The following is a 144,179-nucleotide window of genomic DNA, read 5'->3' as shown; positions in this document are numbered from 1 at the left end:
GTCATACCAATCGGTTGCTGCTCGTCCGTTTTTTACCTGTACGCTCACGAGCCTTCAACCTAAACCGAGGAGTCGAAATTTCTGCAGGTGGTTCAGCAGTAGGCGCACGGACTTTACTGTTGCATTTTTTCGCATGTCGTCGCAAACTATCAATTCGAGTAAACCATTCATGACACTCATCGCAGCGAAACTTTATACGAGAAGGATTTTTCTTGCATTTGCTCCGCTCATGTATTCGTGCATCATGGGAAAATGCGAACGACATATCACAGTTGCTGCAAGGATACCATGCTGATGTAGACGAACCTTCCAGATCCGAACCAGATGTCGATGTTACTGCAATTCTACCATTTCCAGGCATACTCTTATGCACATCAATCATTCGTTGTTGCACCGAAACCTTTACTTTCTGCCGCACAGCTGGTCCTTTGCATGTCTTCATGTGCGTTTTCATTTTATCTTTTCTGGTTAACTGCTTATGACATTTCTCACAAACAAACATTTTACGATATAGTTTCTTGACACATTCGCTCTTCTCGTGTCGTCGAGCATTGCTGTTGTTTTAGAAAATTTTGTCGCAGTAACAGCACCGATGTTCGTTAGTTGTTGTCAAATCAGCAACCATTGAAATCTCCATCGAGGACAAAAGATCGTTCGTCGAGGTTTCCTGTACAGCCAACACTACAGCAATTAAAGTCTCTTCTGCTGGGGGTATCGTGACTGTTGAAGTCTCCTCCAGTGTTGACGTAGTTGTTGCCAACGGGATCTGCTCTACCATCGTCGTCGCTGACGTCATTGTTCCCGTAGTCGATGGTACAACGTCCATCAAGTTCGTCGTTAAAGTCGGTAAAGATGCCATCGAGTTCGCACGAACAAGTAATTACGCGACTTATGCGCCAGATGAAACAAACGAGGTGATCCTTTCACCGATAATATCAGTAACCAACTGAGAGACCTGCTGTCTAGGACTCGCTTATATACATGCACCGATTCTGCTAGCTTTTGAACTTCTCATTGTTTAGCAAAGATAGAGATCTAGTACAAGCCAGAATCTATTTATGTATTTTTTGTAATTTTTTGTTTTAAATTTTTATCAATTAATTTTTATTTTTAATTTTTTTTTTAATTTTATGATATCAAAGAAAACGTGTGGTGATTTTCTCCGAGTGCTTCTGATTAACCTGGTCAATATTATGGTGGTTTTCTCCGTGTGCTCCCTATTATTCTTGTTAGTATTTTGATAGTTTTCTCCAAATGCTTCTGATTATTCCTGGCTAGACTTCTGATGGTTTTCTCCGAGTGCTCCGAGTGCTCCTAATTATGTTTATCAATATTTTGATTTTTTTTTCCGTGTGCTTGCGATCATTCCTGTGGTTTCGGTCAAAAGTCAAGTTCACACCCATCCAAGATGGCCGCCGTGACGTCACAATCCAAGATGGCGGACCGTGAGAAATCTGAGAATCACTAACAGGAAGGACGAACTTCCTTCTCCTTGGAGACTGGCGAAGCCATCCTTCTTTTGCGATCGATAGTGAGCATTCCGCATCCGGCATAAAATAAATAAATATTATTTACCTCCAAGCAACACGTGGCGTCATCTGTTGTTGAAAAGCGGAACTACTTGCAACAAGTACCTTTGCATGAGATAAGTTAACTCTCACCACTGAATGGTGCTATTTTAGTCAGTTAGAGACATGAAGTTTCGTAGCCACGCGGGCAATTAGTTAAGCAGTCTCGTAACCATGCGTTCTGTAAGCTTCATAGTCCTATTACCTCGCGATCACGTAACCTTGAAGATTTGCAATCACATAGTCTCGTAGTCTCGTATTCATGATGTATTGGAGCCTCGTAGACTTGAAGCTATGTAAGCAAGTAGCCTTGTAATCTTATAACATAAAGCTGATGGTGCAGTTGGAGCAAAAGAGAAAATTCCGTCGAAGAAAGATACGGTAATTGGAGCCTTGTAGACGAGTAGCTTCGTAGTCAAGAACTCACGCAGACTTGAAGTCCTGTATCCTCGCAGTCACATAAACTTGTGTTCTAGAAGCTTCGTAGCTCTGTAGCCTAGCAGTCTCGTAAACTTGAAGATTCGTAGTCGTGTAGTCTCGGTACCTCATGGCTCGTAGTCGCATAGTCATGATGTCTTGGGACCGCGTAGAATTGTAGCTATGCAGCCAAGTAGCCTCGTAGACATAAACAAGTAGTCATGCAATATAATAACATAATGCTGCTGGAGTAGTTAGAGCCGAGTTGACTTGTATTCTTGTAGCTTCAAAGACATGTAGCCACGCGGTCTTTTAGCCATGCAGTCTCGTAGCCATGTATAACTCGTAACCAGCTAGATCCTTTAAGACTCGTAGCCTTGTGGCCTCGTAGTCTCTTAGACTTAGAGTTGATGAGACAAAAGACAGTTGGAGCCAATGACTGTAGGAGCCAAAGACTGATTGAATCAATAGACTGATGGAACCAATGAATATTGGAGCCAATGAATATCGGAGCCAGTGAATATTGGAGCCAATGACAAATGTGCTGCCTTTTCGATGATGGTGCTGCCTTTTCGTTGTCAGTACTTCCAAATGTGGTGCCTTTTCGTTGTCGGTACTTCCAAATGTGCTGCCTTTACGTTGGCGGTGCTTCCAAATGTGCTGCCTTTTCGTTGTCGGTGCTCCTAGCTTCACTTCTGAGAAGAAAGGGTGGGTGAGCAGGAGGGGGATGGCTTCAATAAAAGCATGGTCTGTGGGACGCAAGGCCCACAGGATCCTCCTGTCGTGTCTTGCTGCTAGTGAACCTTATACCGATTCGTGACAGAGTTAGCAGGGCTCAGCACTGCTTCACAAGCTGCTCTAGGCAAAAGTGGTCACGCGAAGAAATAAAGTTACCGGCCCTCGACGTGCCTGGAGGGGGAGAAATATTAGCCAGAATGCTAGCCTAGCATGAGGCTGGGAAGGAAATCAGCTCGCCTCTGAGAACAGAGGCTGAGGGCCTGGCCGTAAAGAAAATAAGATGAGAGAAAAAAAAAATATTTCCAAAAATATTTAAGATTACAAAATTTTAAATAAAACGTGCCTAAATCCCTAATACACGGCACATACTCCCCTGCGTTAAAGCGGAGCTTAGGGGAAAGCAAAAACAAAAACCAAAAACTCCAGTAGGACGAGCTACCAGGTTCGCCTGTATCCTACTACTAACATTTGACGCACGGCTGCTGCGCGTCGGCACCTGCAGTCGCGTTGAGTAAGAGAGGAAGTCGGGTCGAGATAGAGGCAAATGAATAAACGTTTTTGTTAATGTAGGTGGTAATACCTTACAGATAATCTCAATTACTAGTGGGGTCACTTTAAACTAATTTATTAGAAAAATACTTATTCTTAAAGAAAATTTATAATTATAGTTTATTTTTGTGGGTGCAATATTAATAAAGTAAGTTTCAAATATTGTTAGGTCAAGAGACTCAAAATAAAATTTCAATATTTAGCATATGATAAATCTAAAATTATATATAATGATCACATATAATTAGTTAATAAAGTAAATATTAAATCACGTTGATCTCAGATGTTGGACATCGTGTAGCTTCACAAAGTGGGCACTGTGAGGGAAAGCCGAAATTACTGAGGCCAAAACAAGGGAAATGCGTCCTTGAGCACTCAGTGATATATGGGGATTGGAACCACTGTATATGGGTATGGTGACCCGTAACTTACAAACTAAATGGGAATGAAAACCCCTGTACATATTCGTTTGTCCATAAGAAATCGAAGGCATGGCTCCAAGCCCTGCACACTCTGACGATGGATCAAACTAAATTATATAATTTTATACTTGCTCAAAAAGCTAAGTACACCTCAGTCCCGAAAACTACATTTATTAACTTACATAGGATCAATATGTTCAAGCTCTGATGGTTGATCAGACCAACAGGCTGAAGCGAAGATACCTACGAGGGAATTTCACCCTGAGTTAGATCGGGTTCGAAGCCCGAAAGATCAACCAATTTAGATGAATTTAGAAAACAGATTAAAACAAATACAGACTGTGTAAAAACTATAATATTTAGATTCTGAAAAATATTTTATTTGATAAACTATATTTTAAAAGTTCAGTTATCTAGTTATTAATTATAGTTATAATAAAATATTAATTAATATAAATCCTCGCACTCAAATTTAATTAAAACATATATATAAAATCGTAACATCTAATATTATAATCGTAATAAAGATAATTAAATTTAAATTTATTATTTTCGTCGTCGGATCTTCCATGGCGGGCACAAAAGTTCACACTGCCTGAGAGGGGGTTTGAACATAGGCCGTCCAAAGATGAGTGGTGGGAATGGAACCCAAAGAACACTCGATAACGGTCATGAGATATTTCACTCAGAGGATCAGGTCTTGGCTCATTGGCTCAGAGGACCTCTCGCGATTTAACGCCGGAATATAGTGCTGCACTGAGGCTAGCGTGACCTAGTTCGACTTTAGAAATACACAAAAACTAAACCTTAATGCCACCGTGGAAGTCACAGTTGCAAAGCAAATTATAATAATATTATCATAATGATGTAAAATAACTACTAATTTTAGAGTGAGTGAGAAAGGCAATTAATAGAATTTTAAAAAAAACTTTAAATATCTAGATGCACAAAGGTATCAGCTACTGTGCTCAAATTCCATTTACGTAGCTGTACAGTGAAAGAAAAAAATTTAATTCTTCATGAAAATAAAACCAATTAGAAATCTTATTAAAACAATAACACAAAATTAGTTAACACTCAATACAGTCTGAGAAATTATGAATATGCAGTTCAGTTACTGGTTAAAATAGTCAATGTAAACCAATGGACTTGACGTCCTAGGCAATCATCATCTCCGTACTAGCTTATAAAAAAATATGGTTAATTAACCTACACCATAATAATTTAATTTAGGAACCTTTCGTCGAAGGCTAAAATGAATACACCTCTCATTGGGTAATCACGAAATAAATCTAAACAAAAACTAGGCACATGGATGGATGCAAATCTTGGAAAAGTAATAAACAATAATCAATAGCATCAATGCATACATTACTTTTAGAATTAAATTTACTGTAAACCTGTATGTATAGAATACGATAAATTCTTATTTCTTTTTATAGTCATTAAAATTATCTCTGACCTTAGATAAATTTGCAAAATTAACTTCTTGTAAAATGTAAATATTAATACATGGATCACATCTAGTAAATATTAAGTACTTGGGACAATAGTAAATAGAATAATTATGCTTACATTAGTTCTAATATTAAATAATCGGCGTAAAGTTATATTATGATTATTGTATTAAGAATGATTATAAAAGTAATTTCTAGACCCCATTTAAATTTTATGAATTTTAACTGGATATAATTCTTAAAATGTTGAATATAATTATGTATAGATATATATAACACAGCATTTAAATATTATATGCTCAAAAAATGAAGATACACTTAAATATAGCTTATGAATAAAACAATTGCTTTATTGCGTGGGAAGTGTGTGCCTTTATAAATTATTATTATTATTATTATTATGCGCGTCGGGAAATGAACAGTGTACTCGGGTGTAACAAGCTGTCAGGTTAGCTTGCACAACACGGTACCTACAATGAACGTCACGTCAGCCGGCAGGACTGACCTTGGCGCGCAGCGCCTTTAACTAGGGGTGTTGGGGGGGGGGCAGGGTGTATCTTGTCCATCGGACACGTCTCTGTTGATAAGCAATGCGCGCGGGCTGAGTTGCGTGGGCGGGCAGCCAGCTGCCTCTCCGCGCGCGTCAAATGTAAACACAGAGACCAAAGTGCAGCAAAACTTATGATAATTTTAAAATTCAAGGGTCAATTTAGCTACTACGTGTATCAGCGGACAGTTCACAAATTACTTACTACAAAAAGATTCTAAGTGACATAAAAAAAATATTAAAAAAAAATTTTATCAATTTTTTTTTAATTTTAATTTTAGGTATGACCTTTCAACTTAGGTATGCTTATAGGCGTAACCATGCTCTGCTACCATTTTGTAATACCCCAAGTGTTTTAAAGAATAATTAAGTAATTAGATAAAAAGATTCGGAAAGTCTGAATACTGGGGCCCTCAATTAATAGCTATCAAAGTCAACATCAGAGGCGACACTAGGAGTAAACAAAGAAAATTTAGAGACTCCCTACGAACACTTGGGAGTAAAAGGATCGTTATTATATATTAAGTAAATAAAAACAACTGTTACGTCTATAGACTTCCTTATTTTATTAAACATTGTTCTTTTTTTTTATAGAGTAAATTTTCCTTAGTAACATCTGTTTTTCATTGATAAGTGATCTTACTTAAATTCCTCACAATTACTCTTATTATATTATATTCTTTGAACTTATTTCCTATCGGGCCGGCCCTGAATGTTTAACAAAAATAACAATACTTAAGAACATTAATGAAATCAACATTGGTAACTTTAAGTGTTGTACAAATAGTCCTTGCAAAACATAATATAAATTTCTTCTCCTCGACTTGCTTTTCCTGTCCGCTGTCTTAACTGGGTTACACTATTTTTTTTTTGAGTTCGTGAATAAAAAGATAGAATTATGCGGGTATCACCTGGGGCTGGAGGTAGACGGTGATCGAGGTAGTAGGTCTAAAGATGGTGGATTCTGCTCAGGAACCGACTCCAGTGGGTCCTGGCAGAGGATTTTGGTTGCCCCAAACTTGGAACCCTGTCTGAAACAGAGGTCCAAATTCCAAAGAATTAGACCTGTTTCCAGACAGTATACTTAAATGGCGCAAAAGGCCAATTGAGGGAAATAAAGGGGGGGATGACGTCAAGACTTACCAGCGCAGGGTGTTGGTCCTGGCGCTCAGGAGAGGGCGTCTTGTCTCCCAAAACCCGAACCACGATGAGCGGTAGACATGGAAGTCATCATGCGTAAAAAAATATGTATATATATAATTTAAAAAAAAATAAGGTTCTCTACTTTCAACTAAACTACTGACTTGTTTATATTAATTTTAGATAGGGACTTCATCCCTCTAGTCTGAGAAGACTACATAACATACGATGCGATGCCGATGATTCGCCGTAGATCGCAGTTATTAACGGTACCAGTCAGTCAGGAGGCGCGCACCGAAGTAAGTTCAGAGCGGGATATCACCAGAATATCATTAGCGAGGGGTCTTTAGAGAATGGGAGGGGGGGTAGGATCTGAGCCGAAAATTACCGAGTCCACCCGAAGGTGTCCGGCATAAAAAAAATTAGATCTTACTGGAGAGACTGCGCGACTGAGGCGCTATCTTTTGGTGGCGAGAAGAAGTACTAATAAATCGACTAGTGACCGACGAGAGTGTCAAGCTAGGGGGTAATAGAGTGACCAGTGGTGCCACCTAGCGGCCTGAGACATAAGGGGGAGAGAGGTTGTCGTTACCTCCGCGCGAGCGCTGGTGTCGGCGCTGCCGACGCCCACAAGTGGTGTTAGTGACCACAGCCGTCGCTAGGTGTCGTTAAAGTCCAGAATCGTAACTGCGGCTGTCAAACCTGAGATGGCCTTGACTTCGGTTAACGTACCCGAGCGGTCGTCGCTCCTAGCTTCACTTCTGAGAAGAAAGGGTGGGTGAGCAGGAGGGGGATGGCTTCAAAAAACGCATGGTCTGTGGGACGCAAGGCCCACGGGATCCTCCTGTCATGTCTTGCTGCTAGTGAACCTTATACCGATTCGTGACAGAGTTAGCAGGGCTCAGCACTGCTTCACAAGCTGCTCTAGGCAAAAGTGGTCACGCGAAGAAATAAAGTTACCGGCCCTCGACGTGCCTGGAGGCAGAAGAAATATTAGCCAGAATGATAGCCTAGCATGAGGCTGGGAAAGAAAATCAGCTCGCCTCTGAGAACAGAGGCTGAGTGCCTGGCCGTAAAGAAATTAAGATGAGAGAAAAAATACATATTTCCACAAATATTTAAGATTACAAAATTTTAAATAAAACGTGCCTAAATCCCTAATACACGGCACAGAGACAAGCAAAGGACCTGTTTCGCGGCAGAAATTAAAGGTGTCTATACAACAGCGAATAATTGATGTGCATAAGAGTATGCCTGGAAATGGTACGTCGGCGGCAACGTCAGTATCTGGATCGAGTCTGAAAGGTTCGTCTTCATCACCGCGGTATCCTTGCAGCTACTGCGATATGACGTTTGCATTTGCCCATGATGTACGGAGACATGAGAGGAGTAAATGTTCAAAGAATCCTTCTCGCATGAAGTTTCGCTGTGATGAGTGTTATGAATGGTTTACTCGAATTGATAATTTGCGTCGACATGCGAAAAACTGTAAAGGTGAAGTCCGTGCGCCTACTACTGAACTACCTGCAGAAATTTCGACTCCTCGCTTTAGATTGGAGACTCGTAGGCGTACAAGCAAGTGAACAGATGCGCAGCAACTGATTGCTATGGCATCTGGACATGGAACTAAACCTAAAACTGTGGTCGGTGCTCTACAGGTGAATGACAATGGCTTCTACTTGGCACAGCCTGCATTTCGTGGAACATTGAAAGACTATTATTATCTAAATACGTTAGGTGAGTCGAAAGACATTTGTAATTTTCTTGATGATATCAGACAGAACATAATCAATCAGCTTACTGATGATGTAGCAACAAACGGACCTTTAAAATATAACTTGTGGTTGGACTGTATATATGGAAAGCCATATCCGTTCGATGACAAAGTGAAGAAGTGTGCATTCAAGACATCGGCTGCAGTAATTTACAGTTCTAACGATGTGAAGCAAACTGTTAAAAACGGTATCCAGAAACTCTGTCAAGAAGAGGAGGACTATGTCTGTAAAGGTTCTGGCTGGACTCTGTCTAGTATAAACCGATTGGAACTAAGAATTAGTCATTTCACACCGCTGCAGAACTAAATGATTATAAGATTGCTGGCTTTCGCAAATGTTCGTGTAGTAAAATAGAAATTATGTAATAAATATTATGTTTGTAAAAGAACTTGCGGTGTTTAATTCCTCGAACCTGACACTTTTCTGATAATTAAATTAAATTTATTTTTAGCTTCGTTCAGAGATCTAACCAAGGACTGGAATCGATCAAATAAATATGTTAATTAATGAGTGAATTATTTAATGAATTTTAAATTTTTTTCATTAAAATCGGATAATAAATACAAATATCTAAGATGATGGTCGTACTGTCTTAAAGGATGATGGTTGATTTGTAAACTATGCTTCTTTTAGGACTTTGATCATTATTTATTAAAATTGTAATTTTTTAAATAAAGTCAAATGTTTTACATCGTCTAGGGATAGAACCAAGGACGGGAATCGATCGCATCAATCAGCATATCTATGGCCAATTTATTTAACGAATTTAGAAATTTTTCCCTCATTTCTAGCATTGAAATTACGGATTTTCAAGATAGCGGACATGACGTCATACTAGGTGACGATATATACTTTGACATAAGTGGTGGGGGTCAGTCTGCCTCCAGCCACCATTGGATGCCATTTTTATTTTTTTGCCCTCACCGGGTTCGAACCGAGGGCTCCGAATTCCGTGTCGTAAATGTTTGTTTTTTTAAATATTTTTTTATTAAAATTTTATTTATTAAATTTTTATAATTTTTTATTTTTTTCCATTAAAATCAGATAATAAATAAAGATTTTAAATATGGTGAGCGTAACGGAAATCTCAACGGTGACGTCATAATCCAAGATGACATAATCCATGATGACATCAGATGCTTATCGGAGGTTGTAGACATGGATGCTTAAGCCTCTATATGGACATTTCTAGCCGCCGGGATTTTTAAGGACTAAAAAACGGGAAAATTTCCCTCGAAATGGGAATTTTTCCCTAGAAAAGAGAAATTTTTAATTTGTGGAATTTTTTGAGATTTTTTGGTTTTTTTTTTTCCCCCACAGAAATTGAAATTTTGGCGATTTTTGAGGATTTTTGGGCAATTTTTTCCCAATTTTGACACATTTTGAAGGTCAAATGTCAAGGTCAAAGGTCAAGGTCACAACCATCCAAGATGGCCGCCGTGACGTCAGAGCAATCGGTCATTGACCCGGCACCAGCACCTCAACCCTGAACCCTGGTGCCGGACTCCCATTTACATACTACTCTTATAAAATAATTAATTTTGCAAAAATTACTGATGATTAGCCTTTCAAACACGTAGCACAAATAAAGTTTTTTTTTGTTCTGGGACCCGCAGAATAGTTCATGGTACCAGATAACACACTTCGTACAGCGAATCCATTTATTTTCTTTTTTTATTATGGTAGTTGATTTTTGTGGAGCCGCGTGTCGTTTGCTGCACACCTTGTTTCGTTTTGCTACAGCAACTTCAACACTTTGTTTGTGTGGAGAGCTTGTCACCACAACTGAAGAACCATGTCTTGTAGATGTCGATGGCTGGATCACGGGAATAGCTCTGATGTGTTGAGGGCTGACTGCAAGAGATGGCTGGGAGTTGATAGCAACTTCTCCGACTTCATTTGTTTGTTGAACATGATTGACAACTGCAGAACCACATCTTGTAGATGTCGATAGCTGGACCACGGGAATAGCTATGATGTGTTGAGGGCTGACTGCAGGAGATGGCTGGGAGCTGGTAGCAACTTCTTCAACTGCATTGATTTGTTGAGCGTGAGCCAAAAAATCCAATTCACTGAACACGTTAGCATTGTAAGGAACGATGCCAGTTTTGCGGAAGCCATTGACTGAAGTTTCCATAGTTGCTGCTCTTACGTATGCTTGAGAAAACAGCCTAGCAAGCTGCAGATTAGTGATAACACGACCAGGGTTACTACTAAGCCAATTCTCAATTGCCTGAGAATAAAATGTTTTAAAGGGAAACATAAAAGCAACATCGAGAGGCCGGAGTTTGGCTGTAGAATGCGGTTGTAAGCTGACAATGGAAACCCCATTTACACGAGCACAATCAATCACATTTATGTTACGTGTGTGGGAGTAGTGTCCATCTAATATTAAAACAACAGGATCTTCAAGCGACGGTTTAACTGTAGATACAAAATGCTGGAACCATTTGAAAAATAGATCGCCCGTGATCCACCCAGATTCGTGAACACCCCCAATAGTTTCCGGTGGTGCCCCATCTAGAAGTTCTGCTTTCATAATTTTTCTTGGAAAAATCATCATTGGAGGGATGTATTGGCCTGCTGCCGACATACACACCACCACAGTCACCAATGACCCCCTTTCAGCAGAAGACATTTTATGCACTTCTCTTTTCCCTTTATTGCGGCGACTTTTTGACTCTTGTGCTGAACAATATAAATCCCTGTTTCGTCAACATTGAATATTTTTTGAGGGCTGTGTTTTACTTTTGCAAGTTCTGGCTCTAGCACTGCGAAAAACTTGCTTACATTTTCTTGACTGAACCCATTTGGTCTGGCAAGAGATAATGGCTGTGGTTTCCTTAGTGATAACTGAGGATGTCGTTTCAGGAACAGACGTAACCATTTGCGACCAGCAGATTTCTTTTCAACTGAAAAAGGATGTTGAATATTGTTGTGTATCGCAAGTTGAAACGCCATGCGACTAAGATCTTTTACAGTTAGACCATAATAATGGCTTTCCATTGTCGTGCAGTAATCCACTAATTCTTTCTCCAAAGTTTTAGGCAAAATTGGTTTTCTGCCTATTTTCATACACACTAAATCTTGTGTTGAAAGGTCACCACTTCTTTTAACATAGTATTTCAATGTTGCGCGAGGAATGCTAAAAGTCTTGCTCGCAACTTTGTATCCCATTTCTTTGGCTTTAACTGGACGAATTTGGAACCCAAGAGGGACAAAATTAGGAGCAGTCTCTCCTTAACACTGGAAGCCATTTCAGATGCATAAAAAAATTGATGGTGCCTACGCAATATTTATCAGTGAAAGCTTAAACACTCATAAGTGATCGACATAGATTTCAAATTATATTCATACATACTTTCGAAGTAATATGTTTCAAAAATAGATGTACTCAAGAACTTACCGCATTAGAAAACACAAAAAAGTTGTCAACTACAAAACTGGCATTACTACACTATCTGCACTCTAGCGGAATGCTAAGAAGCAAGCGTTCTTATAGTACCACGCGCTGTCACCAGGTTGCAGCAACTAACAGGCGAAATACAGGAAGGGACGAAATTGGGCACGTGGACGAAATGTGGGCCCCCTACCTTATTTCTCTTCATGACCAAAATTGCATTCAGCAGCTTCTGGGCTGCAAGCTGCTACTTCTTAGAGGCCTGCTGAGAATAGCAAGTCTCGTCACGAATGGGTCTCCAGTGGACCTGCGTTCCTACCTTAGTGGCGTTTTCTGCCCACCCTCCCCTCTCTCTTCACCCCACCTTACTTCTGAGAAATCAAGCCAGGAGCAGTGACCTGATGGGAACTTAGCCAAGAAGATGGCCTAATTCAAGGACTTTCTCCCTGGTCTTACAGAGACATCCACGACATCTAGCAGCAGAAAAAGTAACCGTGGGCTTGGTCGCCAGCGTGCAGAGCTCACCCTCGTGACACCTAGTGGCAAGTCAGCTCACCGCCTCAGTTAGTTTCCCTTTACGCCACTAGAGAGCAGCGCCGCAGCTTCCATCGCGCGGCCAGTAGAAGTCGATTATTTGTAACTTCCTGTTACCGCCGGTTGAGAGCACACATGTCGTTTATTGTCACGCCCGTCTCGGGCACCTCCGCATTTTTTCGGCATAAAACCGAACCTCCCCCCTCCTTATCCCTAGGGGCCTTAGCGCCCGATTTAATTAGGAGCTGTGTCCGCCATCGCGGCCACTCAGTACTCTGACCTCGGCTACTGACCACGTCTTCTCGGCGTCCTCTGCGCTAAGAGGCTTTTCGTGGGAATGGCGATTTCGGTTGCATAAAAGATGTAGTCAGTTGCTTAAGGGATGTGATCCCATTTGTTCAGTAGCCAGGCAGGTGTAGTTTTTAGAAAAAGTCATGTGTAGTTAAATTTTTTTTATTTCTTTAATTCTGTAAAAATCTGGTTTCTTTAGCGCATCCGCGAATTCTCGGTGCGCGCCATCCTGATGTTGGTGCGAGACTCTTCATGAGTCCCGAAATCTACACCCTGTTTGACAGGGTCCGAGTTTCTGGGGAGAGAAATTGCTCCCCGCATGATCTTCGGTACCTCCAGTTGATTTCCCCCCTTAGAAGCACGTTTTACTAAATAAAGATCACAAAAAAATAATAAAATTAATAATAAAAATAATAATGTATAACAAAATATAAAAATTGAAAAAATATAAAATATTCTGACTTGTGTAAGAACTTGATCCTCGCTCAACAAAGGAAAAGTTCACAAGCTAGTAGAAGCTGTTTTTGTGTTTAATGTGTGTCTATTTCCGTTAATCAGGCATAAAATTTTATTCAGAGTTACGTAAAAATGCTGAATCCCCGTTACTAAATCAGCACTGATAAAATTTAAATCAGGTTGAATATAAAAAAAATATTAATTACTTAGTCGCAAACTATGACTTTAAAAAGCTCAGAAACACTATCATGCAAGACGAGCTTCCTTCTCCTTGATGTCTAACGAAGCCTTACTTCTCTTGCGATATAGAGAGAGCATACTGCATCACACATAAAAACTAATAATATGTTCCACTATGCAGAATGTAGTGCCATTTGATGTTGAAAAAGCAGAACTACTTGTGACAAGTTTTTTGTATGAGATAAAATAACTCTCGCTGCTGAATGGAGCTATTGGAAAAAAATGAAGCACTTGGAGTAATTGAAGCTTTGAAAGCATAGGAGCACTTGGAGAAATTTGTGCTGTTGGAGCAATTGAAGCTTTTGGGCTGTTGGAGCCAAAGACTTTTGAAGCCAAAAACTGAGGCATTGAAGAAATTAGAGCACTTGAGTTGTTGGAGCTTAAGGAACAATTGGAGCTGTTGGATCAATAGGATCTTTGGAGCATTTAGAGCTTTGGAACGATTGAGCTTTAGGAGCACTTAAAGCACTTGGAGTTTTAGGAGCTGTTGGGGCACTGGAGCAATTGGAGCAGTTAGAGCCTACCGTATATTGGCGATATCGCATACCTACGAAGAGATAAAATCACACCACTTCGAATTTTTGTCCAAATGTGCATCCTTTATGTCAAATGCATTTCCTGTGTGTGTATTTATTACATGTATGTTGCGTGTACTATAAATGTGTACTGAGTGTTCATTGAGTGTGTACTGTATGTTCATTATGTGTCCAGTGTGTACTGTGTGTGTTTATTGTGTGTGTACTGTGTGTCCATTGCTTTTACAGTATGTTCATTGATTGTACCTTGTGTGTACTATGTGTTCATTGAGTGTATTTTGTGTGTACTGTGTGAGTATTTTGTGTTATTTTCTTTTGTTGAATGTGTGTCGTTTCGTTAAATGTGCGTAGTCAAATCTGTAGTAGCTCTGAATATTTACTAGTTCAAAACCTCTGGGTCTTGATAAATATTTTTCATGGATATTTGGTTTTTTAGTAAACGTAAAACATGTTCCGTGGGTCTAATTGCTTGTAATTGATTGTATCGATACTTTAGGTCTGACAGTTCGAAGACTTCGTCTTGACTTCTTGAAATATGCTATATTATCTATCGACGAAAAAGGTCTTGTGGTCGTGAGACGTCTGTCATATAGTCTTACATTGTACATGTCCTGGTCTCGTGGTCCGAAGACACTTGATTTATACGTATACCATATTACATTAACTGGTTGGAATGTATTTCATGTATCGAAAAAATAGACTTCCGTGCTAGGCATTGCGACAACATATTTAATTCCTCAGATAGTTATCTTATCTGCATTTTTTTTCGTAGAGTGAATGATTAATAAACTACACGAATGGTAATGGAAAATATAATTATAAATTTATTTTCAGTTTTCGTTACTATTATAACTGACTGTGAATCGAACCAAGGACGTGAATCAGTGAATAAAATCATTATTTTTATGATTTTTGGAATTTTTCTCGATTTTCTAGGTAAATAAATACTTATTTTCATAATGATGCCCAAATGTCAAGATGGCAGGCGTCACAGTAATAAATGACTACTGCACTCTAGTGGTTAAAAATTAAATTTACATGGCGGTAGCGCATTCTAACAGACGAAAACAAGATGGATTGTCTCCAGCAAACGAAAACCAGATGACGAGTCCAGCAGGCGAAAACATGATGGATACCTTCAGCAGACGAAAGCAAAATGCCGCCCTACAGCAGACGAAGACAAGATGGCAGACGTGATGGAAATTAGGCATTTCGGCACTTTTTTTTTAATTGTCATTATAATTTTAAATTATTTTTGGAAATTTTATTTTCTATATCATTTAGTTACAAAAGGATGATTAACACTATGTTAGGCTGGTGTACTCTACATAGTTAAACTTTGTGTCAGTGGCCTGAAGCATCTTTTCTCAGGGACCTATCTGATATTTTGCTTGTCTAATGAAGTCGTTGGCAGCCCTTTCTTCCGTTTGCAGTCACGCCCGGGGTTTGTAATACTAATTCCCTACGTGACTAAAATCGCATAGAGCAGCTTCTGTCCTCCAAGCTCTATTTGTCAGAGACCCGCTGAGAGTAGCGAGTCTCGGCATGAACGAGGATCTCGTGGACGCTCGTTCCCAGCCTGGTTGCGTTTTCTGCCCCCCCCCCCCCTCCTTTTACACCACTTCCTCCCCCCTTGATTAAAGAATTTAGCCCAGGATCATTGACCTGACGTGATCCCCGCCAGGCAGTGACCGACTTGCCATAAAAAAATATGTGCAAGGATGGACCACCCACGACATCTAGCGGCAGAAACAGTAACTTCTTCTCTTGTGGCCAGCACGTGGAGCTGACCCCCGTGACACCTGTGGGCGATCTTGTTGACCCCCCCCCTCCCCTTTTCTTTCCCCTGGAGGCCATCACCAAGCTGGTCATAAGGCCCTATGCTACCTCCTCGCGGCCAGTAATAGTCGATTGTATGTTGCTTTCTGTACCTGCCGGTAGAGACCACAACAGTCGCCCTTTGGCGCAAACAACTGAAGTCGTGCTTACGACCACTCGGTCACCTCCGGATGTCTTTGGCCCAGAGCCGAACCATCCCTCTCTTTTCCCTAGGGCCTACCGCCCGTTTTAATTAGGAGTTCTGTCCGCCACGGCGGCACTTGGTACTCTGACTTCAGCTACTTACCGCGTCATTTCGGTGTCCTCTGTGTTAAGAGACTTTTCGCGGCAACGACGAAATCATGTGAATTAAGATATGTAGTCTGCTTTCTTAAGGGATGTGATCCCAGCTAAATTTCAGTAGTAACCAGTCAGTAGAAACAATTAGAAGAAGCTATGTCTTAGTTTAAAATTTTATTAATTTTTTATTTTACGTATTGATGATTTCTGTCGCGTCATCCGCGCAATTCTCGGTCCGCGCCTTCCTGATGTCGGCGCGAGACATCTCCTGAGCCCTGAAGCTACACCCTGTTTGGTGAGTTACTTCGATCTATTTTTCCTTCCCGAATTCCTGTTTGTTGGCCTTTTCGCGCCGACTGTGTTTACTGTCTGGAAGCAGGTCTAATTCGTTTGGAATTTGGCTTGTGTTTCAGACAGGGTCCAACATTTGAGCGCCGAAATTTCACCCATCATGTTGTCCAGGACCTTCAGCTTCATTTCCCTGTAATAAGAGTTGCCTCCCGGCCAGATGTCCAACTTGAAGCCCCGGGTGATATTTAACATATAACTTCCCCTTACTGGCAACGAAACAAATTATTTAAACGAAGACCAGCAAACAGTGCCTTCACGAACTTATCAAATAAAAATATGTGAAATTGTAATAGTAATGAGTGAATGAACCTAACCCGATTTAAAATTTCTTTTTTTTATTGTTTAATGTATAGTATAACATGTTTTAATAATTTCGGGCCGGCCCTCCTTTTTGTTACTTGCTAATATCTTTCACTGTTAAATCAAAACAAAGGGAAATCAAAAGATTTAATTTACCTATTTAAATAAAACAGGGAACATATAGACCAAGTTACTTATTTAGTGTTTATTTATTTATTATATACCTTATACTATTTAAAACGATCCACTAGCTCCCTAGTTTCCTGTGTGCAGGGAGTATAAAATTGTCTTGTTCACCGCCTCGTGCCCCCTCTGGTAATACTTGTATTTTTTCTCTATAATTTTGCCCAGCTGCTTCCTAGGCCTTTTATATTAAATTAAAATAATATAATTTTAGGGCACGAGGGGCGTATCAACACCTTGGCATTAGTGGTGTGGGTCAGTCTGCCGATGGCTTCTGTGAAGGAAGGATATGTTTAATTTTATTTTATTTTGCCCTGGCTTGGTTCGAACCGAGTTATCAGAGATTTTTAACGAGCGTTTTAAAATTAAAATTTTAAAAATTTAATTAAATTTTTTTATTAAAAACTAATTTTTCACCTTATTTTCTAGCTAAATAATTTCGAATTTTTAAGATGGTGAACATGACATCATAATTCAAAATGCCAACATTATTTATTCATATTTTTAATAATAATTTTTTATTAATTTCAAAAATTTTCCCTATTTCCTAGCATAAAAAAAATGAATTTTCAATATGGCAGCCGTGACGTCATAATCCAAGATATCTGAATGCTTTTATTTAAATGTCTTCTCATTAATTTTAATTTATTTGCCTTTTTCATAGCATAAAAAATGCGGAATATCAATATTGCGGTCGTAACGATAATTTCAAAGGTTCGGTACAAATAAAAATGGCAGCTTGGCATCCTAATGGCATTTTACTTTTAGGACACTTAAGCCGCTTTTAGGATTTTTCAAGCAATTGGGATTTTTGAGGACTAACCCGGGAACTTTTCCCTCAAAACAGATTTTTTTTCTTCTAAATAGGAAACTTCATTGTTTTCCTTCTTTTTATGAGAGAGAGATTTTTTTGTGGAATTTTTTTACAAAAAAACTGGAAATTTTTACTGATTTTGGCGAATTTTTGGTAAATTTGAGTAAATTTTGAATCTTTATGGTTAATTTTTTCAAATTTAAAGTCAGGTCAAAGATCCAGGTCATCCAAGACGGCTACTGTTACGTCATAGTTTAAAATGGCGGACACACAATCCCAATCCTCAAGCCTGAAGCCTGTCATCGGACCGGCCAATATATACTACTTATGTGCCGTATATTAGGGATTTAGGCACGTTTTATTTAAAATTTTGTAATATTAAATATTTTTGGAAATATATTTTTTTTTTCTTTTTCTCTCATCTTAGGTTCTTTACTGCCAGGCCCTCAGCCTCTGTTCTCAGAGGCGAGCTGATTCTCTTTCCCAGCCTCATGCTAGGCTAGCATTCTGGCTAATATTTCTCCCGTCTCCAGGCACGTCGGGGCCGGTAACTTTATTTCTTCGCGTGACTACATTTTGCCTACAGCAGCTTGTGAAGCAGTGCTGAGCCCTGCTAACTCTGTCACGAATCGGTATAAGGTTCACTAGAAGCAAGACACGACAGGAGGATCCCGTGGGCCTTGTGTCCCACAGACCATGCATTTTTTGAAGCCCTCCTCCTGCTCACCCACCACTTTCTTCTCAGAAGTATGGCTAGGGGCGACGACCGCACGGGTACGTTAACCGAAGTCAAGGCCATCTCAGGCTTGACAGCCGCAGTTACGATTCTGGACTTTAGCGACACCTAGCGACGGCTGTGGTAACTAATGCCACTTGTGAGGCGTCGGCAGCGCCGACACTACCGCGCTCGCGCGGAGGTAACGACAACCTCTCTCCCCTCCTTATGTCTCAGGCCGCTAGGTGGCACCACTGGTTACTCCATTAACCCCCTAGCTTGACACACTCGTCGGCCACAGGTCGATTTATTAGTACTTCTGCTCGCCACCAAAAGATAGCGCCTCAGTCGCGCAGTCACTCCAGTAAGATCTAATTTTTTTATGCCGGACACCTTCGGGTGGACTCGGTAATTTTCGGCTCAGAGCCTAACCCCCCTCCCATTCTCTAGAGACCCCGCGCTTATGATATTCTGGTGATATCCTGCGCTGAACTTACTTCGGTGCGCGCCTCCTGACTGACTGGTACCGTTTGTAACTGCGATCTTCGGCGAATCATCGACATCGTATATTATGTAGTCTTTTCAAACTAGAGGGATGGAGTCCCTAGCTAAAATTATTAACCAGTCAGTAGTTTATTTGAAAGAAGAGAAACTTAGTATTTTTATATAAATTATTTTCTAATTATTCGTGATGACTTCCGTGGCTACCGCGAATCGTGGTTCGAGTTTGCGGAGCCGAGACGCCCTATCCTGAGCGCCAGGACCAACACCCTGTTTTGACAGGGTTCCAAGTTTGGGGCAACCAATATCCTCTGCCAGAACCTCTGGAGTCGGTTCCTGCGCAGAATCCAACATCATTAGGCCTACTACCTCGATCACCGCCTACCTACAGCCCCGGGTGATACCCGCATAATTCTATCTTTTTATTCACGAACTCAGAAATAGTGTAACCCAGTTAAGACAGCGGACAGTAAAAAGCAGTTCGAGGAGAAGAAATTTATATTATGTTTTGGAAGGACTATATGTACAACCTTTAAAGTTACCAATGTTAATTTCATTCTTGTTTTTAAATATTTTAATTTTTGTTATACATTCAGGGCCGGCCCTATCGTATACAACGTTAAGGAATATCATATAATAAGTGTAATTGTGAGTTATGTAAATAAGATCACTTATCATTGAAAAACAGACTTTACTAAGGAAAATTTAATCTATAAAAAAGAAAGAACAATGATTAATAAAATAAGAAAGTCTATAGACGTAACAGTTGTTTTTATTTATTTAATATATAATAACGATCCTTTTACTCCCAAGTATTTGTAGGGAGTCCCTAAATTTTCTTTGTTTTTTCCTAGTGTCGCCTCTGTTGTTGACTTTTATAGTTATTAATTGAGGGCCCCAGTAATCAAAGTTTCCAAATCTTTTAACCTTATTATTTAATTATTCTTTAAGACACTTGGGGTATTACAAAATGGTAGCAGAGCATGGTTACGTCTATAGGCATACCTAAGTTGAAAGGTCATACCTAAAATTAAAATTTAAAAAAAAAAATTGAATAAAAAAATTTTTTTAATATTTTTTTTGTCACTTAGAATCTTTTTGTAGAAAGTTATTTGTGAACTGTCCGCTGATACACTTAGTAGCTAAATTGACCATTGAATTTTAAAATTATCATAAGTTTTGCTGCACTTTGGTCTCTGTGTTTACATCTGAGCGCGAGCCAAGAGGCAGCTGGCTGCCCTTCCACGCGACTCAGCCCGCGCACGTGGCTTATCAACAGAGACGTGTCCGCTGGACAAGATACCCCCCCCCCCCTCTCCCCTTGTTAAAGGTGCTACGCGCCAAGGTCAGTCCTGCCGGCTGACGTGACGTTCATTGTGGGTACCGTGTTGTGCAAGCTAACCTGACAGCTTGTTACACCCGAGTACACTGTTCATTTCCCGACACGCGTAGTAATAATAATAATAAATTATGAAGGCACATACTTCCCACGCAATAAGGCAATTGTTTTAATCATAAGCTATATTTAAGTGTATTTATAAGTTTAAAGTAAGTGATAATTTTAAGTGGGTAGTGTTTTGTTTTGTGTAACACTATGAATCCGGACAGGATGATTACTCCGGAGCTATTACTAGTAGATGAATTAAGTTACGAGTTGCAGTTGCGTAATTTACCAACTACTGGAAATGCGCAAGAGGTGCGAAAAAGGCTTCGAGCCGCAGTACGTGATAAGTTACCTACCTCAGTACATAATCTAAATTTAGAAATACTCGAGGAATTCAACATAGCTTGCTCCAAATTTTACGACATAGCTGCTTTCGTAAGTTATTCAGATGTGGAAGAGAATTTGCCCAATGTAAAGCGACACATTATGCGATTAGAGCATGTCACCAGACGACTGGAAAATCTTGTGGTACTTTCCGCAGATGTGCTCAATGGTGTTTATCGAACAGAGCTAAATCGTTATCTGCAAAAAACAAAAGCCTTCCAAATTAAATTGAAAGCTAGGGCAGCTCAATTAGAAACTCAACAGGACCTCCGGGCCAACAATGCCCAGGCAGAAAACCTAGGAATGGAAACACTAGGAAATGTAGAGAGTGAAAATCCGGAATTTTCTCAGGAAAGACAAGTATCTTTGTGTCAAACAAGGCAGGTTCCGCCCATTTCATCAACATCAACATCTCAATCACTCATCACGGTTTCAACCCCTCCCATCCCAGCAGCCACCATTCAAATCCCCTCAGGCATACATGCTTCTACAGCTCCCATCACCAGTGTCACATTTTCCGGTAACTTGCTTGCAAATCCACATCCTTTAACACAATAAAATTTGTTTTTCCCATTCGCCACAAACCAGCCATATTTTAATCCATATTCCCAGTTTCATTCTTTATTGACATCCGGGCAAGGAACTCCGATCCCTACCATCCCCACCGCGCAAATTGCACATCCTTCAACCCCACCTCCGCCATCAACGCAGAATCAACCAGAAACAACATTACCAGTTACGCCAAGGGCGGCTGAGTATAGCTGTTATGGGAAAATTGCCCATCCAGTCGAGAGGTTACTTGTTGGTTTTCCAGAAACAAGTGGTCTTGACCCAGATAAATTAATCGAATTCATAAGGCACTTACTTAAAATCAGACAGAAAGGGGGCATTCCTGACAAACAGTTGTTGGAGATAGTTTTTCCCTACACCCAACCACCACTGAGTGAAAGAACGAGTCAAGCAATAGAAAATAGTTACTCTTTTGACAAATACCACGAAGAAATTTTGAATTTTTTTATACCTGCCAGACTTTTGACAAATTACCGTTTGGAATGGTACAACAGGCTACAGCGAAGTTGCACATTGCCGCACTATGTAGCATCAATCAGAGAAGCCGCGGCGGTTCTCAGATTGGGCGTATCAGAGAGCGAAATAGTTAGTTGCATAGTAGACGGACTAAATCAGGCAGAGGGCTCACGCGCTGTTTTCCAGGCTAGGCCACGGAGTTTTGTAGAACTAGATCAACTCTGTATACAGGCCATGAGTTACGAATATGCAGACACTCAGAGAAACAGGTCAGCGAAGTCCGGGGATAAGCATGATTCTCAGGCAGAAACTGCAAATAGTTTTCCATACACGAAACAGAATAGCCACCCACAACAGAAAACAAACTACTACAGAAATAATAAGTATGGTTCAAACAAGAACATACAACAACAAACACCTTTCTGTAATTATTGCAAGCAAACAGGACATTACATTGAGCAATGTAACCACAAAAATTTCAAACCAAATTTCAACAAGGCAAAAAACGCGTAAGGCGGTGGCCAGGCAAATTTCTACCTGGTCCACCTAAAACTTCATCCGAGAGGAATTTTTCTGTTCATAATGTGCATACTAACGAATCACAAAAACAAGACAAAAAGCAAAAAAGGCATAACACAGGAAAACAAAAACACAAGAAAAATAAACGAAAGAAATACACAGAAAAAGACAGAAAACACAAACAGAAGATTATAACACAGCAAATTAATCATAAAGAAAATTCTGAGAAATTCACAAGAATTTGCAAAACATGTGTTAGCCTGGCTAACCAAGGAAAACGTAAGTGTCACAACATTTTCGGTCACGTCCGAACTGTATTACCATACACTAAAGCAATGTTTGGCAAAAATCAAATTTTTGGTCTGATAGATACAGGAGCTACTCGTAGTTTTATTTCAGGCGATTTGTTTAGGGAATTACAGAAGAACAAGCAGGTTCTGAAAACAGAAGTCACGGATGTGCGCTGTTTTACTGCAGCGGACGAACCAATTAGTATATCCAAAGTGGCTATAGTGAAAATCAGGATAGAATTATTCACTTGGAATTTCCCTTTTCTTGTGGCAGAAAACTTAGCCACGCAGCTTATTCTAGGCTCCGACTTCATCGCTAAAACAGGTATTTTAATTGATCTACAAGCAGGAAGTTTTGTATTTAAATTTAATAAAAATTTTGTCATATCATTCGTGGAACCTGAAAATAAAAGGTCAGGACAAATTACTAATGTTTCTACCAACACTGACGAGAAAAATTCTTTGTCCCTGGATCATCTCGAGCCCAGTAAACAAGTTGCTATTCGAGATTTGTGTAATGAATTTTCAGATGTGCTAACTAAGAAATTAGGTCGAACTAACCTAATTGAATATCAAATTGAATTGACTGATACCATGCCAGTCAAAAGTCACCCTTATCAACTTTTAGGTCCTAAAATGGAAATTATGAGAAAACACGTACAGAAAATGTTAGATAATAAGGTAATAGAACCTTCTAATTCTCCTTTCAGTTCACCTGCATTTCTAGTGCCCAAGGGCACGGAACAACGTTTCGTCACTGATTATCGAAAACTGAACAAACAGATTAAAATACCGCAAACACCCCTCCCAGATTTGAACTCGGCCTTTAATTGATTTAGGAAGGCCAGGTATTTCAGTGTGTTCGATCTCAATTCGGCGTACCATCAGATCCCACTCACGCAAGACTCAAAACCTATTACCGCATTTTGCGTACCTTGGAATCTTTACCAGTATAATGTGGTACCTTTCGGCTTGGCCACAGGTGCTCAAGTACTCACACGACTTCTTGAACAAGTAGTAGGAGATTTTAAATTTAAATTTGTTTACAATTATTTTGATGATCTTGTAATTTATTCAGAAAGTTTTGAGGAACACATCCAGCATCTGACTCTTGTCCTTGAAAGACTGCGCAAGGCAGGCCTCACTGTTAATAGAAAAAAGGTAAAATTTGCTGCTTCCGAAATATCTTTTCTTGGACATTTGGTATCACACAAAGGTGTTACAATTGATCCAGAACGAACACAGGCGATCAGGGAATTCAAACCACCTAAAGACACAAAGGGCATAGCTCGTTTTATTGGCATGGCTAATTTTTATGCCAAATACATACCAAATTTCGCCGAGCATGCGGCACCCTTGAATGCATTACGTAAGAAAAATACACAATATATTTGGGGTCCTGAACAAGACAAGGCATTTAATTTCTTGAAAGAAGCTATAGCGAATCCACCTGTTCTGCGCATGGCAGATTTTAGTAAACCCTTTATTTTACAAACAGACGCCTCAAGTGTTGCTATAGGGGCGGTATTGTCTCAGGGAATAGATGGTGCCAGGCAACCCATTGCATTTGCCTCACGTACATTAACTTTTCAGGAAAGGAAAGCATCTTCGGTGTATGAATTGGAATGTTTAGCAGTAGTTTTTGGTATTGATAAATTCCGACAGTTTCTGTAACATAGGGAATTTCTATTGGAAACTGATAATCAGGCGCTCGCTTGGCTGTTAGCTCACCCTAAACAATTAGGAAAACTTGGAAGGTGGATCACCAAAATTTCTTCTCTCAAATTTAATATTCAACATATTCGCGGTACTCAAAACATTGTGGCTGACACACTTTCTCGAATGTTCGAGAACCCCTCCGAAACAATATCTCAGGAGGAACCTCAGATTTCGTGTCAGGCACTCCTAACCGATTTCCCCTTAGATTTTCAGGACATACAAACACATCAACAAGCCGACCCATATTTGCCAAAAATAATTGAACAAGTTAAAACTGGTACAGCTCCGAAATTTTATAAGTTAGCTAAAGGTCTTCTACAAAAACGTACACAACAGTCAAGGCACCTTAAAATTGTCCTTCCACAAAATCTGCGTGATATGATTTTCACATATTACCATAGTTCACCTCTCGGTGCTCATTTAGGTATTTATAAAACCATTCAAGGTATCCGACGCCATTTTATTTGGGAAGGAATGCACCGGGACATTACACAGCGAGTTAAGTTATGTAAGCTATGTGCACTAAGTAAACCTGCACAAAATACACAGTACGGTTTTCTTGCCTCAGAAGTAGCCGAAAGACCTATGCAAAAACTTTTTATTGATTTTGTAGGGCCATTTCTTCGATCCAAATCCGGACACTCTATGCTTCTTGTGGGTATAGATGTCTTTTCGAAGTTTGTTTGGCTTATTCCACTCCGTAAGGCTACAGCTGACACCACCGTGCGTGCATTACAAAATCACATTTTTAAAACTTCAGGATTACCGAACATAATTGTATCCGACAACGGAACACAGTTTACATCCAGAACTTTCAAGAACATGTGTTTCTCGCATGGTATACAACATGTGACGACATCGCCATATTACCCGAAACCCTCGCACGCGGAGAGATTTAATAGAAATCTTCGTTCGGCGCTCATAGCGTTCCACGCGAATGCGCAGGAAAAATAGGACAGTAATTTGGTGTGGTTACAAATGGCATTTAATTATGCCCGACATGAATGACACAAATCCACCCCATTTGAGATTATGTTTACTTATAAGCCCAACACACCCCTTTCCAATCTTTGGTCTCTCGAAGACTTACTGCCGGATGATCCCAAGGACATCACGGAGATTTGGAGAAAGGCGCGTAGGAATTTAAATTTGGCTCACCAAACAAATCAGAGAAGGTACAATAAGTACCGCTCCCCTAACCCCTACAGGGTAGGTGACACGGTAATGTGCAAAGCACACCCGCAGAGTAAGGCCATCGATAAGCGATCGGCCAAGTTATCGTATCGCTGGACTGTACCATTACAGATCCAACGATTTCTAACCCCAGTGACTGTGAGTCTAGCCGACCCCAGTTCCGGAGAGTATGTGACACAAGCGCACATCTCCCACCTTAAGAAAGCGCATCCGAATTTAAAATAGAGCGATTACTTTCTCTAAGCCTTGGCATGCCATACAGTTATATATATTTAAGACTCAATAAGGAGTTTAACCGAAGAATACAAAACCTAGGTAGTAACATTAAGTAACAATAAAAATCCATGGTACTAGTTTGTAAGAAAACTTAATATAAGGTGTTAGTTTAAGTGGCCACTTAAGTTAATAATTTTATTTAATATAATGAGTTTAATCATGTTAGTCATTAAGAATGTGCACATTAGTTCATAGGAGTGTTTAATATTTTTTTTGTGTGTTAGCATGTAAGTAGTAGGATACAGGCGAACCTGGTAACTCGTCCTACTGAAGTTTTTGTTTTTTGTTTTTGCTTTCCCCTAAGCTCCGCTTTAACGCGGGGGAGTATGTGCCGTGTATTAGGGATTTAGGCACGTTTTATTTAAAATTTTGTAATATTAAATATTTTTGGAAATATATATTTTTTTTCTTTTTCTCTCATCTCATGTTCTTTACTGCCAGGCCCTCAGCCTCTGTTCTCAGAGGCGAGCTGATTCTCTTTCCCAGCCTCATGCTAGGCTAGCATTCTGGCTAATATTTCTCCCGCCTCCAGGCACGTCGGGGCCGGTAACTTTATTTCTTCGCGTGACTACATTTTGCCTACAGCAGCTTGTGAAGCAGTGCTGAGCCCTGCTAACTCTGTCACGAATCGGTATAAGGTTCACTAGCAGCAAGACACGACAGGAGGATCCTGTGGGCCTTGTGTCCCACAGACCATGCATTTTTTGAAGCCCTCCTCCTGCTCACCCACCACTTTCTTCTCAGAAGTATGGCTAGGGGCGACGACCGCATGGGTACGTTAACCGAAGTCAAGGCCATCTCAGGCTTGACAGCCGCAGTTACGATTCTGGACTTTAGCGACACCTAGCGACGGCTGTGGTAACTTATGCCACTTGTGAGGCGTCGGCAGCGCCGACACTACCGCGCTCGCGCGGAGGTAACGACAACCTCTCTCCCCTCCTTACGTCTCAGGCCGCTAGGTGGCACCACTGGTTACTCCATTAACCCCCTAGCTTGACACACTCGTCGGCCACAGGTCGATTTATTAGTACTTCTGCTCGCCACCAAAAGATAGCGCCTCAGTCGCGCAGTCACTCCAGTAAGATCTAATTTTTTTATGCCGGACACCTTCGGGTGGACTCGGTAATTTTCGGCTCAGAGCCTAACCCCCCTCCCATTCTCTAGAGACCCCGCGCTTATGATATTCTGGTGATATCCCGCTCTGAACTTACTTCGGTGCGCGCCTCCTGACTGACTGGTACCGTTTGTAACTGCGATCTTCGGCGAATCATCGACATCGTATATTATGTAGTCTTCTCAGACTAGAGGGATGGAGTCTTTAGCTGAAATTATTAACCAGTCAGTAGTTTATTTGAAAGTAGAGAAACTTAGTATTTTTATATAAATTATTTTCTAATTATTCGTGATGACTTCCGTGGCTACCGCGAATCGTGGTTCGAGTTTGCGGAGGCGAGACGCCCTATCCTGAGCGCCAGGACCAACACCCTGTTTTGACAGGGTTCCAAGTTTGGCGCAACCAAAATCCTCTGCCAGAACCTCTGGAGTCGGTTCCTGCGCAGAATCCAACATCATTAGGCCTACTACCTCGATCACCATCTACCTACAGCCCCGGGTGATACCCGCATAATTCTATCTTTTTATTCACGAACTCAGAAATAGTGTAACCCAGTTAAGACAGCGGACAGTAAAAAGCAGTTCGAGGAGAAGAAATTTATATTATGTTTTGGAAGGACTATATGTACAACCTTTAAAGTTACCAATGTTAATTTCATTCTTGTTTTTAAATATTTTAATTTTTGTTATACATTCAGGGCCGGCCCTATCGTATATAACGTTAAGGAATATCATATAATAAGTGTAATTGTGAGTTATGTAAATAAGATCACTTATCATTGAAAAACAGACTTTACTAAGGAAAATTTAATCTATAAAAAAGAAAGAACAATGATTAATAAAACAAGGAAGTCTATAGACGTAACAGTTGTTTTTATTTATTTAATATATAATAACGATCCTTTTACTCCCAAGTATTTGTAGGGAGTCCCTAAATTTTCTTTGTTTACTCCTACTGTCGCCTCTGTTGTTGACTTTTATAGTTATAAATTGAGGGCCCCAGTAATCAAAGTTTCCAAATATTTTAACCTTATTATTTAATTATTCTTTAAGACACTTTGGGGTATTACACTTACATAACAAAAATTACTACCTAAGTCGAAAAAAATTATTTGTGTGTGCCAGAATTGAGCCACAGAATCCATTACTTCGGACGTGTTAACCAAAATTTGGGAAGAATTGGAATTTAGTTGTATGTGTGCTGTATAACTAAAGCTGCACGTGTTGGACATTTGTTAGAAAAACTAGGTTAGTTTACTTTCAATTTTATGTATGATTTTTTTTAAATAGTCTAAATTAAACTTTCATAACATACCATTTAAACTGGAACATTATTTTATGTACATTCTGTATTATATTCTTCGCCGGATGGTATGACATGTTCACTTTACTACGGGAATTAACTTAGTGGTTCAAAGTTATTCGTCATGGTTGTTCTTACAAATGCCAGGCTATTTAACTTTATTATAATACGAGGCAAGCATTATCTTTACACGATAATGTGATTAAATTACCATTTTTATTGTTCCTTGTTTTTAACTGTGCCGTTTCTTTGTAAGCATCCGGAAACTTTTGTATCTCATGTCAAATAAATGGACTTAGCTGATTCATATTTGTTCGTAAACCTTTAAAACAAAATACATTTTCCAAACTGGCCTTCACGTTTCGAAATGGGTTAGAGTGAAACGATACCATACTTCTTTCAAAGGATAAAGGAGGATCGATGAAACAGGTTCAGTTTTGAGTAGGAAGGGGTTGTGGAAGGAAAGGGGGGAATATACTATCCAGAATGCACCACGGATTGTCTGATCAATCCGCGCAATATCGGAGAACCAGTTCAACCACAGCGAATTATAGCGAAACACCACCGGAATATAAGAGAGCCGCATTAACACGGTTCCGAGAGAACGGAGGAGGCTGCGCCTTCAGTCTTTTGATACAGACGGGGGAAGGAGCAATTGGAATGGGGGAAGGGGCGAGGCAGGAAAAAATTGGATTAACGAGATCGATTCGCGCGGGTTTGGTTCGTTGAGGGGAAGCCACCTCCCATTAGACGACAGATGCGAGGGCTTGAATAGGACAGGGACAAGGTCTTCTAAATGTCCCGACACCAGGAGAGGGGGCGGGGTTGTCGTTTCTACCTCCGGCCGTTTGTTCTGAGACGTTTGTAACTGTTTAAGAACTGCAGCTTCTCGTCTGAAGTCGACACGATACTTAATCCGAGTACTGGCTAATAGCCCGTGGCTTCACTCGCGCAATTTATATTTACGTCGCGCCACGCTTTCGGAAGGAGTTTTCAAAGAGCAAATTAAAGCCTGATGTTCTCGAGCCGCAGCAAGTCTCGCCTTACGAACTTCATTGGATTCTTGAGGCCACATAGTCCTCAGTCGTTTTAGCCTTTTTAGTGTATTGAAAAAGACTCGACTGTTTCCTAGGCATTTTTATTTGTAAACAAAATGAAATCAAAATGTAATATGGCACACAATTCACAAAGAAAACTCAATAAATTCTTTTTTTTACTGTACTAAAAAGAGAAGATTCCTAAAATTTAAAAAATAATAATAATTTTGTTCTCCGTGATCTGATTTTGATGAAATAAAGCCTATATGTTACCCCAAGCTACACTCAAGTTACCTCTGAAAACCTCATTAGAATTCGTCTAGTAGTTTTGGATATTAGCGTGTTCAAACAGGCAAACAGACTAACAAAGTTTTTAAAAATAGTCCTAATGTGTTCTGTTACACTCACTACATCACCCGCAATCAGTTTTTGCCAAATATTTTCAATGTACAGAAAAGATGGTCCTACAGTTTTATTATAGAATAATTATGTTTCAATTCGTACTGTGTGTGTAGATATTAGTCTAAAGAGTTACTTGTGCAAGTAAAAGATGCTTCAGCTGTATAAAGACTAGCACAAGAAGTTTTTCTAGTATAATGAAAAGATTTGCTTGGAATAATCGCGAAATAATCTACGAGGAAAGAGTTTTGTTAGACAAAGAGTAAATAATTACGAATCTCCAATATGGTGTCCAAATTACAAGATGGCAGGTGCCACAGTAATAATAAATTATTACTGCACCCTAGTGGGTAAAAATTAAACTAAAATAATGGTAGCTCAATCTAGCAGACGAAAACAAGGTGGAGGACGTGACATCATACTAGCTGGCGATATATGTTCTACCTTGGCATTATTGGTGGGATATCAGTCTCTCGGTGGCTTCCGTGGAGGAAGGATTTGTGTTTTATTTTATTTTTGCCCTCCGTGTTCGGACCAAGTACCTAAGTATATTTTATTTAAATTTTATTAATTATTTTTAATTAATTTTTAATTTTTTCTCATTAAAATCAGATAACAATTACGGATTTTCAAGATGGTGGTAGTGATGTAATAATCCGAGATGGCGGACGAAATCAAGGTCAAGGCTAAAGTTCCCTTCCAGAGGTTTATTTGAGGCTTTCCTGTGGGGAATTTAAGCCATTTTGGGGAATTTCCAAGCCAATGGTATTTTTGAGGACTAAAACGGGAAATTTTCCTTCTAAACGAGAATCGTTCCCTCAAAATAGGGAAATTATTAGGAATTTTGGCAAATATTGATTCATTTTTGAGGTATTTTGGTGGAAATTTGACACCGAAAATGGCCGCCATGACGTCACTATCCAAGATGTTGGTCAGCTCTGGGATCGGAAATACATTCTTTACTAATGACAATATTTTAAAAACCTTATTTTATACTTTTCTAACCTCTGTGAGAAATGCATAGTGATTTTTATTATACTAATTAGTTGATTTCTGAGTGGGTGAAAAAAGTTAAACAAGGCAATTAAATAAGGCGGTACAGCCTTTTCTCACGAGAGTTCTGTCAACGGTGTCTAACACTAATATTCTTATGCATACTTATTAATCATCCTCGTACTTGATCAAGCACCATTTACACAATATTTTGGAAATGGTGAGGTAATAAAGAGACGTCAACTATGTCACAGCATACTGTCTCCTGACCATGATTGGAATGATGGACACCCATTACATATCGCAGGTTGCATTTTCTTGGCTTCTGGGTGTAGGCCGTGTCACGTAATTGTCTTGCAACGTTTCTGCAGTATTGCAGCTGCCATCATCAGGTATACTAAGTCTGACTGACTGGTGCCGCCGCCGATCCATCATATCATCGTGTGGTCGTGTTGGTGATACGGTGAAAGAAATTACATAGATTAGTAATCACCTGGCCGCCTTAAGGACCGAACTATTGCGTTCCAATATAGTTCGGTCAAAGTTAGGCTAAACCAGTATTGCTGTAGCTAGCCCCCAGGCTGTTGTCATCTAAACCTGAAAAATATAAAGTGAAATTAGTAAATGAATGTCGTCCTATTCTATTATTGTTCGAGCACAGAGATGCCCTTGTCCAGTTTTTTTTTTTAATTTTTTTTATTTTTTTTTATTTTTTTATTATTATTTTTTATTATTTTTTTATTTAATCTAGACTTAAAGCTACTATACAAGCCCCAAGAGCCCTGCCCTGACAGGCATGCATGCCTCTCGGCCCGGATCCCCAGCGAGGGCTGGGGTAGCTCCCTCTACCAGTTCACCTGCATGATTCTGCCTTGACAAGGTGCTAAAACATGTGTGTGGATTGTCGCGCGTGTTGTAGTGGTGTGACTGTAAAATGTTACGTACCCCGGGGAAGGGAAATTTAATTAGGTGATGATAGATTTACGGAACTAGCTTTGTTAATTAAAAATCCCATGCCTTTCCGAAACGCGGCCGGCACTGGAGGTGAAGCCTGCCAGGCGGGTCTCGCCCTTCAGACATAGGGAGTCAACCCTAACAACACTGGCAGTGAATCTCCCGGGAGCCAAAACCTACACCTGCGTGCTTCGGACCATTTTGAATTAGCTAGGAGAGAGAAACGCAGAGAATGTAAGACAATTAATTGGCTATTATTAAGTGGTGAGCTAGAAGTGTATTTTATTATTATGATTCAAAATCCCATGCCTTTCCGAAACGCGGCCGGCATTGGAGGTGAAACCTACCAGGCAGATCGCGCCCTTCAGACATAAGGAGTCAGCCCTAACATCACAGGCAGTGAACCCGAGGGGGCCGCACATGCCTGTGTGCTTTGGACCATTTTGAATCGAAAGAAGTGGAGTTAATGATGCTGAAGTTATTTTGTAGCTTGTATTTATTTATTTATTTTTAATTGTTATTTATATATATAGAAATTATAATTGTTTCACAATTCAAAATCCCATGCCTTTTCGATACGCGGCCGGCACTGGAGGTGAAGCCTGCCAGGCGGGTCCCGCCCTTCAGGCATAGGGAGTCAGCCCTAACAACACAGGCAGTGAACCCGAGGGGGTTGTATATACACCTGCGTGCTTCGGACCATTTTGAATTGTATAGGCCGTGTAAACTTTAAAGTTTAAACTGTAGGCTCTGCGCGGTGTGAACACGCCCGGAGCTGGAATGCGACGGAAAAACAGTTTTGTTTGGAGGCCCCCAGCGCCCCGACCAATCAGAGAGCTTCTAGGCCTGTGATTGGCCGGGGCCCCGCAGGCCCCCGCACGAGGTGTTCGGAGAGCTATTTTATGTAATTTTAAAGTTATTGAAGACTTTTTTTAAAACTGAATTCATGTCGCTTTCGTTTTTAATATTTATCGTTTTAATTTAAACGAGGTTTTTTATGTTTACGTTGCTCGGACGGGTCGTAAATCGCTATTGAATTAATCAGTGCGTTTTCGTGCTGTGGTAAATCTAGGTACATTTTATTATTATTCTTTGATATTTTTTCGCGGATGTACGGTATTTTAAGTGCGTTATGAATAGTTTCGTTACTCGTAAATCTATTACAGTCTAAAATGGCCCTTAGGAAATTATTCTGTTTAACTTGTAGCTGATTTATATAGTGATTTGCAGCATAGCCCCAGACCTCGCATCCATATAGCAACTGCGGGCGTACGATTTGAGTGTAAAGATGGAGTTTTTTCCTGCGTGGTAAATTAGGTGCTTTTAACATAGGGTACAGGCTTCTTAAGGATCCTGTTGCAATGTTTGTAATGTCGAGTAATGTGTTTTCCCCATAGTAATGTCCTGTCTAACGTGAGTCCTAGATATTTTGCCTGTGAAACATTAGGAATAGGTTGGTGAAAAATTTCTAGTTCCCTGTCTGGTCTGCCTCTACGTTTTGAAATTACAAGCGTGGTTGATTTAGCTGCATTAATTTTAATTCGCCACCGAGTGTAGTATTGCTCAAGTGCAGTTAGCTGCCTTTGGACGCATACCAAGGCATATTTTAGGTTACCAGATTGTTTAATTATGGCTGTATCGTCCGCATACATCTGTACGTAGGCGTTTGCATGCGGTATGTCGGCTGTGTAAATATTATAGAAGAAAGGAGAGAGTGGGGAGCCTTGTGGCACTCCAGCTGTAAGTTCGCGAGTCGATTTAGCCCCGTCCAGAGCAACATAAAAGTTACGACGCCATAGATAGTGGGCCACCAGGTATATATATATATGTGTCTGGAAATTTGAAGTTTATTAATTTTTGAATAAGACCCGGAATCCAGACTTTGTCGAATGCTTTTTCTGCGTCGAGCATTGTCATTACTGTGTAGGCTTTAGATGGGTTATTAAATCCGTCGGTAGCATCTTCAACGATTTTAATTAAGGGGTGGATTGTTGAGTGACCTTTCCTAAAACCAAACTGAATGTCTGGAATCAGGTCGTGTTCCTCTACGTGTGTTTGAAGGCGCGAGAGTAAGGCTTTTTCAAAAATTTTACTCATACTGTTTAGAAGACTTATAGGTCGCCTGTTTTCTGGGATGGCTGGGTTTTTCCCTGGTTTAGGTATTGTGATTATTTTTGCAAGTTTCCAGGAATCGGGGTAAGTTTTGTGTGTTAGTATTGCATTGAATATCGCCAGTAAATATTCAAGTGCCTCTAGAGGGAGTTTTTTAAGTGTTTCGTAATTTATTGCGTCCGTGCCGCCTGATTTGTTGTTCGGACTGTCTTTAATTAGCTTTAAAAGTTCCCTTAACGTTATGGGTTCAGGAACAGACTGCGTGCCTGTTCTTAATAGTTATTTACCGCCTGTGTTGTTGTTAAAATGAAGTTTCTATCATTTACGTCTGTGTTCGGGGAGAATTGTTTCTCCAGTAGATCTGCGAATGCGTTGGCCTTGTTGGCTGTTATAATAGCTGGGGTTGAAATAAATTTTTTGTTACCGCGGAGCCTGCGAGATAGTTTCCACATTTCCTGCGGTTTTGTGGCTACTTCGTTTATTAAGTTTCCGAATTGATTTATTTTTTCCTGTTTTAATTTGCGCTGTACGAGATTATTTAGTCTATTGTATTCGTTTCTGGCTTCTGGTGTGCGAAGTCTTTGTGCCCTGTTTCTGGCTTGTCGCCTTAGAGAAATGTGATAATCCAGATCGGGGTAGTGTGTTCGAGTGAACTGCCTTTTTGTTTCGAAACGGGAGTGTTTTTTAATAGCAAGTTTTACGTGAGGATTTATTTCGTCAGGTGAAATTATTTCGGGGGGCTGATTTAGTGTGTCTATAAGTTCTTCCTTAAACCCGTCCCAATCTGTAATCTTTAGTTTATTATTAAAGAGTTGTATGTTGGATGTAGCATTAAAAGTTATTTGTGTTAGCACCGGTAAGTGATCGGTAAGTGTTCATCTAAGCTTTCTGTATTTAGCTGAGCGTTTGGTATATTTGTTAGGGCTATGTCTAAAATTTCTGGAGTGCCACCACTTACTGGATAGCATGTCGGGGAGTCAGGCGCAATAATGATGTAGTTTCCTGCTACCGCGTGGCCGTGTAGAATGTTCCCGTTGGCGTTTGTTTGGGTGCAGCCCCAGTCAGTGTGTTTGCTGTTTAAGTCTCCTGCTATAAAAAATTGATCTTCGACTTCCATTAATTTATTGAGGTCCTGTGGTGTGAGTGGGTCTTGTGGCGTCTTGTATACCGCGGACATGCAAACATGCGAATTATTATTACAGACGTTTATGCTGGTGGCCTCAATGTGTTGTAGTCCATTTATTGTTATCGGGTGGTGGTGAATTCCGTGTTTTATTAGTATGGCTGTACCGCTGCCGCGGAGTGCGGGGCGGTCTGTTCTGTATATTGTGTAACCGCATATGTACACTCGCATGTGTGGTTTTAGAAAAGTTTCAGAGATGAAAGCGACATCGATCCCGTATACAAAAAGTAACTGTTCCAGTTCATAGATTTTATTTTGGAGGCCATGTGCATTAAATATTAGAACCTGTAAAGACTTCCCCGGGTTCTGTGCCATTTTAGGGTGTAGCGAGATTCATGAGTGCAGACAATAATATGAACTGCTTTTCTTGTAGAGATGTCGCAGCTCGGATTTTGTCGAAGTGTGGTTTCAGTTGTGCGATGAGCTGTGTAAAGTTACAGAGTTTAAGTATTTCCGCCAGCTCGAACATGTCACTAAAGGTGTTACCTTCCATTCTGTTTTGTGCTGGGGTGTTTGTGTTTGGTGTGGGCCCAGCCAGCGTTTCCGAGAAAGTCTTCCGGGTGTGCGCGAGCTCTGTTGTTGTCTGCAGGCGCTGTTGTGGCTTGCTTGTTGTTTTGTGCGCGTGGTTGCACGTGCACGGGGCGAGAGGGGGGGAAATCCTCCTGACTGAGATTGGGTGCCGTCTGTCTGGGTGTCTGTGGTGCGCTGGCTTGCCTCTGTTACCTGCTTGCCACGATTTTCAGGAACACGGGACACTGCTTCCATGCTGCGGTGTGGCCCTGAGTGTTGCAGTTAAAGCAGAACTTGTCTGCATGGTCGTCCCTCTTGCAGTCCCCCCTCGTGTGTTTTTCCCCGCACCTAACGCACTTTGGTGGGTTATTGCAGCGGGCCTGTGTGTGGTCGAATTCACCACAGCGTTTGCATTGTGCGACGTCTTGAGGGCGGGATTTGTATTTCTGTACCACTACAGATGTATAGTACAGGGTTTTGAGTGACGTGATGTTCTCCGCGGGGGCCGCGAGTGTCACGCAGAAAGTTCCGGATCGGGTTCGTTTTGGTGTTCCTGTGGAGTCGGGCCGGCTGATTTCAAAATTGCGCACATCGATTACTGTGAAACCCTTATCTGTTAGTTTCTGTTTGATCTCGGCTTCTTCTACTGCGGGATACAAACCCTTAATTACTACTTTGGTATTTCGCTCATCTGGATGTGCGAACGTGTGATGGTAGATGTTGTTGTCTTTCAGGAATTTTAGGGCTTTTCCGTACCCTTCCCTATTTTCAAAACTGAGCCGGAGCTCCCGTCTGCGAGTAATGGTGTTTTTGAATGGTACTCTGTGCTGGTTAAGAAACGTGGCAATTTCTTTTAGTTTATGTGTTTCTTTTACCATGATAGGCACGCCTTTGTACCTATTCGGAGTGTCGCAGTGTTGTGAATTTGGTTGTTGTGACGGAGATGTGTTTTCCGGCTGTGGGTTTGCCAGGGGGGCGTACCTGTTTGCCGTACTGACCGTGGCTGTGATTTTGTTGTCTGAGCTCTTGTCGTAGTGCGCGCACTCGTTGTTGTTTAGCGAGACTTTCCTGCTCCCCCTCCCCCTGTCGAGTGAGCTGCATCGCGGAGCTCGCTTCCCTCCTGCCAGTTTGAAATCGTGGTCGTCGTCGTCCGCTCGGTCGCGTTTGAGTTTCGCACTCTGCGCCTCCATCGGTGTGTGTGTCCGGTGTCCCTCACCCTGCGCGTCCGCCATTTCCCTGTCGCGGTTCGCGGGCTATCCGACCCGCCGGTCGCCTAAAACCTAAGGGCAGTGGTGGCTGACAAACACTGATCTGAACAGCGAAGCTAGGCCTTAGAGAGGCTGTCCTCTCTGCACCACTGCCTGGTGCGAAGTGAACGCTGACTGGTGCCGCCGCCGATCCATCATATTGCCATCCGGGGCAGTTAGTGTGTGCGAGACCAGAAACCGAAGTTTCATTAACTCGCTTAGTGCATAGTAAATCAGGTGCACCCCACACTTCTGTAGAATCACTTGGATCAACGGGCGGGGCGCGTGTCTTGTGGGATAAGTTTGGCACACGGGCCTGTGTGTGCGCTGGTAGGTTGTGTAATGCTATATAAATTACGTGTACCTAATTCGGCGGGGGAGAGAAGCTCCCCACCAGCTAGATCGGCTAACTGGCGTGATGTAGTGTCGTGTTGGTGTGCAATAGAGGCTTGTCGGTGTGCTGTAATTTCAAGTGACCTAGTTAAATTCGGGTGTGGCGTGTAGTGTAAAGCTGTGCAAGCCGCTCCTACGAACCCCTGGGAACACAGAAACATGCTAGGGTAGTTAGCCCATTATTGCATGTAACAACAGGTAGTTCAGGCCGTAACTCGCACAGGCATATCATCGTGTGGTCGTGTTGGTGATACGGTAAAAGAAATTACAAAGATTAGTAAACCACTGGCCGCCTGAAGGACCGAACTATTGTGTTTCAATATAGTTCGGTCAAAGTTAGGCTAAACCAGTATTGCTGTAGCTAGCCCCCAGGCTGTTGTCTTCTAAACCTGAAAAATAGAAAGTGAAATGAATAAATGAAGGTCGTCCTATTCTATTATTGTTCGAGCAGAGAGATGCCCTCGTCCAGTTTTTTTTAAATTTTTTATTATTATATATATATATATATATATATATATATTTTTAAATCTAGACTTAAAGCTACTGTACATGCCCCCAGAGCCCTGCCCTGACAGGCATGCATGCCTCTCGGCCCGGATCCCCAGCGAAGGCTGGGGCAGCTCCCTCTACCAGTTCACCTGCATGATTCTGCCTTGACAAGGTGCTACGACGTGTATGTGGATTGTCGCGCGTATTGTAGTGGTGTGACTAAAATGTTACGTACCCCGGGGAAGGGAAAATAAATATTTATTAGGTGATGATAGATTTACGGAACTAGCTTTGTTAATTCAAAATCCCATGCCTTCCGAAACGCGGCCGGCAATGGAGGTGAAGCCTGCCAGGCGGGTCTCGCCCTTCAGGCATAGGGAGTCAGCCCTAACAACACTGGCAGTGAACCCTACGTGGGTCAAAACCTACACCTGCATGCTTCGGACCATTTTGAATTAGCTAGGAGAGAGATTTGCAGAAAAGTTAAGAGAATTAATTGGTTATTATTAAGTGGTGAGGTAGGAGTGTATTTTATTATTATGATTCAAAATCCAATGCCTTTCCGAAACGCGGCCGGCACTGGAGGTGAAACCTACCAGGCGGGTCGCGCCCATCAGGCATAGGGAGTCAGCCCTAACAACACAGGCAGTGAACCCGAGGGGATTGTACATATACCTGCGTGCTTCGGACCATTTTGAATTGTATAGGCCGTGTAAACTTTAAACTTTAAACTGTAGGCTCCGCGCGGTGTGAACACGCCCGGAGCTGGAGTGCGACTGCCTTGGGGTCGGGCGGAAAAACAGTTTTGTTTGGAAGCCCTCAGCACCCCGACCAATCAGAGAGCTTCTAGGCCTGTGATTGGCCGGGACCCGCAGGCCCCCGCACGAGGTGTTCGGAGAGCTATTATATGTAATTTTAAGTTTTTGAAGACCTTTTAAAAACTGAATCCATGTCGCTTTCGTTTTTAATATTTATCGTTTTAATTTAAACGAGGTTTTTTATGTTTACATTGCTCGGACGGGTTGTAAATCCCTATTGAATTTATCAGTGCGTTTTCGTGCTGTGGTAAATCTAGATACATTTTATTATTATTCTTTGATATTATTTCGCGGATGTACGAAATTTTTAGTGCGTTGTGAATAGTTTCGTTACTCGTAAATCTATTGCAATCTAAAATGGCCCTTAGGAAATTATTCTGTTTAACTTGTAGCCGATTTATATGGTGATTTGCAGCATAGCCCCAGACCTCGCATCCATATAGCAACTGCGGGCGTACAATTTGAGTGAAAAGTTGGAGTTTTTTGCTGCGTGGTAAATTAGGTGCTTTTACCTTGGGTACAGGCTTCTTAAGGATTCTGTTGCAATGTTTGTTGCTCGAGCAATGTGTTTTCCCCATAGTAGTGTTCTGTCTAGCGTGAGTCCTAAATATTTTGCCTGTGTAGCATTAGGAATGGGTTGATGAAAAATTTCTAGCTCCCTGTCTGGTCTGCCTCTACGTTTTGATATTACAAGCGTGGTTGATTTTGCTGCATTTATTTTAATTCGCCACCGAGTGTAGAATTGCTCAAGTGCTGTCAGCTGTCGTTGGACGCAAACCATGGCATATTTTTAGTTTCCGGATTGTTTAATTATGGCTGTATCGTCCGCATACATCTGTACGTAGGCGTTTTCTGGCGGTATGTCCGCTGTGTAAATATTATAGAATAAAGGAGAGAGAGGGGAGCCCTGCGGCACCCCAGCTGTGAGTTCGCGAGTAGTCGATTTATCCCCGTCCAGAGCAACATAAAAATTACGACGCCATAATAAGTGGGCCACCAGGTATATATATATATGTGTCTGGAAATTTGAAGTTTATTAATTTTTGAATAAGACCCGGAATCCAGACTTTGTCGAATGCTTTTTCTGCGTCGAGCATTGTCATTACTGTGTAGGCTTTAGATGGGTTATTAAATCCGTCGGTAGCATCTTCAACGATTTTAATTAAGGGGTGGATTGTTGAGTGACCTTTCCTAAAACTAAACTGAATGTCTGGAATCAGGTCGTGTTCCTCTACGTGTGTTTGAAGGCGCGAGAGTAAGGCTTTTTCAAAAATTTTACTCATACTGTTTAGAAGACTTATAGGTCGCCTGTTTTCTGGGATGGCTGGGTTTTTCCCTGGTTTAGGTATTGTGATTATTTTTGCAAGTTTCCAGGAATCGGGGTAAGTTTTGTGTGTTAGTATTGCATTGAATATCGCCAGTAAATATTCAAGTGCCTCTAGAGGGAGTTTTTTAAGTGTTTCGTAATTTATTGCGTCCGTGCCGCCTGATTTGTTGTTCGGACTGTCTTTAATTAGCTTTAAAAGTTCCCTTAACGTTATGGGTTCAGGAACAGACTGCGTGCCTGTTCTTAATAGTTATTTACCGCCTGTGTTGTTGTTAAAATGAAGTTTCTATCATTTACGTCTGTGTTCGGGGAGAATTGTTTCTCCAGTAGATCTGCGAATGCGTTGGCCTTGTTGGCTGTTATAATAGCTGGGGTTGAAATAAATTTTTTGTTACCGCGGAGCCTGCGAGATAGTTTCCACATTTCCTGCGGTTTTGTGGCTACTTCGTTTATTAAGTTTCCGAATTGATTTATTTTTTCCTGTTTTAATTTGCGCTGTACGAGATTATTTAGTCTATTGTATTCGTTTCTGACTTCTGGTGTGCGAAGTCTTTGTGCCCTGTTTCTGGCTTGTCGCCTTAGAGAAATGTGATAATCCAGATCGGGGTAGTGTGTTCGAGTGAACTGCCTTTTTGTTTCGAAACGGGAGTGTTTTTTAATAGCAAGTTTTACGTGAGGATTTATTTCGTCAGGTGAAATTATTTCGGGGGGCTGATTTAGTGTGTCTATAAGTTCTTCCTTAAACCCGTCCCAATCTGTAATCTTTAGTTTATTATTAAAGAGTTGTATGTTGGATGTAGCATTAAAAGTTATTTGTGTTAGCACCGGTAAGTGATCGGTAAGTGTTCATCTAAGCTTTCTGTATTTAGCTGAGCGTTTGGTATATTTGTTAGGGCTATGTCTAAAATTTCTGGAGTGCCACCACTTACTGGATAGCATGTCGGGGAGTCAGGCGCAATAATGATGTAGTTTCCTGCTACCGCGTGGCCGTGTAGAATGTTCCCGTTGGCGTTTGTTTGGGTGCAGCCCCAGTCAGTGTGTTTGCTGTTTAAGTCTCCTGCTATAAAAAATTGATCTTCGACTTCCATTAATTTATTGAGGTCCTGTGGTGTGAGTGGGTCTTGTGGCGTCTTGTATACCGCGGACATGCAAACATGCGAATTATTATTACAGACGTTTATGCTGGTGGCCTCAATGTGTTGTAGTCCATTTATTGTTATCGGGTGGTGGTGAATTCCGTGTTTTATTAGTATGGCTGTACCGCTGCCGCGGAGTGCGGGGCGGTCTGTTCTGTATATTGTGTAACCGCATATGTACACTCGCATGTGTGGTTTTAGAAAAGTTTCAGAGATGAAAGCGACATCGATCCCGTATACAAAAAGTAACTGTTCCAGTTCATAGATTTTATTTTGGAGGCCATGTGCATTAAATATTAGAACCTGTAAAGACTTCCCCGGGTTCTGTGCCATTTTAGGGTGTAGCGAGATTCATGAGTGCAGACAATAATATGAACTGCTTTTCTTGTAGAGATGTCGCAGCTCGGATTTTGTCGAAGTGTGGTTTCAGTTGTGCGATGAGCTGTGTAAAGTTACAGAGTTTAAGTATTTCCGCCAGCTCGAACATGTCACTAAAGGTGTTACCTTCCATTCTGTTTTGTGCTGGGGTGTTTGTGTTTGGTGTGGGCCCAGCCAGCGTTTCCGAGAAAGTCTTCCGGGTGTGCGCGAGCTCTGTTGTTGTCTGCAGGCGCTGTTGTGGCTTGCTTGTTGTTTTGTGCGCGTGGTTGCACGTGCACGGGGCGAGAGGGGGGGAAATCCTCCTGACTGAGATTGGGTGCCGTCTGTCTGGGTGTCTGTGGTGCGCTGGCTTGCCTCTGTTACCTGCTTGCCACGATTTTCAGGAACACGGGACACTGCTTCCATGCTGCGGTGTGGCCCTGAGTGTTGCAGTTAAAGCAGAACTTGTCTGCATGGTCGTCCCTCTTGCAGTCCCCCCTCGTGTGTTTTTCCCCGCACCTAACGCACTTTGGTGGGTTATTGCAGCGGGCCTGTGTGTGGTCGAATTCACCACAGCGTTTGCATTGTGCGACGTCTTGAGGGCGGGATTTGTATTTCTGTACCACTACAGATGTATAGTACAGGGTTTTGAGTGACGTGATGTTCTCCGCGGGGGCCGCGAGTGTCACGCAGAAAGTTCCGGATCGGGTTCGTTTTGGTGTTCCTGTGGAGTCGGGCCGGCTGATTTCAAAATTGCGCACATCGATTACTGTGAAACCCTTATCTGTTAGTTTCTGTTTGATCTCGGCTTCTTCTACTGCGGGATACAAACCCTTAATTACTACTTTGGTATTTCGCTCATCTGGATGTGCGAACGTGTGATGGTAGATGTTGTTGTCTTTCAGGAATTTTAGGGCTTTTCCGTACCCTTCCCTATTTTCAAAACTGAGCCGGAGCTCCCGTCTGCGAGTAATGGTGTTTTTGAATGGTACTCTGTGCTGGTTAAGAAACGTGGCAATTTCTTTTAGTTTTTGTGTTTCTTTTACCATGATAGGCACGCCTTTGTACCTATTCGGAGTGTCGCAGTGTTGTGAATTTGGTTGTTGTGACGGAGATGTGTTTTCCGGCTGTGGGTTTGCCAGGGGGGCGTACCTGTTTGCCGTACTGACCGTGGCTGTGATTTTGTTGTCTGAGCTCTTGTCGTAGTGCGCGCACTCGTTGTTGTTTAGCGAGACTTTCCTGCTCCCCCTCCCCCTGTCGAGTGAGCTGCATCGCGGAGCTCGCTTCCCTCCTGCCAGTTTGAAATCGTGGTCGTCGTCGTCCGCTCGGTCGCGTTTGAGTTTCGCACTCTGCGCCTCCATCGGTGTGTGTGTCCGGTGTCCCTCACCCTGCGCGTCCGCCATTTCCCTGTCGCGGTTCGCGGGCTATCCGACCCGCCGGTCGCCTAAAACCTAAGGGCAGTGGTGGCTGACAAACACTGATCTGAACAGCGAAGCTAGGCCTTAGAGAGGCTGTCCTCTCTGCACCACTGCCTGGTGCGAAGTGAACGCTGACTGGTGCCGCCGCCGATCCATCATATTGCCATCCGGGGCAGTTAGTGTGTGCGAGACCAGAAACCGAAGTTTCATTAACTCGCTTAGTGCATAGTAAATCAGGTGCACCCCACACTTCTGTAGAATCACTTGGATCAACGGGCGGGGCGCGTGTCTTGTGGGATAAGTTTGGCACACGGGCCTGTGTGTGCGCTGGTAGGTTGTGTAATGCTATATAAATTACGTGTACCTAATTCGGCGGGGGAGAGAAGCTCCCCACCAGCTAGATCGGCTAACTGGCGTGATGTAGTGTCGTGTTGGTGTGCAATAGAGGCTTGTCGGTGTGCTGTAATTTCAAGTGACCTAGTTAAATTCGGGTGTGGCGTGTAGTGTAAAGCTGTGCAAGCCGCTCCTACGAACCCCTGGGAACACAGAAACATGCTAGGGTAGTTAGCCCATTATTGCATGTAACAACAGGTAGTTCAGGCCGTAACTCGCACAGGCATATCATCGTGTGGTCGTGTTGGTGATACGGTAAAAGAAATTACAAAGATTAGTAAACCACTGGCCGCCTGAAGGACCGAACTATTGTGTTTCAATATAGTTCGGTCAAAGTTAGGCTAAACCAGTATTGCTGTAGCTAGCCCCCAGGCTGTTGTCTTCTAAACCTGAAAAATAGAAAGTGAAATGAATAAATGAAGGTCGTCCTATTCTATTATTGTTCGAGCAGAGAGATGCCCTCGTCCAGTTTTTTTTAAATTTTTTATTATTATATATATATATATATATTTTTTTTAAATCTAGACTTAAAGCTACTGTACATGCCCCCAGAGCCCTGCCCTGACAGGCATGCATGCCTCTCGGCCCGGATCCCCAGCGAAGGCTGGGGCAGCTCCCTCTACCAGTTCACCTGCATGATTCTGCCTTGACAAGGTGCTACGACGTGTATGTGGATTGTCGCGCGTATTGTAGTGGTGTGACTAAAATGTTACGTACCCCGGGGAAGGGAAAATAAATATTTATTAGGTGATGATAGATTTACGGAACTAGCTTTGTTAATTCAAAATCCCATGCCTTCCGAAACGCGGCCGGCAATGGAGGTGAAGCCTGCCAGGCGGGTCTCGCCCTTCAGGCATAGGGAGTCAGCCCTAACAACACTGGCAGTGAACCCTACGTGGGTCAAAACCTACACCTGCATGCTTCGGACCATTTTGAATTAGCTAGGAGAGAGATTTGCAGAAAAGTTAAGAGAATTAATTGGTTATTATTAAGTGGTGAGGTAGGAGTGTATTTTATTATTATGATTCAAAATCCAATGCCTTTCCGAAACGCGGCCGGCACTGGAGGTGAAACCTACCAGGCGGGTCGCGCCCATCAGGCATAGGGAGTCAGCCCTAACAACACAGGCAGTGAACCCGAGGGGATTGTACATATACCTGCGTGCTTCGGACCATTTTGAATTGTATAGGCCGTGTAAACTTTAAACTTTAAACTGTAGGCTCCGCGCGGTGTGAACACGCCCGGAGCTGGAGTGCGACTGCCTTGGGGTCGGGCGGAAAAACAGTTTTGTTTGGAAGCCCTCAGCACCCCGACCAATCAGAGAGCTTCTAGGCCTGTGATTGGCCGGGACCCGCAGGCCCCCGCACGAGGTGTTCGGAGAGCTATTATATGTAATTTTAAGTTTTTGAAGACCTTTTAAAAACTGAATCCATGTCGCTTTCGTTTTTAATATTTATCGTTTTAATTTAAACGAGGTTTTTTATGTTTACATTGCTCGGACGGGTTGTAAATCCCTATTGAATTTATCAGTGCGTTTTCGTGCTGTGGTAAATCTAGATACATTTTATTATTATTCTTTGATATTATTTCGCGGATGTACGAAATTTTTAGTGCGTTGTGAATAGTTTCGTTACTCGTAAATCTATTGCAATCTAAAATGGCCCTTAGGAAATTATTCTGTTTAACTTGTAGCCGATTTATATGGTGATTTGCAGCATAGCCCCAGACCTCGCATCCATATAGCAACTGCGGGCGTACAATTTGAGTGAAAAGTTGGAGTTTTTTGCTGCGTGGTAAATTAGGTGCTTTTACCTTGGGTACAGGCTTCTTAAGGATTCTGTTGCAATGTTTGTTGCTCGAGCAATGTGTTTTCCCCATAGTAGTGTTCTGTCTAGCGTGAGTCCTAAATATTTTGCCTGTGTAGCATTAGGAATGGGTTGATGAAAAATTTCTAGCTCCCTGTCTGGTCTGCCTCTACGTTTTGATATTACAAGCGTGGTTGATTTTGCTGCATTTATTTTAATTCGCCACCGAGTGTAGAATTGCTCAAGTGCTGTCAGCTGTCGTTGGACGCAAACCATGGCATATTTTTAGTTTCCGGATTGTTTAATTATGGCTGTATCGTCCGCATACATCTGTACGTAGGCGTTTTCTGGCGGTATGTCCGCTGTGTAAATATTATAGAATAAAGGAGAGAGAGGGGAGCCCTGCGGCACCCCAGCTGTGAGTTCGCGAGTAGTCGATTTATCCCCGTCCAGAGCAACATAAAAGTTACGACGCCATAGATAGTGGGCCACCAGGTATATATATATATGTGTCTGGAAATTTGAAGTTTATTAATTTTTGAATAAGACCCGGAATCCAGACTTTGTCGAATGCTTTTTCTGCGTCGAGCATTGTCATTACTGTGTAGGCTTTAGATGGGTTATTAAATCCGTCGGTAGCATCTTCAACGATTTTAATTAAGGGGTGGATTGTTGAGTGACCTTTCCTAAAACCAAACTGAATGTCTGGAATCAGGTCGTGTTCCTCTACGTGTGTTTGAAGGCGCGAGAGTAAGGCTTTTTCAAAAATTTTACTCATACTGTTTAGAAGACTTATAGGTCGCCTGTTTTCTGGGATGGCTGGGTTTTTCCCTGGTTTAGGTATTGTGATTATTTTTGCAAGTTTCCAGGAATCGGGGTAAGTTTTGTGTGTTAGTATTGCATTGAATATCGCCAGTAAATATTCAAGTGCCTCTAGAGGGAGTTTTTTAAGTGTTTCGTAATTTATTGCGTCCGTGCCGCCTGATTTGTTGTTCGGACTGTCTTTAATTAGCTTTAAAAGTTCCCTTAACGTTATGGGTTCAGGAACAGACTGCGTGCCTGTTCTTAATAGTTATTTACCGCCTGTGTTGTTGTTAAAATGAAGTTTCTATCATTTACGTCTGTGTTCGGGGAGAATTGTTTCTCCAGTAGATCTGCGAATGCGTTGGCCTTGTTGGCTGTTATAATAGCTGGGGTTGAAATAAATTTTTTGTTACCGCGGAGCCTGCGAGATAGTTTCCACATTTCCTGCGGTTTTGTGGCTACTTCGTTTATTAAGTTTCCGAATTGATTTATTTTTTCCTGTTTTAATTTGCGCTGTACGAGATTATTTAGTCTATTGTATTCGTTTCTGGCTTCTGGTGTGCGAAGTCTTTGTGCCCTGTTTCTGGCTTGTCGCCTTAGAGAAATGTGATAATCCAGATCGGGGTAGTGTGTTCGAGTGAACTGCCTTTTTGTTTCGAAACGGGAGTGTTTTTTAATAGCAAGTTTTACGTGAGGATTTATTTCGTCAGGTGAAATTATTTCGGGGGGCTGATTTAGTGTGTCTATAAGTTCTTCCTTAAACCCGTCCCAATCTGTAATCTTTAGTTTATTATTAAAGAGTTGTATGTTGGATGTAGCATTAAAAGTTATTTGTGTTAGCACCGGTAAGTGATCGGTAAGTGTTCATCTAAGCTTCCTGTATTTAGCTGAGCGTTTGGTATATTTGTTAGGGCTATGTCTAAAATTTCTGGAGTGCCACCACTTACTGGATAGCATGTCGGGGAGTCAGGCGCAATAATGATGTAGTTTCCTGCTACCCGCGTGGCCGTGTAGAATGTTCCCGTTGGCGTTTGTTTGGGTGCAGCCCCAGTCAGTGTGTTTGCTGTTTAAGTCTCCTGCTATAAAAAATTGATCTTCGACTTCCATTAATTTATTGAGGTCCTGTGGTGTGAGTGGGTCTTGTGGCGTCTTGTATACCGCGGACATGCAAACATGCGAATTATTATTACAGACGTTTATGCTGGTGGCCTCAATGTGTTGTAGTCCATTTATTGTTATCGGGTGGTGGTGAATTCCGTGTTTTATTAGTATGGCTGTACCGCTGCCGCGGAGTGCGGGGCGGTCTGTTCTGTATATTGTGTAACCGCATATGTACACTCGCATGTGTGGTTTTAGAAAAGTTTCAGAGATGAAAGCGACATCGATCCCGTATACAAAAAGTAACTGTTCCAGTTCATAGATTTTATTTTGGAGGCCATGTGCATTAAATATTAGAACCTGTAAAGACTTCCCCGGGTTCTGTGCCATTTTAGGGTGTAGCGAGATTCATGAGTGCAGACAATAATATGAACTGCTTTTCTTGTAGAGATGTCGCAGCTCGGATTTTGTCGAAGTGTGGTTTCAGTTGTGCGATGAGCTGTGTAAAGTTACAGAGTTTAAGTATTTCCGCCAGCTCGAACATGTCACTAAAGGTGTTACCTTCCATTCTGTTTTGTGCTGGGGTGTTTGTGTTTGGTGTGGGCCCAGCCAGCGTTTCCGAGAAAGTCTTCCGGGTGTGCGCGAGCTCTGTTGTTGTCTGCAGGCGCTGTTGTGGCTTGCTTGTTGTTTTGTGCGCGTGGTTGCACGTGCACGGGGCGAGAGGGGGGGAAATCCTCCTGACTGAGATTGGGTGCCGTCTGTCTGGGTGTCTGTGGTGCGCTGGCTTGCCTCTGTTACCTGCTTGCCACGATTTTCAGGAACACGGGACACTGCTTCCATGCTGCGGTGTGGCCCTGAGTGTTGCAGTTAAAGCAGAACTTGTCTGCATGGTCGTCCCTCTTGCAGTCCCCCCTCGTGTGTTTTTCCCCGCACCTAACGCACTTTGGTGGGTTATTGCAGCGGGCCTGTGTGTGGTCGAATTCACCACAGCGTTTGCATTGTGCGACGTCTTGAGGGCGGGATTTGTATTTCTGTACCACTACAGATGTATAGTACAGGGTTTTGAGTGACGTGATGTTCTCCGCGGGGGCCGCGAGTGTCACGCAGAAAGTTCCGGATCGGGTTCGTTTTGGTGTTCCTGTGGAGTCGGGCCGGCTGATTTCAAAATTGCGCACATCGATTACTGTGAAACCCTTATCTGTTAGTTTCTGTTTGATCTCGGCTTCTTCTACTGCGGGATACAAACCCTTAATTACTACTTTGGTATTTCGCTCATCTGGATGTGCGAACGTGTGATGGTAGATGTTGTTGTCTTTCAGGAATTTTAGGGCTTTTCCGTACCCTTCCCTATTTTCAAAACTGAGCCGGAGCTCCCGTCTGCGAGTAATGGTGTTTTTGAATGGTACTCTGTGCTGGTTAAGAAACGTGGCAATTTCTTTTAGTTTTTGTGTTTCTTTTACCATGATAGGCACGCCTTTGTACCTATTCGGAGTGTCGCAGTGTTGTGAATTTGGTTGTTGTGACGGAGATGTGTTTTCCGGCTGTGGGTTTGCCAGGGGGGCGTACCTGTTTGCCGTACTGACCGTGGCTGTGATTTTGTTGTCTGAGCTCTTGTCGTAGTGCGCGCACTCGTTGTTGTTTAGCGAGACTTTCCTGCTCCCCCTCCCCCTGTCGAGTGAGCTGCATCGCGGAGCTCGCTTCCCTCCTGCCAGTTTGAAATCGTGGTCGTCGTCGTCCGCTCGGTCGCGTTTGAGTTTCGCACTCTGCGCCTCCATCGGTGTGTGTGTCCGGTGTCCCTCACCCTGCGCGTCCGCCATTTCCCTGTCGCGGTTCGCGGGCTATCCGACCCGCCGGTCGCCTAAAACCTAAGGGCAGTGGTGGCTGACAAACACTGATCTGAACAGCGAAGCTAGGCCTTAGAGAGGCTGTCCTCTCTGCACCACTGCCTGGTGCGAAGTGAACGCTGACTGGTGCCGCCGCCGATCCATCATATTGCCATCCGGGGCAGTTAGTGTGTGCGAGACCAGAAACCGAAGTTTCATTAACTCGCTTAGTGCATAGTAAATCAGGTGCACCCCACACTTCTGTAGAATCACTTGGATCAACGGGCGGGGCGCGTGTCTTGTGGGATAAGTTTGGCACACGGGCCTGTGTGTGCGCTGGTAGGTTGTGTAATGCTATATAAATTACGTGTACCTAATTCGGCGGGGGAGAGAAGCTCCCCACCAGCTAGATCGGCTAACTGGCGTGATGTAGTGTCGTGTTGGTGTGCAATAGAGGCTTGTCGGTGTGCTGTAATTTCAAGTGACCTAGTTAAATTCGGGTGTGGCGTGTAGTGTAAAGCTGTGCAAGCCGCTCCTACGAACCCCTGGGAACACAGAAACATGCTAGGGTAGTTAGCCCATTATTGCATGTAACAACAGGTAGTTCAGGCCGTAACTCGCACAGGCATATCATCGTGTGGTCGTGTTGGTGATACGGTAAAAGAAATTACAAAGATTAGTAAACCACTGGCCGCCTGAAGGACCGAACTATTGTGTTTCAATATAGTTCGGTCAAAGTTAGGCTAAACCAGTATTGCTGTAGCTAGCCCCCAGGCTGTTGTCTTCTAAACCTGAAAAATAGAAAGTGAAATGAATAAATGAAGGTCGTCCTATTCTATTATTGTTCGAGCAGAGAGATGCCCTCGTCCAGTTTTTTTTAAATTTTTTATTATTATATATATATATATTTTTTTTTTAAATCTAGACTTAAAGCTACTGTACATGCCCCCAGAGCCCTGCCCTGACAGGCATGCATGCCTCTCGGCCCGGATCCCCAGCGAAGGCTGGGGCAGCTCCCTCTACCAGTTCACCTGCATGATTCTGCCTTGACAAGGTGCTACGACGTGTATGTGGATTGTCGCGCGTATTGTAGTGGTGTGACTAAAATGTTACGTACCCCGGGGAAGGGAAAATAAATATTTATTAGGTGATGATAGATTTACGGAACTAGCTTTGTTAATTCAAAATCCCATGCCTTCCGAAACGCGGCCGGCAATGGAGGTGAAGCCTGCCAGGCGGGTCTCGCCCTTCAGGCATAGGGAGTCAGCCCTAACAACACTGGCAGTGAACCCTACGTGGGTCAAAACCTACACCTGCATGCTTCGGACCATTTTGAATTAGCTAGGAGAGAGATTTGCAGAAAAGTTAAGAGAATTAATTGGTTATTATTAAGTGGTGAGGTAGGAGTGTATTTTATTATTATGATTCAAAATCCAATGCCTTTCCGAAACGCGGCCGGCACTGGAGGTGAAACCTACCAGGCGGGTCGCGCCCATCAGGCATAGGGAGTCAGCCCTAACAACACAGGCAGTGAACCCGAGGGGATTGTACATATACCTGCGTGCTTCGGACCATTTTGAATTGTATAGGCCGTGTAAACTTTAAACTTTAAACTGTAGGCTCCGCGCGGTGTGAACACGCCCGGAGCTGGAGTGCGACTGCCTTGGGGTCGGGCGGAAAAACAGTTTTGTTTGGAAGCCCTCAGCACCCCGACCAATCAGAGAGCTTCTAGGCCTGTGATTGGCCGGGACCCGCAGGCCCCCGCACGAGGTGTTCGGAGAGCTATTATATGTAATTTTAAGTTTTTGAAGACCTTTTAAAAACTGAATCCATGTCGCTTTCGTTTTTAATATTTATCGTTTTAATTTAAACGAGGTTTTTTATGTTTACATTGCTCGGACGGGTTGTAAATCCCTATTGAATTTATCAGTGCGTTTTCGTGCTGTGGTAAATCTAGATACATTTTATTATTATTCTTTGATATTATTTCGCGGATGTACGAAATTTTTAGTGCGTTGTGAATAGTTTCGTTACTCGTAAATCTATTGCAATCTAAAATGGCCCTTAGGAAATTATTCTGTTTAACTTGTAGCCGATTTATATGGTGATTTGCAGCATAGCCCCAGACCTCGCATCCATATAGCAACTGCGGGCGTACAATTTGAGTGAAAAGTTGGAGTTTTTTGCTGCGTGGTAAATTAGGTGCTTTTACCTTGGGTACAGGCTTCTTAAGGATTCTGTTGCAATGTTTGTTGCTCGAGCAATGTGTTTTCCCCATAGTAGTGTTCTGTCTAGCGTGAGTCCTAAATATTTTGCCTGTGTAGCATTAGGAATGGGTTGATGAAAAATTTCTAGCTCCCTGTCTGGTCTGCCTCTACGTTTTGATATTACAAGCGTGGTTGATTTTGCTGCATTTATTTTAATTCGCCACCGAGTGTAGAATTGCTCAAGTGCTGTCAGCTGTCGTTGGACGCAAACCATGGCATATTTTTAGTTTCCGGATTGTTTAATTATGGCTGTATCGTCCGCATACATCTGTACGTAGGCGTTTTCTGGCGGTATGTCCGCTGTGTAAATATTATAGAATAAAGGAGAGAGAGGGGAGCCCTGCGGCACCCCAGCTGTGAGTTCGCGAGTAGTCGATTTATCCCCGTCCAGAGCAACATAAAAATTACGACGCCATAATAAGTGGGCCACCAGGTATATATATATATGTGTCTGGAAATTTGAAGTTTATTAATTTTTGAATAAGACCCGGAATCCAGACTTTGTCGAATGCTTTTTCTGCGTCGAGCATTGTCATTACTGTGTAGGCTTTAGATGGGTTATTAAATCCGTCGGTAGCATCTTCAACGATTTTAATTAAGGGGTGGATTGTTGAGTGACCTTTCCTAAAACCAAACTGAATGTCTGGAATCAGGTCGTGTTCCTCTACGTGTGTTTGAAGGCGCGAGAGTAAGGCTTTTTCAAAAATTTTACTCATACTGTTTAGAAGACTTATAGGTCGCCTGTTTTCTGGGATGGCTGGGTTTTTCCCTGGTTTAGGTATTGTGATTATTTTTGCAAGTTTCCAGGAATCGGGGTAAGTTTTGTGTGTTAGTATTGCATTGAATATCGCCAGTAAATATTCAAGTGCCTCTAGAGGGAGTTTTTTAAGTGTTTCGTAATTTATTGCGTCCGTGCCGCCTGATTTGTTGTTCGGACTGTCTTTAATTAGCTTTAAAAGTTCCCTTAACGTTATGGGTTCAGGAACAGACTGCGTGCCTGTTCTTAATAGTTATTTACCGCCTGTGTTGTTGTTAAAATGAAGTTTCTATCATTTACGTCTGTGTTCGGGGAGAATTGTTTCTCCAGTAGATCTGCGAATGCGTTGGCCTTGTTGGCTGTTATAATAGCTGGGGTTGAAATAAATTTTTTGTTACCGCGGAGCCTGCGAGATAGTTTCCACATTTCCTGCGGTTTTGTGGCTACTTCGTTTATTAAGTTTCCGAATTGATTTATTTTTTCCTGTTTTAATTTGCGCTGTACGAGATTATTTAGTCTATTGTATTCGTTTCTGGCTTCTGGTGTGCGAAGTCTTTGTGCCCTGTTTCTGGCTTGTCGCCTTAGAGAAATGTGATAATCCAGATCGGGGTAGTGTGTTCGAGTGAACTGCCTTTTTGTTTCGAAACGGGAGTGTTTTTTAATAGCAAGTTTTACGTGAGGATTTATTTCGTCAGGTGAAATTATTTCGGGGGGCTGATTTAGTGTGTCTATAAGTTCTTCCTTAAACCCGTCCCAATCTGTAATCTTTAGTTTATTATTAAAGAGTTGTATGTTGGATGTAGCATTAAAAGTTATTTGTGTTAGCACCGGTAAGTGATCGGTAAGTGTTCATCTAAGCTTTCTGTATTTAGCTGAGCGTTTGGTATATTTGTTAGGGCTATGTCTAAAATTTCTGGAGTGCCACCACTTACTGGATAGCATGTCGGGGAGTCAGGCGCAATAATGATGTAGTTTCCTGCTACCGCGTGGCCGTGTAGAATGTTCCCGTTGGCGTTTGTTTGGGTGCAGCCCCAGTCAGTGTGTTTGCTGTTTAAGTCTCCTGCTATAAAAAATTGATCTTCGACTTCCATTAATTTATTGAGGTCCTGTGGTGTGAGTGGGTCTTGTGGCGTCTTGTATACCGCGGACATGCAAACATGCGAATTATTATTACAGACGTTTATGCTGGTGGCCTCAATGTGTTGTAGTCCATTTATTGTTATCGGGTGGTGGTGAATTCCGTGTTTTATTAGTATGGCTGTACCGCTGCCGCGGAGTGCGGGGCGGTCTGTTCTGTATATTGTGTAACCGCATATGTACACTCGCATGTGTGGTTTTAGAAAAGTTTCAGAGATGAAAGCGACATCGATCCCGTATACAAAAAGTAACTGTTCCAGTTCATAGATTTTATTTTGGAGGCCATGTGCATTAAATATTAGAACCTGTAAAGACTTCCCCGGGTTCTGTGCCATTTTAGGGTGTAGCGAGATTCATGAGTGCAGACAATAATATGAACTGCTTTTCTTGTAGAGATGTCGCAGCTCGGATTTTGTCGAAGTGTGGTTTCAGTTGTGCGATGAGCTGTGTAAAGTTACAGAGTTTAAGTATTTCCGCCAGCTCGAACATGTCACTAAAGGTGTTACCTTCCATTCTGTTTTGTGCTGGGGTGTTTGTGTTTGGTGTGGGCCCAGCCAGCGTTTCCGAGAAAGTCTTCCGGGTGTGCGCGAGCTCTGTTGTTGTCTGCAGGCGCTGTTGTGGCTTGCTTGTTGTTTTGTGCGCGTGGTTGCACGTGCACGGGGCGAGAGGGGGGGAAATCCTCCTGACTGAGATTGGGTGCCGTCTGTCTGGGTGTCTGTGGTGCGCTGGCTTGCCTCTGTTACCTGCTTGCCACGATTTTCAGGAACACGGGACACTGCTTCCATGCTGCGGTGTGGCCCTGAGTGTTGCAGTTAAAGCAGAACTTGTCTGCATGGTCGTCCCTCTTGCAGTCCCCCCTCGTGTGTTTTTCCCCGCACCTAACGCACTTTGGTGGGTTATTGCAGCGGGCCTGTGTGTGGTCGAATTCACCACAGCGTTTGCATTGTGCGACGTCTTGAGGGCGGGATTTGTATTTCTGTACCACTACAGATGTATAGTACAGGGTTTTGAGTGACGTGATGTTCTCCGCGGGGGCCGCGAGTGTCACGCAGAAAGTTCCGGATCGGGTTCGTTTTGGTGTTCCTGTGGAGTCGGGCCGGCTGATTTCAAAATTGCGCACATCGATTACTGTGAAACCCTTATCTGTTAGTTTCTGTTTGATCACGGCTTCTTCTACTGCGGGATACAAACCCTTAATTACTACTTTGGTATTTCGCTCATCTGGATGTGCGAACGTGTGATGGTAGATGTTGTTGTCTTTCAGGAATTTTAGGGCTTTTCCGTACCCTTCCCTATTTTCAAAACTGAGCCGGAGCTCCCGTCTGCGAGTAATGGTGTTTTTGAATGGTACTCTGTGCTGGTTAAGAAACGTGGCAATTTCTTTTAGTTTTTGTGTTTCTTTTACCATGATAGGCACGCCTTTGTACCTATTCGGAGTGTCGCAGTGTTGTGAATTTGGTTGTTGTGACGGAGATGTGTTTTCCGGCTGTGGGTTTGCCAGGGGGGCGTACCTGTTTGCCGTACTGACCGTGGCTGTGATTTTGTTGTCTGAGCTCTTGTCGTAGTGCGCGCACTCGTTGTTGTTTAGCGAGACTTTCCTGCTCCCCCTCCCCCTGTCGAGTGAGCTGCATCGCGGAGCTCGCTTCCCTCCTGCCAGTTTGAAATCGTGGTCGTCGTCGTCCGCTCGGTCGCGTTTGAGTTTCGCACTCTGCGCCTCCATCGGTGTGTGTGTCCGGTGTCCCTCACCCTGCGCGTCCGCCATTTCCCTGTCGCGGTTCGCGGGCTATCCGACCCGCCGGTCGCCTAAAACCTAAGGGCAGTGGTGGCTGACAAACACTGATCTGAACAGCGAAGCTAGGCCTTAGAGAGGCTGTCCTCTCTGCACCACTGCCTGGTGCGAAGTGAACGCTGACTGGTGCCGCCGCCGATCCATCATATTGCCATCCGGGGCAGTTAGTGTGTGCGAGACCAGAAACCGAAGTTTCATTAACTCGCTTAGTGCATAGTAAATCAGGTGCACCCCACACTTCTGTAGAATCACTTGGATCAACGGGCGGGGCGCGTGTCTTGTGGGATAAGTTTGGCACACGGGCCTGTGTGTGCGCTGGTAGGTTGTGTAATGCTATATAAATTACGTGTACCTAATTCGGCGGGGGAGAGAAGCTCCCCACCAGCTAGATCGGCTAACTGGCGTGATGTAGTGTCGTGTTGGTGTGCAATAGAGGCTTGTCGGTGTGCTGTAATTTCAAGTGACCTAGTTAAATTCGGGTGTGGCGTGTAGTGTAAAGCTGTGCAAGCCGCTCCTACGAACCCCTGGGAACACAGAAACATGCTAGGGTAGTTAGCCCATTATTGCATGTAACAACAGGTAGTTCAGGCCGTAACTCGCACAGGCATATCATCGTGTGGTCGTGTTGGTGATACGGTAAAAGAAATTACAAAGATTAGTAAACCACTGGCCGCCTGAAGGACCGAACTATTGTGTTTCAATATAGTTCGGTCAAAGTTAGGCTAAACCAGTATTGCTGTAGCTAGCCCCCAGGCTGTTGTCTTCTAAACCTGAAAAATAGAAAGTGAAATGAATAAATGAAGGTCGTCCTATTCTATTATTGTTCGAGCAGAGAGATGCCCTCGTCCAGTTTTTTTTAAATTTTTTATTATTATATATATATATATATATTTTTTTTTTAAATCTAGACTTAAAGCTACTGTACATGCCCCCAGAGCCCTGCCCTGACAGGCATGCATGCCTCTCGGCCCGGATCCCCAGCGAAGGCTGGGGCAGCTCCCTCTACCAGTTCACCTGCATGATTCTGCCTTGACAAGGTGCTACGACGTGTATGTGGATTGTCGCGCGTATTGTAGTGGTGTGACTAAAATGTTACGTACCCCGGGGAAGGGAAAATAAATATTTATTAGGTGATGATAGATTTACGGAACTAGCTTTGTTAATTCAAAATCCCATGCCTTCCGAAACGCGGCCGGCAATGGAGGTGAAGCCTGCCAGGCGGGTCTCGCCCTTCAGGCATAGGGAGTCAGCCCTAACAACACTGGCAGTGAACCCTACGTGGGTCAAAACCTACACCTGCATGCTTCGGACCATTTTGAATTAGCTAGGAGAGAGATTTGCAGAAAAGTTAAGAGAATTAATTGGTTATTATTAAGTGGTGAGGTAGGAGTGTATTTTATTATTATGATTCAAAATCCAATGCCTTTCCGAAACGCGGCCGGCACTGGAGGTGAAACCTACCAGGCGGGTCGCGCCCATCAGGCATAGGGAGTCAGCCCTAACAACACAGGCAGTGAACCCGAGGGGATTGTACATATACCTGCGTGCTTCGGACCATTTTGAATTGTATAGGCCGTGTAAACTTTAAACTTTAAACTGTAGGCTCCGCGCGGTGTGAACACGCCCGGAGCTGGAGTGCGACTGCCTTGGGGTCGGGCGGAAAAACAGTTTTGTTTGGAAGCCCTCAGCACCCCGACCAATCAGAGAGCTTCTAGGCCTGTGATTGGCCGGGACCCGCAGGCCCCCGCACGAGGTGTTCGGAGAGCTATTATATGTAATTTTAAGTTTTTGAAGACCTTTTAAAAACTGAATCCATGTCGCTTTCGTTTTTAATATTTATCGTTTTAATTTAAACGAGGTTTTTTATGTTTACATTGCTCGGACGGGTTGTAAATCCCTATTGAATTTATCAGTGCGTTTTCGTGCTGTGGTAAATCTAGATACATTTTATTATTATTCTTTGATATTATTTCGCGGATGTACGAAATTTTTAGTGCGTTGTGAATAGTTTCGTTACTCGTAAATCTATTGCAATCTAAAATGGCCCTTAGGAAATTATTCTGTTTAACTTGTAGCCGATTTATATGGTGATTTGCAGCATAGCCCCAGACCTCGCATCCATATAGCAACTGCGGGCGTACAATTTGAGTGAAAAGTTGGAGTTTTTTGCTGCGTGGTAAATTAGGTGCTTTTACCTTGGGTACAGGCTTCTTAAGGATTCTGTTGCAATGTTTGTTGCTCGAGCAATGTGTTTTCCCCATAGTAGTGTTCTGTCTAGCGTGAGTCCTAAATATTTTGCCTGTGTAGCATTAGGAATGGGTTGATGAAAAATTTCTAGCTCCCTGTCTGGTCTGCCTCTACGTTTTGATATTACAAGCGTGGTTGATTTTGCTGCATTTATTTTAATTCGCCACCGAGTGTAGAATTGCTCAAGTGCTGTCAGCTGTCGTTGGACGCAAACCATGGCATATTTTTAGTTTCCGGATTGTTTAATTATGGCTGTATCGTCCGCATACATCTGTACGTAGGCGTTTTCTGGCGGTATGTCCGCTGTGTAAATATTATAGAATAAAGGAGAGAGAGGGGAGCCCTGCGGCACCCCAGCTGTGAGTTCGCGAGTAGTCGATTTATCCCCGTCCAGAGCAACATAAAAATTACGACGCCATAATAAGTGGGCCACCAGGTATATATATATATGTGTCTGGAAATTTGAAGTTTATTAATTTTTGAATAAGACCCGGAATCCAGACTTTGTCGAATGCTTTTTCTGCGTCGAGCATTGTCATTACTGTGTAGGCTTTAGATGGGTTATTAAATCCGTCGGTAGCATCTTCAACGATTTTAATTAAGGGGTGGATTGTTGAGTGACCTTTCCTAAAACCAAACTGAATGTCTGGAATCAGGTCGTGTTCCTCTACGTGTGTTTGAAGGCGCGAGAGTAAGGCTTTTTCAAAAATTTTACTCATACTGTTTAGAAGACTTATAGGTCGCCTGTTTTCTGGGATGGCTGGGTTTTTCCCTGGTTTAGGTATTGTGATTATTTTTGCAAGTTTCCAGGAATCGGGGTAAGTTTTGTGTGTTAGTATTGCATTGAATATCGCCAGTAAATATTCAAGTGCCTCTAGAGGGAGTTTTTTAAGTGTTTCGTAATTTATTGCGTCCGTGCCGCCTGATTTGTTGTTCGGACTGTCTTTAATTAGCTTTAAAAGTTCCCTTAACGTTATGGGTTCAGGAACAGACTGCGTGCCTGTTCTTAATAGTTATTTACCGCCTGTGTTGTTGTTAAAATGAAGTTTCTATCATTTACGTCTGTGTTCGGGGAGAATTGTTTCTCCAGTAGATCTGCGAATGCGTTGGCCTTGTTGGCTGTTATAATAGCTGGGGTTGAAATAAATTTTTTGTTACCGCGGAGCCTGCGAGATAGTTTCCACATTTCCTGCGGTTTTGTGGCTACTTCGTTTATTAAGTTTCCGAATTGATTTATTTTTTCCTGTTTTAATTTGCGCTGTACGAGATTATTTAGTCTATTGTATTCGTTTCTGGCTTCTGGTGTGCGAAGTCTTTGTGCCCTGTTTCTGGCTTGTCGCCTTAGAGAAATGTGATAATCCAGATCGGGGTAGTGTGTTCGAGTGAACTGCCTTTTTGTTTCGAAACGGGAGTGTTTTTTAATAGCAAGTTTTACGTGAGGATTTATTTCGTCAGGTGAAATTATTTCGGGGGGCTGATTTAGTGTGTCTATAAGTTCTTCCTTAAACCCGTCCCAATCTGTAATCTTTAGTTTATTATTAAAGAGTTGTATGTTGGATGTAGCATTAAAAGTTATTTGTGTTAGCACCGGTAAGTGATCGGTAAGTGTTCATCTAAGCTTTCTGTATTTAGCTGAGCGTTTGGTATATTTGTTAGGGCTATGTCTAAAATTTCTGGAGTGCCACCACTTACTGGATAGCATGTCGGGGAGTCAGGCGCAATAATGATGTAGTTTCCTGCTACCGCGTGGCCGTGTAGAATGTTCCCGTTGGCGTTTGTTTGGGTGCAGCCCCAGTCAGTGTGTTTGCTGTTTAAGTCTCCTGCTATAAAAAATTGATCTTCGACTTCCATTAATTTATTGAGGTCCTGTGGTGTGAGTGGGTCTTGTGGCGTCTTGTATACCGCGGACATGCAAACATGCGAATTATTATTACAGACGTTTATGCTGGTGGCCTCAATGTGTTGTAGTCCATTTATTGTTATCGGGTGGTGGTGAATTCCGTGTTTTATTAGTATGGCTGTACCGCTGCCGCGGAGTGCGGGGCGGTCTGTTCTGTATATTGTGTAACCGCATATGTACACTCGCATGTGTGGTTTTAGAAAAGTTTCAGAGATGAAAGCGACATCGATCCCGTATACAAAAAGTAACTGTTCCAGTTCATAGATTTTATTTTGGAGGCCATGTGCATTAAATATTAGAACCTGTAAAGACTTCCCCGGGTTCTGTGCCATTTTAGGGTGTAGCGAGATTCATGAGTGCAGACAATAATATGAACTGCTTTTCTTGTAGAGATGTCGCAGCTCGGATTTTGTCGAAGTGTGGTTTCAGTTGTGCGATGAGCTGTGTAAAGTTACAGAGTTTAAGTATTTCCGCCAGCTCGAACATGTCACTAAAGGTGTTACCTTCCATTCTGTTTTGTGCTGGGGTGTTTGTGTTTGGTGTGGGCCCAGCCAGCGTTTCCGAGAAAGTCTTCCGGGTGTGCGCGAGCTCTGTTGTTGTCTGCAGGCGCTGTTGTGGCTTGCTTGTTGTTTTGTGCGCGTGGTTGCACGTGCACGGGGCGAGAGGGGGGGAAATCCTCCTGACTGAGATTGGGTGCCGTCTGTCTGGGTGTCTGTGGTGCGCTGGCTTGCCTCTGTTACCTGCTTGCCACGATTTTCAGGAACACGGGACACTGCTTCCATGCTGCGGTGTGGCCCTGAGTGTTGCAGTTAAAGCAGAACTTGTCTGCATGGTCGTCCCTCTTGCAGTCCCCCCTCGTGTGTTTTTCCCCGCACCTAACGCACTTTGGTGGGTTATTGCAGCGGGCCTGTGTGTGGTCGAATTCACCACAGCGTTTGCATTGTGCGACGTCTTGAGGGCGGGATTTGTATTTCTGTACCACTACAGATGTATAGTACAGGGTTTTGAGTGACGTGATGTTCTCCGCGGGGGCCGCGAGTGTCACGCAGAAAGTTCCGGATCGGGTTCGTTTTGGTGTTCCTGTGGAGTCGGGCCGGCTGATTTCAAAATTGCGCACATCGATTACTGTGAAACCCTTATCTGTTAGTTTCTGTTTGATCTCGGCTTCTTCTACTGCGGGATACAAACCCTTAATTACTACTTTGGTATTTCGCTCATCTGGATGTGCGAACGTGTGATGGTAGATGTTGTTGTCTTTCAGGAATTTTAGGGCTTTTCCGTACCCTTCCCTATTTTCAAAACTGAGCCGGAGCTCCCGTCTGCGAGTAATGGTGTTTTTGAATGGTACTCTGTGCTGGTTAAGAAACGTGGCAATTTCTTTTAGTTTTTGTGTTTCTTTTACCATGATAGGCACGCCTTTGTACCTATTCGGAGTGTCGCAGTGTTGTGAATTTGGTTGTTGTGACGGAGATGTGTTTTCCGGCTGTGGGTTTGCCAGGGGGGCGTACCTGTTTGCCGTACTGACCGTGGCTGTGATTTTGTTGTCTGAGCTCTTGTCGTAGTGCGCGCACTCGTTGTTGTTTAGCGAGACTTTCCTGCTCCCCCTCCCCCTGTCGAGTGAGCTGCATCGCGGAGCTCGCTTCCCTCCTGCCAGTTTGAAATCGTGGTCGTCGTCGTCCGCTCGGTCGCGTTTGAGTTTCGCACTCTGCGCCTCCATCGGTGTGTGTGTCCGGTGTCCCTCACCCTGCGCGTCCGCCATTTCCCTGTCGCGGTTCGCGGGCTATCCGACCCGCCGGTCGCCTAAAACCTAAGGGCAGTGGTGGCTGACAAACACTGATCTGAACAGCGAAGCTAGGCCTTAGAGAGGCTGTCCTCTCTGCACCACTGCCTGGTGCGAAGTGAACGCTGATTGGTGCCGCCGCCGATCCATCATATTGCCATCCGGGGCAGTTAGTGTGTGCGAGACCAGAAACCGAAGTTTCATTAACTCGCTTAGTGCATAGTAAATCAGGTGCACCCCACACTTCTGTAGAATCACTTGGATCAACGGGCGGGGCGCGTGTCTTGTGGGATAAGTTTGGCACACGGGCCTGTGTGTGCGCTGGTAGGTTGTGTAATGCTATATAAATTACGTGTACCTAATTCGGCGGGGGAGAGAAGCTCCCCACCAGCTAGATCGGCTAACTGGCGTGATGTAGTGTCGTGTTGGTGTGCAATAGAGGCTTGTCGGTGTGCTGTAATTTCAAGTGACCTAGTTAAATTCGGGTGTGGCGTGTAGTGTAAAGCTGTGCAAGCCGCTCCTACGAACCCCTGGGAACACAGAAACATGCTAGGGTAGTTAGCCCATTATTGCATGTAACAACAGGTAGTTCAGGCCGTAACTCGCACAGGCATATCATCGTGTGGTCGTGTTGGTGATACGGTAAAAGAAATTACAAAGATTAGTAAACCACTGGCCGCCTGAAGGACCGAACTATTGTGTTTCAATATAGTTCGGTCAAAGTTAGGCTAAACCAGTATTGCTGTAGCTAGCCCCCAGGCTGTTGTCTTCTAAACCTGAAAAATAGAAAGTGAAATGAATAAATGAAGGTCGTCCTATTCTATTATTGTTCGAGCAGAGAGATGCCCTCGTCCAGTTTTTTTTAAATTTTTTATTATTATATATATATATATTTTTTTTTTAAATCTAGACTTAAAGCTACTGTACATGCCCCCAGAGCCCTGCCCTGACAGGCATGCATGCCTCTCGGCCCGGATCCCCAGCGAAGGCTGGGGCAGCTCCCTCTACCAGTTCACCTGCATGATTCTGCCTTGACAAGGTGCTACGACGTGTATGTGGATTGTCGCGCGTATTGTAGTGGTGTGACTAAAATGTTACGTACCCCGGGGAAGGGAAAATAAATATTTATTAGGTGATGATAGATTTACGGAACTAGCTTTGTTAATTCAAAATCCCATGCCTTCCGAAACGCGGCCGGCAATGGAGGTGAAGCCTGCCAGGCGGGTCTCGCCCTTCAGGCATAGGGAGTCAGCCCTAACAACACTGGCAGTGAACCCTACGTGGGTCAAAACCTACACCTGCATGCTTCGGACCATTTTGAATTAGCTAGGAGAGAGATTTGCAGAAAAGTTAAGAGAATTAATTGGTTATTATTAAGTGGTGAGGTAGGAGTGTATTTTATTATTATGATTCAAAATCCAATGCCTTTCCGAAACGCGGCCGGCACTGGAGGTGAAACCTACCAGGCGGGTCGCGCCCATCAGGCATAGGGAGTCAGCCCTAACAACACAGGCAGTGAACCCGAGGGGATTGTACATATACCTGCGTGCTTCGGACCATTTTGAATTGTATAGGCCGTGTAAACTTTAAACTTTAAACTGTAGGCTCCGCGCGGTGTGAACACGCCCGGAGCTGGAGTGCGACTGCCTTGGGGTCGGGCGGAAAAACAGTTTTGTTTGGAAGCCCTCAGCACCCCGACCAATCAGAGAGCTTCTAGGCCTGTGATTGGCCGGGACCCGCAGGCCCCCGCACGAGGTGTTCGGAGAGCTATTATATGTAATTTTAAGTTTTTGAAGACCTTTTAAAAACTGAATCCATGTCGCTTTCGTTTTTAATATTTATCGTTTTAATTTAAACGAGGTTTTTTATGTTTACATTGCTCGGACGGGTTGTAAATCCCTATTGAATTTATCAGTGCGTTTTCGTGCTGTGGTAAATCTAGATACATTTTATTATTATTCTTTGATATTATTTCGCGGATGTACGAAATTTTTAGTGCGTTGTGAATAGTTTCGTTACTCGTAAATCTATTGCAATCTAAAATGGCCCTTAGGAAATTATTCTGTTTAACTTGTAGCCGATTTATATGGTGATTTGCAGCATAGCCCCAGACCTCGCATCCATATAGCAACTGCGGGCGTACAATTTGAGTGAAAAGTTGGAGTTTTTTGCTGCGTGGTAAATTAGGTGCTTTTACCTTGGGTACAGGCTTCTTAAGGATTCTGTTGCAATGTTTGTTGCTCGAGCAATGTGTTTTCCCCATAGTAGTGTTCTGTCTAGCGTGAGTCCTAAATATTTTGCCTGTGTAGCATTAGGAATAGGTTGATGAAAAATTTCTAGCTCCCTGTCTGGTCTGCCTCTACATTTTGATATTACAAGCGTGGTTGATTTTGCTGCATTTATTTTAATTCGCCACCGAGTGTAGAATTGCTCAAGTGCTGTCAGCTGTCGTTGGACGCAAACCATGGCATATTTTTAGTTTCCGGATTGTTTAATTATGGCTGTATCGTCCGCATACATCTGTACGTAGGCGTTTTCTGGCGGTATGTCCGCTGTGTAAATATTATAGAATAAAGGAGAGAGAGGGGAGCCCTGCGGCACCCCAGCTGTGAGTTCGCGAGTAGTCGATTTATCCCCGTCCAGAGCAACATAAAAATTACGACGCCATAATAAGTGGGCCACCAGGTAAATATATGTGTCGGGGAAATTAAAGTTTATGAATTTTTGAATAAGGCCCGGAATCCAGACTTTGTCGAAAGCTTTCTCTGCGTCGAGCATTGTCATCTCAGTGTAAGCTTTAGATGTGTTATTAAATCCGTCGGTAGCAGCTTCTACAATTTTAATTAACGGGTGGATTGTTGAATGACCTTTCCTGAAACCAAACTGAATGTCTGGAATCACGTTGTGTTCCTCTGCGTGTGCTTGAAGGCGCGAGAGTAATGCTTTTTCAAAAATTTTACTCATGCTGTTTAAAAGGCTTATGGGTCGCCTGTTTTCTGGAATGGCTGGGTTTTTCCTTGGTTTAGGTATTGTGATTATTTTTGCTAGTTTCCAGGAGTCGGGGTAAGTTTTATGTGTTAATATAGCGTTGAATATCGCCAGTAAATATTCAAGTGCATCTAGAGGGAGTTTTTTAAGTATTTCGTAGTTTATTGCGTCCGTGCCGCCTGATTTGTTGTTCGGACTGCCTTTAATTAGCTTTAAGAGTTTCCTTAATGTTATTGATTCAGGGACAGATTGCATGCCTGTTTGTAGAAAGTTATTTACCGCCTGAGTTGTTGTTAAAGTGAAATATCTGTCATTTACGTCTGTGTTCGGGGAGAATTGTTTTTCTAGAAGGTCTGCGACTGCGTTGGCCTTGTCTTCTGCGATGTATTTAGCCCCGGTGGCTGTTATAATAGCTGGGGTTGAAATAAATTTTTTGTTACCGCGGAGCCTGCGAGATAGTTTCCACATTTCCTGCGGTTTTGTGGCTACTTCGTTTATTAAGTTTCCGAATTGATTTATTTTTTCCTGTTTTAATTTACGCTGTACGAGATTATTTAGTCTGTTGTATTCGTTTCTGGCTTCTGGTGTGCGGAGTCTTTGTGCTCTGTTTCTGGCTTTCCGCCTAAGAGAAATGTGATAATCCAGATCGGGGTAGTGTGTTCTAGTGAACTGCCTTTTTGTTTCAAAGCGGGAGTGTTTTTTTATGGTTTTTTTTACTGTGTCTGTGAAAAGTTTTACGTGAGGATTTATTTCGTCAGGTGAACTTATTTCGGGGGGCTGTTTTAGTGTGTCTATAAGTTCTTCCTTAAACCCGTCCCAATCTGTAATCTTTAGTTTATTATTAAAGAGATGTATGTTGGATGTAGAATTAAAAGTTATTTGTGTTAGCACCGGTAAGTGATCGGTAAGTGTTCATCTAAGGTTTCTGTATTTAGCTGAGCGTTTGGTATATTTGTTAGGGCTATGTCTAAAATTTCTGGAGTGCCACCACTTACTGGATAGCATGTCGGGGAGTCAGGCGCAAGAATGATGTAGTTTCCTGCTGCCGCGTGGCCGTGTAGAATGTTCCCGTTGGCGTTTGTTTGTGTGCAGCCCCAGTCAGTGTGTTTGCTGTTTAAGTCCCCTGCTATAAAAAATTTATCCTCGACTTCCATTAATTTATTGAGGTCCTGTGGTGTGAGTGGGTCTTGTGGCGTCTTGTATACCGCAGACATGCAAACATGTGAATTATTATTATGGACGTTTATGCTGGTGGCCTCAATGTGTTGTAGTCCATTTATTGTTATCGGGTGGTAGTGAATTCCGTGTTTAATTAGTATGGCTGTGCCGCCGCCGCGGAGTGTGGGGCGGTCTGTTCTGTACATCGTGTAGCCACATATGTAAGCTCGCATGTGTGGCTTTAGAAAAGTTTCAGAAATGAAAGCGACATCGATTCCGTATACAAAAAGTAACTGTTCCAGTTCATTGATTTTATTTTGGAGGCCGTGTTCATTGAATATTAGGACCTGTAAAAGCTTCCCCGGGTTCTGTGCCATTTTAAGGTGTAGCGAGATTCAGGATTGCGGATAGTAAGATCATCTGTCGCTTCGATGCGTCTGTTTCAGCTCGGATGGCGGCGTAGTGTGGAGAGAGTGTAGCGATGAGCTGTGAGAAATTGCAGAGTTTCAGAATCTCTGACAGCTCAAACAGATCACCGACGGTGTTACCCTCCATTCTGTTCTGCGCTGGAGTGTGTGTGGTGCGTGGTTCTTTCACGGCCTGCGAGTATTTGCGCTCCAGTCGTGTCAGCTCGGTGGTTGTTGTTGTTGTTGTTTTAGGCTTGTTGACCACCTGGGCGCGCGGCTGTGCGTGAGCGGGGCGGGTGGGGGAGAACTCCAACTGGCTGTTCGTTGCTGGGGCTTGTTGTTGAGGCTGTGCCTGCACGGTTTGTTTTTGTGACCTGCTCGCCACCATCTTCAGGAAAATTGGACACTGTTTCCAGGCTGCAGTGTGCCCCCGCACTTTACAGTTGAAACAGAATTTTTCGGAGTCGTCAGACTTTTGACAGTCCTTTCGGGCGTGGTTTTCGCCACACCTTACGCATCGCGGTGGTTTGCTGCAGCGAGTGTGGGTGTGGTCAAACTCTCCGCATCGCTTGCACTGGGCGATGTCTTATGGGCGGGCCTGGTATTTTTGAATAGACACCGTCGTATAGTGAAGTGTACGCACGGCGAGAATGTTGACGTCTGAGGCCGCGAAGGTCGCGCAGAACGTCCCTGACCTAAAACGTTGTTGCTGCCCTGTGGCGTCTGTCCGGGTGACCTCGAAGTTACGGACGTCATGCACAACGAAGCCCTTTTCTGTTAATTCAGCGGTGATGTCGGCCTCGGCGACCTCTGGGTACAGTCCCTTAATGACGACATTTGTGTTGCGCTCGTCCGGATGTGCGAACGTGTGGTGGTAGATCCCGTTTGTTTTTAAGTGTGAGAGGGCTTGAGAGTAGCCCTCTCTGTTATCAAAAGTGAGTCGCATCTCTCCTGCGCGTGATCGTGTTCCTGAACGCGATACGGTGTGTGTTCAGGAAAGTTGCGATCGCCTTGAGCTTCGCAACTTCCCTGACCATGATCGGTACTCCCTTGTACCTGTTTCCGGTCACGGTGGTGGTTTTTTGTTGTGTTTGCGATGTCGTGTCTGTAGGCAGATTTGCCAGAGCATCGTATCTGTTTTTGAGCGGGATCGCGGATGTCCCTGCTGTCTGTGATTGTACTGAGTCGCGCCTAGCTTGGCGCGCATCTTCATTGTTACCGAGCACCCTCTCCCGTCGCCTACCGAGGGAATGGCTCCGGTCATGTGTGTGTTTCGTACGCGGGGATTTTTTCCCCCCGACCTGCAGGAACTCGGTGTCATCGTCAGTGCGTTCCCGCTTGGCGTTCGTCTGTTGCGTCTCCATTACCTGTTCGGTTGTGGTTGTGTTCTCCATTTCCCTCCCTGTCGCGGTACGCGGTTCGCGGGCTATCCGACCCGCCAGTCGCCTAAAACCTAAGAGCAGTGGTGGCTGACAAACACTGGTATGAACAGTGAAGCTATGCCTAAGAGAGGCTGTCCTCTCTGCACCACTGCCTGGTGCGAAGTGCTGACTGGGGCAGATGATACCGGTCCTTTTATACCCTGGTTTCTGGGTGGCTGTTTTCTGGTTGGCTGGGCTGGTCGGCCAATGACTGGCTTGCGGGTTCCTGATTCGCTGAGGTGGTTAGCCGATGGAAGGGTTCTTGGTGGCTGTTTTCTGGTTGTCTGGGCTGGTCGGCCAATGACAGGCTTGCTTGCTCCTGATTGGCTGAGGTGGTTAGCCAATGGAAGGGTTCTTGTTGGGGTGGGCTGGCTGGCCTCTTCTTGTGGAACTGCCTTAATTTATCCCTTGTCTCTAGTTTCCGAGGTATCCACAAACATATGTGCCCATATTTTGCTAAGCCAGTAGCCATCTTCCCTGTTGATGTTATTAGGGTGTTTCATAATCTCTATTGCTTCTCTTACTGTTTTCAGGTGATAGTTTGGGATGTTGGCTATTATGGAGGACCTGTCAAAATCGATTCTTTGTTTGGTTTCCATAGAATTTTCTGCTATGGCTGACTGTTGGTTCTCGTATTTGTAGGCTCTGATATGTTCTTTTATTCTGGTTGTGATTCTTCTGCCTGTTTGCCCTATGTACACTTTCCCACACGAGAAAGGTACTTTGTATATTCCTGCCTGTTCTTCGGCTGGTGTTTTGTCTTTAGCCGATCCCAGAATACTTTATATCTTGTTGATGGGTTTTGAGATAGAATGTGTGTCGTGCTTTTTGAGCAGTCGAGTTAGTTTTTCGGTTGTGCCTCTGACATAAGGCAAGATTACTATGTTCTTCAGGAGTTCTTTTTCTTTTTCGGACTTTTTTTGGATCGGCTTTTGATGCTCTGCTGGATTTCGCGGCGTGGGTAACCATTTGCTTCTAGAGCTGCCGTGAAGTGTTTTATTTCTGCTTCCAGGTGTTGTTCTTCACATATCGTTTTTGCTCTGAGGGTCAGCGTGGATATGACTCTTCTTTTCTGCGATGGATGGTGATGAGAGGCTGCTTGCAGATATCTGTCAGTATGTGTAGGTTTCCTGTAGACTTTGTGGCCCAGTGTGTAATTCTGTTTCTTGTACACCAGGAGATCCAAGAAGGGTAGCTGACCATCCTTTTCTGTTTCCATGGTGAACTGTATACTGGGGTGGAGGCTGTTGAGGTGGTCTAGGAAATCATGTAAGTAGTATGTAAATGGGGCTCCGGAAACTGGCGTCTGGCTGTGGATTGAAGATTGTTTACATTGTGACATCACGACGGCCATCTTGGATGCGCATAACGGGACACAGCGTAATGGGACAAGTAGTACCATGGCCTTGACCTGGAAATTTGACCCTCAAAACATGTCAAAATTCGCCAAAATTGGGCAAAATTTGCCCAAAATTCCTCAACATTCGCCAAAATTTTCATTTCTGTGGAAAAAAATTCCGCCAAAATATCTCAAAAAATTAGGATTTCGAAAATCCTCAAAAGTCGTTTTGCCCTAGAAAGAACCCAAATTCCTAAAAACGGCTTAAGCATTCATGTCTAATGCCTCCGGTAAGCCGTTTCTAAGAATAAGGATACCATGACCGCCATCTTAGATTATGACGACACCGTCGCAATTTCCATTACAGCGGCCATCTTTAAAATCTTTAATTATTATCCAATTTTAATGAATTTTTTTTGAAAAAAAAAAATTAAATAAAACATTTTTAATAAAAATATTTAAAAAACATACATTTACTACACGGAGCTCAGAATCTTTGGTTCGAACCCAGTGAGGGCAAAAAAAATTAAAATGGCGGCCGATCCTTCCCCTGTGGGGGGAGCTGGCAGACTGACCCCCACCACTTATGTCATAGCATATATATCGCAGGTTAGCATGACGTCATGTCCGCCATCTTAAAAATCTGTAATTTTTATGTTAGAAAATCGGGAAAAAATTTAAAATTAATTAAATAAATTATTCAAACGAATTAAATAATAAAAATCCTTAAAACCACCATTGCACTTTTCGTGACGGCCGCCATCTTGAAATCATCCGCTGGAGACCACCATCTTGTTTCCGTCTGCTAGAGTGTGCTGATACCATGTTAGTATAATTTTCTGGTCACCATACCTTTGTCCTCAACTGCTGACATTGAACTTTGACCCTGACCTTGAAATTTGACTTTGACCTTTATCTACGACTTTGACCTTGACGACCATCATGGATCCGACATTTTAATTCAGTACATGCTACCAGGAGCTACCACATGCTAGTGGTCATTGCCACCATCTTGTTATCGTCTGCTGGAGGACACTATCTTGTGCATGTACTCGTCTTATTATCATGCTAGTCTAATTTTTACCCGCTAGAGTGCAGTTATCATTTATTATTACTGAGGTGTGTGCCATCTTGATTATTTGGGCGCCATCTTGAAATCATGTAATTATTTAGCTACAAACGCGGGAAAAATTCCAAAATTAATTAAAAAATTGGAAATCATTCTACAGGTTAATTCGATCCGCTCCTGTCCTTGGTTCGATACTCGATCGATGTAATAACGTTTAATTTTATGTAAAAAAAATAATAATTTCAATAAACCAAGTTCAAAATTCTTAAAGAGACTTTTAATCCTATACTACCAATATCCTATAAGCCATCAATACCAACATCTTGGAAAATTCGTAATAATTAACCTAGAAATTCAGGAAAAAGTTCAATATTCGTTAAATAAATTTGCAAACAATATACTGATTAATTAGGTCGACTAAGGTCCTTGGTGCAATCCTGGACGAAGCTAAAATAAATTTAATTTAAATACCAGAAAAGTGTAAGGATCGAGAAATAACACACCACAAGTTATTTTACAAACATAATATTAATTACACCATTTCTATCCTACTACAGGATCACTTGCAAAAGCCAGAAATCTTATAAACATTTAGCCCTGTATAGACGTGCAACGACTACTTCTTAGCTCCAACAGCTCCAAATGCTCCAAAGGCTCCAACAGCACCAACAGCTCCAAATGTTCCAAATGCTCCAAATGCTCCAAATGCTCCAACAGCTCCAACAGCTCCAAATGCTCCAACTGCCTTTTCATTCAACAGCTCCAATGATATTGGACTTAAATGCTACGAGTCTAAGAGACTACGAGGCTACAAGGCTACGAGTCTAAAAGGGTCTATCTGGTTACGAGTAAAACATGGCTGCGTGACTGCATGACTAAAATACCGCATGGCTACGAAACTACATGTCTATGAAGCTACAAGGATACAAGTCTACTCGGCTTCAAAAGCTCCAACAGTTCCAATACGCAATGTACGCAATGTACGCGCAATACATGCATTTACGCGCAATAAATGTAATGATTACACAGTACACACAGGAAACGAAATAAAGAAATAGTACACACACAGGAAAAAACGGAATGTACACACAGTACAAACATGAAACGGAACGTACACACAGTACACACAGGAAACGGAACGTACACACAGTACACACACATGAAACGGAACGCACACAGCACACACAGTAAACGGACGTACACACAGAAAACGGAACATAAACACAGAATACATAACGAACACACAGGAAATGGAATGATCACACATACAGTAGCGAATACACAGTCTTAGTTGGAAATCAGAATACAAAAATATAAAACATTAAATTTTTACTTTCAATATTTAATTTATTTCTCAACATTACACAAATACAAGTAAAATAAGCCATTATTGTATGTAGCCAGCTTCCCTCAGTTCTTTGAGTATGAAAGTAGTATATAATAGCCGGAACTATATCAGGCGCCAGGCGGTGGTGGTGGTGTCGGTGTCAGCCATCTTGGATTTGCGACGTCACGGCGGCAAAAATTCCTCAAAATTCCTCAAAATTGACCCAAAATGACTCAAAATTTCCCGTTTTAAGAAAAAATTTCCCGTTTTCGATGGAAAAATTCCCGTTTCGAGGGAAAATTTCCCGTTTTATTCCTCAAAAATCCCAGCGGCTAGAAATGTCCTGATAGAGGCTTAAGCATCCTTAACTCAAGCCTCAGTTAAGCCTCTATCAGGATGTGACCTTGACCTTTGACCTTGACCCCGACGGACATCTTGGATCCGCCATCTTGGATGACGTCATTTCGTTTTCTCGAACATTCCGGCATTGTGTTATACGCCATTTTTTGAATTATGACGTCATCGTTGCAATTTCCGTTACGGCCGCCATCTTTAAATTTATTATCCGATTTTAATGAAAAAAAAATTTAAAATTCATAAAACAAATTAAATAATAAAATTTTTAATAAAATATTTAAAAAACAAACATTTACGACACGGAGCTCGGAGTCCTCGGTTCGAACCCGACGAGTGCAAAAATAATAAAAATGGCGACCGATCCTTCCCCCGCGGTGGCTGTAGGCATACTGACTCCCACCACTTTTTTTTCAAAGCATATATATCGTCAGGTAGTATGACGTCATGTCCGCCATCTTGTCCTCGTCTGCTGGAAGCCATCATCAGTGTATCGTCAGTGTGAGTGCGCTGACGCCATGTTAGTTTAATTCTTATCCGCTAGAAAGCAGTAATCATTTATTATTGCTGTGACACCCGACATCTTGTCATTTGGCCGCCATCTTGAAAATCCTAATTATTTAGCTAGAAATTCGGGAAAAATTCCAAAATTGATTAAATAAATTTGTTATCTATATACTGATTGATTAGGTCGACTAAGGTCCTTGGTACGATCTAGGACGATGCAAAAAAAATTAAATATAACATCAATTTAACATAATAGTAACAGGTTCGAGGAATTAAACACCACAAGTTCTTTTACAAACATAATATTTATTACATAATTTCTACTACAGGATCATTTGCGAAAGCCATCAATCTTATAATCATTTAGTTCCGCAGCGGTGTGAAATGACTAATTCTTAGCTCCAATCGGTTTATACTAGACAGAGTCCAGCCAGAACCTTTACAGACATAGTCCACCTCTTCTTGACAGAGTTTCTGGATACCGTTTGAAACAGTTTGCTTCACATCGTTAGAACTGTAAATTACTGCAGCCGATGTCTTGAATGCACACTTCTTCACTTTGTCATCGAACGGATATGGCTTTCCATATATACAGTCCAATCACAAGTTATATTTCAAAGGTCCGTTTGTTGCTACATCATCAGTAAGCTGATTGATTATGTCCTCTCTGATATCATCAGGAAAATTACATATGTCTTTCGACTCACCTAACGTATTTAAATAATAGTAGTCCTTCAATGTTCCACGAAATGCAGACTGCGCCAAGTAGAAGCCATTATCGTTCACTTGTAATGCGCCGAACACAGTCTTAGGTTTATTTTCCTGTTCAGACGTCATACCAATCGGTTGCTGCACATAGGTTTTCTTGCTTGTACGCTCACGAGCCTTCAACCTAAACCGAGGAGTCAAAATTTCTGCAGGTAGTTCAGCAGTAGGCACACGGACTTCACCTTTACAGTTTTTCGCATGTCGTCGCAAATTATCAATTCGAGTAAACCATTCATGACACTCATCACATCGAAACTTCATGCGAGATGGATTCTTCGTGCATTTGCTCCGCTCATGTCTTCGTGCATCATGAGCAAATGCGAACGACGTATCACAGTAGCTGCAAGGATACCGTGGTGATGAAGACGAACCTTACAGACCCGATCCAGATACTGATGTTGCCGCAGTTTCACCATCTCCAGGCATACTCTTATGAACATCAATGCATCGTTGTTGCGCCGAAACCTTTACTTTCTGCCGAACAGCAGGACCTTTGCATGCCTTCATGTGCGTTTTCATATTATCTTTTCTGGCAAACTGCTTATGACATTTCTCACAAACAAACATTTTACAATATAGGTTCTTGGCACATTCTCTATTCTCATGTCGTCGAGCATTGCTGTTGATTGAGAAAATCTTGCCGCAGTTACAGCACCGATGTTCGTTAGTTGTAGTCGATTCGGCATCCATTGAAGTCTCCATTGATGGCGAACCAGCGTTCGCCGAGTTTCCCTGTGCAGCCAGCACTAGCGGCATTAAAGTCTCTTCTGCTGGCGGTACCATGTCTGTTGAAGTCTCCTCCAGTATTGACATCGACGTTGCCAACGGAATCTGCTCCACCATCGTCGACGCTGACGTCATGGTTCCCGCAGTCGATGGTACATCCTCCATCGAGTTGTTCGTTAAAGTCGGTAAAGATGCCATCGAAGTCTCAAGAACAGGCAATTACACGACTTATGCACCAGAAGAAACAAACTAGGTGATCCTTACACCGACGACGGCAGTAACAAACTGAGAGTCCTGTTGTCTAGGACTCGTTTATATACATGCACCGTATGGAATAATACGCTAGTCAAATCAAGAACCATTTACAATAATACTAGAGTCAAAACAACATTTAAAAAATAGAAGCACCATCAACAAAAAAGGAAGCACATTTGGAAGCACCATCAAAAATAACGAAAAACAATAGGAAGCACCGTCAACGAAAAGGCAGCACCGCTTACGAAAAGGCAGCACATTTGGAAGCAACGCCAACGAAAAGGCAGCACCATCGACGAAATGGAAGCACCAACTACGAAAAGGCAGAACATTTGGAAGCACCGACAACGAAAAGGCAGCACATTTGGCAGCACCGACAACGAAAAGGCAGCACATTTGGAAGCACCGACTACGAAAAGGCAGCACATTTGGCAGCACCGACAACGAAAAGGCAGCACATTTGGAAGCACCGAATACGAAAAGGCAGCACATTTGGAAGCACCGACTTCAAAAAGGCAGCACATTTGGAAGCACCGACAACGAAAAGGCAGCACATTTGGCAGCACCGACAACGAAATGGCAGCACATTTGGAAGCACCGACTACGAAAAGGCAGCACATTTGGAAGCACCGTCATCGAAAAGGCAGCACATTTGGAAGCACCGTCATCGAAAAGGCAGCACATTTGGAAGCACCGACTAAGAAAAGGCAGCAATTTGGAAGCACCAACAACGAAATGGCAGCATATTTGGAAGCAACGACTACGAAAAGGCAGCACATTTGGAAGCACCGTCATCGAAAAGGCAGCACATTTGGAAGTACCGTCATCGAAAAGGCAGCACATTTGGAAGCACCGGCTACGAAAAGGCAGCACATTTGGAAGCACCGACTACGAAAAGGCAGCACATTAGGCAGCACCGACTACGAAAAGGCAGCACATTTGGCAGCACCGACAACGAAAAGGCAACACATTTGGAAGCACCGAGTACGAAAAGGCAGCACATTTGGAAGCACCGACAACGAAAAGGCAGCACATTTGGAAGCACCGACAACGAAAAGGCAGCACATTTGAAAGCACCGACAACGAAAACGCAGCACATTTGGAAGCACCGACAACGAAAAGACAGCAAATTTGGAAGCACCGACAACGAAAAGGCAGCACATTTGGAAGCACCGACAACGAAAAGGCAGCACATTTGGAAGCACCGATAACGAAAAGACAGCACATTTGGAAGCACCGACAACGAAAAGGCAGCACATTTGGAAGCACCGACAACGAAAAGGCAGCACATTTGGAAGCACCGACAACGAAAAGGCAGCACATTTGGAAGCACCGACAACGAAAAGGCAGCACATTTGGAAGCACCGAAAAGAAAAGGCAGCACCGCCAACGAAAAGGAAGCACATTTGGAAGCACCGACAAAGAAAAGGCAGCACCGCCAACGAAAAGGAAGCACATTTGGAAGCACCGACAAAGAAAAGGCAGCACCGCCAACGAAAAGGAAGCACATTTGGAAGCACCGACAACGAAAAGGCAGCACATTTGGAAGACCGACAACAAAAAGGCAGCACATTTGGAAGCACCGACAACGAAAAGGCAGCACCATCGACGAAAATGAAGCACATTAATTTGTCACAACGAAAAGACAGCACATTTGGAAGCACCGACAAAGAAAAGGCAGCACCGCCAACGAAAAGGAAGCACATTTGGAAGCACCGACAAAGAAAAGGCAGCACCGCCAACGAAAAGGAAGCACATTTGTAAGCACCAACAACGAAAAGGCAGCACATTTGGAAGCACCGACTACGAAAAGGCAGCACATTTGGAAGCACCGTCATCGAAAAGGCATACATTTGGAAGCACCGTCATCGAAAAGGCAGCACATTTGGAAGCACCGACTACGAAAAGGCAGCACATTTGGAAGCACCGACTACGAAAAGGCAGCACATTTGGAAGCACCGTCATCGAAAAGGCAGCACATTTGGAAGCACCGTCATCGAAAAGGCAGCACATTTGGATTCACCGTCATCGAAAAGGCAGCACATTTGGAAGCACCGACTACGAAAAGGCAGCACATTTGGAAGCACCGACTACGAAAAAGCAGAACATTTGGCAGCACCGACTACGAAAAGGCAGCACATTTGGCAGCACCGACAACGAAAAGGCAGCACATTTGGAAGCACCGACTATGAAAAGGCAGCACATTTGGAAGCAGCGACAACGAAAAGGCAGCACATTTGGAAGCACCGACAACGAAAAGGCAGCACATTTGAAAGCACCGACAACGAAAAGGCAGCACATTTGGAAGCACCGACAACGAAAAGGCAGCACATTTGGAAGCACCGACAACAAAAAGGCAGCACATTTGGAAGCACCGACAACGAAAAGGCAGCACATTTGGAAGCACCGATAACGAAAAGGCAGCACATTTGAAAGCACCGACAACGAAAAGGCAGCACATTTAGAAGCACCGACAACGAAAAGGCAGCACATTTGGAAGCACCGACAACGAAAAGGCAGCACATTTGGAAGCACCGACAACGAAAAGGCAGCACATTTGGAAGCACCGACAACGAAAAGGCAGCACATTTGGAAGCACCGACAACGAAGAGGCAGCACATTTGGAAGCATCGACAACAAAAAGGCAGCACATTTGGAAGCACCGACAACGAAAAGGCAGCACCATCGACGAAAAGGAAGCACATTAATTTGTCACAACGAAAAGGCAGCACATTTGGAAGCAACGACTACGAAAAGGCAGCACATTTGGAAGCACCGTCATCGAAAAGGCAGCACATTTGGAAGTACCGTCATCGAAAAGGCAGCACATTTGGAAGCACCGGCTACGAAAAGGCAGCACATTTGGAAGCACCGACTACGAAAAGGCAGCACATTAGGCAGCACCGACTACGAAAAGGCAGCACATTTGGCAGCACCGACAACGAAAAGGCAACACATTTGGAAGCACCGAGTACGAAAAGGCAGCACATTTGGAAGCACCGACAACGAAAAGGCAGCACATTTGGAAGCACCGACAACGAAAAGGCAGCACATTTGAAAGCACCGACAACGAAAAGGCAGCACATTTGGAAGCACCGACAACGAAAAGACAGCAAATTTGGAAGCACCGACAACGAAAAGGCAGCACATTTGGAAGCACCGACAACGAAAAGGCAGCACATTTGGAAGCACCGATAACGAAAAGACAGCACATTTGGAAGCACCGACAACGAAAAGGCAGCACATTTGGAAGCACCGACAACGAAAAGGCAGCACATTTGGAAGCACCGACAACGAAAAGGCAGCACATTTGGAAGCACCGACAACGAAAAGGCAGCACATTTGGAAGCACCGAAAAGAAAAGGCAGCACCGCCAACGAAAAGGAAGCACATTTGGAAGCACCGACAAAGAAAAGGCAGCACCGCCAACGAAAAGGAAGCACATTTGGAAGCACCGACAAAGAAAAGGCAGCACCGCCAACGAAAAGGAAGCACATTTGGAAGCACCGACAACGAAAAGGCAGCACATTTGGAAGACCGACAACAAAAAGGCAGCACATTTGGAAGCACCGACAACGAAAAGGCAGCACCATCGACGAAAATGAAGCACATTAATTTGTCACAACGAAAAGACAGCACATTTGGAAGCACCGACAAAGAAAAGGCAGCACCGCCAACGAAAAGGAAGCACATTTGGTAGCACCGACAAAGAAAAGGCAGCACCGCCAACGAAAAGGAAGCACATTTGTAAGCACCAACAACGAAAAGGCAGCACATTTGGAAGCACCGACTACGAAAAGGCAGCACATTTGGAAGCACCGTCATCGAAAAGGCATACATTTGGAAGCACCGTCATCGAAAAGGCAGCACATTTGGAAGCACCGACTACGAAAAGGCAGCACATTTGGAAGCACCGACTACGAAAAGGCAGCACATTTGGAAGCACCGTCATCGAAAAGGCAGCACATTTGGAAGCACCGTCATCGAAAAGGCAGCACATTTGGATTCACCGTCATCGAAAAGGCAGCACATTTGGAAGCACCGACTACGAAAAGGCAGCACATTTGGAAGCACCGACTACGAAAAAGCAGAACATTTGGCAGCACCGACTACGAAAAGGCAGCACATTTGGCAGCACCGACAACGAAAAGGCAGCACATTTGGAAGCACCGACTATGAAAAGGCAGCACATTTGGAAGCAGCGACAACGAAAAGGCAGCACATTTGGAAGCACCGACAACGAAAAGGCAGCACATTTGAAAGCACCGACAACGAAAAGGCAGCACATTTGGAAGCACCGACAACGAAAAGGCAGCACATTTGGAAGCACCGACAACAAAAAGGCAGCACATTTGGAAGCACCGACAACGAAAAGGCAGCACATTTGGAAGCACCGATAACGAAAAGGCAGCACATTTGAAAGCACCGACAACGAAAAGGCAGCACATTTAGAAGCACCGACAACGAAAAGGCAGCACATTTGGAAGCACCGACAACGAAAAGGCAGCACATTTGGAAGCACCGACAACGAAAAGGCAGCACATTTGGAAGCACCGACAACGAAAAGGCAGCACATTTGGAAGCACCGACAACGAAGAGGCAGCACATTTGGAAGCATCGACAACAAAAAGGCAGCACATTTGGAAGCACCGACAACGAAAAGGCAGCACCATCGACGAAAAGGAAGCACATTAATTTGTCACAACGAAAAGGCAGCACATTTGGAAGCACCGACAAAGAAAAGGCAGCACCGCCAACGAAAAGGAAGCACATTTGGAAGCACCGACAAAGTAAAGGCAGCACCGCCAACGAAAAGGAAGCACATTTAGAAGCACCAACAACGAAAAGGCAGCACATTTGGAAGCACCGACAACGAAAAGGCAGCACATTTGGAAGCACCGACAAAGAAAAGGCAGCACCGCCAACGAAAAGAAAGCACATTTGGAAGCACCGACAAAGAAAAGGCAGCACCGCCAACGAAAAGGAAGCACATTTGGAAGCACCGACAAAGAAAAGGCAGCACCGCCAACGAAAAGGAAGCACATTTGGAAGCACCGACAACGAAAAGGCAGCACATTTGGAAGCACCGACAACAAAAAGGCAGCACATTTGGAAGCACCGACAACGAAAAGGCAGCACCATCGACGAAAATGAAGCACATTAATTTGTCACAACGAAAAGACAGCACATTTGGAAGCACCGACAAAGAAAAGGCAGCACTGCCAACGAAAAGGAAGCACATTTGGAAGCACCGACAAAGAAAAGGCAGCACCGCCAACGAAAAGGAAGCACATTTGGAAGCACCTACAACGAAAAGGCAGCACATTTGGAAGCACCGACAACAAAAAGGCAGCACATTTGGAAGCACCGACTACGAAAAGGCAGAACATTTGGCAGCACCGACTACGAAAAGGCAGCACATTTGGAAGCACCGACAACGAAAAGGCAGCACATTTGGAAGCACCGATAAAGAAAAGGCAGCACAATTAAAAGCACCGACAACGAAAGGCAGCACATTTGGAAGCACCGACAACGAAAAGGCAGCACATTTGGAAGCACCGACAACGAAAAGGCAGCACATTTGGAAGCACCGACAACGAAAAGGCAGCACATTTGGAAGCACCGACAACGAAAAGGCAGCACATTTGGAAGCACCGACAAAGAAAAGGCAGCACCGCCAACGAAAAGGAAGCACATTTGGAAGCACCGACAAAGAAAAGGCAGCAACGATAACTAAAGGAAGCACATTTGGAAGCACCGACAAAGAAAAGGCAGCACCGCCAACGAAAAGGAAGCACATTTGGAAGCATCGACAACGAAAAGGCAGCACATTTGGAAGCACCGACAACAAAAAGGCAGCACATTTGGAAGCACCGACAACGAAAAGGCAGCACCATCGACGAAAAGGAAGCACATTAATTTGTCACAACGAAAAGGCAGCACATTTGGAAGCACCGACAAAGAAAAGGCAGCACCGCCAACGAAAAGGAAGCACATTTGGAAGCACCGACAAAGAAAAGGCAGCACCGCCAACGAAAAGGAAGCACATTTGGAAGCACCTACAACGAAAAGGCAGCACATTTGGAAGCACCGACAACAAAAAGGCAGCACATTTGGAAGCACCGACAACGAAAAGGCAGCACCATCGACGAAAAGGAAGCACATTAATTTGTCACAAAGAAAAGGCAGCACATTTGGAAGCACCGACAAAGAAAAGGCAGCACCGCCAACGAAAAGGAAGCACATTTGGAAGCACCAACAAAGAAAAGGCAGCACCACCAACGAAAAGGAAGCAAATTTGGAAGCACCGACAAAGAAAAGGCAGCACCGCTAACGAAAAGGAAGCACATTTGGAAGCACCGACAACAAAAAGGCAGCACATTTGGAAGCACCGACAACGAAAAGGCAGCACCATCGTCAATGAAAATTAATGTGCTTCATTTCGTCGTGGTGCTGCCTTTTCGTTGTCGGTGCTTCCAAATGTGCTGCCTTTTTGTTGACGGTGCTTCCAAATGTGCTGCCTTTTCGTTGTCGGTGCTTCCAAATGAGCTTCCTTTTCCTTGGCGGTGTTGCCTTTTCTTTGTCGGTGCTTCCAAATGTGCTTCCTTTTCGTTGGCGGTGCTGCCATTTCTTTGTCGGTGCTTCCAAATGTGCTTCCTTTCCGTTGGCGGTGCTGCCTTTTCTTTGTCGGTGCTTCCAAATGTGCTGCCTTTTCGTTGTCGGTGCTTCCAAATGTGCTGCCTTTTCGTTGTCGGTGCTTCCAAATGTGTTGCCTTTTCGTTGTCGGTGCTTCCAAATGTGCTGCCTTTTCGTTGTCGGTGCTTCCAAATGTGCTGCCATTTCGTTGTCGGTGCTTCCAAATGTGCTGCCTTTTCGTTGTCGGTGCTTCCAAATGTTCTGCCTTTTCGTTGTCGATGCTTCCAAATGTGCTGCCTTTTCGTTGTCGGTGCTTTCAAATGTGCTGCCTTTTCGTTGTCGGTGCTTCCAAATGTGCTGCCTTTTCGTTGTCGGTGCTTCCAAATGTGCTGCCTTTTCGTACTCGGTGCTTCCAAATGTGTTGCCTTTTCGTTGTCGGTGCTGCCAAATGTGCTGCCTTTTCGTAGTCGGTGCTGCCTAATGTGCTGCCTTTTCGTAGTCGGTGCTTCCAAATGTGCTGCCTTTTCGTAGTCGGTGCTTCCAAATGTGCTGCCTTTTCGATGACGGTACTTCCAAATTGCTGCCTTTTCGTAGTCGGTGCTTCCAAATGTGCTGCCTTTTCGATGACGGTGCTTCCAAATGTGCTGCCTTTTCGATGACGGTGCTTCCAAATGTGCTGCCTTTTCGTAGTCGGTGCTTCCAAATGTGCTGCCATTTCGTTGTCGGTGCTGCCAAATGTGCTGCCTTTTCGTTGTCGGTGCTTCCAAATGTGCTGCCTTTTTGAAGTCGGTGCTTCCAAATGTGCTGCCTTTTCGTATTCTGTGCTTCCAATAGTGCTGCCTTTTCGTTGTCGGTGCTGCCAAATGTGCTGCCTTTTCGTAGTCGGTGCTTCCAAATGTGCTGCCTTTTCGTTGTCGGTGCTGCCAAATGTGCTGCCTTTTCGTTGTCGGTGCTTCCAAATGTGCTGCCTTTTCGTAGTTGGTGCTTCCATTTCGTCGATGGTGCTGCCTTTTCGTTGGCGATGCTTCCAAATGTGCTGCCTTTTCGTAAGCGGTGCTGCCTTTTCGTTGACGGTGCTTCCTATTGTTTTTCCTTATTTTTGATGGTGCTTCCAAATGTGCTTCCTTTTTTGTTGATGGTGCTTCTATTTTTTAAATGTTGTTTTGACTCTAGTATTATTGTAAATGGTTCTTGATTTGACTAGCGTATTATTCCATACGGTGCATGTATATAAACGAGTCCTAGACAACAGGACGCTCAGTTTGTTACTGCCGTCGTCGGTGTAAGGATCACCTAGTTTGTTTCTTCTGGTGCATAAGTCGTGTAATTGCCTGTTCTTGAGACTTCGATGGAATCTTTACCGACTTTAACGAACAACTCGATGGAGGATGTACCATCGACTGCGGGAACCATGACGTCAGCGTCGACGATGGTGGAGCAGTTTACGTTGGCAACGTCGATGTCAATACTGGAGGAGACTTCAACAGACGTGGTACCGCCAGCAGAAGAGACTTTAATGCCGCTAGTGCTGGCTGCACAGGGAAACTCGGCGAACGCTGGTTCGCCATCAATGGAGACTTCAATGGATGCCGAATCGACTACAACTAACGAACATCGGTGCTGTTACTGCGGCATGATTTTCTCAAACAACAGCAATGCTCGACGACATGAGAATAGAGAATGTGCCAAGAACCTATATTGTAAAATGTTTGTTTGTGAGAAATGTCATAAGCAGTTTGCCAAAAAAGATAATATGAAAACGCACATGAAGGCATGCAAAGGTCCTGCTGTTCGGCAGAAAGTAAAGGTTTCGGCGCAACAACGATGCATTGATGTTCATAAGAGTATGCCTGGAGATGGTGCAACTGCGGCACCATCAGTATCTGGATCGGGTCTGAAAGGTTCGTCTTCATCACCACGGTATCCTTGCAGCTACTGTGATAGGTCGTTCGCATTTGCTCATGATGCACGAAGACATGAGCGGAGCAAATGCACGAAGAATCCATCTCGCATGAAGTTTCGATGTGATGAGTGTCATTAATGGTTAATTCAAATTGATAATTTGCGACGACATGCGAAAAACTGTAAAGGTGAAGTCCGTGTGCCTACTGCTGAACTACCTGCAGAAATTTCGACTCCTCGGTTTGGGTTGAAGGCTCGTGAGCGTACAAGCAAGAAAACCGATGTGCAGCAACCGATTGGTATGACATCTGAACAGGAAAATAAACCTAAGACTGTGTTCGGCGCATTACAAGTGAACGATAATGGCTTCTACTTGGCGCAGTCTGCATTTCGTGGAACATTGAAGGACTACTATTATTTAAATACGTTAGGTGAGTCGAAAGAAATTTGTAATTTTCTTGATGATATCAGAGAGGACATAATCAATCAGCTTACTGATGATGTAGCAACAAACGGACCTTTGAAATATAACTTGTGATTGGACTGTATATATGGAAAGCCATATCCGTTCGATGACAAAGTGAAGAAGTGTGCATTCAAGACATCGGTTGCAGTAATTTACAGTTCTAACGATGTGAAGCAAACTGTTAAAAACGGTATCCAGAAACTCTGTCAAGAAGAGGTGGACTATGTCTGTAAAGGTTCTGGCTGGACTCTGTCTAGTATAAACCGATTGGAGCTAAGAATTAGTCATTTCACACCGCTGCGGAACTAAATGATTATAAGATTGATGGCTTTCGCAAATGATCCTGTAGTAGAAATTATGTAATAAATATTATGTTTGTAAAAGAACTTGTGGTGTTTAATTCCTCGAACCTGTTACTATTATGTTAAATTGATGTTATATTTAATTTTTTTTGCATCGTCCTAGATCGTACCAAGGACCTTAGTCGACCTAATCAATCAGTATATAGATAACAAATTTATTTAATCAATTTTGGAATTTTTCCCGAATTTCTAGCTAAATAATTACGGATTTTCAAGATGGCGGCCAATTGACAAGATGTCGGGTGTCACAGCAATAATAAATGATTACTGCACTCTAGCGGATAAGAATTAAACTAACATGGCGTCAGCGCACTCACACCGACGATACACTGATGATGGCTTCCAGCAGACGAGGACAAGATGGCGGACATGACGTCATACTACCTGACGATATATATGCTTTGAAAAAAAAGTGGTGGGAGTCAGTATGCCTGCAGCCACTGCGGGGGAAGGATCGGTCGCCATTTTTATTATTTTTGCACTCGTCGGGTTCGAACCTAGGACTTCGAGCTCCGTGTCGTAAATGTTTGTTTTTTAAATATTTTATTAAAAATTTTATTATTTAATTTGTTTTATGAATTTTAAATTTTTTTCATTAAAATCGGATAATAAATTTAAAGATGGCGCCGTAATGGAAATTGCAACGATGACGTCATAATTCAAAAAATGGCGGATAACACAATGCCGGAATGTTCGAGAAAACGAAATGACGTCATCCAAGATGGCGGATCCAAGATGTCCGTCGGGGTCAAGGTCAAAGGTCAAGGTCACATCCTGATAGAGGCTTAACTGAGGCTTGAGTTAAGGATGCTTAAGCCTCTATCAGGACATTTCTAGCCGCTGGGATTTTTGAGGAATAAAACGGGAAATTTTCCCTCGAAACGGGAATTTGTCCCTCGAAAACAGGAATTTTTTTCTTAAAACGGGAAATTTTGAGTCATTTTGAGTCAATTTTGAGGAATTTTGAGGAATTTTTGCCGCCGTGACATTACAAATCCAAGATGGCGGACACCGACACCACCACCACCGCCTGGCGCCTGATCTAGTTCCGGCTATTATATACATATGAAGGATATTTTTTTGATGCACGAATAGTTTTTTGCACAAAGCGATCCATGTAGAAGTCGTAGCCGGTTAACCAAAACGTTTGGATCTTTCCATGATGTGTAATCAATCTCTTCCACCACCATCTTACTTGCTTGTTTATTATACATACTTTTAATATCACAATCGTCCCAGTGATCATAATAAGCATTATCAGATTTATTTATTATAACACGTCCTTTCCATCGTTTCGGTCTCAGGACACCGCCACATTATTCGTTCTTGTCAGCTTTAGGTGCTTCATCACAGTATATGCATTTGTCAACAGCCTCAGAGTCACTGTAACAATCACTGTAGAAGACATCCTCTTCACCCAGATTACCGTATGAATTCGATATCGTTGATGTCGAAGTGTCTTCATCGTCTTATTGCTTCCTCTTTAGGAGTCCATCATTTTTACAAAGAATGGAGGATTTACTGAATATAGGATTGAATGTATTCTCACTTTTCACGGTGTTGATACTTCAATTAGTTTCAGTCTTCCCGAAGCTATCAGCATCCTTCAATTTATATTCTTCGTCACGATCGGTTGAGCTAATACCATCACGCTCAGGACAATGAAAATTATTGTCGTAATGCAGATCACTCTTCTTAGCCTAGTGGATCCATCGATATCCTCTATGCTGTAAGTAGGCTTGTTTTACATGTTCTATCATGTCTGTTTAAGCTGTCAATTCATGTTAACAACCTGCTACACCGATTACAGCTTAACATTTTGCGTAGTGGGTTTTTAGCACAATAATTCCTCTTATGATGTCTAGCATTCCTTCTTATGACAAAATCCTTGCCACAGTATCTACAGCGGATTCCTTCCAATTCAGCTGCAGATAACAAACCATGATCCATGGTAGCTTCAGTGACTAATGTTAGATACAAACTGACAGTTTTCCATTTGGAACCATTTTATAAATATATTTTTTTAAATATTTCATCAGCGAGAGTTAAGTTATCTAATGCAAAGCAAATTGATGCAAGCAGAACTACTTGTATGGCTTCTTTTACTTGTATTTGTGTAATGTTGAGAAATAAATTAAATATTGAAAGTAAAAATTTAATGTTTTTATTTCTTGTATTCTGATTTCCAACTAAGCCTGTGTTTCCGCTACTGTATGTGTGATCATTCCGTTTCCTGTGTGTTCGTTCCGTTTCCTGTGTGTACTGTGTGTACATTCCGTTTTCTGTGTGTACGTTTCGTTTCCTGTGTGTACTGTGTGTACGTTCCGTTTCCTGTGTGTACTGTGTGTACGTTCCGTTTCCTGTGTGTGTACTGTGTGTATGTTCCCTTTTCTGTGTGTACTGTGTGTACGTTCCGTTTCCTGTTTGTACTGTGTGTACATTCTGTTTTTTCCTGTGTTTGTACTATTTCTTCCTTTCGTTTCCTGTGTGTACTGTGTAATCATTACATTTATTGCGCGTAAATTGCATGTATTGCGCGTACATTGCGTACATTGTGTGTTGGAGCTGTTGGAGCTTTTGGAGGAGAGTAGACTTGTATCCTTGTAGCTTCATAGACATGTAGTTTCGTAGCCATGCGGTATTTTAGTCATGCAGTCTCGCAGCCATGTATAACTCGTAACCAGCTAGATCCTTTTAGACTCGTAGCCTTGTAGCCTCGTAGTCTCTTAGACTCGTAGCATTGTAGTCCAATATCATTGGAGCTGTTAAAAGAAAAGGCAGTTGGAGCATTTGGAGCATTTGGAGCTGTTGGAGCTGTTGGAGCTGTTGGAGCATTTGGAGCATTTGGATCTGTTGGAGCTGTTGGAGCTTTTGGAGCATTAGGAGCTGTTGGAGCTAAGGGGTACACATCGTTTGCCCTACATGTGTTTGCCCTAAACGTAGGTCAAATGCCTGTAGGGCAAACGACTTTAGGGCAAATGCCGTTTAGTGTAAACGACTGTAGGGCAAACGCCGGCAAGCACTTATGTTTTGGATTAACGAAACCACACCAACTTTTAGGGCAGACGCCTGTAGGGCAAATGCCTGTAGGGCAAACGACTGTCGAAAAACGTATTTTATGGCAAACGCCTTTAGGGCAAATGCCGGAGCTTGGTCCGAATGGGACTATCAAAAATTTTGTGCAATAGCCTTTAGGGCAAATGCCTGTAGGGCAAACGCCTTGTAGGTCAAATGCCTTTAGGGCAAACGCCTGTAGGGCGAATGCCTTTAGGTCAAACGCCTGTAGGGCGAATGACTTTAGGGTAAACGAATTTAGGTTATTTTGGGTAATGTAGGTTTTTTCAATTATGTATCGATTCAAACAGTGTTCTTGTAGTTTATATTTTCTCCACAGGTGGCAGTACCTCAATAAATGTTTTCCCTCTAAATGCAAAGTTTACAAAACCGTCGCTAGATGGCACTTATGTAAGCCTATATCGAGGTTTGGTGGGAATTCATGTGGTATGAACTTCCTAGATTCACCAACAGATGGTTCCCTGCGCTAAGTTCAGTGTTATCGAATAATTTTTTCTGTAAAATAATTAGGTATTTGCGATTTAACAAAAATATCGCTGGAAAAAGGTTCAACTTTTTTTCCGGGGCTTTGCTTATTTCAATTTCAGCTGTCAGACATGCATTACGCTATGATTACTTAAAATATTACGAGCATATAGGTAAATAATGCGAATACTAGCTGTTAACATTTTCTTAATTAGCATTATAGTACTAATTCGGTTAAACTCCTACATATTGTTCATACTATTTTATTCTGGAATGTATACACAACATACAGCTGAAGTACACAATGAAGAAGTATTCCAGTTCGTTTTGTTCTGGGTTTTCCATAATTTGCATTTAGTTTGTAATGTTTGTGTTAGATCACTTTGACGTTCAGTTATAAGAGTTGGCCGATAATAGTCATTGGTTGGCTGATTCTTAAAATAGGCTATATCCGTAATATAATATATATTAAAATATATCCATAATATTTCCCATATTTCCATAGTGGATTCCACTTTTATTCCCAAAATAAAATAATGAAAATACGTAATGGTATTTCTCAATAATAATAATGTGTCTTTAGCCCACCGCATACAGAACGACTTTCCTTGCGGGATTGTATGCATATTTGTTTGTTCCACAATATTCCTTAGTAGTATGTGAATGGGGCTACTGGGACAGGGTTCAGGGTGTGGATTGTGATTGTCGGCGTCCACCATCTTGGATTGTGACGTCACGGCGGCCATCTTGGATGGTTGTGACCTTGACCTTTGACCTTGACCTTGAATTTGATCCTCAAAAATCGCCAAAATCCGCCAAAATTGGGCAAAATTTTCCCAAAATTCCTCAAAAATCGCCAAAATTTCCATTTCTGTGGAAAAAAAAAGTTCCACCAAAAAATCTCAAAAAATTCCACAAATTAAAAATTTCCCGTTTCGAGGGAAAAATCCCCGTTTTTAGTCCTTAAAAATCCCAGCGGCTGAAAATTCCTAAAACTGGCTTAAGCATCCTTAACTCAAGCCTCAGTTAAGCCATTTCTAGGAATAAGGATACCATGACCGCCATCTTGGATTATGTCGTCACCGTTGCAATTTTCGTTACGGTCGCCATCTTTAACTTTTTTATTTATTATCCGATTTTAATTAAAAAAAATTCAAATAATAAAATTTTAATAAAAATATTTCCAAAACATACATTAACGACACGGAGCTCAGAGTCCTCGGTTCGAACCCGACGAATGCAAAAAAATGAAAATGGTGACCGATCCTTCCTCACAGTGGCAGCAGGCAGACTGGCCCCCCCACCACTTTTTTTTTCAAAGCATATATAACATCATCTAGTATGACATCATGTCCGCCATCTTGTCTTCGTCTGCTGGAAGCCATCATCATTGTATCGTCGGCTAGAGTGCGCTGACGCCATGTTAGTTTAATTCTTACCCGCTAGAGTGCAGTAATCATTTACTACTGTGACACCCGCCATCTTGTCATTTGGCCGCCATCTTGAAAATCCATGATTATTTAGCTAGAAAATCGGGAATAATTCCAAAATTCATCAAAAAATTAACTTATTAGAATTCTGATTGATTATATCGATTCCCGTCCTTGGTTCGATCCCTAACCGATACAAACCAACTTTAATATTTTAAAAAAGTACCACTAAAGTGACAGGTTTGAGAAAATAAAAAACACCACAATTTCTTTTAAAAAAACTTTTATTACATACATACTACACTACTACAAGTACAAAAAAACACTGACAAATTACTAAAGTCTTGTGGATTTCTCGATTCAAACAGTCTTCTTATTGTATGGACTAAGTCCTTTACATGACTTGAAATGTCTATTCAGTCTATCAGGTCGACATATTGGTACACCACAATTTTCACACAAAGACGAATTATCGACTTCATTAAAAGGACAGTGATATATTTCATGTTGTTTTGCACTTCGAACAGTTGCTAATGTTTTGTTACAAAATATACAGCTTGATTCTGATGAATGTACACCTAGTCTATTACAATTCCTGAGGTGCCGTTTTAATCTTCCATAGTGTATAAACTTGCTTAAACACCTGTTGCACTGATATTTAATGCGTTCAGAGTTACTACTACAATTGTGTATTACATAATCACGTAATTTCAAGTTTTTGATCTTCTCACAGTATGTGCAGTCGGGTGATGGAACACCGTTGGATGCTCCTTCCTTCATCAATGCCACTGGAATTGTTGACAACCATTGTAACACTGCTGACATGTTAACTTCGGAAGGCTTTGAGGTCTTCTCTGCGGAAGATGTTGCTCGCGTCGAAATCCCCTGTTGTGCTGAGAGAGCAGGTGTAGCTGTAGACGACGTAGTCATCGTGGTCTGCACTGATGATGCTAGACCTTCGATCCAGGTCAGTGTTGATACTGGTAAAGATACCATCGATGTCTCAAGAACAGCTAGATACTGGTTTATTATTCAAGTCTGACTACCCGATGCGTTCATCACCGCAGCCAGAAACGGACTAAAGTTCATATCACTAGGGTCTCACTTATATATTCTCATCAGCTGGTACAACACATGAGTCAAAACAATAACCATGTTCATTATACTTCTCGGAGCATTTTATATAATGACGATGTAAGCTGTCGAGGCGTGAAATTAGTTTATTACACTTATTGCACTGAAATTGTATTCGTTTCAGTAAATTATTCGGACAACTGCTTCTTTCATGTCTGCGAGCGCTTGAAGTGATAGTAAATGATGCGCCACAGTATTTGCACTGATGCGATGTATGCTCTTCATTAATTGATGTCTGGAATGCAGATGGTGAAACTTCAGCTGATGATGGAACAGCACGTATCGTTGCCTCCTCTGCAGTCGGTATCGGGATCTTCACAGCTGTCGACACCTCAGCCATTGAGCTCTCCGCTGCCGTGGTATCCTCTGCAAATGGTATCGGGATCTTCGACTCCATCATCGTTGCTGACATCGAGGTCCCCGCTGCTGTCGGTAAACATTCTATTCCGGTCGACATAACTAAATCTCACGAAACTTAATGGAGAGAGCACATCCGTACTGCACCGCGGCCAGAGGTGAACTGTGGGTCCAGTCGTCTGAACCTCGCTTATATACCTGTGGTCTACTGGTATACTACATGAGTCAAAATATTGTCTGTATTTAAAATTTTTTTATTAGGTACCTAAAAATTGTAGAAATAAAAAACACACGAGTTCAAGTTTTACACATTTATTTATAAAAAGTACACAAATACATATTAGGTTAAGGATTCAAGCATTTTCACAAGCAAAGTCTTTAATGCCGCACGAACTGACTCGTCGACTCCGGTTCCAACTGGTTCGTTGACTCCGGTTCCAACTGGTTCGCCGGTCACGCGATCAGGAACACAGGTTTCCAGCTGGTCATCTTCTGCAACGTCGACAACTCCGACAAGACATGGTCGGTGACGTCTGTGACCATGTCTACGCCTGGGCTTTGGCTCAGTGCCAGTTGGGACAGATTCACTGCCTGAACTGCGACGACGAGACGCACACCGTTTGGAAGTCTGCGTAGAAGCATCACAGGTCGCAACAGGTTGCAACACGTCCATGTTTGGTGTTGCACATGCAGAAGAGGCGACTACCTCAGCGATGCTAGCAGGAAGGATTGTGTGTGGTCTCATGTGATAGACGGCGCAGTTTCCAGGTTCGCAACAATCTACCAGCTGCTGAGTCGGTTCGTAGGACACAGGAAAGTGCGCAAACCGCCAATGCTGAGCGCCTCCATCACAGGTTTCTGTATATGTACGTAGATACCCGGAATCCCAGTAGCTGTACTCGACACTGCTGAAGCTAGGTCTTGCGCTCACGTACATGTTAGCAGGATGAAACGTAAACATCTTCTTGCAGGCCGAACGTCAACTGAAGACATGTACGTAGGTACGACATTTATATATGCAGACTCCTACTAACACTGTGTGTGCCATTTCTGCATTAACTGCGAGTTTGTACAGGCACAGACACGTTCAAACTTGTCACGTAGCTGCACGGCGTATATTGCACTAAGCTTGTGCAGGGAAGGACAACCGTAGTCGGTCTGTATATCCACAATTTCAGCTGCTCCGACGTCACACAGTTCTCGTAGCCATTTCTTCTGTTCGGGTCCGGCAACGTAGATTATTTCGTTTTGCAGTAGTAAATCTTGAAGTGTGTTTTTCACTTGGTGGTACGGAATTTTTCCTTCGTCCCACTCTAGTCCGTGATAATATTTACATAGCCATTCGTTCGACCGTTTACTTTTTTCGTCTAGTAGTTTCCACGGATACGGGGGTCGGAAGCTACGGGTTCGAGTCCGGCCGTCGTGAGTGACGCTAATTTCCTTGAGCACGAATCCATTTTGACTCTGGAAACCTTGCAGGTTGCAGTACATCTTGTGGCTAGCAATGCTCGGTCGTAACTAAATTATTATCGAAAACGAAACAGTATTTATGTCAGAATTTTCACAAGTTTGTCTCGACAATTGTACGAAGCAAGCCGATCGTGAAGTATCAGACAAAAAGCATAGGTGTTTGGCGGAATATTTCCGCTAGTCGTTATCTCGATCCTACAGTCGATGATGTTTGAATTTATTCGATCATCCTGTTTGGAAACGTCAAACACCATTAACGGTGCCTTGTTCTTGAAACTGTCGGGACTCAGTATCGGTGACTGTATCCGTCCATAGTAAGCTTGCTGAAACTTGGCATACATTTGATATGCTAGAAGAAATCTTCCACTTTCAAAATCCATGTTCATGTCAACGTACGGATAACTTTCACTGTTTAAAAATATTTTTACATTATGTATTTGACAGTTATCGAATACGGAGCGACTTACTCCTGCATTGAGCTGTCTTCCGGTCTGAAGCCCGACGATGATGTATCTTGGTTTTTCCGTAGCGAAGCTGGACTTTACTATCCAATTGATACGCTGACTATGAGGCAAGCCAGGATAAGTTTCCAGGCTCCAGGATCGGAATGGCACATCGAAGTTCTTGCCATTTTCTATGTTCTTCAACATCTTGACTCGCTCAACGGTGCTCACTTGGATGTGGGGCAGCATCCACTCGATAGACTGTAGTGTTAGCGAGACATCTTGAGGGTTTTCTGCAGCGGCGACAATTGCATTAATGTGCGTGTTGGCTAGAAGCAGTACGAGCTCTTGTTTCGAATTAATGATTATATGCTTGTAGTCCTCAGCGAATCCAAGAAGCATGGACAGAGGAACACAAACTTCGAACTTCCCTTCGGCATAAACCGGAAGCTTAAATTCATCCTCGAGAGCCCAACCGGCCATCTTTGCAGCAGACAGTTCATTTGGCGTGAGCGAAAGGTAATTTTTCATAGCAGATGTTATGCCTACATCTCTCGTCTGGTCTACCTCGACGCCATTGAGTACATATGTAATGCGCTCAATTAGGTGAAGAATACCATTGCAGGATATTGATGTCGTTGTGGGGTGCGTACCATCCGCTTTTGTCAGCGTGCCTCTTATACGTAGAAATGACTGCGAAGGTAAAGTACAAATATCCTGGTGCTGTACAGCAATGCGTACTTCCGATTGTAGTGCGTACGGTCCGAGTAGGAAAGGCTGGTACTCGTGCAATTCCATTTTCGTAATGCTGTCATCAAAAATGACCGGATCGTCCACGTTGAGGATTTCGTCTTCCATATTTATTCGGCACTTGTCCAATACTGAGGAGATACTTTATGTTGTCAGGTGTTAACGCGCCGATGTCTGGTAGAGAACTGTTCTTATTCACGGCAATACGATTTCTTTTATAACTGTTCGGTGTTACGAACTTTATGCCCATCGCTTCAAGTGCAGACGTAATGTAATTTCCTCGTCTTGAAAATTCACCAATCGTCCCCGCTGGTAAACGATTCGGACGACGACTTCGTGTGCGCACTTCACGACGACTGGAACGTAAATGATACTTTGCGGTACTTCGACCAGTTTATATCCTGGCGGGACCATCGGCGAAAACTCGTGCAGCATGTTGCTTAGTCTTCCGTTGAGATACGTTCCACTTGCCAAATTACAGTTTATTCTTATGACATTCACAGGCAAAATGTTTACTGCGCGCGTAGATTCATACGTTCTTCCTGTATCATAAACCTTTGATTCGAATCCGAGCATCGTACCTATGGTCCCAGGTTTCGTAAAGTCGACATTTTCACTGCATGTTAGAATGCTTTTTTGAGTGTTTGGATTTCCACGCAGTTGAAAGTCTACATCCTGTGGTAACATATCCCTGATGTAATTTGCAATGTCGTCAATTTCGTAAGAGCCAACAGGTAACTGTATTTCATGAGCGGTCCCATCGCTTTTCAGGAAGCAGATCTTGCAGTTTTCCTCGTCGATATTAGGTATGGCATTATACGTTTGAAAATCTACGAGTCCGATACACCATTTTCCGTCTAAATCCAGAGGCGGGAAATGAACCGCCCGCAGCTCAGATGCGTGACCTGTCAAGGTAAGTGTTATCGACATGACTAATAAATTATCATCACTGCACAACCTTTAAGTAGCAATTTTTATTTGTCAGCTAATTTTTGTTTGTTAAAAAGCGAAGACACAAGTGTCCGCAGTTTGTTTGATTAGGCCTCTGTTCCGTTTCGTAATTGTAAAACATTGTAGCGGTCCGACCCAGGTACAACCTAAGTTCTGGCGGAGGCCGTAAATTTCCAAAACTGTCGTAGTACTCGGCCATGTTTCCAGTCTTTACATAGGCCACCCAGTGCGTGCCGCGACCCGCCGACGTGTCTAAATTAATTATGGCACGTTCGTGCGTTTTTGGCTTGCTGGGCAAAGTGTCTCGCATAAACACGCCACGGAAGTTTGGTATTTTAAGTTTGCGTGCGTACTTTATTAAATCTACGTTGGTGAGCGGTCGTTTCGGTAGGGAACTTAGGATTTTCTCTTTACTCGTTTCTTTTTCATGCCTCGCCCTGATTTGTGCGGCCGTAAGTACAGTCCTGCGCCGTTTTTTTTACCGATGGCAATGGCTTCCATGCTGGCATTGTGTCGCTGTGCTTCTTTTAACTGCTTGCGCTCATTCTTCGAAGTGTTGACTGCCCGCACTATACCGCTCGTTGCACCGATGAGGCCACCGAGAACACCCAATGCAGGCAAAAGCAAAGGAAGAAATCCTCCTATAATCTTCTTGTCGAGAGTCTGTAATTTTTGCTTGGCTTTTTGCACGCCTGCACCAGTCTTGCGTTTGGTCTTGCGCGAGTTAGTCTTTGACTTGATGGAGCTGGTTCGACGAGCACCCAGTCCTAATTTCGTCTTTGCCTTCATGATTTTGGAAACGCCCCACGCTGCGATTTTCTCTCCAAGTCCCGCGTTCGACGATTTGCTTATATCTTCGGCTTCCTGTGCCAATGTCTCGTCGGCCCGGTGCCTGGATTGCAGATCCTTGCTTAATGAATATGCGATATCGTGCTGCTTGCACTGTTCGTCCAGAGAATTAATGCCCACGTCACCGCGAGCTAACCTTTTCACTAGTTTAGTCCCGGGGCCGCAAAATCTGTAGCCGGGAATGTGTAGCTCGAATGGAAGATTGTTTATCAGCGAGTTTACGAGTCCTGCACCCCTGTGTTTTTTGTTCTTACCTCTTCGAGTCATTACGCACAACTGACCAGAAAGTATAAATACGCTTCTTTTATACAATTACTTTAGTACAATGCAGGTCGTCAAGCAAGACGTGTGTTTGCCCGTACGCATTACGCAAGACGATGTATTTAGTGCGCGTGAATCACGACATGGCTTACTGTTGCCTTCTGCTGTACGATGCATAATGGCGGGTCCGTCCAACTGTGGCAAGACATGTGTTTTACTGAGTTTACTGGAGGAACCAAACGGTCTTCGGTTCGAGAACGTTTACTTGTATTCCAAGTCGTTGCAACAGCCAAAGTACCAGCGCTTGGCCGCCGTTTTACAATCTGTGGATGGTCTGGAGTATTTTCCGTTTAGCGATAATACCGATGTGGTGTCTACCGACGAAGCAAAGCCTAATTCCGTGTTTGTTTTCGACGATGTAATGTGCGAGAAACAAGGCATAATACAAGAGTACTTTTCCATGGGCAGACACGCCAAGGTAGACTGTTTACCTGTGTCAGACGTACGGTCGTATTCCAAAACATCTCCTACGAGACAACGCGAATGTCATAGTTTTGTTTCGCATGGACGAACTTAATTTACGCCATGCTTATGACGATCACGTAAACACCGACATGACATTCCTGGAATTCAAAGATATGTGCTCCTTGTGTTGGAAAGAAGAACACGGATTCCTAGTTATAGTCAAAGACTGGCCTCTATATAAGGGCAGGTACAGACGAGGTTTCGATCAGTTTATCGCCAAACATGAGTCATAGCATTTCGAAATTCGGCCGTAGCAGTCGAGACTTACGTACTGCTCTCAAGTCTCATGACGATGTTATCCGCAAATACATTTCGCTACTGGCTCAAAAAGTAGACAGTGTGAAAAAGGAATTACTTGAGTATCTCGTAGCCATAGACCAGCGCGTGGAAGCTTCGGATTCTCGCATTCGCGACATGATCGAAGTATCGAATGCACAAAGACGTGACGATCTGAGGACTTTTCAAAGTAGTCTGAAAGCATCACTATCTCACTTGTCAACAAATTCAGATTTGGCCAAACACAAGAAAGAAGTTTCTGCGAACGAATAAAAAAGTATATAAGGAGGTCTTGCAATACGTTTTCAGCCAGTACAATGTCGGACCTGGCCGGTGACCTTCATCGAGCTATACAGTCTGTTCGTGAAAAATATTTACTTGCTAGACGAACCAGACTTGCACGTGAGATGGAAAATGAGGAGATATTTAAACCAATCACTAGTCGCCTCGACGAACTTAAAAACAAGGAAGAACCAGCCATCATTGTGGAGACAGAAGTTGAAGATGAAATGGCGACTGTAAAGAAGAGAAAGTATGAACCAGATCGAGAACAAGAGGACTTAACAAGTACAGAGTCCATGCACAAGAAGAAAATACCGAAAAAGGGACATCAAGTTAATGCAATGGTCCGACCATACCTGATATCGTTTACGAGCCGGAATAATGACACGACCTACGGAGTGTACAGAAAACATAATAAATGGTTCCTCGGCGCTAAAGAAATAGACTTTCTACCAGGAAACATCGTGCGCGTAGAAGCGTTCATAACACGCGGGACTCCGGGTCTGTACGAATTGCTGTTTCGCAAGGAGCCTAAAGGATATTCTCACAACGACTTACAAGAGTACAAAAAACTGCTAGAGCTAACCAATGCACATTTTCGCGATAACGATCCAGATAGTGGTGTATATAAAGACGTAGATCATGAAAAAATCGACATTCTCGCTAATCTCTTCAGTGAACTAACAATACATGGCGAAGGTTTAAAAAAGCTAGAAAGTGGTCAGATATTTGACTATGTATATTGGGACGACCCTAATGAATTAGTTGATCGCCTTAGAATTCTACATGCTTCGCTTAGTGTAGGAAACTATTCGCACATCAACGAAATAGTCTCCATACTTGAAGAACTGAGGGAAGCCGGCTACATACAATGAGTCGAACCGGAATCGCTCGCGAACTTCATGCTCCTGCTAGACGGAAATACCTTCGTCGCAAAGTCATAGTTCGTGGAATTGACGATTTATTCCAGGCGGACCTTGTTGAGATGATATCGTATTCCCGATTGAATAAAGGTTTCAAGTACATGTTGACAGTCATCGATGTTTATAGCAAGTTCGCTTGGGCGAGACCTGTAAAATCAAAGACTGCAACTGACGTAGCCAAGGCCATGAACAATATTTTGCGTGATGGACGTGTACCGTCGCACCTGCAAACGGACCTCGGGAAAGAATTCTACAATGCAACCTTCAAGGCTTTGATGAAGAAGTATGACATCAAACACTACTCTACATTTAGTAACGTCAAAGCCTCCGTTGTCGAAAGGTTTAACAGAACTTTGCGTTCCAAGATGTGGCGACAGTTCACGGCTAACGGAAATTACAAGTGGCTTGACATCTTGCCGAAACTAATAAGCGAGTATAATTCCACCGTGCATTCTACCACGAAAATGAAGCCAAAGGACGTAACGGACAATCGCCTGCTTCAAACAGTGTTTTCCAACACGAAGAAGATAGATCCACGAAAGCGTAAAGCTAACGTCGGTGACATTGTGCGAATCTCCAAGCAGAAAGGTATCTTCGAGAAAGGTTTCACTGCGAACTGGAGTCCCGAACTTTTCCGTGTGACACATGTTCGTGAATCAGAGCCTAGGACCTACTACCTCGAAGATTTGGACCACAAACCTATCCATGGCGGCTTCTATGCCGAAGAGATTCAGCCTACGTTGTATCCCGATACGTACTTGGTGGAGAAGATTATAAAACGAAGAAATGGACTGTCCTTCGTCAAGTGGTGGGGCTTTCCACCTCGCTTTAATACATGGGTGGCAGATGCAGACGTCGAGAAATCCACAAGACTTTAGTAATTTGTCAGTGTTTTTTTTGTACTTGTAGTAGTGTAGTATGTATGTAATAAAAGTTTTTTTAAAAGAAATTGTGGTGTTTTTTATTTTCTCAAACCTGTCACTTTAGTGGTACTTTTTTGAAATATTAAAGTTGGTTTGTATCGGTTAGGGATCGAACCAAGGACGGGAATCGATATAATCAATCAGAATTCTAATAAGTTAATTTTTTGATGAATTTTGGAATTATTCCCGATTTTCTAGCTAAATAAACATGGATTTTCAAGATGGCGGCCAAATGACAAGATGGCGGGTGTCACAGTAGTAAATGATTACTGCACTCTAGCGGGTAAGAATTAAACTAACATGGCGTCAGCGCACTCTAGCCGACGATACAATGATGATGGCTTCCAGCAGACGAAGACAAGATGGCGGACATGATGTCATACTAGATGATGTTGTATATGCTTTGAAAAAAAAAGTGGTTGGGGGGCCAGTCTGCCTGCTGCCACTGAGGAAGGATCGGTCACCATTTTCATTTTTTTGCATTCGTCGGGTTTGAACCGAGGACTCTGAGCTCCGTGTCGTTAATGTATGTTTTGGAAATATTTTTATTAAAATTTTATTATTTGAATTTTTTTTTAATTAAAATCGGATAATAAATAAAAAAGTTAAAGATGGCAACCGTAACGAAAATTGCAACGGTGACGACATAATCCAAGATGGCGGTCATGGTATCCTTATTCCTAGAAATGGCTTAACTGAGGCTTGAGTTAAGGATGCTTAAGCCAGTTTTAGGAATTTTCAGCCGCTGGGATTTTTAAGGACTAAAAACGGGGATTTTTCCCTCGAAACGGGAAATTTTTCCCTCGAAAAGAGAAATTTTTAATTTGTGGAATTTTTTGAGATTTTTTGGTGGAACTTTTTTTTTTCACAGAAATGGAAATTTTGGCGATTTTTGAGGAATTTTGGGCAAATTTTGCCCGATTTTGGTGGATTTTGGCGATTTTTGAGGATCAAATTCAAGGTCAAGGTCAAAGGTCAAGGTCACAACCATCCAAGATGGCCGCCGTGACGTCACAATCCAAGATGGTGGACGCCGACAATCACAATCCACACCCTGAACCCTGTCCCAGTAGCCCCATTCACATACTACTTTCCTTCCTTCTTCCAAAGTGACTTGCAGTGACGCGATGTAATGTTCACACTTACTTAATAGTTCATTTTCAGGAAGATCACACCCTTGTGCATCAGTAACTTTCCCTGATGAGGCTCCATAGTCAAAATTTGGTTTAGTCGATTGGAGTTCACGCCGTTTTAGTTTCAACCGACTTTCTTCTTGGTAAGCCAGTTTACGCCGAGTTGTGCCGTGTCGAATCTTTTTACGAATGACTTTCTTGTGTATTGAACCAGGGCTCCTACCTGACATTTTTTTTAAAGGACTCTTCTCCCAAGCTAAACCTTTCTTAAATCTTGTCCTGCCATGTAACATTTACGCTGAAAAGAGCCTCGCTGTGTCTGTGTGTAGGTAATTTATTATTTTGCGTCCATTAAATTTGGCAACGAGGCTCGTACAGAATTCTGCCGAATTACTGGTTTTGTTTTATTTGAGATATCTGTCACAAAAAAAAAGTCTTATTAAAAAATTAAAAACCTTTTGTTTGAACAAGATTGTTTTAGATATGAAGCGTCTGTGTGCATTATAGTGTGAAATCATATCTCCCATAATTATAAATGAAAAATCCCCGATGACAACCAGTCGGAAAGGTAGATTTCGCCGTACGGCCTACCAATATAAAAAAAACTTTCTGAAAAATTCCAGAAGTTTCAATAACTATGTAAAATCTTATGAATATTTCTAGAAAATCCAATGTAACAATATATTGCAAATTAATTGTTGGCTCAACAATATGTATGGGATATAAATCAAATCCAACAATACATTAGACATTCATATTTACCTCAATTAGAAATTCTGAAATTCATAGGACCTAGATCGGAGAAAATATCGTGAAATTTTATTTAAGTCGCTCTGCGAAATCTACCTAAAAACGATCTCAGGAGAAAAAATATATAGTTACGTACAAACTTCATTTTTGGAGATGAACGCGTGCACAAATAATACTATTTTTTGATACATGATTGTTATGGTTATGGTTTGCTGTCCTGTAAGCCCGCCCCACACGACGCCCAATTTCTGCTTTATATTCTATTATACCCATGGGTATAAAATTGAGTATATAAATTTCATTAGCAGAAGTGAAGAAAGAATTCGTTACTCCATACACACATTACCCAGAGTTCTAACAGAGAAAACAGCCAACATAGTTGCCGACCAAGGCAAGCAAGTCGGGTTGGATAAACCTATTGCGTACATTAAACCAAATACTGAATATATATATGTATATATATATATATATATATATATATATATATATATATTCAGGGCACGACAATATAGAGAAGTTGATTCAGTGTTTAAAAACAAGATTATAGCAATTTTTAAACTAACAAGATCTAGTTTTCATTGGAGGGTTAATTTCAAAATCTAGCAATATAAAATTTTAAAGATACAAAGGAATTAAGGTTGCTTTTATGTACGTAGTTAATTTATGATATTTTGATAATATTACATTAATCAGACAGTAGGTACATCTAGCTAATTCACAGTATTAATTGTGCTAATTTCATTATGATACTGTAGTTCAAAATGCTACCGATTCACATACTTTATATGTTAATTGATTACTTACTTATTATACTAACTACTTTGAGAAACTGTAACTTACTATTTATGTTACCAAATAAGACAAAGAAACACGCATAGCTTAAGATTGTCGTATTTACCATAACAAGTTTCAATCTAAAATGAAGGTAAACAATCTCACATTTTTATTTAGGCTAACAGGTTTGGCGTTTCTATGAAGTGTATTTTATTCATTAATAGTATATGAACATTCATTTCCTAATAAACGTAGGTGTTTTAACTAGAGAGACAATTTTTTTTGTTTAAATTACTCGTGAACATATGATATTATATTATCCTAAGTAAAAACAAAGGATATTGGTCTATCTAGTATTGTAGGTACGAAATACTCAAACCAATCGCCTGACATTGTATTTAATAACATTATAGCAATTGTATAAAAAATAAAATTTGTAAATAGCTAATTACTTAAACTACATTTGTTTAATCCTGTAATCTATTATTAACAAAAAAATCAAAAGTTTTTCTGTTACAAGCTTACTGCAAAAATATATCCTTTGGCTTTCCGACCGCGCGCGTTGTCACTGCGCTACCGAGACAGTTGTAACATGAGGTGGAGACTACGGTATATTAATTAGTACAGCCAGTTTTCTTATGCATTTTAAAACTCGTGACTACGTATTTCTGTAAATGTTTTTGTTTACCAAATATATTCGAGGTTAGTTCTATCATAAAGTTTCATTTGGCACACCAATAAGTTTGTTATGTCCCCTAATGTTTACGAAAGTAACTATATACTGGTTTATGTTGCTACACGTGGGTCCGCCATCTTGAGTTCTCAGGCTCGTGTATATGGCAGAAAAATAGAACACGTTCTATTACGGTTTTAGCTAAGACTTCGGGTATGAAAATTTTTACACCCAGAGCCAGACCCCTTGAGAGGATGCTGAAACGTTGTTACCTACACGATAACAGGCGCAATTACAGAAAATGAGTATGGAAACGGCTACCTTACGGAAATGGGTATCGTCTGGGGTTGGCTTAACGAATTAAACACTACTAACTACTGAAGCTGTAAGTGCAGAACTGTCTGCCTCGCGCGTATAACGTGAGAGGTTGACACAATCCCGTGTCCATCTCCTCCGCTCACAGGCAGGAGGCGTGGGTGACCTTCCAGGAAGGAGCTGGCCTCACTGCGACTTGCCTTCGCCACCCAGCGGGTAATCCTCTCCCCCCTCCGCCCAGCATGAAGTATGTGCTAGAGCCTTGCCTTTTCAATGTTTCTATTACAAAAAGGCTTACTGTGTCTTTGTTTTTATAGATGGAGCATCAGCCTCGATGACTTTTTTGAAGAACTCAACTCAGTAAACAGTGTCTTAGGGCTGTTTCAGTAATTAAATGAATAGCCTAAAATCTATGACACTTTGAATGTTGTATGACATTATATCGCCACCGTAATATAAAAAATTCAAACTTTTAAACCTATAGCACTTCTTAGGTCTTCGAAATCTACACTATTGTTTTTGACACTTTTATCACAAAAATTGTGGAAATCGCGTGACAATTCGTTTTGCATTTAAATACCTATACCACGGCCAGACACCCTAATGAGTGGACGAGCGCATGGCAAAAGACGGTCGCGAAAAGGTTACGGGAGAAGGGGCGAACGCCCGGGGGAAGGGGCTTACCGCGGCCACGCCCGCCTGGAAGGCTTCACCCCCAGTGCCGGTGGAGTTTCTGAAGGCATGAGATTTTGAATTTGTAGCAGCAAACCACGGTCTAATTACCATTTTTGTTTTGCTGGGTGGATCTTTATGTTCCACAATGTTATTAGTAATGAACAGAAACAAGGTGTGATTCCGTCTGAAATATAATTACTCCATACTAAGGAAACTTATAACGGATACAAGAAAATATTAACGTACAATATTAATTACATTCTTAAACAGCTCTCAGGTATATATAAAAAAAATTATTGGCCGGTCGTACATGGAATTATCAAAAGTTTCATTTACTAAAAATACATAAACCAATAGAAAAAAAAACAAATATGTTTAAACGATCCCAGTATATATACTTAAAGTCCAGAAATTATGTTTATCTAATTAACTGCATCTGACGAAGTAATTTAAAGAAAGTTCAGAAAAGGGTCAAAAGATACAGAAGCACCGGAGGTCGGGGCTTCGTATCCCGGAGATCACGCGGGTACATGATGCCAGGGCGCTTGTGTCCTGTTGTGGAAGGGAAATGAAAATGCCAATTCAGCGTCCGGCTCTCGGACCCTGTCTGGAACAGTCCGAATCAAAACTGATCAGAACTTGTACACAGACAGTATACGGGGCAGAAAATGCCCGGAAAAGTTAAGGGGAGGTTGAGGAAAGTCGCGGATCGTCACTCACCAGACAGGGGAGTTGGCTTCTGTTTACAGATGCGTCGCCAGCCAGGAACTGGATCCCGCGAATACGCGGCTGGGCGCGGTCGTTTTCATCATTTCAAAAAAAAATAATTTAAAAGAAAAATAACTATTACACTTTGTACTACGCAAACGGACTAAACTACTTGAAAAAGATTATAGCGATAGCATCCCTTTTTTAGGTGACTACATAGTCGGTTGCGACCGGATGGAAGTCTTGCAGTGTCTCGTCGACTCGCCGATAATCGCAAAATGGTCCGTCTGCAGTCGCGACGCGAAGTGTCCCGCGAAGAACCGCGTCTCGTAATTAAAAGTAAATCTTGAATCAAAAGTGGAGGGGGTGACTGGGGGTCCGGACCAAAAGGTTCCGAAGTTCCCCGATTGGGCGTCATAAAAAAACTCTGAATGATGTCTCGAAGTTGGTAGCACTGGCCGACTTTAGCACTACCTGTTGAGAGGTGTCTGAAATAAAAAAGAATCGACTCGCCCAAGGCGTCTGATTTACCAAGGGAATAAAAGGCGCACTCTAGTGCTGCGCTCTGGCGGCCTACTGGATAAGTTGGCTGGGAGGTTCGCGAATTTGCCGCTAGGTGTCGTGGGGTGGTCCATCTTGGCACACACAATTTTTATGCAAGGCGTCCTTGGAGATGGTCGCTGTCTGCTGGGGTTTCTGACCGGTCATTGGCCTTAGACGAATTCTTAGAACTGAAAGAGGGGGGGGGGAGTAAAGGGGGGGAGGATGCAACGACGCTGGGAACAAGCATCCATGACGTGCTTTTCGAGGAGAGAACCTAATTTGTATTCGTGACAGTAAAGGCTATGGTCGGCTCGCCTCTGAGAAATGGTAACAGCTCGTCCAGAGCTGTTGTATGCAGTTTTAGTCATGAAGTGAAGTAATGTTACAGGCCTGGGACGTGCCTGTAAGCGAGGGAAAATTCAAATTGGCTGCCAGCAAAGTATTATATCTGCAAAATATCAGATACGTCTCTGGGAAAGGTGCTCAGACTACTGGCACAAAGTTTAACTTAGGGGAGTACACCAGCCTAACAAAATGTAAATCACCCAAAGAAACCAAATTATAAAGAAAAATAAAATTTCCAAAAATAATTTAAATTATAATAACAATTTAAAACAAATCGTGTCGAAATGCCTAATTTCCGGCACATACTCCCCCACTGAAAGGCGGAGCCAGGGTAACAACCAACACTGAGTATAAAATTTTTGAAATCTGGCATACTTACCCTGTACCAGAATCGACTTAGTTATACTACTTACAATACCTGGTGAACTTACTAGGTAACATTGCCATACAAAACAACTTTAAAAACTAAGTGACTTGAACAATGATTTTTTACACATAACTTTATGAACTAGGTATCATCATTATCTTATGTATTAAGTTACATATTTATCTTATGTACTAATTTACATCTCTCTTATATGTTAAGTGGATTTTACATGCTAAGTGGATCTTACGGACTAAGTGTTCTAATGTATTAAGTTTTCTTATGTTCTAAGTGGTGCCACTTTAAAATAATATTTTATCCTAAAACATTCTTAATACTAAACATCTGAAATGTAAACACTCTTACAAACTAGTACCATGGATTTTTATTACTTATAAATAGGACCTAGGATTTTTATATCTGTCAACACTGTGTGTTGTAGATGGCATGCCGAAGCTTTGTTTAAGACTCCTCGAATAGGAGTAGAAGGCTGCACCTAATTTAAGTTGGGGTGCACCTTCTTTAGATGCGAAATGTTCGCGCGCGTTATGTATGCACCAGAACTTGGGTCGGCTAGTGCGACCGTTACTGGGGTTAAAAAGCGCTGGATTTGCCATGGGCCATTCCAACGATAAGCAAGTTTGGCTGATCGCTTGTCGATCGCCTTACTTTGTGGGTGTGATCTGCACAACACCATATCACCTACCCTGTATGGATTAGGCGAACGTTTCTTGTTGTATCTCTGCCTGCTTGTCGCGTGGGCTAAGTTCAGGTTATGCTGAGCTCTTCTCCAGACCTCTTTTATGTTGCGAGGGTTATCTGGGAGAAGCTCTTGTAGTGGCCAGAGATTAGAAAGTGGATTATTGGGTTTATACGTGAACATGATTTCAAATGGTGTGGTTTTGTGTCCCTCATGTCAGGCATAGTTGAAAGCCATTTGTAACCAGACCAAATTAGTGTCCCATTTATCCTGTGAGTTCACATGATAAGCTATTAAAGCGGATCGGTGGTTCCTATTAAAACGCTCCGCATGTGAAGGCTGTGGATAATAGGGAGAAGTGGTTACATGTTGAATACCATGGGAAAAGCACATATTCTTCAAAAGTCTGGATGTAAATAGTGATGTGTTATCTGACACAATTATTGAAGGTAAGCCTGATATTTTAAAAATATTATTTTGCAATGCTAGTATTGTGGTTTCTGCGGTGGCTCGCTGGAGGGGAATGAGCCATACAAATTTAGAAAATGCATCAATAGCTACGAGAAGCATGGTGTGTCCAGTTTTAGTAACGGGGAAAGGGCCCAACAAAATCTATAAATAATTTTTGCATAGGCCTATCGGCCACATCTGATGTTAAAAATCCAAATTGTGTTTTCTGTGCTGGTTTACTCAGGGCGCATAATTTACATAATTTTACCTTCTCAGCAATGTCTTTATGCATTCCATCCCAAATAAAATGTCGGCGTATGCCGTCAATTGTTTTGTATGTGCCCAGGTGTGCTCCAATGGGTTAGCTGTGATAATATTTAAAAACCATGTCTCTTAAATTCTGAGGAAGGGCTATTCTGTAAGTTTTGCATTGTGCTGTTCGTCGATACAGGAGACCTTTTGAAATTTTGCAATATTTTGGCGGTGTACCTGATTTTATTTGCTGAATAATATCTGAAATGTAAGGATCTGAGTTTTGGTGACACTGTAAGTCTGAAAACGCTAAAGGAAAATCTGTGAGTAGAGCATTACATGAAACAAGGGGTTCCTCCTGAAGATTAGATTTGGAGGGATACTCGAACATTCGAGGAAGAGCATCTGCTATAATATTCTGCGTACCTCTGATATGTTGAATAGTGAATTTAAGTGAGGAAATTTTTGCTATCCACCTGCCTAGTTTTCCTAGTTGCTTGGGGTGAGCCAAAAGCCAAGCAAGGGCCTGATTGTCGGTCTGTAATAAAAATTCCCTGTGTTCAAGGTATTGCCGAAACTTGTCGATTCCGAATACAACTGCTAGGCACTCGAGTTCATAAACTGAGGACGATTTCTTCTCTTGATGAGATAGGGTGCGAGAGGCGAAAGCTATTGGTTGCCTGTGGCCATCGAACTCTTATGATAGTACTGCACCAATGGCGACACTCGATGCATATGTCTGTAGTATGAATGGTTTAGTGAAATCCGCCATTCGAAGAACAGGTGGGCTGGCTATAGCTTGATTCAAATAACTAAAGGCTTTGTCTTGTTCAGGACCCCAATTGAATGATGTGTTTTTCTTCCGAAGAACATTAAATGGGGCTGCATGTACTGCAAAATTTGGGATTAATTTGGCATAGAAATTAGCCATTCCAATAAATCTAGAAATTCCTTTTGGATCTTTTGGAGATTGGAAATCTGCGATGGCTTGAGTGCGATTTGGGTCAATTGTTACTCCTCTACTGGAAATTATGTGTCCTAGGAAAGAAATTTTAGAAACTGCAAATTTAACCTTCTTTGTGTTTACTGTCAGTCCTGCTTTACGCAGCCGTGTGAGAACTTCAGACAAATGAGCTAGGTGGTCTTCAAAAGATTCGGAATACACAACAACGTCATCCAGGTAATTAAATACAAATTGAAATTTTAAATCGCCAAAAACTTGGTCTAGGAGGCGAGTCAGTACCTGTGCACCTGTGGCTAGTCCAAATGGAACTACTTTATATTGATACAAATTCCAGGGCACGCAAAAGCCGGTGATGTGTTTTGACTTTGGTGTTAATGGTATTTGATGGTAAGCCGAATTAAGATCAAAAACGCTAAAATATTTGGCTTTGCTAAACCAATGGCAAGCTGAATTCAAATCAGGTAATGGTACCATTTCTATGTCTATTTGTTTGTTAATTTTTCGAAAATCCCCAACTAAGCGGTGACCTTGACCTTTGGGGACCACAAATGCTGGAGAGGAAAAACTGGAATTCGATGGTTCAATTACATCCTTGTCCAATAGGTCTTGTATGTGTTCGGGCATGATTTCCATTTTGGGACCCAATAATTGATATGGGTGTCATCTGACTGGGGATGTATCCAAAAGTTTTATATCATATAGCACTAAGTGAGTGCGACCTAGTTTCGTTTTCAAGACATCTGGAAAGTTATGACATAGATTTTCCACTGCTTTTCTTTGCGATGTGTCGAGGTGTGTCAGGGATAACTCACATTCATCCTCAGCTTCAGTATGTGTTGCATTTACATTACTCTGATGCTGTATTTTTGATGAAACAAATGGGATAACAACAGATTTATTAAATTTGAACTTTAAATTTCTTGCTCGCAAATCAATTAATAAGCCTGTTTTATAAATGAAATCTGATCCCAAAATTAGGTCAGTAGCTAAATCCTGTGCAACTAAAAATGGAAACATCCAAGTAAATAAATGAATTTTAACTTTAATTATGGCTACTTGGTTAACCTTTAGTGGTTGTTCTGATGCGGTGAAACATTATATTTTTACTAGTTTAATTTCCTGAACCAATTTCTCCTTTTGTAAAACATGAAAAAGATTTGCTGAAATAAAACTTCGGACTGAGCCTGTATCAATCAGTCCTGGAATTTAGTGTTTGCCAATTAAAGTGCTCGCATAAGGTAATACTGTTGGTATACCTGCGAAGAAATTATGACATGTCATCTTGCCTGAATTTTTTGGATTTATGCAATTTTCACAATGTGTCCTAGGGTCGGTAGAATTTTTTACCTTATTTGTATTTGTGTACATTTTGCGTTTTTTCCTTCTACGAGACTTGTTTGACTTTTGTGACCTATTTGAATTTCTTGTGTATTTTTGTTGTATGTCGTGATTATACTTTGGTTGGTAACTAAATCTGTTATTGCATCTACTCGGTGCATGTGGAGTAGTGACTGTATTGCAGAAATTATCTGAAGATGATTTTTGTTCAGGTGGCACAGAAGGATTTCTTTCTGGCCACCTCGTTACTCGTTTTTTTTTGTGGTTGTTGTTGTTGTTGTTGTTGTGATTGTGGTAATAAGTTTTCTGTCTGTACTTTGTGTGGCATTGTTTAATCACATGCCCGGTTCTTTTACAAAATTTACAAAATGGCATCTGTTGCTGGTTATGATTATATCCACTCTGATGGTGACTGTAATCATTTTGTTTTGTTTTGTGAAAAATGTTCGTGTTCTCTTATCTTGGTTGGGGTTGTGATACTGACAGAATGGGGTGTCGATCAAGGGAGCTCGGGTAACGATTTCTTTGGTAGTCGGTGAATTCTATATTAGTGGCATGTATACACAAAATGTCCAGCTCCGCAAATGTATGTGGTCTGCTCTGAAAAACTGCTCGCGATCGCTCTGCAGGGCTAATTCCATCTAGGATATTGGAAACGATTTCGCACTCTGAGGCACCTAATCGAAGGACTCGAGCGGTTTCCTTAATGTCAGCAATGTATTTACTTAATGTATCGTCTTTCTGTTAAAGTCTGTTGTACCAATCAAGTCGCAGGTTTGTGAGCATGCGTGCTGGAATAAAAAAATCTAGTATGTCAGCATGGTACTGATCGAAGGTTAGGATATTTTCTATTGCCAATGAGGTTCGTTCGCTGAGAGGTGGGTGGGTAAAGGGAAAAACTATCTCAAACAATTCTTTGTCTGGTAGGTTGCATTTTTGGTGTAGTTTTAGTAACTGTCGCAAAAACTCAATCAGTTTTTTAGGATCTAATTCATTGATTTCCGGGAGATTGGTGAGTAGCCTTTCTGCTGGGTGGGCGATTTTACTGTAGAAGTGGGTTGTTTGACCTTGGCCAGGTGGTGGTGGGGGGTGATTTGGTGCAGGATTGGGGTTGTGTGGAGGGAGGGGTGCTGCAGGTGCCCGAGAGAGGTACGAGGTTGAAGGGCTGACTTGGGGAATTTGTGGGTCAGGTTGTGGAATGGCTGTTATGGCGGTGGACTGTGCAAGTGAAGTCGCGGTGCTAGATGCACTTACCTGAGGTAGGGGTGAGATTAGCGTGCCAACGGCCGCAGAGGGAGTGTGGAGTCTGGGGTGGTTTGGAAGGATGAAAATGCTGACTGGAACTGGAGGTATGGGTTAAACATACCTGCCATGTTTGGTGGAAGGTACATAGGTTGGGTGGGGTGAGAGGGGTGTGCAATGACTTCGGTAATATGTCGAGTGTAGGTGACCTTGGTGACTGGCTGGGGTACCGGCTTTGCGATAGAGGCGGAGGGAAACCACATGTGGGTGGATGGGTGGCCAATCGTAGTGATTGCAGGAAACGGGATTGATGTAAAGGAAACAGGTGGCGGCGATGAAGGCGGAGGTGAGGGCGATACTGGTAATGGAGATACCAGAGTGACCTTGGTCTGTAGTCCCGGTATTTCTGTCGGTGTTGCTTCAGGCTGTGTACTTGTACCAGGTATCTGTTCCTAAGGTATGGGAATTACGTCATTAATACTCTCGAAGAGTGGGTCCTGTATGGTGATGAGTTTGGCACTCAACTTATGTGTGAGGTCAGGTATTTGTTGTTGGCATTTGTCAATTTCTTTGGTGTAGACACCATTCAATTTACCTCCTGATAAAATGGAACGGTTGTGGAATCTAGTGGCCACGTGGTTAAGTTGTGTGATGATTCTTAATATGTTTGTTTTGTTGGTTTCGTTGTGCACATCATTAGCATAAGCGCTTAGGTCTTAGAATTTACCACAGACAATATTGAACCCTCTAGTGGGTCCAACTGTACATTCCAAGTAATTGGCTGTATTTGTTTCTGGCAAATGGCTCTGAGTCGTTTCCTGAGCTCTTGGACATCTCCTGAGGTCGGTTTTCCCCGGAGTGTGAGCTAATAAATTATCTTGTCCTTAAGGAGATACTCCGGAGTGATCATGTTTAACTAATTTTAAAAACTCTTAGAACCTATAACTCTTACTCTAGGTTGAATGCAATGCACAAAACACTCTTAACTTAAACTTAAATTAACACTTAAATTATTTGGTTGCGCCCTGACTGCATAATCAGTGGGTCGCGTACTTATAATATTTTGCATTCCCGCCGACGAAAAGGGTAATGTCCTCTCAGGTGAAGTACAGGATGAAGAGGGGGGAGTCGAAGGATGCATGCTATCACGCACGCGTGGCAAGATAAGGTCGGTCGTCGCTCCGTGTGGCAGCTCGAGTTGTCTGACGAGGGGAAAGGGGGCCAGGGGGTGTCTGTAACCTTGTGTGAGGCACGTCTTAGGACGCGCCACGGTGAGGTCGGGACAGCTGGAACTTCTGGTTGACGTCTAGTGTGAAAGTTAGATTAATATTACTTATAAGGCATTAAAATTAAAGTTACATATATTCGCGCTAAAAAATTTTTACAAGATTCTTGCTCAAATATTTATATATAAAAAAATAAATATCTAAAAATTTAATTTACTTTACGATATCTTTACTGGTATTGTTTAGAGACGAAATCACACACTAATAAACTATAAACCAAGCTCTGCTACCATTTTTGTAGCAATGATCAACCATTATAACTGCTATTATTTTTGTAGCAGCAAACCATGCTCTGCTACCATTTTTGTAGCAGCAAACCACTGTCTGATTACCATTTTTGTTTTGCTGGGTGATCTTTAGGTTTCACAATGTTATTAGTAATGAACAGAAACAAGGTGTGATTCCTTCTGAAATATAATTACTCCATACTGAGGAAACTTATAACAGATACAAGAAAATATTAACATACAATATTAATTACATTCTTAAACAGCTCTCAGGTATATTCAAAAAAAATTATTGGCTGGCCGTACATGGAATTATCAAAAGTTGCATTTACTAAAAATACATATACCAATAAAAAAATACAAATATGTTTAAACGATCCCAGGATATATACTTAAAGTCCAGAAATTATGTTTATCTAATTAACTGCATCTGACGATGTAATTTAAAGAAAGTTCAGAAAAGGGTCAAAAGATACAGAAGCACCGGAGGTCGGGCTTCGTTTCCCGGAGATCATGCGGGTACATGATGCCAGGGCGCTTGTGTTTTGTTGTGGAAGGGAGATGAAAATGCCAATTCGGTGTCCTGCTCTCGGACCCTGTCTGGAACAGTCCGAATCAAAACTGATCAGAACTTGTACACAGACAGTATACGGGGCAGAAAATGCCCGGAAAAGTTAAGGGGAGGTTGAGGAAAGTCGCGGATCGTCACTCACCAGACAGGGGAGTTGGCTTCTGTTTACAGATGCGTCGCCAGCCAGGAACTGGATCCCGCGAATACGCGGCTGGGCGCGGTCGTTTTCATCATTTCAAAAAAAAATAATTTAAAAGAAAAATAACTATTACACTTGTACTAAGCAGACGGACCAAACTACTTGAAAAAGATTATAGGGATAGCATCCCTTATTTAGGCGATACATAGTCGGTTGCGGCCGGATGGAAGTCTTGCAGTGTCTCGTCGACTCGCCGATAATCGCAAAATGGTCCGTCTGCAGTTGCGACGCGAAGTGTCCCCCGAAGAACCGCATCTCCTAATTAAAAGTAAATCTTGATTCAAAAGTGGAGGGGGTGACTGGGAGTCCGGACCGAAATGTTCCGAAGTTCCCCGAGTGGTCGTCATAAAAAACCTCTGACTGATGTCTCGAAGTTGGTAGCACTGGCCGACTTTAGCGCTACCTGTTGAGAGGTGTCTGAAATAAAAAAGAATCGACTCGCCCAAAGCGTCTGCTTTACCAAGGGAATAAAGGGCGCAGTCTAGTGCTGCGCTCTGGCGGCCTACTGGATAAGTTGGCTGGGAGGTTCGTGAATTTGCCGCTAGGTGTCGTTGGGTGGTCCATCTTGGCACACACATTTTTTATGCAAGGCGTCCTTGGAGACGGTCGCTGTCTGCTGGGGTTTCTGACCGGCCATTGGCCTTAGACGAATTCTTAGAACTGAAAGATGGGGGGGAGTAAGGGGGTGGGAGGACGCAACGATGCTGGGAACAAGCGTCCATGATGTGCTTTTCGAGGAGAGAACCTAATTTGTATTCGTGACAGTTAAGGCTATGGTCAGCTCGCCTCTGAGAAATAGTAACAGCTCGTCCTGAGCTGTTGTATGCAGTTTTAGTCATGAAGTGAAGTTACGTTACAGGCCTGGGATGTGCCTGTAAGCGAGGAAAATTTCAAACTGGCTGCCAGCAAAGTATTATATATGCAAAATATCAGATACGTCTCTGGGAAAGGTGCTTCAGACTACTGGCACAAAGTTTAACTTAGGGGAGTACACCAGCCTAACAAAGTGTAAATCACCCAAAGAAACCAAATTATAAAGAAAAATAAAATTTCCAAAAATAATTTAAATTATAATAAAAATTTAAAACAAATCGTGTCGAAATGCCTAATTTCCAGCACAAATTGCACTACCAATTCCTGACACGTACGTAACGATTCATACCTTTCTTTCTTCTAATTTTAGTTAGGCTCACTGGAGCCTGAAAAAGGGACGAAAGTCCCCCCTAAAACCAGTGCCCACCCAAATTCAATAAAGAACGAAAGTCCAATGGCCTTAATTTTTTGTTAACGCTTCTTTTTATATATAGCAGCAATATTAAATTAAGTTAATTCGTTCGCTAGTTACCCCCTTGGAAAATGTTACAGCATCAACCTCTCTGTTTAAAAATGATTTTAAAAATACAACCCAGTCACTGAGATTGCCGCACCATCTGTTGTAAGGTTCAATTACCAGCTGCATTCTTAGACTTCAATGTTGGGAAAGCGAACCGTGTGTGCTGCCATCTAATATGTGAATTTTGTACTTTGTACTCATTTGGAGAATGGTTCCAACATTTGTCAACAGGGGCGACACACGTAAGGACATCTATTTTCGAAAGGGTTCGTAGGACAAACGCCTGTAGGGCAAACGACTTGAAGGCAAATGCCTTTAGGGCAAACGACTGTAGGGCAAATGCCGGCAAGCATTCAATTTCGGATTATTGAAAATTCGCAAACTTTTAGGGCAAATGCCTGTTGGGCAAACGCCTGTAGGGCAAATGACTGTAGAAAAACTTATTTTAGGGCAAATGCCTTTAGGGAAAATGCCGGAGCTTGGTTCGAATGTGATTATCTAACGTTTTGTGCAAACGCCTGTAGGGCAAACGCCTGTAGGGCAAACGCCTGTAGGGCAAACGACTTTAGGACAAACGCCTTTAGGGTAAACGCTTTTAGGGCAAACGTCTGTTTGGAATGAGGACTGCGTGAATATGCTTCGAAAATGTGTTTAAAGCAAACGCCTGTAGGGCAAATGACGCACTCCCGAGCTAAGAAGTAGTCGTTGCACGTCTATGCTGGGCTAAATGTTTATAAGATTGCTGGCTTTCGCAAGTGATCCTTTAGTAGGATAGAAATTGTGTAATTAATATTATGTTTGTAAAATAACTAGTGGTGTTTTATTTCTCGAACCTTACACTTTTCTGGTATTTAAATTAAATTTATTTTAGCTTCGTCCAGGATCGCGCCAAGGACCTTAGTCGACCTAATTAATCAGTTTATTGTTTGCAAATTTATTTAATGAATTTTGAACTTTTTCCTGAATTTCTAGGTTAATTATTACGAATTTTCCAAGATGTTGGTATTGATGGCTTATAAGATATTGGTAGTATAGGATTAAAAGTCTCTTTAAGAAATTTGAACATGATTTATTGAAAATATTATTTTTTTACATAAAATTAAACGTTATTACATCGATCGAGTATCGAACCAAGGGCAGGAGCGGATCGAATTAATCTATAGAATGATTGCCAATTTTTTAATAATTTTTTGGATTTTTTCCCGTATTTCTAGCTAAATAATTGCATGATTTCAAGATGGCGCCCAAATAATCAAAATGGCACGCACCTCAGTAATAATAAATGATTACTGCACTCTAGCAGGCAAAACTTAGACTAGCATGATGGTAAGACGAGTACACGCACAAGATGGTGTCCTCCAGCAGACGAAAACAAGATGGTGGCAATGACCACTAGCATGTGGTAGCTCCTGGTAGCATGTACTGAATTAAAATGTCGGATCCATGATGGTCGTCAAGGTCAAAGTCGTAGATCAAGGTCAAGGTCAAATTCAATGTCAGCAGTTGAGGACAAAGGTATGGTAACCAGAAAATTATACTAACATGGTATCAGCACACTCTAGCAGAGGGAAACAAGATGGTGGTCTCCAGCGGATGATTTCAAGATGGCGGCCGTCACGAAAAGTGCAATGGTGGTTTTAAGGATTTTTATTATTTAATTCGGTTCATTAATTTATTTAATGACTTTTAAATTTTTTCCCAATTTTCTAACATAAAAATTACAGATTTTCAAGATGGCGGACATGACGTCATGCTAACTGGCGATATATATGCTATGACATAAGTGGTGGGGGTCAGTCTGCCAGCTCCCCCCACAGGGGAAGGATCGGCCGCCATTTTAAATTTGTTTTGCCCTCACTGGGTTCGAACGAAAGACTCCGAGCACCGTGTAGTAAATGTATGTTTTTTAAATTTTTTTATTAAAATTTTTTTAATTAATTTTTTTATATTTTTCGAAAAAAATTCATTAAAATTGGATAATAATTAAAGATTTTAAAGATGGCCACCATAATGGAAATTGCGACGGTGTCGTCATTATCCAAGATGGCGGTCATGGTATCTTTATTCTTAGAAATGGCTTACCGGAGGCTTTAGACATGGATGCTTAAGCCGTTTTTAGGAATTTGGGTTCTTTCTAGGGCAAAATGACTTTTGAGGATTTTCGAAATCCTAATTTTTTGAGATATTTTGGCGGAATTTTTTTCCACAGAAATGAAAATTTTGGCGAATGTTGAGGAATTTTGGGCAAATTTTGCCCAATTTTGGCGAAATTTGACAATTTTAAAGGGTCTAATTTCCAGGTCAAGGCCACGGTACTACTTGTCCCATTACGCTGTGTCCCGTTACGCTCATCCAAGATGGCCGTCGTGACATCACAATGTAAACAATCTTCAATCCACAGCCAGACGCCAGTTTCCGGAGCCCCATTTACATACTACTTACATGATTTCCTAGACCACCTCAACAGCCTCCACCCCAGTATACAGTTCACCATGGAAACAGAAAAGGATGGTCAGCTACCCTTCTTGGATCTCCTGGTGTACAAGAAACAGAATTACACACTGGGCCACAAAGTCTACAGGAAACCTACACATACTGACAGATATCTGCAAGCAGCCTCTCATCACCATCCATCGCAGAAAAGAAGAGTCATATCCACGCTGACCCTCAGAGCAAAAACGATATGTGAAGAACAACACCTGGAAGCAGAAATAAAACACTTCACGGCAGCTCTAGAAGCAAATGGTTACCCACGCCGCGAAATCCAGCAGAGCATCAAAAGCCGATCCAAAAAAAGTCCGAAAAAGAAAAAGAACTCCTGAAGAACATAGTAATCTTGCCTTATGTCAGAGGCACAACCGAAAAACTAACTCGACTGCTCAAAAAGCACGACACACATTCTATCTCAAAACCCATCAACAAGATATAAAGTATTCTGGGATCGGCTAAAGACAAAACACCAGCCGAAGAACAGGCAGGAATATACAAAGTACCTTTCTCGTGTGGGAAAGTGTACATAGGGCAAACAGGCAGAAGAATCACAACCAGAATAAAAGAACATATCAGAGCCTACAAATACGAGAACCAACAGTCAGCCATAGCAGAAAATTCTATGGAAACCAAACAAAGAATCGATTTTGACAGGTCCTCCATAATAGCCAACATCCCAAACTATCACCTGAAAACAGTAAGAGAAGCAATAGAGATTATGAAACACCCTAATAACATCAACAGGGAAGATGGCTACTGGCTTAGCAAAATATGGGCACATATGTTTGTGGATACCTCGGAAACTAGAGACAAGGGATAAATTAAGGCAGTTCCACAAGAAGAGGCCAGCCAGCCCACCCCAACAAGAACCCTTCCATTGGCTAACCACCTCAGCCAATCAGGAGCAAGCAAGCCTGTCATTGGCCGACCAGCCCAGACAACCAGAAAACAGCCACCAAGAACCCTTCCATCGGCTAACCACCTCAGCCAATCAGGTGCCAGCAAGCCAGTCATTGGCCGACCAGCCCAGCCAACCAGAAAACAGCCACCCAGAAACCAGGTTATAAAAGGACCGGTATCATCTGCACCAGTCAATAGGTGCTAGTTTGTGCTCTGTGGTGAAGGATTAGGCATAGGGGCGGGGGGTCGATTAGGTAGCGAAAAAACATACATATTAACACTAAAAAGGAAATTATATAATCGATTTATCACTGTAAGCACTCCCGAGGCATAAGCCATTATGAGGTGAGGGGATTTGGTGCGAAACAGAGCGAATCTGATGAGCAGGCACTATGGTTGGTGTCCATGCGAGTCGGAGCCAGGTGATTCGTGAATGAATCGGTGATTGTCAGTGCAGTGCGCCAATTCGTGTCGGTTGAAAGTAGTGGTGTGAGAAGGTGAAGGTTAATTTGTATATCCATGCTGTTTGTCGTGTAACTTTCGCGATGGTGCGCATTGTGTGGTCCATCTTGCGATTGAGCTGCGAGGCGGAAATGTGGAGTGGTGTAGTTTATGTATTCATGGTGGCTTCGGGACGAGCAGGTGCTTAGGTCTTCGGTGTTTCCACTTTGCTGTAGTGTTGTATTGTCCTAGGGCACGAATGAGTGGATTTTCGTGGGCTGGAATAGATTTGTAGAATTTCTCTGTTTGTGCTTGAATTGCTTCTCGTACTGTCAGTCAGACTTAGTATACCTGATGATGGCAGCTGCAATGACTGCAGAAACGTTGCAAGACAATTACGTGACACGGCCTACACCCAGAAGCCAAGAAAATGCAACCTGCGATATGATACGGGTGTCCATCATTCTAATCATGGTCAGGAGACAGTATGCTGTGACATAGTTGACGTCTCTTTATTACCTCACCATTTACAAAATATTGTGTAAATGGTGCTTGATCAAGTCCGAGGATGATTAATAAGTATGCATAAGAATATTAGTGTTAGACACCGTTGACAGAACTCTCGTGAGAATATGCTGTACCGCCTTATTTAATTCCCTTGTTTAACTTTTTTCACCCACTCAGAAATCAACTAATTAGTATAATAAAAATCACTATGCATTTCTCACAGAGGTTAGAAAAGTATAAAATAAAGTTTTTAAAATATTGTCATTAATATAGAATGTATTTCCGATCCCAGGCTTTGAGCCGAAGAGCTGACCAACATCTTGGATTGTGACGTCATGGCGGCCATTTTTGGTGTCAAATTTCCACCAAAATACCTCAAAAATGAATCAAAATTTGCCAAAATTCCTAATAATTTCCCTATTTTGAGGGAACGATTCTCGTTTAGAAGGAAAATTTCCCATTTTAGTCCTCAAAAATACCATTGGCTTGGAAATTCCCCAAAATGGCTTAAATTCCCCACAGGAAAGCCTCAAATAAACCTCTGGAGGGAACTTTTGCCTTGACCTTGATCTCGTCCGCCATCTAGGATTATGGCATCACGACCACCATCTTGAAAATCCGTAATTATTATCTGATTTTAATGAGAAAAAATTAAAAATTAATTAAAAATAATTAATAAAATTTTAATAAAATATACTTAGGTACTTGGTCCGAACCCGGAGGGCAAAAATAAAATAAAACACAAATCCTTCCTCCACGGAAGCCACCTAGAGACTGACCTCCAACCACTAATGCTAAGGTAGAACATATATCGCCAGCTAGTATGATGTCACGTCCTCCACCTTGTTTTCGTCTGCTGGAAAGCACCTTCTTGTTTTCGTCTGCTAGAGTGAGCTACCATTATTTTAGTTTAATTTTTACCCACTAAGGTGCAGTAATAATTTATTATTACTGTGGCACCTGCCATCTTGTAATTTGGACACCATATTGGAGATTCGTTATTATTTAGATATAAATTCGGCGAAAAAATCCAAAATAATTATATAAATCTGCAATTAATATACTAATAGATTCGATAGACTATTGTCCTCGGTTAGATTCTTGGCCAAGGCAAAATATTAATAAATTTAATTAAATATCACATCAATGTACCATGTGAGAGGTTCGAAAAAAAAACTTGTTTTACAAATACAGTTTATTAAATAGATCCTATACTAAACAGAAACACTTGCTAAAGTTAGCAATACAATAAACATTTAGTTCTGCATTGGCTTGAACTGACTAATTCTTTGCACAAATTAGTTTACTGAAGACAGAGACCAGCCAAATTTTTGCTGACATAGTATTATCTTCCTGGCAGAGTTTCTCGATACTGTGATTAACAAACTGCTTTACATCGTCGGAATTGTAAATGGAGGTATTCATTGTCTTGAATGTCCTCGAATAGATATGGTTTGCCATGTACACAATCCAACCAAAAGTTATATTTTAAAGGTCCGTATGTAGCTACTTCATCAATAAGCTGATTGATAATGTTCTGCCTGATATCGTCTTGCAAAGTACAAATGTCTTTCGACTCACTGAACGAATTTAGATAGTATAAGTCTTTCAACGTTCCACGGAATGCATTTTTCGCCGAGTGGAATCCGTTATCATTTACCCGTAATGTACCGAACACTGTCTGAGGTCTAGATTCATGTCCAGCACATTCGGTTGCTGGTCTGTTTTTGTGCTTCTGCTTGCGAATACGAGTCTCCAATTTAAAGCGAGGATTCAAAATGTCTGCAAGTATTTCATCAGTAGGCACACTGACTTTACCTTTACATTTTTTTCGTATGCAGTCGCAAAATGTCAATATGCGTAAACCAAATGTCATGTCCATCAGTTTGGCCTCGGCTGGTATGATAGCACAAGCCCCAAGTGCGCCACCCCTCCTACACAATCTATGGGGAGGAAAGTTAGTTCGCCACCCGCCACTAGATGGCAGACAAAGGGGAATGTAAATTAAGGTAACTTTGTCTACCTGCCCAGCCTAATTCAGGACAAATATGTAAATACCCAGTGTGGTATCAAGAAGCCTTTAAATTATACAAGTGAATGTAAAGAGCATTGTAATTCGAATATGTATGCACAGAAAGGGTACAGATGTGTCCTCCCTGATGAATATGTACATACATTGTGCATATTCTCTGGCTGAGATAAGCCAGGCGGAAAGCTCTTCCCAGTAATTTCTGGGTTAATAAAAGTGACAGAATACTTGAGCAGTATTATTTAGGCAGCGACCTCTCTGGAGGACCGCTCCTCCTTCCTACCTCTCCCTGCTCTTGGGCAGCGACCCCTGCTCGGGGACCACTCCTGCTTTCCCCCCCCCCTCTGCCCGATCTCTCCCTGCTCTTGGGCAGCGACCCCTGCTTGGGGACCGCTCCCGCTCCTCCCCTCTGCCCGACCTTCCCCCGCTCTTGGGCAGCGACCCCTGTTCGGGGACCGCTCCCGCTCCTCCCCTCTGCCTGGGACAAGTCAATTTGGCGCCCAACGTGGGGCCAGTCAGCTTGGATAACCTGAGGACAACGCCCTGCCTCTACGAGAGCTATCAGCACAGCCAGAGCCACATCCACTTCCAGGAGTGCAGAAAACACCTGGTGGCGCCCAACCCAACTGAAGGATGTCTTCTGGATCCTGTGCCACACCTCGCTGCAGTGCACCGGATGGACCCAGCATTCCCTGTGTATGCTGCAATGCCCAGTTTCACCTACAATGCCTTGGTATCGTGGAACAAGTCAGTGAAGAGGCATATATCCACAAATGCCAGCCCTGCAGACAACTTCTGGTAGAGAAGAAGCCAACAGTTCCAGCTCCCCGGCGCTGCTTCGCGCCGAACTGCCCTGAGACAGCCCTAGTCATCGTCACCTGCCAGGCCTGCCATCGCGACTACCATCTCGCCTGTCTAGGCTGGGAAGATACACCACTGGACCTTGCTGGGATGTCGTTTACCTGCGCCCAGTGTAGAGTGAATCCCACTTTACCTTCAAGTACAGGATCTGCAAGTTTACCTCGGCCCTTTAGAGGGCAGGATCATGAGGACCCTGTGCAATCTGTCCACCAATGGGAGCAAGCCGTACGGGCACATGCAATCCACCCCACCGAATGGGTGGACCAGATAGGTCCATTACTACTTGGGGAAGCCTCTAGATGGTGGAATAACCATGAAGGGCTGCATGACACCTGGGAAGAGTTCACAGGGGGCTTCCTGAACCATTTTGGAAACCAATCAAGACTGGCAAAGCTTACTGCCCAATTATATGGTACCAAACAAAAGGAAGGAGAGGATGTCGAAAGTTTCTTACTACAGAAAAGGAAACTTTATAAGAGGCTACACCCAGGGAGAGACCCAAATGAATCTCTTCCTACCTTGTTGGAGCTGGTGCGGCCCAACCTACGGCCATTTCTACGGCATCCGCCTCCCGAGAATTTATCCGAACTTATGGTTCGAGCCACTGCCGTGCAGCGAGACTGTCTCGAAACTAGGGGCACTGTAACAAGTAAACCTTGTTCACCACCAACCCTGGTACAAGAATATGCTACCCCCAACAAAAGGTTGCCGAAGTGTTGGCACTGCCCTGAACAACACTTTCACCAAGACTGCCCAGTGCTCCGCTGCAAACAGTCTGAAAGGAAAAGCCTCAACACAGTAGACCCCTGGAGGGAAAGAGTGGTGCCAACGAGCCCTACCCCTACACCGAAGGTAGAAGACCTCAACTCCCAAGCTCGGCTCGAAGGTAGACCGACCCCGAGCCTTATGTGCGTACAGCACCACCCACAACAAGAACTGCCAAGAGTCAAGGTGCAACTGGACTCACAGCCCATTCAGGCTCTTATCGACTCAGCCGCCACCACTAATTATGTGCGCGAGAGTGTTGTGCAGATAATAGGGACCCCTATTAATTCCCAACCCCAAATGGCACAGCTTGCCACCCAGGGATCCACCATGACCTTACTGGGCAATGCTGTGGTACAATGCTGCATAGCCGATGTGGAGATGGAGATCCCATATCTAGTCGCAAAGGACCTTCGAGAAGAACTTGTGCTGGGCCAAGATTGGCTCACGCAGCAGCAGGCGATATTGGACTTTGAAGATCAAACTATACACTTCGGACGAACGTCCCGCCAGACTCTTGACTGGGGCACCAAAGGAATGGGTGACCTGAATGCCCCTAACCAAAGTGGTGTTAACCCTAATCCTGGAATCTGCACTGAACAACACAGAGACCAACCTATGGTTGTGTTGATGCAAGGGGACCAGAGACCTCAAAAAACTCCTTCCCTTCGCTTTGCCACAACCAAGCTAAGCCAAAATAACTCGGGCAGTGGTTTTCAGTGGTGCCAGAAAGGAGGAACCCCAAAGGGGAAATCGACCATGCAGTCCTGGAGACACCCGCTGAGCGGCGCCCTCTCAAAGGCAAGATGCCACTGGAAGAAAGAGCCTTTTCCATACCGAGTAATATGGTTTCCCCAGAACAGGATTCACCTGCAGCCATGGAGACGGAAAAACAGATCTGTCCAAAAAAAAACCCGAACCCCAGGAACCTACTAGCCCCTCTCCACCAGGACAACTACCTCCAGGACCCTACGACCATGGGAACGGCGGGGCAGACCAGCCCGCTACCGACTACCCTCCGCGAAGTGTAGTGGCCCGTGTAGAGGAGCCAGCCCTGGGACTGAAGCCCAGCGTGCTGACTCCTGGCATGTGCAACGATCCCAGCCAAGGCCACAGAGGGAGGGGGGCGAATTGTCATGTCCACCAGTTTGGCCTCGGCTGGTATGATAGCACAAGCCCCAAGTGCGCCACCCCTCCTACACAATATATGGGGAGGAAAGTTAGTTCGCCACCCGCCCCTAGATGGCAGACAAAGGGGAATGTAAATTAAGGTAACTTTGTCTACCTGCCCAGCCTAATTCAGGACAAATATGTAAATACCCAGTGTGGTATCAAGAAGCCTTTAAATTATACAAGTGAATGTAAAGAGCATTGTAATTCGAATATGTATGCACAGGAAGGGTACAGATGTGTCCTCCCTGATGAATATGTACATACATTGTACATATTCTCTGGCTGAGATAAGCCAGGCGGAAAGCTCTTCCCAGTAATTTCTGGGTTAATAAAAGTGACAGAATACTTGAGCAGTATTATTTAGGCAGAGACCTCTCTGGAGGACCACTCCTCCTTCCTACATCTCCCTGCTCTTGGGCAGCGACCCCTGCTCGGGGATCGCTCCTGCTCTCCCCCCTCCCCTCTGCCCGATCTCTCCCTGCTCTTGGGCAGCGACCCCTGCTTGGGGACCGCTCCCGCTCCTCCCCTCTGCCCGACCTTCCCCTGCTCTTGGGCAGCGACCCCTGTTCGGGGACCGCTCCCGCTCCTCCCCTCTGCCTGGGACAAGTCACAAACATGGCACTCATCGCAGCGAAACTTCGTAAGAGAAAAATTCTTTACACATTACCTCCGCTCATGTCTTTGTGCACCATGGGAAAATGCGAACGACATATCACAGTAGCTGCAAGGATGCTTAGTTGATGAAGACGAGCCTTTCAGACCCGAACCAGATGATGTTGCTGCAGTTTTACCAATTCCCGGTGTACGAATCTATCAATCGCTGTTGTAAGGTAACCTTTACTTTCTGCAGCGCAGAAGGACCTTTGCAGGTCATCAAGTGTCTTTTAAAATTATAATGCCTTGCAAATAAATTGTTCGCGACATTGGTTACAGCCAAACATTTTGCAAGGAGGATTCTCAGCACATTCTCTCTTCTCGTGTCGTCAAGCCATTACTGTTGTTTGAGAAAATCTTGTCACAGTAACGGCACAGATGCTCGATACTTTTTGACGAATCACCAGCCCTTGAAGTCTCCATCAAGGGCTAAACATTAATCATCATGGTTTGCTCTGCAGCCAGCACTTATGTCATTAAACACTCTTCTGCTGGTGGTAAAACGCCTGTTGAAGTCTCCTCTACAAATGGGATCTGCGCCATCATCGTCGACACTGACGTCAGGGTTCCCGTAGACGATGGTACAACTTCCATCATGTTCGACGTTAAAGAAGGTAAAGATGCCATCGAGTTCGCAAGAACAGGTAACTACGCAACTTATGCATCCGATTTGACAAACTAGGTGATCCTTACACCGCTGCAGCCAGTAACAAACTCAAAGCCCCACCATCTGAGAACTAGATTATATACCTGCAACCAGTCAAATAATATTCTAGTCAAAACACGATTCATTTACATTAATACACTAATTAAATCAACATTAAAAAGCACATTTTTAAGCAAATTTGACAAAAGAAATGGGCACGCAATACACGCCCTGGACACGTTAAGTACATGCAATGACCACACAATGACCACGCAATGTACGCACCAAACATGCAATGCACACACCGAACACATAATGTATACACAGTACACGCACTGTACACACAATGGACGCATTGTACACACAGTACACACATTGGACGCACAGTACACACAGTACACACACTGAGCGCACAGTACACACACTGAACACAGTACACACACTGAACACACAGTACACACACACTGGACACACAGTACACACATAGGAGAAGCATTTAACTAACAGGAAGTATATTTGGACGAAAATTCAACTTAGTGTAAAAATATCTCGTCAGTTAGATACGTTCTCAACAGTAGCATATGTTAATATAGACTTGACTACGGACATTTAACGAAAAGGACGTACATTTTCAAGTACATTTAACTCAGTAAAATACGATTGTCAATTTACGATAGGATATGATGCCTTCAACAGTCATTGGCTCCAACAGTCTTTTGGCTCCCAAATTCAATGGCTCCAAAAAAGGCTTTTGGCTCCATCAGTCTTTGGCCCCAAAAAGTCTTTGCCTCCAAAAGTATTTGGCTCCAATATGTATTAGGCCTAGCTCTTATTCGGCTACTAGACTAAGAGGCTACGAAGCTACGAGACTACAGGACTACAGGACTACAGGACTACAAGACTACAAGTCTACGAGTCTACATGTCTCATAACTGTCTTTGGCTCCATTCAGCGGCTAGAGTTAATTTATCTCATGCAAAAGAACTTGTTGCAAGTAGTCCCGATTTTTGCCAACAGATTTCGCCTTGTGTTGTGTTGAGATAAAAATTATTTATTTATTTTATGTTGAATGCGGAATGCTCACTAATGATCGCAAAAGAAGGAAGGCTTCGCTAGGCATCAAGAAAAAGGATGTTCGTCTTGCATGTTAGTGCTTCAGCTGTCTCAAGGCATATTATTTGACTGAGTAATGGATGTTTCTTTTTTGAATTCCACCTGATAAAAATATTTTTAGTAATAATTTGGTAGCAGAAATTCACAATCTAAATGTAACTCAAAAATTAAATTGTATGCCTCATTAAATAAAAAAAATATTCATGCAGAGATATATTTCTCAGAAATAACCAGAAGCACATGGAGAAACCATAGCAATGAAGAGAAGCAGTTGGATAAACCACGGAAATAATCAGGAGCACATGGAGAAAACCATCAAAACATTATTAGGAATCACCAGGAGAACAAGGAGGAAACTAAAACCCGTTTGCCTTAATATCAAAAAATCACAGGAAAAAATATAAAATAAAAAATTGAAAATAATAATGAAAATATATTTAAAAAAATAATAAACATAAAATGTATGAAACATTACAAAAACAGCTTCTGCCAGCTTGTGAACTTCTTTCTTGATAAACTATAGAGTTCGAGTACAAGCCAGATTAGTTTGCAATTTTTCATTCCTATTTGGAAAACTTAGCCTTATATAAATATGGTCAAAAGTTTGAGGCAGCAAAATGTAGCTTTATTTCGTAGTATTAGAAGTAAAATGCTAGAAGACAGTATAACATCATAACAGCAAGAATTTGCCTTAATTCAAACTTGGTAGTATTATACAGATGGATTCTGAATTCTACCGACAAACCTCGGTTGGAGGTTCACCACGACAATATAAGTTCAAAGCATTCATACGATTTCTGATCTAAGTGTTTCTGAAGTTGTACCTGAAAGTTGTACCTGAACAACTGGTGTATTGCAAATAATAAAGAAAGTATTTAATATAGAAACTGAGCATCTGGATTTTTTTTAAATGAATAAAATTGTACAACCACCGCGAATTTTGTCGCTGTAACAAATTTATTTAATCGAAATATTTGTGGAATATCATAGTTATTTTCCACATATTTTTGTGTCCTTAACCCCCCCCCCCCCCTCCCCTTTTTTTTCACAAACAACACTAATAATTTAATAAAAATATCTTTTTGCTACAGTGACAAAACTCGCGGTGGTTGTAGAACTTAATTTTATTTGAAATAATAAAGATTCTCAGTGTTCTATCTTAAATATATTATTTATTTAAATTTATTATTAGTAGTATATGATAGCCGGTCCTGCGGCAGGCTTCAGGCTGTGGAGCGGGGAGCAGAGCCACATCTCTGACGTCACGGCGGCCATTTTTGACTCAAAATTCCTCAAAATTGACTCAAAATGACTCAAAATTTCCCGTTTTCGAGGAAAAATTTCCCGTTTTCGAGGGAAAAATTCCCGATCCGAGGGAAAATTTCCCATTTTATTCCTCAAAAATCCCAGCGGCTGAAAATTCCTAAAACTGGCTTAAGCATCCTTAACTCAAGCCAGCGTTAAGCCATTTATAGGATTATGACGTCACCGTTGCAATTTTCGTTATGCCCGCCATCTTGAAAATCCACAATTTTTATGTTATAAAATCGGGAAAAATTTTAAAAATCATTCAAAAAATTATTTGATCGAATTAAATAAAAATCTTAAAAACCACTGTTGCAGTTATCGTTACGGTCGCCATCTTGGATTATATAAATGTTGAATATTTCGTTACACCCGCCATCTTGGTTGAGTACCATGTCATTCTTACACTTTACGTTACGACCACCATATTGGATCCTATTAATGTTGCAATTATCGTTATGGTCGCCATCTTGAAATTTAGACGCCATCTTGGAAATCTGTAATTTTTATGTTAGAAAATCGGGAAAAATTCCAAAATTCATCAAAAAATGAACTTAATAGAATTCTGATTGATTATATCGATTCCCGTCCTTGGTTCGAAACCGGTGAGGGCAAAAAATAAAAAAAAAATCAGATCCTTCCTCCACAGAAGACACCTTCAGACTGACCTACCACCACCAATAACAAGGTATTTACCATCAGCTGGTATGACGTCATGTCCGCCATCTTGTCTTTGTCCGCTGGAGGCATCTATCTTGTTTTCGTCTGCTAGAGTGTGCTGGCGACATGTTGATATAATTTTCTGTTCACTATACCTTTAACCTCGTCTGTTGTCCTTGAACTTTGTCATTGACCTTGAACTTTGACCTTGACCTTGAACTTTGACCTTGAACTTTGTCCTTGACCTTGAACTTTGAACTTGACCTCTAACTTTGACCTTGACCTTGAAATTTGACCTTGACCTTAAAAATTGACCATGACCTTGTTATTTGACTTTGACCTAGACAACCATCATGGATCAGTCATTTTATGTTCAGTACATGTTACCAGGAGCTACCACATTCTAGTGGTCATTGCCACCATCATGTTTTCGTCTGCTGGTGGACACCATCTTGTGTGTACTTGTATTATAGAGTACATTTCCATCATGATAGTTTTATTCTAACCTGTTACAGTGCAGTAATCATTTATTATTACTGAGGTGCCCGCCATCTTGAAATTTGGGAGCTATCTTGAAATCATGTAATTATTAAGCTAGAAATGCGGGAAAAATTCCAAAAGTCTCCGAGGAAATCAATTATTAATTTACATACTGAATCGATGGATCCCTGTCCACGGTTCGATTCTTGACCAGTGACAGTTGTAACTAAATATTAAATAAATTTTATATTCTGTTTTTCATTTCCTTTCGCGCAGTTTATTAATCATTCACTCTACGAAAAACAACTCAAGTCAATATACCTGACCAACGAATTAATACAGTGCCGATTATCCTATTATGAAAGTCTAATTTTTCAATAATCTGAATAACCTATAAGCCGTTCATGTACAAAGCCACACATGTAGATCAATTGCCTTCAGTCCATGAGACCGAGTCATGTCATTATCAGACGTATAGGCTAGTCATTTCAGGTCCGCATGAACTTCGTCGTTAGCTAATAATATTCAATTAATCCCTCGTGACATTTTTATACATTCTAAAGGACCAAGTGACCTTGAAAAATATTTTAGTAACACCAAGAGGTTTTAAACCTGTAAATATTCAATCACTACATTTTGTACTACGCACAATCAAAAAAAAAAAGGAAGCACCGTCATCGAAAAGGCAGCACCATCAATGAAAAGCCAGCACATTTGGAAGCACCGACAACGAAAAGGCCGCACCACCAACGAAAAGGAAGCACATTTGGAAGCAACGACAAAGAAAAGGCAGCACCGCCATCGAAAAGGAAGCACATTTGGAAGCACCGACAAAGAAAAGGCAGCACCGCCAACGAAAAGAAAGCACATTTGGAAGCACCGACAACGAAAAGGCAGCACCGCCAACGAAAATACAGCACATTTGGAAGCACCGACAACGAAAAGGCAGCACCGGCATCGAAAAAGGTACCACATTTGGAAGCACTGACAACGAAAAGGCAGCACATTTGGAAGCACCGACAACGAAAAGACAGCACCGTCAACGAAAAGGCAGCGCATTTGAAAGCAGCGTCAACGAAAAGGCAGCACATTTGAAAGCACCGTCAACGAAAAGGAAGCTCATTTGGAAGCACCGACAACGAAAAGGTAGCACATTTTGGAAGCACCATCATCGAAAAGGCAGCACCATCAATGAAAAGCCAGCACATTTGGTAGCACCGACAACGAAAAGGCAGCACCGGCATCGAAAAAGGTACCACATTTGGAAGCACTGACAACGAAAAGGCAGCACATTTGGAAGCACCGACAACGAAAAGGCAGCACCGTCAACGAAAAGGCAGCGCATTTGAAAGCAGCGTCAACGAAAAGGCAGCACATTTGAAAGCACCGTCAACGAAAAGGCAGCTCATTTGGAAGCACCGACAACGAAAAGGTAGCACATTTTGGAAGCACCATCATCGAAAAGGCAGCACCATCAATGAAAAGCCAGCACATTTGGTAGCACCGACAACGAAAAGTCAGCACCGCCAAAGAAAAGGCAGCACATTTGGAATCACCGACAACGAAAAGGCAGCAGCGCCAACGAACAGGCAGCACATTTGGAAGCACCGACAACGAAAAGGAAGCACCATCAACGAAAAGGCCGCACCATCAACGAAAAGGAAGCACATTTGGAAGCACATTTTACGAGAACTTAGTCTTAGTTAGAAATCTGAATACAAGAAAAAAAAAACATTAAATTTTTATAATTACAATTATTTATTTCTTTACATTATACAAATACAAGTAAAACAAACCATTATTGTATGTAGCCAGCTTTCCTCAGTTCTTTGAGTATGAATGATATTTCTTTGATGCACGAATAGTTTCCTGCACAAAGCGAGTCATGTAGTAGTCTTAGCCGGCCAACCAATATGTTTGGTTCGTTCCATGAAGTGTAATCATCTTACTTGTTTGATCATTATAAATATTATTTTCTCTTGTGTCTTCCGTTTTAACACCATCCTCAGGGTAACTTTCATTATCGAGACAATGATCATCACAAGCTTGATCCGATTTATTTAATATATCACGATGTTTCCATCGTTTCGGTCTCAGGACACCACCACAGTCTTCGATCTTGCCTGCTTTAGTTGCTTCATCACAGTCTATACCTTTGTCAACAGCCGCAGAGTCGCTGTAGCAATCACCGTAGAAGGCATAATCTTCACCCAGATTACCGTAAGAATTCGATGTCGATGATGTCGAAGCGTCTTCATCGTCTTCATGCTTCCTTTTTAGGAGTCCATCATTTTTACAAAGTAGGAAAGATCTACTTGAATTCGGCTGGAATGTATTCTCACTTTTCACGTTAAAGATTCTTCCATTGTCTTCATTCTTCCATAAATCATAATCGTCCTTCAATTTAAGTTCTTTGTCGAGATCGGAAGAGCCGCGATCATAATCTCTCCCAAGACAAGGAAAATTATTGTCGTAATGCAGATCACTCTTCCTTAGTCTAGTAGAGCCATCGTTGTCCTCTAGCTTGTACACAGGCTTGGCGTTACAAGTTCTGTCATGTCTTTTTAAGCTCTCTCTCCGCGTAAACGACTTGCTACATCGAACACAACTTATCATATTACGTAGTGGATTTTTATCACAGTCATTCTTCTCGTGTTGTCTTCCATTCTTTCTCAAGATAAATTCTTTGCTGCAAAACTTACACCTGTGTCCTTTCGATACAGCAACAGTCACCGAATCACGATTCATATTAGTTACTGAGACTATGGTCAGATGCAAACTGAATTAATTAAATTAGATACATTACTTAAATATAATTTTTAATATTTCATCTGCAAGAATTAAGTTACCTCATACAAAAGAAATTGTTACATGTGGTCTCGATTATTAGCATGAGATGTCGCCACGTGTTGTGTTGAGTCATAATTTATTTAGTTGTTTTATGTGGTATGCGGGAAGCTCACTAACGATCGCAAAACAAGGATGGCTTCGCTAGACATCAAGGAGAAGGAAGTTCGTCTTACATGTTAGTGCTCCACGAATGTCTCATGACATATTATTTGACTGAGTAATGGTTGCTAAATTTTTATTTCCACCTGGTAAAAAAAATATTGCAAGTGCTGATTTAGTATCAGATATTCTCGAATTAAATGTAACTCTAAATAACACGTCATGACTCATTAGGTAAATTATCCGTCATGCAGAGAGCGGTTTCTCATAATAGACAGAAGCACTTGAAGAAACCACTGGAATAATCAGGAGTACACGGAGAAATCCATCATAATATTGACAAAAATAATAGGGAGCACACGTAGAAAACCATCTCACGTTTCTTTGTTATCATATAAATACAGAAAAAATATTTAATAATAAAATAAATTTAAAAAAAATTTAAATTGAAAGCAGGAATAATCAGGAGCACACGGAGAAAACCATCATAATATAGACATGGATAATCATATGCACTCGGAGAAAACCACCACACGTTTTCTTTGATATCATAAAATTACAGAGAAAAAAAAATATTTAATAAAAAAATATATAAAAAAAATTAAAACGAAAAAAATTACAATAATACATAAATAGATTCTGCTAGCTTGTGAACTTCTCATTGTGTAACAAAGATAGAGTTCTAGTACAAGCCAGAATTTTATGTATTTTTGTAATTTTTTTCATTTTAAATATTTTATATTTATTTTTATGAAATATTTTTTTTCCTGTAATTTTATGATATCAAAGAAAACGTGTGGTGGTTTTCTCCGAGTTCATATGATTATCCATGTCAATATTATGATGGTTTTCTCCGTGTGCTCCTGATTATTCCTGCTTTCAATTTAAATTTTTTCAATTTAAATTTTTTTTAATTTATTTTATTATTAAATATTTTTTCTGTATTTATATGATAACAAAGAAACGTGAGATGGTTTTCTACGTGTGCTCCCTATTATTTTTGTCAATATTAGATGGATTTCTCCGTGTACTCCTGATTATTCCTGTGGTTTCTTCAAGTGCTTCTGTCTATTATGAGAAACCGCTCTCTGCATGACGGATTTTTTACCTAATGAGTCATGACGTGTTATTTAGAGTTACATTTAATTCGAGAATATCTGATACTAAATCAGCACTTGCAATTTTTTTTTTACCAGGTGGAAATAAAAATTTAGCAACCATTACTCAGTCAAATAATATGTCATGAGACATCCGTGGAGCACTAACATGTAAGACGAACTTCCTTCTCCTTGATGTCTAGCGAAGCCATCCTTGTTTTGCGATCGTTAGTGAGCTTCCCGCATACCACATAAAACAACTAAATAAATTATGACTCAACACAACACGTGGCGACATCTCATGCTAATAATCGAGACCACATGTAACAATTTCTTTTGTATGAGGTAACTTAATTCTTGCAGATGAAATATTAAAAATTATATTTAAGTAATGTATCTAATTTAATTAATTCAGTTTGCATCTGACCATAGTCTCAGTAACTAATATGAATCGTGATTCGGTGACTGTTGCTGTATCGAAAGGACACAGGTGTAAGTTTTGCAGCAAAGAATTTATCTTGAGAAAGAATGGAAGACAACACGAGAAGAATGACTGTGATAAAAATCCACTACGTAATATGATAAGTTGTGTTCGATGTAGCAAGTCGTTTACGCGGAGAGAGAGCTTAAAAAGACATGACAGAACTTGTAACGCCAAGCCTGTGTACAAGCTAGAGGACAACGATGGCTCTACTAGACTAAGGAAGAGTGATCTGCATTACGACAATAATTTTCCTTGTCTTGGGAGAGATTATGATCGCGGCTCTTCCGATCTCGACAAAGAACTTAAATTGAAGGACGATTATGATTTATGGAAGAATGAAGACAATGGAAGAATCTTTAACGTGAAAAGTGAGAATACATTCCAGCCGAATTCAAGTAGATCTTTCCTACTTTGTAAAAATGATGGACTCCTAAAAAGGAAGCATGAAGACGATGAAGACGCTTCGACATCATCGACATCGAATTCTTACGGTAATCTGGGTGAAGATTATGCCTTCTACGGTGATTGCTACAGCGACTCTGCGGCTGTTGACAAAGGTATAGACTGTGATGAAGCAACTAAAGCAGGCAAGATCGAAGACTGTGGTGGTGTCCTGAGACCGAAACGATGGAAACATCGTGATATATTAAATAAATCGGATCAAGCTTGTGATGATCATTGTCTCGATAATGAAAGTTACCCTGAGGATGGTGTTAAAACGGAAGACACAAGAGAAAATAATATTTATAATGATCAAACAAGTAAGATGATTACACTTCATGGAACGAACCAAACATATTGGTTGGCCGGCTAAGACTACTACATGACTCGCTTTGTGCAGGAAACTATTCGTGCATCAAAGAAATATCATTCATACTCAAAGAACTGAGGAAAGCTGGCTACATACAATAATGGTTTGTTTTACTTGTATTTGTATAATGTAAAGAAATAAATAATTGTAATTATAAAAATTTAATGTTTTTTTTTTCTTGTATTCAGATTTCTAACTAAGACTAAGTTCTCGTAAAATGTGCTTCCAAATGTGCTTCCTTTTCGTTGATGGTGCGGCCTTTTCGTTGATGGTGCTTCCTTTTCGTTGTCGGTGCTTCCAAATGTGCTGCCTGTTCGTTGGCGCTGCTGCCTTTTCGTTGTCGGTGATTCCAAATGTGCTGCCTTTTCTTTGGCGGTGCTGACTTTTCGTTGTCGGTGCTACCAAATGTGCTGGCTTTTCATTGATGGTGCTGCCTTTTCGATGATGGTGCTTCCAAAATGTGCTACCTTTTCGTTGTCGGTGCTTCCAAATGAGCTGCCTTTTCGTTGACGGTGCTTTCAAATGTGCTGCCTTTTCGTTGACGCTGCTTTCAAATGCGCTGCCTTTTCGTTGACGGTGCTGCCTTTTCGTTGTCGGTGCTTCCAAATGTGCTGCCTTTTCGTTGTCAGTGCTTCCAAATGTGGTACCTTTTTCGATGCCGGTGCTGCCTTTTCGTTGTCGGTGCTTCCAAATGTGCTGTATTTTCGTTGGCGGTGCTGCCTTTTCGTTGTCGGTGCTTCCAAATGTGCTTCCTTTTCGATGCCGGTGCTGCCTTTTCGTTGTCGGTGCTTCCAAATGTGCTTCCTTTTCGATGCCGGTGCTGCCTTTTCGTTGTCGGTGCTTCCAAATGTGCTTCCTTTTCGTTGGCGGTGCTGCCTTTTCTTTGTCGGTGCTTCCAAATGTGCTTCCTTTTCGATGGCGGTGCTGCCTTTTCTTTGTCGTTGCTTCCAAATGTGCTTCCTTTTCGTTGGTGGTGCGGCCTTTTCGTTGATGGTGCTTCCTTTTCGTTGTCGGTGCTTCCAAATGTGCTGCCTTTTCGTTGGTGGTGCTGCCTTTTCGTTGTCGGTGCTTCCAAATGTGCTGGCTTTTCATTGATGGTGCTGCCTTTTCGATGACGGTGTTTCCTTTTTTTTTTGATTGTGCGTAGTACAAAATGTAGTGATTGAATATTTACAGGTTTAAAACCTCTTGGTGTTACTAAAATATTTTTCAAGGTCACTTGGTCCTTTAGAATGTATAAAAATGTCACGAGGGATTAATTGAATATTATTAGCTAACGACGAAGTTCATGCGGACCTGAAATGACTAGCCTATACGTCTGATAATGACATGACTCGGTCTCATGGACTGAAGGCAATTGATCTACATGTGTGGCTTTGTACATGAATGGCTTATAGGTTATTCAGATTATTGAAAAATTAGACTTTCATAATAGGATAATCGGCACTGTATTAATTCGTTGGTCAGGTATATTGACTTGAGTTGTTTTTCGTAGAGTGAATGATTAATAAACTGCGCGAAAGGAAATGAAAAACAGAATATAAAATTTATTTAATATTTAGTTACAACTGTCACTGGTCAAGAATCGAACCGTGGACAGGGATCCATCGATTCAGTATGTAAATTAATAATTGATTTCCTCGGAGACTTTTGGAATTTTTCCCGCATTTCTAGCTTAATAATTACATGATTTCAAGATAGCTCCCAAATTTCAAGATGGCGTGCACCTCAGTAATAATAAATGATTACTGCACTGTAACAGGTTAGAATAAAACTATCATGATGGAAATGTACTCTATAATACAAGTACACACAAGATGGTGTCCACCAGCAGACGAAAACATGATGGTGGCAATGACCACTAGCATGTGGTAGCTCCTGGTAACATGTACTGAACATAAAATGACTGATCCATGATGGTTGTCTAGGTCAAAGTCAAATAACAAGGTCATGGTCAATTTTTAATGTCAAGGTCAAATTTCAAGGTCAAGTTCAAAGTTCAAGTTCAAGGACAAAGTTCAAGGTCAAAGTTCAAGGTCAAGGTCAAAGTTCAAGGTCAATGACAAAGTTCAAGGACAACAGACGAGGTTAAAGGTATAGTGAACAGAAAATTATATCAACATGTCGCCAGCCCACTCTAGCAGACGAAAACAAGATGAATGCCTCCAGCGGACAAAGACAAGATGGCGGACATGACGTCATACCAGCTGATGGTAAATACCTTGTTATTGGTGGTGGTAGGTCAGTCTGAAGGTGGCTTCTGTGGAGGAAGGATCTGATTTTTTTTTGATTTTTTGCCCTCACCGGTTTCGAACCAAGGACGGGAATCGATATAATCAATCAGAATTCTATTAAGTTCATTTTTTGATGAATTTTGGAATTTTTCCCGATTTTCTAACATAAAAATTACAGATTTCTAAGATGGCGTCTAAATTTCAAGATGGCGACCATAACGATAATTGCAACATTAATAGGATCCAATATGGTGGTCGTAACGTAAAGTGTAAGAATGACATGGTACTCAACCAAGATGGCGGGTGTAACGAAATATTCAACATTTATATAATCCAAGATGGCGACCGTAACGATAACTGCAACAGTGGTTTTTAAGATTTTTATTTAATTCGATCAAATAATTTTTTGAATGATTTTTTAAATTTTTCCCAATTTTCTAACATAAAAATTGTGCATTTTCAAGATGGCGGGCGTAACGAAAATTGCAACGGTGACGTCATAATCCTATAAATGGCTTAACGCTGGCTTGAGTTAAGGATGCTTAAGCCAGTTTTAGGAATTTTCAGCCGCTGGGATTTTTGAGGAATAAAATGGGAAATTTTCCCTCGGATCGGGAATTTTTCCCTCGAAAACGGGAAATTTTTCCTCGAAAACGGGAAATTTTGAGTCATTTTAAGTCAATTTTGAGGAATTTTGAGTTAAAAATGGCCGCCGTGACGTCAGAGATGGACGTGACGTCAGAGATGTGGCTCGGCTCCCCGCTCCACAGCCTGAAGCCTGCCGCAGGACCGGCTATCATATACTACTATTATTTACAATAAAAATGTTTGTTAATATCAAATTTCAAATACATATACCAGCGTAGGGAAGCAATTGAGACAATCAGTCGTACAGAAGTTTTAAACTTATTTTATTGTGATGAATCTGTAGCTGAAGTCTGTAGGTCAATTTCAGACTTACTCTATATAGCGTTGAGTAGGCTGAAACAGATTTAATGCGAATGATTCCGGATTTGAACCAAGGGGGTAGATTAATGCTGGATTATATACAAGTGTGGCTGGTTGCACCATATTGAAAGATACTTTTTTTTTGTCCTTATGATGGTTGCCTGGTGGAACATACGAGCTATACAAAAATGGGGGCGCTAAGGGCGATTCTGGCTCACAGCCTCTACGCCCAGGCACCGGACTGGCGTGCAGTCTTCGTGTCGCCAACACGCCTCTATGAGACTTGTGGGAGTGACCCTATCATTTTATGAAGGAATTTTAAAGATAAAGACTCCCTGTACGTCCCTATACCACCTACAATAATGTGTTGTGAGTTTTTTCATACTGTTACAATTTACTGCGGGTTAGTAAAGGATAGCCCAATTAAAGATTTTTATCACACACAGTTTTATTTATTGCCACTATTTACATTACTAGCTAATAATCTAAAAATGCCAATTAATCAATTGTACTTAAAAAAATGTTGCTTCCTCCAGTCACTCGTTTCTCACAATCCACACGCCTCGCTAGGCCGCACCTCTGGCGCAACTCTCGCCGCAGCACCCCTCGTGGATCTCAGCCGCGGGACTCCGTCGCCGCACTCGGACGCCGCTGTCGCACTTCCCCTTCGCCGAGATCCCACTCGACGCCTCGCTTGGAACTTCGTCGCACCCGCGGCACTATCGCCCAGAAACGTCTCCGCGGGAAAACTCCCGACTACACTCACTCACTCCCTGCCCTGGAACCTTTGTCCAAGGACTTCGCCACTCTGCCACACCCGCGGCACTATCGCCCCGGAAGCTCCGCCGCGGGAAGGCTCCCGCCGGAACTCTCTCTGAACTCCGACTCCCTGCCCTGACGTCCTCGGGCATATATATATATATATATATATATATATATATATATATATATATATATAGGCCCCGACGCAATTCCAGAACTCACGAGAGCAGCCGGGGCCAGTCGCGTCATCCCGAGCTGTCCCAACGGCAGAAATCTCTCGAAAACACGTGTCGGCGGCTCGCGTAACTCCCAGCTGTCCGGTGTCAGTTACGTGTCAAAGGCTGGGCGCCGCGCGGGGAGTTGTGCGAAGGAGGGGGGAAAGCGACAATCCTTGTTATCTTCCAGGCGCGCGCGGCGCATATCATATTGCGGCAGTCGCCAGCCAGCTCTGCACCTGCGCGTGTCCCGGCCAATGTCACGTTCGTAAGAATACAAATAAATGTATGTGAAAACATCCATTTAGCCTTTTAGCTTTTACACTGTCAATAAAATACACGTTATAACGAAACCATGGATTGAAACATGTATAGAAACATGCAATGGCTCTTAAATGCTATTCGTGATCATACAATTGTAATAAATCTTGAATGGTTTGTAATGGCGCGTTAACACGTGGAGTTCAACACGCCTTTTGGTGACCCAGCCAGGAAGCCACCTTAAGGAAGTATTGAGTCGATTTATTAAACACCACTATGGGAAGAGAATTTTTGTGGTCGTTGCCTGGCAATATTTCTGTTTATTTGGCTTCATTTTCGCTAGCAGGTGCTCGATCTTGACTCCTCCAATACATTTGGTTTGAACCCCATATTCCGACGTGTGTGCTTAATTATTTATTTAAGTAACTATAAGTTTATAGATTAACCTACTTGTAAAGACTGACACTTCCTTTATTTACCGTGTGGATTGTGTTTAACAATTAAGTTTATGTCCGGAAATAAAAGTAGTCGTTTAAAATGGTTGAGAAGAAAGGTGGAGGACACAAATTAAAATTAAAGAAATAATGCAAGTCCTTGAACCCTGCCCACAGTACACAAGTTCTTTTACAATTAAAATTAAAAAGAGAGGATATATTTGGAACTTCTCGCTGACTTGAGATATCGGGAACGTTATTCACGTCAATATACATTAATAGTCTGCATGAATTCAAAGAAGTAGGACATTGAAAGAAGTAAAAAAAAAATTCCTTAAATAAACTGCAAGATAGGGCTGTATTTTATCAACTACGCAAGAAACGCAAGACGGAAATCGTTCTACTTATAGGCACAAATTACGCAAGGCGCAAAAATTAAACGCGAGCATCAATCAATTTTTAACATCTTGTTTTTCGGCTTACGTTTCCACTTTCTACATTTGAAGTGATTCGAAAACTTGGATAAGCTATTATAAATATAGGTACCTAATTCTAGAACTTTTTTTATTTATACATTAGCTACTCAATTGATAATTTCTGGACATTAAGTTTTGGCCATTAAAACAATCAATCAAAATTTTCAAATTTCTCACAAAAATTTTAAGCATGCATCTCATTCTTATTTCTGTCTTCCAATTTCTATTGGGTAAGGCTAGGTTTGCAAACTACGCAAGGAGTGCAAAGACGCAACAACGCAGCATGCAACCAACAGAAGATAATCACGACCATTTATAAAGCAGAGAAGTGTCTATACGTCACCAAACTTAGAATATAAAATTTTAATACAGTAAAAAACCAATTTCTTTTCTAGGGTTCTTTTAATATTTCAGGTGTATCATGAATACATTAAATCAGTAATTTAATTTAAAGGTGTTTTTTTTTATTGTTCGAAAGTTCAAAACGTATAATTCAATAAAAACATCAGGGTCCATACATAACTTCTTCCTCTTTAAATGTTTTCGGAACACCTAACTTCAAATATGGAAGGCAGAAACGCAAGTCGCCACGCAATAATTTGAGAGTTAAGGGTGTATGTCCCGTTCCAGGTCATGATTTTAGATTTATATTAATCACTGATCAACTTTTAGACATTTTCAATAATTAGCTGCCTAAGTTACAATTTTAACCTTTTTGGGTTGTACAAATAAGGAGAATATAATTTATTGCAGAACTGAAACTTTTTAGGATTAACTGCAATGCCACTGGCTACTTCAAGAAATGGTTTGCATTTCTATCACAAAAACTCATTTCATGTTTCTTGGCTGTCAAGATCATAAAAATTTTGAGAATTCAAAATGTCAGGTAAAATTAATTAATATTTTCTGAAAGAAATGCAAACCATTTCTTGAAGTAGCCAGTGGCATTGCAGTTAATCCTAAAAAGTTTCAGTTCTGCAATAAATTAAATTCTCCTTATTTGTACAACCAAAAAAGGTTAAAAATGTAACTTTGGCAGCTAATTATGCAAAAAGTATGCAACTATATATATTTTTCATTTCGTGAAAGTTAAAAGATTGAAAATGTTTAAAAGTTGATCAGTGATTAATATAAATCTAAAATCATGACCTGGAACGGGACATACACCCTTAACCGATGCTTGCGTTGCATTTTTTCGTCTTGCGTGGTTTATAAACGAGCACTTGAAAATGTCGTGACTAAACTGTGCATATTGCGTTAAGCTTATGAAGCATGTACACGTCATGTTTGCACGTCTAGACGTAACAAGACGAACACAACCAGCAACGTCGTAGAGCGCATCTTACGCCATCCCTAATGAAGGTAATATTCCCAGCCGCCCACCTGGGGAACACGCCTCCCGTTGTGATTCCGCAAGCACTCGCTCACTCGAGCGCTCGGCGTTAAGCTCTCTCCGGGGCACGGGGGAAGGGAAGCGGTGGGCTGGAAATAATAATGACGCCGGCTACGGAAGAGGGCAAACTCCCCGAATTCCTGTCGTCAATTAGAGGCTAGAGACTTGTTAACTCTTGAGATGTTACATCCACCCCTTTCCTTCTCCTCCCCGACAGCCCCCGCGTTTGAGGTGGTAATCCGGCTGAAGAAGCAGGTCGTTAAATCAATTTGCGAGATGGGGAGGCTTCTCGGCGCCCGAGAACGAGAGCGAAGAATTAAAAGGAGGCGAGGCAGAAACATCGGTGGGGATTTGAGATAATAATCGTGTTAAGGGTATTCCCGCCCCCTCCTATACCCCTTTCCATGCACATTCAACCTCCCAGCCGGCGGGGGTGCAAAGTGTTTTCATTTACGCAGTGCTAATCGAGGGATTGTAGAGTATCACAATCTTCTTGATTTTATTTAACTTGGAGGTTACAGGCTGTTTCCACGCTCCGGCGGACGACCTGTGCAGGATGGCCAAGATAGCAGAGGCAACCCGATGACTAGTGAAGAATTAAGGGTTCTTCGAGGGAGGGGAGGGTGGAGAGAAATAATGAACAAATCAGAGTTGACACCGGAGACATCAGAGACGATAAAGTGTAATGAAAATGGATTGTTTACGGACCGGATTAGTAAGATAAAGGATGGAGGGGGACCAAGAGCACCTCGCACCACGAGAAAATATACAGGCTCACAGCAACATCCACCTCGTTTCCTACTCGCGAAAAATTCTGTTTTCACACCGCCGGGAATCGAACCCAGATCACCTCGGCAGGGGGTGGGCGACCTGAATACTCGACCAACATCGACTCTGGAGGGTTGAAGGCTTGTGTTCAGAAACTATTATTTTTCCCCACCACTTTATCTCGTGTTAGTTAATGCCAGAAGGGTGTAGCTTCAGCCCCTCCAGAACACACACAATACTCGGATATATCCCTTCTTTATTTGTAAGTTTCAGGAGCTGACTGGCAGCCGGGTGGGTGACAAAAGCTCAGTTTCACATGCGCTTCTGGTTAAACCAAACCCAGATGTGAATACTAATCTAATACCACGTGCCAAGCCCCCAAACAATGCATGGTAGAAACCTTCCTGCCCAGCCAAACTATTGTACTGTTGGACCATCCTCTTGGGTCTCGTACTTAACCTGCAATCTTAATGCACGACTAACTGCAGGTTTTACCTTCACCCACCTTAACTAGAGTAAGATAGGGGCGTTAGTAATAGCATCAGTGGCCATGGGTGGCCAATCCCCGATTAAAGTTCAGGATGCAAGCTTCCCTTCCTGCATGGTTGAAACCCCGCATGCTAAGGCGTATAGGCTTCGGCCTGAGTCGCACCTAGGTCCATCCCTAACCCGGACCCCTCCCAACCAAGTACACTTACAATAAGTTAGCTGGGGGGGATGTGTGCATGGAGTCCACGTCAGACACAAGTGAAAATTCTTGCTTATTAGTTATATATAGAGATAAAATATGTGATTTTATATAACATGAGATAATAATTGATAATAGCAAGGACACGGGTATGATCTCAAATGAAATAACTCTTTTCCACACGAATAAATAAATTGTAGATTCTTTGATTTAAAAATGTATTAATTTTTTTCTCGTACATTAAAAATTAACTTTGGTTTTAAATAATTATTAAGCTTGAAGCTTGCCGATGATTAGGTATTTATGCAGCTTAACTTATTGTCCAAATGGACATACGTAGTCTGAGGTAGGAATCTGGCATGTGAAAGTGACAATATGGCTATTTTGTTAAGCCAAAGACACGCACAGCTACACTCCGATCGAGAAATATTCACGCCTCTTAGTTTAACTTAACATATTTAGACACTCGTGGGCTCGTAACTATAATATGGTGTGTTAATACGGTTACAAAAATAATAATTCGTGACAAATAATTATACATGTCAAACTAAAGCGTGAAAATCATTATACCAGCAGAAATATTAAGTTACATAGGTAAAACAATACTCACATAACACTCTTTAACAATACTAATTTATACAAGTACATAATTAAATTAATAATGCATACAGGAAAAAAATATTTTCTTTCAAATGTGGCTTGTTGTATGGTGCACAAGAATAATCTAAAAATCCCGTTGTGTTGCCCTCTGCCCAAATACTCCCTAACGTCGGGGTGGCGTCAGGCGCAGGCGGGTCCCTACTGCCGTGACCCGCCTATTCCTGCAGCATGGCAGGGTTCAACCTGAGACGCACACACGCCGCCACGTGGAGCCCGCTCAAGGCTGCTCCAGCGATCACCGACCGCGCCAACTACCCCGGAGTGGGGATAGCGCGACGTTCACTCCCAAGAATCAACCGCCCACATGAAAGTGAGCGAGTACGCAAGTGCGCAAGAGCGCAAAAGCGCAAGAGAGCAAGAGAGCAAGAACGCAAGAGTGCAAACGCGCAAGAATGCAAGAGAGTAAATGTTCAAGTATGCTGCGCCATTTCTACCTTTCCTTGCCTTCTCTTTCATCGGGGTGCTGTCATAACTTAGAAACACACAACTTAGAAACACATAACTTAGAATTTTCTAAGTTATGACAGTTATAAGTTATGACTTTCTACTATATGACGTTTCTAAGTTGTGTGGTTCTGCGTTGCGTGTTTCTAAGTTACGTGTTTCTAAGTAATGACAGTTCTAAGTTGTGTGTTTCTAAGTTGTGATAGTTCTAAGTTATGAATTTCTACGTTATGGCGTTTCTAGGTTGTGTGGTTCTGCGTCGTGTGTTTCTAAGTTGTGTGTTTCTAAGTTATGATATTTCTAAGTTACGTGGATTTTTCCATGTTTTCTAAATTATGACAGTTCTAAGTTGTGACTTTCTAAGTTATGTGGTGTTCCCTCTTTCATCGGTTCCCTCCCCCCCCCCCCCCACCCATGTACCTAACTTTTTCCTTCCTCACCCGGTTCCCCCACCACATACCTCATGCGATCGGAATTTTTGTAACGCTCGAAAATTGTTACCCCCTCAGCAAAGAAGTTTCACTTTAAAAAATCTGTCCCTGAACCTGGCTTATTTTGCTTTCTTTCTCTCTTGCAGTATTCCCAACTTAAAATTTTTTTCTTAAGGTTTTTGTTATAAGTCAGCATTACAACATAACTAAAACATTATGTTGACAGCTTTTAACTGCCACTTGTTGAAAGTATAACATAACATGTTTCGCCTAATGCGGGTAGTAGGGAGAGCGTGCCGACTCTGGAACATAGACGAGGGGGGAGCGGGGTAATCCGGAGATTATCCCATTTTTTATGGTTTTTTACGCATTTTTTATGGTTTTTTATGTGCAAATCCAGTTTTTTATGCGCTAATCCAGTGGCAAATTTGGAGATCCGGAAATCCGGAGATCCGCAAATCCGCTAATCCGCTAATCCGCAAATCCGCAAACGCAAATTCGCAAATCCGCAAATCCGCAAATCCGCAAATCCGCAAATCCGCAAATTCGCAAATCCGCCATTTTGTATTTCTAGAAATTTCCACCAACTTCGAATCGTGACGTCATGATTCTGTGTCGTCTGCTGGAGGCCGCCATCTTGATTTCTTCTGGCCGCCATCTTGTTTCGTCTGCTGGAGGCCGCCATCTTGTTTCGTCTGCTGCAGGCCGCCATCTTGTTTCGTCTGCTGGAGGCAGCCATCTTGCGACGTTATATAGTTCTGTTGGTCGCCACCAGATAGCAGCAGGTTTTTTTTTCTTTAACTAAAATATTTTCAGTGCCGAGGCTGGGATTCGATCCATGGGACGTGAAAACAATGATGATGTCGTGGTTACGAGGCGGACACCTTGACCACTAGACCACGAGAATAATTGGGATATGGTGGAATAAATAATCTATATATGCCACGTACTGACGTCAAGTTTTATGATAAAATGGGGGAGGGTGTCTTTGCCTTCCTTAATGCATACCTAAGGCGCCACATTAGAAATTAAAAATCATTATACAGCCGCCATCTTTAATTCCAGCACAGACTACCAGATGGCGCCAAAATCAAAAATTAGTTGCCAGAGGCGCCGCCATCTTGATTCTCAAGTTGGCTACCAGAGTGTACAACCATCGCCATCTTTTAGTTCATATAATCGATACCAGATGACGCCACCGTCGCCATCTTTATTTCATATTTCAGCTGCCAGGGCGCAGCACCATTCGATAGGTCGAATGCTAATCGATATATTTACTTTTATTTCATATTTCAGCTGCCAGGGCGCAACACCATTCGATAGGTCGAATGCTAATCGATATATTTAGTAACAAGTGTTGCTACCAGAGGGCGCGATATTTAAATTTAAAAAAATATTACAACCTTTAAACAATTCTCCGCCATCTTGGATTCAACAGCCCCACCATCTTGGAAGCACATGATACACCCAAGGACTCGTTCCAATACATGCACAGAGTGCACCGAAAAGATTGTTCCCTTACATGCACAGAGTGCACCATATTGAATGATCATGATATGTGTTCCTTTATATGCATCAGAAGCAGGCATAAGAAATTTTTTCTTATAGGCATACTTTAGTATTAGCTTTCCTGTAATGCATTTAATAATAGTGTAAGCTCATTATTATTATTTAGTGATAGTGAATTTATAACTATGATGTGTAGTCTCATTTTCTTCGTCTCGACGTGGCGAAAGATTCTCTGGAGTGTAAGCTGAAAATAAAAATAAAAACTTGTGTTTGAATTTATAGTGGTATGCTGCTTTCCACATCACCTTAGAGACTATGTCTCAGGAGGTACAGCATTAGATGCGTTAACTCCTTTTTTTATACATGGTGAGTTTCCCCGAGAGGCCTATTTTCCATGTTTAACAAGGGCGCAAGCATTATGCTTCACCGTCACTCTCTCCGAAGCCGCTGTCCACTCCATCATCTGGCTCCACTTGCTCTTGAGCCTCCATTACAGCTTCAAGGCATGCTATAATACCGTTGTAAAGGTATGTTAGAAACTCGTATTCCTCTGGAAATGCAGCGAACAAATTGATCGCGGAGACCTCTAGATGGTGTACTATCGCATCTATATTCATGTCGATGCAAGCATGAAGCGTATAGTCAATGCAATCGCGAATTTCCTCAAAAGCAGCCATGTATATTATGGAATTGTCAGAGACAGAATGAAGACTATAGTTGACCGGGTCTTGACGGAAAGATGACAACAACCCCGATGTCGCGCTACACATTCCAATGAGGCGACCAGCGCGGGCTGACGTCACAGCTTGTTGATCCCAAGCTGCAGAGTGCTGGGTCGTGTTCAGGAAGTAGTCCACACATTATAAATACATTGCAGGAATAGAATCTCAACAACAGCCCACACAAACGATTCCATAGAATATGCTTCGATTGAGAACAAGCAATAAGGTAAAATAAAATGTGTATATGTAATCTTAAACTCTCATAGCATTTCTCTTTACCCATGTCCTCACGGTATCGGGAAACCCCTTCCAAGACACCTGTAATCTTTCACCACGCTTTCGATGAATTTTATTTACCAAGTATGTATCGGGGTATTTTGTAATTTGAATTTCTGAAGCATAAAAAACACCTTGTATTTCATTTCCATCCATATCACTCAAGTTATACACACGCGGAAAGCTGGATCTCATAGCTGTTACTTTAAACACTTCGTGAGACCAATTCGGTGTAAACCCCTTTTCAAAAACTTTCTTGTTTCGTGACACGCGTACATGATCCCCCACACGAGCCTTAGGTTTTCTAGGGTCAATTGTCTTTACATATTTGTAAACACTTTGTAGCAAAGAGTCATCCTTCACTTGATTCGGAGCCATGCCAATGGTGCGGTGGAATCTGTTATTGTAGACACGTAGAACTTGTGGTAAAATTTTAAGCCACTTATAATTTCCTTGAGCTGAAAACTCGCAAAAAAGCAGCGATTTTAGAGATCTATTAAACCGCTCTACCACACTTGCTTTAATCTCACTGTGAGTGGAATAATGATTAATATTTTTTCTTTTCATAAGAGCTCTGAAAGTTGAGTTATAAAATTCTGTTCCCGCATCACTTTGAATACTTTTAAAACTTCCTGCTTTTTTTAAAATACTTCTAATGGCAGCAGTAACCATCACACCTGTCTTTTGTTTAACTGGAACTGCATAAGCACGTTTGCTGTACACATCTATGGCAGTCAGGATGTACTTGTAACCACTGTTCACTTTACTGTATGGTATCATTTCTACCAAATCAATCTGTAGTAAATCATGGAGTCCATATGTTAAAACCTTTCTGCGAGGAAATATAATACGTTTGCCTCGGTGAAGCTCGTATGCAATCCCACGCTCTGCGTCGCTCATTTTGCAATGTATCCTGATTCTTGTAACTCTTCAAGTATCGAAAGGATTTCGTTATTGTGTCCGGTGTGGCCAGAAGCCTGCGAGGCCATTAACAACCTGAGTCGATCTACTATCTCATTCGGATCATTCCAATAAATGAACTCTCGTTTACGACCTAAATCCAATGTTTTATGTAACAATCCACTTCCTCGTTGCTGCGAACCAATATGTGGAAACAGTTGCTTAATGATATCAAATTTCGCATGTGACGTGCTTTTATAGAGATTTGTTGCAGGATCATTCTTTTTAAAATAAGCATTTGTAAGCTCTAGTAGATTACCATATTGTTTAAGGGCCGATTCCGAGTACGTATGCGGCTCTCTGCGAAATAAAAGTTCAAATAAACCAGGAGCAGGTTGTATTAGTTCATCTTTAACGCGAATGATATTGTTATCGTGAAAAAATACTTCCGTGTCCCCTAAAAACCAGCGGTTATGTCGTTTAGATACACCATAGGTTCCATCACCAGAGCGAAGGCTGTAGCTCTGCAAATAAGACTGCACTCCACCTAAAGAATCATCATATGGAACACAGTGATGTTTTAAAGGAATAGCGTTCGAGTCATCACTGTCGCTTGATT

Source organism: Bacillus rossius, chromosome 8, assembly GCF_032445375.1.
Source record: "Bacillus rossius redtenbacheri isolate Brsri chromosome 8, Brsri_v3, whole genome shotgun sequence".
In the NCBI taxonomy this organism is placed as follows: Eukaryota; Metazoa; Arthropoda; class Insecta; order Phasmatodea; family Bacillidae; genus Bacillus; species Bacillus rossius.
Note: the sequence above shows the minus strand (reverse complement) of the source record.